Source organism: Bactrocera tryoni, chromosome 3 (genome assembly GCF_016617805.1).
Source record: "Bactrocera tryoni isolate S06 chromosome 3, CSIRO_BtryS06_freeze2, whole genome shotgun sequence".
Taxonomy (NCBI): Eukaryota; Metazoa; Arthropoda; class Insecta; order Diptera; family Tephritidae; genus Bactrocera; species Bactrocera tryoni.
Window position 1 is genome coordinate 71,436,601 of NC_052501.1, and position 125,406 is coordinate 71,562,006.

At 37.2% G+C, this 125,406-nt stretch overlaps 1 protein-coding gene across 2 annotated transcripts; it reads left to right on the forward strand.

Moving 5' to 3' along the window:
• The first annotated feature begins 1,065 nt into the window (after positions 1 to 1,065).
• LOC120772850 (D-beta-hydroxybutyrate dehydrogenase, mitochondrial) lies at positions 1,066 to 96,772 on the forward strand. Of its 2 annotated transcripts, none has more exons than XM_040101665.1 (9): positions 1,066 to 1,162; positions 3,695 to 3,773; positions 20,265 to 20,510; positions 91,437 to 91,643; positions 93,054 to 93,207; positions 93,353 to 93,427; positions 93,557 to 93,738; positions 95,853 to 95,954; positions 96,028 to 96,772. In XM_040101665.1, the coding sequence occupies exons 2-9, from the start codon at positions 3,750 to 3,752 to the stop codon at positions 96,217 to 96,219; spliced, it is 1,182 nt and encodes a 393-aa protein (XP_039957599.1). In that variant the 5' UTR covers positions 1,066 to 1,162; positions 3,695 to 3,749; the 3' UTR covers positions 96,220 to 96,772. The 2 variants fall into 2 exon arrangements, with proteins under 2 accessions (XP_039957599.1, XP_039957600.1); XM_040101666.1 differs by lacking the exon at positions 1,066 to 1,162 and adding an exon at positions 1,287 to 1,373.
• The last annotated feature ends 28,634 nt before the right edge of the window (positions 96,773 to 125,406 follow it).

Here is a 125,406-nt window from a genome sequence, read left to right on the forward strand (position 1 = left end):
TTGCTTACCGATCAGGAAGTTATGGCGGAGAACAGTTCGCTCGATGCTCCAACTGCTTTCTTATTTCGGATCGCCATCGTCCATATTTCTGCATCTTATACTAGGACGGCCATGATCAGAGACTTATGGAGTGTAATTTATGTTATTCTAAAGAGCGAGAGAGATCTGCTGCTTAATTTCCAGAGGCAAGAATTATGACTTTTTTAGTTCAAAGCGCTATAATCTGATGATTTTGCATGAAGAAAGGGGATAAAAAACACAAAAACAACTAAAAAGTTACGACTTGCTCTTGTATTTGGTCCATACTTTTTTCGAAACTTCTAAGAAACTTGATCGATGAAGATCACACCGACCACACCTTCAGCTACAACCACATGCACAACTTATGCCATTTTAGTGCCGAACACACCTAAAACGACACCCTTTATATCCACAATCAGATAATAAACGCGAATATTGAAATATGTGCTGTGTGCGGCAAGCATTTTCAAAATAAAAATGTATGAACAGTGCAAGCAAAAGCAAGAGATCGCGTTAATGGAAGCTGTGGCGACGTGCGTGGAGACATTTTTTACTTTTTTACGTAATTTCGAAACTGCCACATACCTACAAATACTAAAGAAAATATTAAATACTATACACAAGCACTTTTACATAAAAGAAAGCGCACGAAATGGAGAAAATAAAATTTGAAAATATTTAAATAACAAAAATAACACGGTGCTAAGTATAATAAATGGTTGCAAGCGAGTGCCGATCTTGTGCGCCTGGGGTCGCAAAGTGTGTGCGACAATAACGACAACAAAGCGAAAACGAACTGAGCTGCCGAATCCAGTCGTACAGCGGGCGCTATTGACAGCGCGAAGCAAATTCGTGTGGGCCGATACCGTCCGTTTAATGACGTCTATGCGGCAGATTTCATAATAGCAACGTATTCGTCAGCACCCCGGCGCTCCCCCAGCCACCGGTATCCGAGAAAAAAACAACAAATTTTACCGCATTCGTTGGCGCTGCAAGCAACGCACGGCCGCTAGCCGCTATGCCTTGGCAGTTGGACGACGCGACTCATAACGTGATAATCGGGCGGCCGGCCGAACCGCTATAAACCGAAACATTCGGAAATTACTTTATAGAAAATTATTTTATTCGAAACATTTTTTAAGTAGGTGCAAAATCATTCGATTTTATGGTGAAATATTATTTTCTATTCGAACATACCTAAAAAAACCGATTAGTGACGCTAAAAATAACACTAAATTAAATCAAAGAAAAATGATCAGAAAAAGAGACGTATGCATTTTTCGTTCGAAAAAAGTCTGGAATATTTGTGTTTGAAATATGAGAACCCTCGATGATTGCTAGTGATATAAAAAGTTCTCAATATCAAAAAAAAAAAAATAATAATAAATTAATGCCACTTAAATAAGAATTTGGGTGTGAAATTAATATGAAAATAATATTAAAATATTAGTTACATATAAATTTTTAAAAAATGAATATATAATATTTTTAAGTTTATATTTTAATATTCACTACTTATAACTAGCAAAATTTTAAAAAATTATTAAATTTTTTAAATTCAAATTTTATAGAATACTAATTTTCAAAATTTTCATATTAATGAATTTTTTTAATTCAAACATTACATTCATAAATAGAAAATTTTTAATATATTAACTGTTTTTATTCAAATTGTAATATTATTTTTTTTTTTATTTTAGAAATTTATAAAGATTTGTATCTGTAAAATTTCTTTTAATCCGAATTTTAATATTTGCTAATAATAGCTTTCAAAATTTTCAAAACATAAAATAAATATGTATGTATGTATATTTTTCAAAAACTTTTAATCGAAATTTTTTTTAAAATTTCAAAAATTATAATATATTTACATATGAATATTATTTTTTTTTAATTCAAATTTCAATATTAACTAAAAATTTTTTTAAAATTTTCAAAATTTAAAATAAATAATTTATTCTTTTTTTTCAAAACTTAAAATATATATTTTTTTAATCCACATTTTCAAAAATTAGCATATATACATATATTTTTAATTCGGATTTCAATAACTTTTCAAACCTTAAAATAAATAATTTTTTTCCAACTTTTTAATCCAAATTATTTTTTGAAAATTTCAAAAATTTATATTTTTTTAATACGAATTTCAATATTTACTAACAAAAAATTTAAAAAAAATTCAAAACTTACAATAATTAATTTTTTAGAACTTTTTTAATCCAATATTTTTGAAAATTACAAAAAATTAATCCAATTTTTTTGAAAATGACAAAAAATTAATCAATATTTTTTTGTTTCGAGTTTTAGGATTTACTAATAATAATTTAAGAAATTTTCAAAACTTAAAATAACAGTTCTTTTTTATTTCTTTATTCGAAATTTTAATAAATTTCGAAAATGAATCTACTTTAATTTTATTTTATTCGAATTACAATATTTACTAATACTGGTTTGAGAAATTTTCAAAACTTAAAATATATACATATTTTCTATTAATAATTCTACAAATTTTCAGAACTTAATATATATAATTTGTTTTAAATTTTTTTATTACACATTTTTAGAGATTAAAAAAAATTAATTTATGTATGTATGTATATGGAAAAATTATTTTTTAATTCGAATTTCAATATTTATTATTAATAATAAACAATTTTCAAAACTTGAAAAATATATTTTTTTTAATTTTTTTTAGTTCAAAATTTAATATTGCCTCTTACAAATTGTATAAATTAAAAGAAAATAAAATATAATGTTTTTTTAATCCGAATTTCAATATTTACCATCAATAATTTAAAAAAATTTTAATTCCTATCCTAAATATGTTTTTTATTTTTTTTAATACAAACTTTTACAAATTTTCAATAATTAATATATTTTTATTTATTTCATCAAAATTTAATATTTGCTCTTAGTAATTGCAGAAATTTTAAAACATTATTTCTTTAATCAAAATTTTTAGAAACTTTCAAAAATTAAAATATTTATAAAATTCTTTTTAAATTCGAATTTCAATATTTACTACCAGATCGGAAAAATTTAAAAATTTAAATTAAAAAAATTTAAAAAATTAAAATATAAATTTTTTTAATCCAAATTATTAGAAATTTTCTAAAATTAAAATTTATTATTTTTAAATCCGAATTTAAAAAATTTAAATTAAAAAAATTTAAAAAATTAAAATATAAATTTTTTTAATCCAAATTATTAGGCATTTTCTAAATTAAAATATATGTATGTATTTAAATCCGAATTTTAATAGTTACTACTAGAAAAATATATTTTTTTTATCCAAATTTTTAAAAATTTTCAAAAATTGATATTTATAATTTTTTTTTGTAAATCAAGTTTAAATATTCACTATTGAAAAAGTTAGAAATTTTCAAAATAGACAAATATTAATTTTTTTTATTTTTTCTACGCCAAAATTAATAATTAATATTTTTCAGACATAAGCCAATAAAATATTTTTTTTGGTCTTCTTTTTCAAATCAAAGTAAATTACATGCTATATTTTATATATAATTAATTTTTACATAGAGTTATATAATTGAGAAGTATAATACATTAAAAATTGTGATACATAAAAAAATTATCAAAATAAAAAAATTTAAATCAAAATTAAATGTTAACAAATTTTTAATAAAATTCTTTCTTCGTTCAAAAATTCAAGGACTTAAGCTGTTTGTGAAGTGATACTTATATAAGCGTTTAAGGAAACAGGCAATATGCAAGTTTTCGACAATACTATGGTGAGTTTTCTGTACCATATACCCTTTTATTTAATTTTATTATTGATTTCTAAAATATTTATGTAAAGTTGATTGGTTCAGCGCAATCAGAATGATCATATCAACGTCAAAAATACATCGTTTTATGTTATTACTTTTGCAATTTGTGGGTCATAATGCTTGCCTCATAGAAACTTCGTCTCTATTGACAAAAAAAATTGGGATAGCCAATGTTTACAAGCTTCTCTCTAGGCGAATTTTTCACCAACCAGGAACAAGTAGTAATAATTTGATGTCAAGTCCGAACTATAAGGTCAATGCATAAGAACTTCTCAGCTCTTGGAGCTAAAGGAGGTCAGACATCAAGGTGTGTAGCTTGTTTATAGAATATATAGTAAGGACAAGTATAAAATTTCGATTAAAAGGAAGCACCGGAATAAGTATTTCTTCATCGGGGTGACAAGACATTCTAAATATCCCCTATGACATGTATGGTCTAAAGGTCCACCCTTGTTGCCGCATTCAAAGCTCTTAGTTCACTCTTTTTATTTGGCTCTTGTATACGGCTCTAGGTCGTACGCTGATAAAGTCCTATGCTGGTCGATATTATTTTTTCCACATTCTTCATTTTCACGAATAAGACTTATGTTTGGTGCTCAGCCAGTTCTAAATTCATGGAAGAGAACCCTTGCTGCTGTCCGTTTAGGCACTCATGGCATGGGTTACTTGGGTTGCCTAGGTGTTTGACACTGCCGCTACTATGAGATCATATAAGACATTCAATCGTACCGCTTGAATCCCGATCGGCTAACGTCCTGTTAAAACACTAACAGCGATCGAAATGTGAACCTTACTGAGAGCGAAGAGTTCTCAGTCTTCTTAAGACTTATCCTGGACCAAAAAGACCCTGTGACTACATAGCTGCGGGTAGTTGAGCAGCTCTTTCTGAGCTGGTCTGAAGCCAAACAGTACGAAAGTGAACCATAAGAAACTAACAGAGCTTTTACCCATGTCCTTACCGCAGTTATTGAGATTGTGTACTCAAGGTTGCACTCCGTAGCAATAGATTTGTTGTTCTTTGATAGCGGCCACCTTCGCTAGGAAGACGCTGCAATGATCATAAAGCCTAAATCGGGAGCTGATTGAAAGTTCCTGACAGTCTACCACGCCAATAATCCTCCCTGCTTTAATCCATCCGTATAAAAGCTTACCGCCCCTCTTCTCCAGCGAGTCCTTCCCACCCATTTATCCCTCTAAGGTATTTAAGTAGAGAAACGACAACCAAAACTAGGCTCAGCTGTTCTGGTAATGCAGATTATAGTGGAATGAAAGCAAAGGGTGCGAAGATTTAAGACAATTCAGAATTGCAGTCATCTAAGTACCCAGATTCTCTGAGTCTGACGGCAGGTCAATAAAAACAACGAATAAAGCTCCTTATTAACTCTCCCTTCATTTTCTTATTATGGACTTGTTGCAAGAACGGCATGTACACCAGTAAAACTCTGCATTTGACGAATTGTCGTAAACTGAGGGCAATGTCATCACTAAATTATGGTACTATACAGACTCCAGCCATTAACAAAAACTCGAACTTATCCACTGCTCTTGTCACTTTAAAATTCCTAAAAAATTTTCTTATAAATTTTTCCATGCTCATTCCATTACCGTCTCCAACGATGCATAATGTTTATACATTCTGAGTCGCTGTCTATTTTTCGCCTTGGCATATGGACCAAAAATAGCATATTCCATTAAAGCTAAATTAAATTTGGCGAGCGCTGCAGTTTTCTTAACCCAATTTAATTGGGAACCAGCAAACCACAAATGCCGGAAGGCAGATGAAGGCAGCTGAAGGCAAGAATATTCAACGACTATTAGTATTTCGAAGATCAAAAGCAAATTTATGGAAAATAAAGGTTATAATAATAGAATTTTAATGAAATAAATTCAAGTCGAAATGAAAGCAAAATATTTTAAATAGACGTCGTTTAGTAGAGGCTAAGCAGGTACTACTAACTTTTCGCTACTAAATAGATTTAGTGTTGAAAGAAAAATATTTTTTTGCTGCAACGACTTAAATTCGCTTTAAAATAATAATTAAATTGAATGCCTGCCTGTATTTATGCGCGTAATTATTATCAGTCATATACTCATAATTTACTCGCATGGGTGTTCCGTTGTGCCCGTAAATGTGCGGTCCATAAACCGGCCGGCCGGCACAAAGCACTTTCGCATAGTTTTGTTTAGCCACTGCTAGACGCCATACTACAGTTAATTGTGCGAAAGTGAAAAACTATATATTGCAACAAACAAAAAATGAAAGAGAAATAGAGAATGACTTGCAAGCGCTGCACTTAATGGCCGACAGCCAAGTGGGTCACTTATGTGCCGAGGTGGCAAACGATTGCAAGTGCACAGCTTTCATGAAGTGCATACATACATGACTTATATACATAAATATAAATATGTACACATACATCTATCTATATATAATATCTCTTTACATATATAGTATATATACATAAACACCTAAGTATATACACAGCTGCCAGATAATTTCCTTCGCTTCTGCCGCCATCAACTGGGCATTTCCGCTGCGTTGGCATTAAAATCAACTGTTTATTTATGTTATGTGATTCACTTGCGCCGCTTTCATAGGAAATTATAAACATATACAATCGTCAAATTCATAAAAATCGCATTAATTTCTAAATGCTTGCGAAATGCCATAAAAATCAGCATAAATCTAAGCTCTAGTGGGAGATTTGTTATATTGGTTGCGCGCCACGCACAACTTCCGTCCATCAAGACCGTCGATGAAGTGATTTAAAACGTACTTAAGTGCACATATTATATAACAAGAAAAAGAATAAACTTTAGTTGCAGCGAAGGTAGAATACACTCCACAAATAAAGAAGTCTCCATACAAGAACTGATTTTGATCGTTCAGTTCTTACGGCAGTTATATGTTATAGTAGTCCGATATCGCCGGTTCCGACAAATAAACAGCTCCTTTGCTAGAAAAATACGGCAAACAGTTAGACACACTTGTCTAAAGCAACTCACCTCTGACGAAATTATTTTCAACTTCGAAGTTATGACTCTCAACAGTGACGTGGGACCCAAGTCGCGATTGCTACGGCTGTTTGTTTAATAACAGTAGAAATTTCGTCTTGCCCTCGTTCACTGGCAGACCCATTTGCTTCGCTTTCTTACCCAGTCTGAAGAAAGCAGAAGTTACGGTGCGGATCATTGCCTTGCGCCAACAGCTGCATACTCTTATAGGGGATTGTACTAGTACCTACTCGCTTAAGCTCTGCACGTGAGGGAGTTGCGTTGTGTAAAACCTCGTTTAGTGTCTCTCGGACGGGTTCCTCCCGATCCTGACGGAGCTTGTGGTTTTGCTCCACGTCAGTTTACATAGTCGGATTAGTTTTGCGGGGATATCAAATTCAGACATAGAGGCATAATTTCTTTTCCTGCTGTCAGAAGCAGTTTTGAAATCGGCAAAGAGGTGGCATGTGTCGATCTTCTTTTCAAGGATATTTTTCAAGTTGTGTCGTATGGTGAATATCTGGTAGGTTGTTCATTTTTCAGACCTAAAGCCACCCTGATAAGTTCCTATCAGTTTGTTGACGGTGGGCTTTAATATTTCACACAGTACGTTCGATAGAACCTTATACGTTGTAGAGGAGGCTTATCCCACGGTAGTTGGCTCAGTTTGCGTAGTTCCCTTTTTGTGGATTTTGCAAAGCACACTTGAATTCCAATCGTCAGGCATGCTTTCGTGCGATCATATTTTACAAAGAAGCTGATGAATGCTCCATATCAGTTCTAAGCCGCCGTGTTTGTATTGCTCGGCCGGCAATCCATCGGCCTTCGTCGCTTAGCTATTAATTTTCCTAAGCGTGGCTATCGTTGGAGTTAGAACCCTCGTGTAGGAGTTCTGCTGCCGTGTGGTGGATTATTATTGAACAACTGAACCTGGCGAGAACTTTGTAAGGGCTGTGGAACTTTGGGTACTTGTGCAGTCTTAAGTTACTACTGGCTGTAAGTTATTCAAAAGAGAACTAGTGCCGCAAGCAAGCTTAATATTTGCTTACTTATAAGAGTGTTAATTGGACGTTTTCTTTATACGTAACCATGTGTTAAACTTAAAAATCTTACCGACTGATAGTTGCAGAAGCCGCTTGGAGGAAGATATAACATTTGAACACTTTCTTCTGGATTGTTCCACGTTTGCGAGATCAAGACCAAAACACCTGGAACCTCACACCTCTCGATAAACAGCTGAGTTGGTGGGTATAGGAATTAAACACCTAAGCAGATTTGTACTTTGTATAAGAGACTTTGTGGATACTTAAATTATAATTACTGCAGCTATTTTTTCTAGATTTACAAAACTTAGATCAGACCATAATCAATTTCTGATGCGATCCTCTCTTATGCCATTATTCAAACATAACTACGATAATAATAACTACCAGACCGAGACGCTATTACTACTGTAGAGTCAAGTGTCAAAGAAGACCCGAATGAGTCCATCCGCCATCATTCGCAACAATTAGACCTGTGTATCTGCACCTATCAACTTTCTTCAAAATTTTGTGGAAGGATCTTGGTTTGTTTGCTTACAAAATCCACTTCTTGCATGAATTGAAGCCGGACGACGATCGAGCGCCTTCCACGTTTGGTAAATATTCCCAAAACAAGACGGTCACTGACTCTCAATTTAACACGAATTGTGTATTTACTTTTGGTTGAATGGGTCCGAGATGGTAAAGCCATTGTTGAGAGCCTGTCAAATCCTCAAAAAGGTACTCTTGGCTACGCTCTATGGCCAGAGGGAATCATTGAGCCTTATTTCTTCAAAAATATAGCAGGTCATAATGTTACAGTCAATAAGGAATTCTTGGAAGCTTGTTTGACGACTTTTTGTTACATGAATTGGAGGATTTTGTTGTGAATGAGCTGTGGTTTCAACAAGAAGGCGCTACATGTCATATAGCCAATAAAACAATAAATTTATTGAGCGAAACTTTTGGTGAGGGATTTATCTCTTGTTGTGGGTTTGAGACAAGGCCTCCACGATGCGAATTAATTCGAAAAAATGTGTGTTTTTGTTAAAGTCTAAACTAAGAACTTGGACGGAGGAAAAAGAACTGAAAATTGGATTTTTGGCAGACATTTCAAAAAAAAAATTTAAATTTACGTGTGTTTTTTCAAATAGTTGTAACCGAAAAAAGTCCTTCGAATCTTTAAGAATTGTATCTCAAAGACGTGTGTCAAATTTCATGAAGATCGGTTCAAAAACACAGTTTCGAGAACAACTCATTTAAAGACAGTGCATTTAACCTAGCTAGCCTCGAGCACACAATTTCTCAAGGCTGCATCTCCGAAACTATTACTCGAATCAACTTGAAAATTTACAACGATATTATAGAGATATTGTAGAATTTAATAAGGAAATGTAAAAAATCGATTTTTTTAAACCCGTAAGCCCATGTAACCCTTTGAGTGGCCAAAAATTGGATATATCGGCTAGAATATATCTGCGTGGTCACTTCCTCGAAATCATTTTTAAAACATAATAGCTAAATCTTATCTTCATAATAAAGCTAAATTCTTCCTAAAAATCACATGTCTAATAAAAACACCCTTTTCCTATCTTTGAAATCAAAACAATATATATAAAAATAATTTTTAAAATAAAATTTCAATTTAAAATAGATTGAGATTATTTTAACTTAACTTCTTAATTTTTATCATTTTTTTTTAATTATGAAACAAAAACTGCCTTTCTAAAGCACAATTAAGCCAGTACAAAAAAAAATGCAAAAATACTCGATTTTTTTATTTTTGACTTTCCTTACAAATTAATATCGAACAGCTGAGTGCGCCGAAATTTCCATCATCTCTCTAATCTCTCACTTGTTGGCACGCCAACAATTTTTTACTTTTATTTATTTATATTCATTTAGTTTTTCTCTTAATTTCTTTTTGGCTTATTTTTGTTTAATAATTTTTTGTTTTTTTAATTCGCTTAATTTCATTTTCATAATATTTTCTTGGCAATTGATGAATAACAGTGTATCTTCTAGAATGTTTGAAATGTTCGAAAATGCTGTTCGATCTGCTGTGCGCAACGGTAAATTAAATGCAAATGTTGATACAACCGAAAATATCAAAACATTTGGAATTATTTTAGAAACACATAAAGCAATCGCATAATTACAAACAAAATATTATTAGAGACAGTATTGTGTATATGTAAATGTGTTTGTGGAAAATTAATGGTGCGTCGAAAAAACAGAACACAAATGAAAAAAAATCAAAAATGAAAGGCAAAAAAGACAAAGGCAACAGCTAATGAGCAAGTCGAGCTAATGAATAAATGTAAATTTAGAAACATTTAGAAAAATGTCGGGATTACTTGGCCGGCGAGATTCATGAATTCAAAGATTTTGGAAATATTTCAAAATTATGTTAAATTTGTTTGCAGGCAGCATACATTAGCTGCATACATATATGTATATATAAATATATATGTATTGGTATAATATGTTCAGCATTTGTATTTATTTATTTACAACAACTGCAGAGGCCAGCGATCAGTCGCACTTGGGTGCCGCATTTGACGCTACCAGCGCAATTGACTAATGTGAAAGTTCACACTATATACATATATATATGTATATATATACATATACATGTATATGTATATACAGATGTATGTGTATGTATATATATAATGAATTTGTATATTTATATGTCGTTGGGCCTGCAATGTGTTCCCCAAATGTATCTTCCCACTCAGTGTGTATATGGAACCAATAATTTGTTTATTTGCACTCAATTCAATTGATTGCCGCCTGCGAGACAAATTTATTCAAAATCGCTGAAAAGCTTACGAATATTTCTTCTAAAATGCAAAACAACGTATCATCAAAAAAATCGAAATTGTTTATACTATGTATGTAATATCCTAAAATTTCAGGCCGCCGCTCTCAGATATAACCAATATATAACCAATACATAACCACTATATAAACAATTTATAACCGTTTTATAACCAATTCATAACCAATATATAACCAATACATAACCACTACATAACCACTATATAACGACTTTATAACCGAAACGAAAATTTTGTTTCTATACGAGTTGCTTATATTATAACGGGTTTTCTTCGCCTGTAAGCTTATGAAAAGTGATGTTACATTACATATTTTTCATTTTAAATGACGATTTTTACTTATAATATATGTATATACAAGTATACTACATATATATAGATATGCTTCGAACTAGCCCAAGTAGAAATAGTGTAGCAAATATAAATAAATTCACATTAGTCATATCGAAATACACAAGTCTCTATATATAAAGATATAAATACTTCAATACTCTATATCGCACACCACATAGAGATATTTAATGCTGCAAATGCAGCTGTCTCTTAAAATAAATGCGTGCCAAGGGATAAGGAAAGGAGAGAAATAGAACTATGCCACTTGTACTTGAGAAATGTAATGGACGGCTTTATACTGAAGAATTATTACATATTTTCAACCACTATTTTAAATGATATAATTCATATAATGCTGTGGGCGAAAATTAGTAAGACTTTAAGGCTAAATTCACACGAAAATCTAATCGTCTAAATATTTTTTTCTTAGATTGGTAGAACTGTCAGTGACATCTGTGGCAAATGTCACATCAAATTAATGAATATAGTGAATGAATATAATGTTTTATTTCTTCTGAATATCGTGGCAAAAGTGAATCTTAGCCCGAAAAACACAACAAAGCAGGTCAAAAGTCAAAGTTATGTTGCCAGTTTACTTTATGTTCATAATATGTAGTATTACTCACCTATTCATATCTGATAATATAATACGTATTACTTGCCAATTCTTATCTGAAATATAGTCCCATTCAGACTATAATTATCTGATTTGATATTGACTCGGCTCTGGCGCCAGACTAGAGCACCAGCAATACTACATATATGGTGCTTACCATATAAGTTGGACAAAATTTGTACTAATATTCTACGGCAGCGGAATTAAATATTGAACAGATACTTAAACTATGAGAAATTTACTGTATTACTCACTAATTATGGAGATTCATCTGTTCATGAGTGAAGATACTAAAGTGGATAAAAAGACGGTAAGCATGTAGAAGAATTAATTAGTACATATAGGGTAGTCGAAAAAGTCTTTTCGTATTTCTAATCAAGCTTCAACTTATTATTTTTTTTTATTTATAATCAACTTTAATGTACCAAATATGTACCATTTTGGTTGACCACTTTTTGCTATTTTTCCGCTAGAGACATGATTTCATCAGTATAAAACTTTTCTGGTTTCTCGCGAAAACCTACGACAAGTATTTTGCACAGACTTCTCTTAAGGCCAACTTTACTCCATTAAGGGAGTTTTGCATTGGCCGAAACAAATGGTAGTCAGATGTTGCAAAGTCAGGGCTACATATATGTTGGATGCATCAAAACTTCCAGGCCAAGCTCTCCCAGTTTTTGCCGAGTCATCAAAGAAGTGTGTGGTCTAGCGTTGTTCTGATGGAAGACGGATCATGTTTGTTGATCAGTTCTTGCCGTGTTTTTTTGTTTTTTGATTGGATCAATCTCATCAGTTGATGACAGTGAAATGTAGAAGCAATCGTTCGATCAGGCTGGAACAGCTCATAATGGATGATTCCTTTCCAATCCCACCAAACACTCAGCCTAACCTTTCGAGGCGTCAATCCTGGCTTTCCGACCATTTGTTGAGTTTCATCACGCTTGGACCATGATCTTTTTCGCACATTATTATCGCATTTGATCTACTTTTCCTCTCCTGTTACCATTTGATTCAGAAATGGTTCGATTACATTTCGTTTCAAGAAAGAATCACAGATGCTAATTCGGTCCATCAAATTTTTCACAGACGTCGAGCTACTTTTTGTAGCCAGCCTTTTTCAAATGGTTTAGTCCTGCCAATGTTTTTATTTGTAGAAAACTTTTTTTATTTTCATCGCTCTTTTGCCGTCAGTACCAAACACCGAAGTATATTACTGCAATCAAGAAGCTTCAATTGAAATCCGTTTACATTCCAGAAGCGGCTTCAAAGAAACACAAGATAAACTTGTATATATCCTTTCCAAATATTTCTTATATCAAAACCATTATTCGAAGTAAAAAATTATTAATTTAAGTTTTTTATTTAAGTCTTCACAGTAGATTCATGCTTCATTCAACTTGTAGAGTCTCCAAACCTTTCTTTCTGCTACCTCTAATGCGAATCTGTTGCTTAATCACGTTATTTGAATTATTGGAATGTGAAATATTTCTATGCTATACAAATACTTGTAGCACTACTTTGAAAGCTTCCTCTCAAAGAGCGTCTATATGGATTAAAAAAAAAAAAACAAATTTTCAAACGCCACAAATACAGTTTAATAAACTATTGTCCATGCCAAACTACTTCCACCAAATATTATGAACGTTCGTAATTATTATTAATATTCGTTGAGAGGACCACTCAGCCCAAAGTAGCAGTTAGTGAATAGCATTTTTTCGTCGGAGATTTTCAGAGTGACGTTTGTCGTTTTCGTTGAATATTTCAGATTAGGATGAGCATTAAAAATCATAACTTCAAAGATTACCTAAAATATTTCTAACGATCATTACCCCTCTCAATGGCCTTTGGGTGGTTTGCCTACAATATTTCTTCGTTGGCAATTAATATAACAATTCCAACTACGTTCATTACCGCTCCTATTGATCTTTGAGCGTTATAGACTGTAGATAAGATAGATACATTTTGGATGAATTTTTTGTTAACTAAGGAAATTGTCCTGTGAAATCCCTAAAACTTCCGGCCTTTTAAGAAGCTCGATAGTTAGTTAAAACCTACACATATTCAGCTTCTATCCCCAGACATTGAGATTTCGCGAAATAGTAAACTCATATGTTACTAGATCTTGCAGATTCAAACAACGCTGTGATTTTTAGAGAAAAGCAAAATAAAATTTTAGGAATCAAATTTAAAAATGTTATGGAAGTGAAATTAATATATATATATTTTTTTAATATAAAATTCTGGACGAAACTGATCTCAAATGTATGCAGACTTCTTACCAATCATCCACAGCTATTGGACTGTTGGCCAATTTCTTATTACCCTAAACAGAATAAATAAAGTTTGCCATGAAGTTTGTAACGCTTAGAAGAGAACGTGAAATACCCTATCTATGTATGCCTTATATAAATAGTCAGCATGACGAGCTGAGTCAATTTAGATATGCCCGTCTGTCTATCTTTCTGTGGGTAGCTATATAGGCACCCCAGTCCCTCAGTTTTTGATATATCGATCAGAAATTTTGCATATATCTTTTTCTTTCTGGTTTTTTGGCGGAATCACGGATATCGGAACACTACAGCATGTAGCTGAAATACAAACTGACACTACAAATCAAGATGCTGAAAGGAAATCCTTTTTATTTGATAATATATTTGCAAAAAATTCGGTATGGGTTGTTGTCTAAGCCAAGGCTACAACCTTCGAACATTTTTTTTATATCGACCGACTTTAACAGATAGCTGTCATACGAACTGACGGTTCAAAATCGAGTTAAAGATGTTTTTATATTATTCTATATTAAAAGGAGCGCAACCGTGAAGGGTATTGTAGCCTCGCCACACTCGAAGTTAACGTATTTTCTTGTTTTCTCTTCGCTTCGTCAATTGGCGAATATTTCACAATTTCATTCCACTTGCGTAGTGTTTTCATGATATATTTAGGAAAACTATTGGCATTTGACGCTGCCACTAATCAAAGGAAATACAAATACACGCACATACTTACAACCATTTAGCTGGAAACCCATAAAAACTCAAGTCATTAGCAGGCGGGGCAATATGTCAGAACGATTTTAGCTTTAATCGACAAAACGAGTGCAAATGATGGACAGACGAAAAACAAATTTAATTGAATGAAACAGAAAAAAAACACTAAATGCACGTGTAATTAAAACTTTAAAATATATACTAACATATGTTCATATGCAAACATAAAGATACAATCATGTGCACACATACATACAAACATATGTATACATATACTAGTGACTATATATAAGAAAACGTGTATGTGTGTATTTCAAATGGAACGTATTAAATTTGTTCCAGCACCCACACACAAACATTTATACGGGGAAATGAGTGATATTACCGAGAACAAAAAAATGTTTTTTCCATAAACATTTTCACTTTAGTAAACAAAACTTTTTTGCTTTAACAAATTTAATAATCATTTGCGCTTGATCGCTATCGTGGGTATGCAATTTATTTGGCTCGCTTTTATTGCGTAACTAAAAAAAAACACGCCATCGTGTTGGTCAAGTTAAATAAACTGCTTTGATAGCGAGCCATGAGCAAAGCCCGCTTTTTGTTATTGTTTTGCTAATTTTTTTTTTTGTTTTGCCAATTTTTTTGTTTTGCTGCTATTGGAACGTTAAAGTAATGTGTTAATTTGATTTTGGCATTGACGAGTTTTTTATTGCTCAGCATTGACGAGTGACATACACAGTTATGGACTTGGCATTTTGCGTGTTTTGTTTTTGGTGGAGTTGTAGTTGTATTTGTGATTGAAATAGATTACATTATAACCGTTAGCTAACCTGTAAGTGAGGTAAAATATGCCTTAAGAAAATCTTATTTGGATCGGTAAGTTTGTATGGCAGCTATATGTTATAGTAAGTCGATCTGGATAATTTCTTATGGTATTATACCCCTGGTTTTGAAAACAAACTGTAGCGAATTTTGTTAAGATAACTTGTCAAATAAAAAAGTTTGCCATACAAGGCCTGGATTTTGAACGAGGAGTTTGTATGGCAGCTATATGCTATAGTAATCCGATCTGAATAATTTCTTCAACTATTATAGCGATGTTAAAGATTATAATCTCTACCAAATTTCGTGAAGATATCTCAACAAATTAAAAAGTTTGCCATACAAGGTCTGAATTTAAATCGATGAGTTTGTATGGCTGCTATATGCTATAGTAATCCGATCTTACTGAATTTTAAGGAGATTATACCGTTTTCTAATGCAATAACTTGCACCAAATTTTGTAAAGATAACTTATCAAATAAAAAAGTTTTCCATACAAGGTATAAATATTGATGTATGAGTTTGTATGGCAGCTATATGCTATAGTAAACCGATCTGAATAATTTCTTCGGAGATTATACCGTTTTCTAATGCAATAACTTGCACCAAATTTTGTAAAGATAACTTATCAAATAAAAAAGTTTTCCATACAAGGTATAAATATTGATGAATGAGTTTGTATGGCAGCTATATGCTATAGTAAACCGATCTGAATAATTTCTTCGGAGATTATACCGTTTTCTAATGCAATGACTTGCACCAAATTTCGTAAAGATAACTCGTCAAATAAAAATGTTTGCCATACAAGGTCTAAATTTTGTTGTATGAGTTTGTATGGCAGCTATATGCTATAGTAAACCGATCTGACTAATTTCTCCGAAAAAAATGCCGCTACTTGAGGCAACAAACTGTAATGAGTTTTGTAAAGTTAGCTTGTCAAATAAAAAAGTTTGTCGTACAAGGTCTGGATTTGGATCGGTAAATTTATATGGTAGCTATATCTGATAGTGATCCGATCTGAGCAAATTTATTTAAATATTATACCGTTCCCTTGAAAAAATAGTCTGTGCAAATTTTCATGAGGAAATATGGAGAATCGAAGACTACATTTTCAAGCCAAGCGATACCAAATGTCAGAATTTCAATTCGTCGGTCTGACTTTTTGCAAAACTATCAATCAATGCTGCACTTTTGATGGACGTCATACTTTTTTGAATTCTTTAATTTTTATTATTAAATTTTAAATTTAACTTCCATTTCCATATCAATATTCCAAAAGATTTATATAATGTTTAAAGCTTAAGTGATTCACAATCGTTGAAAATTTTTCGCCTATTAACTAATTACTTTAGTTAAAGGCAATAAAAAAACCAAAGTGTTTACAAAAAATATAAATAAATATAATTTGGTTTCATGGTTAGCATATATTTCGAATATTTGGCTAAACACACACAAAATGTCCATTAAAACTATATAGCTATATAAACATTAGGGTCTTTAATGGCAGCCATTTGGTTAGTGCTGCCTGATTTTATCGTTTTACACAGCATAAATATGCGCGAAATGGTAAATTTGTAAATATATTGGCATATATTTGTGCAAATATTTTTATATCTGTTAATATAAATGCATAGTATAGTTGCGGTTTAGACTCGTTGGCGATGGATTTATTTTTAATTGCGCCAAAAACTGTCGGAAATTATTTTAGTAATTCGTGTAATAAAATTTGTATTCACGAAAAAATTAAATTAAATTTTTTCAAATATTTGATGAATGTGTTTAATAAATATTGGTCAAAATTTAATTGCTCGAAATTAAGCTGGTTAAATTTTGCATTTTTAAATGGCTGAAAAATTTATAAGATTTTCAAATAAAGCATTTAAGCAGTTACAGCCATCAAACCCGCATAGCTGCCGTCTGTCATCTACAAATTTAGATCTGATTAAGTGCGCAGTTAATCCGCATTAACGCAGCCGTCTGTCAGATGGGTGGAATTAATGACTGATGACTTTTAGACGCCTCATTGTGTGACCACCGAAAAACCCACTCACACTATTATGTCCTCTGAACCACCCTGCACTCCTCTTGAATTCAATAACGTAGTACTCGTATTCTTAGTTTGATTACACTTCGGCTCAGCCGTTCACAGCTCTTTTTTGTAGACTACTAAAAAGTGTGTGCTAACTTCAGTTATATTATAAAAAAACTTCGAGAAAGTATCAAGATTTTTATCAACAGCCATAAATAAACTTGTAATCTAATGGCTCTAAACCTTAGTCTGGAACCTGTAATCTAATGCCTCTGAAACTTAGGATATGTAAGAAAATAAATTACTCGCGGTGAAAACTTCAATCAGTTTCCGGTTATAAGTACATAAGTTTAATTGCGAAAGAAGAGCAGATATAACCTTTTGTCAACCATGGCATCAAAAAACCTTGTGTCGTTGGTGAAACTGAGGCCAGACGAACTTCTTAGCCTTACACTTCTTCTTCTTTATTGGCGTAGACACCGCTTACGCGATCATAGCCGAGTTAACAACAGCGCGCCACTCGTTTCTTCTTTTCGCTACGTGGCGCCATTTTGATATTTCAAACGAAGCCAGGTCCTTCTCCAACTGGTCCTTCCAATGAAGTAGAGATCTTCCTCTTCTTCTGCTTCCCCCGGCGGGTACTACGTCGAATGCTTTCAGAGCTGAAGTACTTTCGTCCAGTCAGACAACATGACCAAGCCAGTGTAGTTGCTATCTCTTGATTCGCTGAACTATGCCAGTGTCGTTGAATATCTCATCGTTCCATACACTGCGGTATTCGCCATTTCCAATGCGCAAAGGATCATAATCTTCCACAAAACCTTTCTCTCGAAAACTCGCAACGTCGACTCATCAGATATTGTCAACGTCCATGGCTCTGTTTCATATAGCAGGACGGGGATGATGAGCGACTTGTAGAATTTGGTCTCTGCTCGTCAAGACAGAACTTTACTTCTCAATCGCTTACTTTGTCGGAAGACGCACTTCTTGCCAAGAGTTATTCTGCATTGGATTTCGAGGCTGAAGTTGTTCTTGTTGATAATAATGCTGGTTCTAAGTAGACGAAATTACGAATTACGGCTTCGAAGTTATGACTTCCAACAGTGAAGTGGGAGCCAAGTTGCGAGTACGACGACTATTTGTTTGATAACTGGAGATATTTATTCTTGCCCTCGTTCACTATCCTACCACTTTGCTTCGCTTCCTTATTCAGTCTGGAGAAAGCTGAACTAACGGCGCGGTTGTTTAGGCTAATGATATCAATATCATCAGCGTACGTAGATTCTTAAAGAAAGCTGTACCTTCTCTATTCAGATCTGCAGCGCAGATTATTTTCTCCAAGAGTAGATTGAAGAAGTTGCACGATAGGGAGTCGCCTTGCCTTCAACCTTGTTTGGTATCGAACGGCTTGGAGAGGTCCTTCCTCTGACAGAGCTTTCGGTATTGCTCAACGGCAGCTCAAACAGCCGTAATAGTTTTGCGGGGTATCAAATTCACACTCTTTTTTCTGCTGCGAAAAGCAACTCAAATATCGAAGAAGAGGTGGTGTGTGTCGATGCTCTCTTTGAAGGTCTTTTCCAAGATTTGGCGCAAGGTGAATATCTGGTCAGTTGTTGATTTTCCAGGCCTAAAGCCACCTGGTAATGTTCAATCAGTTTGTTGAAATTGAGCTTTAATCTTTCACACAGTATGCTCGATAGAACCTTATATGCGATGTTGAGGGGGCTTATCCCACGGTAGTTGACGCAGTTTACAGGGTCTTCCTTTTTGTGGATTGGGCAGAGGACACTTAAATTCCAATCATCGGGCATGCCTTCGTCCGACCATATTCTACAAAGCAGCTGACGCATGCTCCTTATCAGTTATTTGCCGCCACATTGGAATAGCTCGGTTGGTAATCCATAGGCCCCCGCCGCTTTGTTTTTCTGCAGAAGGGTAATTGCTATTCGAGCTTCTTCATGGTCTGGCAATGGAACGTATGCTCCATCGTCATCGATTTAACTTAGAAACCGCATAAATTTGAAAATGGCAATGAACTGAGCTTTCTATTTGTCTTCATTTTTAAAAGCTTCTTTCATAATCGAGTGAAGTTCAGACGAGATATAACTGAAGATCATACACAAGGCGGCGGAAGGAAATCACGCAAGCTTTGTTGTTTTTATAGCGGCAGAATTCTGCCGAGTTGACAGTCCTTGACCGGATAAAAAGGGTCCGTTCCGGTTATGTAGACCCGACTTTCACAGGAACGGCACGTCATCTTTCTACTAACACGATCTCGAAATAACTGCAGGATGGCTCTTGGCCTAATAGCAAGTCACAAACTACCAGCAACACATGCGAGCCACATAGGCATTATTAATAATGGAACATGTAGAAATTGCAGGAAAGTAGGCATTAGATAGACGCTGGAACACCTTCTCTGCTTCTCCTGGCCTTATCTAAATTTCTAAGAGATAGTTTAAGGAACTGGATGAAGTATTAGACATCAGAATTAGCTATAAAATCTCTGTTGAGCTTCGAAAAACGCGCGTCGGTCTTCCTACTTAACGTAAACGTCAGCTGGTATTGATAATGAACCTCCAGATGACACTACATAAGACCTGTAGGTCTATTTAAGACGTGAGAATCAGCCATTGTAAACTAAACTAACTTAGCCTCAAGGTTTGGAACCTCTATCTTGTAGTACAAAGTACCTAATTTAGTCGCTAGGTATCTTATCAACTAACAATTTTTATTATTACAACTTTGTATTCAATTTACACCTTAATTTTTTTTACTTCATTTTTTTTTTCTACATGTTTAGCGCCGTGCATCACGACGCGCCTCTCTGCGCCGCGGCTCCATTTCAGTGCTGCCACAAAAGTCTGCCGAAATTCCATGGGACATTCTGGAGCGTCTATTGTTGCCATTCCTGTTCTGTCATGCTGCCGCATTGATTATCTCAACATTGTTGCACGCATTGGACATTTCACATGTCTCCACGTTTGCGGTATTCGTTTGGTTTGCACTCTCCACTGTTGGAGCGGTGCTCTTCTATCATTTCGTTAAGGTGAGTGAAAATTAAGTAAGAAGTTTAGTAGCAAAATGAGTTTAAAAGAAAATATATATGAGAAATAAGAAAATAAAAAATATGATAAAAATGGGAAAAATATAAGAAAAATAGCAAAAACAAAAATCAAAAAGTCAAAAAAATGGAAAACAAAAATTATAAAAAAAATATAAAAAAAATATAAAAAATATAAAAATTATAAAAAATATAAAATTTTCAAAAAAATGCAAAACGAGTAATATGAAAAAAATTCAGACGTGTAATCTTCCGATCGAAATATATAAAAAAATAAATAAAAAAAAATACAAAACCAAAATTTCAAAAAAAAAATTAAAAAATCTCACAACAAAAAATTCAAAAAAAAATTTAAAAATCTCAAAACATAAATTAGGAAGAAAAATTATTTAAAAATATATATAGCTAAATATATCAACTCAAGCAAAAAGCACTTACGCGCATCAAAATAATTTTTTTTATGCAACACAACGCTATTTATAGCCAATCCAATCAAAATAGCCCAGCAACGACTGTCAAAGTAATAAAAAGTAGCGAAGTGCACAGAATTCATGGTCAAAATGAAATAAACACGATATTAAAAAACAAATCGTAAATATAAAATATTTCGCATAACAAATCGTATAAATAATATGTAAACACATACTGACATGAAATTCTGTGCAAAAACATGAATGTCAATAAAATGGAAATAAATACGAAAATTGAGTCACAAATAAATATGTAGCTGTGTTACAAAGAAGTATTAAATTATGCGACAAATAAAAATAACGGTAAAATATTTTATGTATATTTGCAGTTATACATTTTATGTGTATTTACCTATATTTATTTATTTACTTGTTTTCATTTGCACACAACTGTTAACTTTTTATGGATTTCATAATTTTTTTCCAATTTTATTGGCGTTGAATGTGTCTAAATAGGCTGAACGTTGCACTGAGCAACACTTTTATACATCGCTTTAAGCCTCAGAGAGCAATAGAGCGGGTGAGAATTTGAAGTGTTTATAGGCAAATTAAGAAAAACAAAAAACCTGAACTATGGTTAAAGGAACTTGATTATGCCGAAGTGCAAAAGTTAAAAATATCAAACGAAAATCTTGCTAAATTGCAAAAAAATGTTTGTTCTTATTTAAATTGTTTACTGTTCTCTAATCATATGCATTTTTGGGCCTTATCGCACTCTCTAACTTCCTTAGTGTTATGTGCGACATGCAGTCAACATCTTGACACACATGCGGCACTTTCTCTCATTCGCTTTAACTATTTTTGAATCGACAGTTGAAAACGCCTGGTAGCCACAATGAGTGTCATATGCAAATCCATAGAATTTCAAATATTGATTAAAAAAATATTTAAGTCTGAACTAGACTAACTATGGCAAGTGTTGGTGGCCGTGTTATAGAGCTGCCTACAGTGACAGGAGTTGCCAGCAGACGCAGATTACCGCACTATACGTCAGTTGTAACAATTCAACAAAGGCCAACTGCCAGTAACTGACGCTACTATCATAGCGCTTGTCTCTGTCACGATTTTGGTCTCTGCCGTGACAGTGGAGAGTATAGTGGCCACTTTTAGACTAATAGGAGTAGTAAGACGATTGGAATGTAAGAGGGGATGATATGATGCTGCGATAAAGAGTTTATATATACCAAAGTTGTCAGGCTGACAGTAAAAATATATTTTTCTAAGCTTGTCCAGCCAACCTCGCTCATTGATTGATTGAGAAACATCTAAACGAAGATTATCTAGGTACAAGAGTTGGTCGGTATCGTCGGAAAAGCAATACGCACGAACTTCCCAAAATGGTTCAGGGGTTGAGTTAAAGCATATATAGATGTTAAAGACGAAGTAAAGTATCGGTATATCATCTGAGCAAAAAATTACTTTAAGGTAGTCATCTGGCTATGGTCCACACAAAGCGCATGCCTCTGAGGCCTCATATTTTGGAACTAATCTAAGCGAAATCAGAGAAAAGTATTGCTGAACGATAAAATATAAGAACATTGTGTATGTCAAGACTTTTCTTTATTGATACTGGATATCTTCCACTTTTCGTAAACTCTTTATTTAAGGATAGAAAAAGCTTAGGAATTTTATAAAATCTCTCGCATTATTTAAATATTTTTATATATCCTGAGCAATGGTTATTATTTTGGATGTGGAATTTATACACCCAGAAAAAAATTCCAGCTCTGAAAGTATTCCACGCAGTACCCGCCGGGGGAAGCAACGGAAGATGAAGACCTCCACTCCATTGGAATGACCAAGTGGAGAAGGACCTGGCTTCGCTTGGAATATCCAATTGGCGTCACGTAGCGAAAAGAAGGCACGACTGGCGGGCTGTTTTGAACTCGACTATAATCGCGCAAGCGGTGTCTACGGCAGTAAAGAAGAAGAAGGGGAGTAATTGGGTATTACTTATACACATATGTCTACCAGGAGTTGCGTGAATAGCTGGGTCGATTTAGCCATGTCCATCTATATGCCAGTATATAAGCGAACTAGTCACTCAGTTATTTAGATACCAGTCTGAAATTTGGCATACTTCCTTTTCTCCCAAGCCAGCTGCTTATTTGTCGAAAACACCAATATCGGACTACTACAGCATATAGTAGTCATGAAAACTCACCGATCAAAATCAAGTCTTTGTATGGTAAACTTTTATATTTGGTGAGATGTCTTCACAAAACTTGCTGTTGAGTGATGATATTTGACTCATTTTTCTTCGCATTCGATGACGTACAAGAAACTTAAAACTGATAAGCCGAGCATGAGATTCGAGTAGTAAGCTCTCTGTAACACTTTCCGTCTCCAATCTTAGTAATTATGAGTGAGTATCAGCATCTGGTAGTCTAGGGATCTGAGAAAAATACTCCAACTCTCCTACAAATTTCGGATCATTTTCATTTCTATTAAACCTAAATCACAATTTAAAATATTATGAGCAGTTGGCTTTATTTACTAAGTTCCCTTATCCATTAACAGTAATAACGTGTCAGCATCGATATTGGCATATAGGGACAGCAAACGACACCATATTCTTTCCCACTCTTTTAACATTTCTCTTCAGTAAGGTTTGCTATTTAATTATGGAGAGATATACGATCTAACAACGTGTCGAATTAACTTCATCAGACCTATTAACGAGACGGAAAGAGCGAGATGCTTATGTTATTGTTGTAATGTCAGCAAATACTTTTTTAAGTAAAATTGAAGAACTCGACAGGAGTTTCGAATCATTAACTGGATTTCAGAAGTCCATCAGAAGCACAGGGTGGTGCAAAGAGGAGACAATGAGTTTCGTCTAGGCCTAGATACGTCGTGAGGCAGCCGCTTTACCTACCTACGCACCTAGCTGGTTAAAAATTTCCGTTTTGGTCGGATAGTACCGTATGTCGTTGGCATAGAGTGTGAGGTTATGACGTGCAATTAACGAGCTCAACAGTTCCAGAGAAAGACAGTGCTCTTGATAAGTAATTACGGAGATTATAAACAACAATTTTGACAAAGTTGTCGGCTTTCTGTAATCAATTTTTATACTCATCGTATTTATAAACGCCCTTCAATGAGACCAAGCATCGAAACTTTATCTCATTAAACCAGCTGATAAAGAAAGTATTGAAAGAGAATTGTCAAATTTAACTTAAGCAAATGAAAATTTTCTAAAAATATATCGTAGTGGAAGTGATGCTCATAGCTTCAACTCATATGCCGCTTACAAAACACTCCGCCAATAAAAATATCCTTTTCAATTGCCACAACTAGCTCTTGCAAATATGGTTGTTAGTAAGCCGGCTGGTGGACGTACTCAAGGCAAATCTAAAGTGACCACAGCAGCTAACGAACCTAAATTTGGATATGCTACCGAATAGGCATGAGCACGCACATACATATTTAGAAAAGGCTATTTACCTCTATATGTGTGTATATATACATACTATAGAGGGTATTTTGCCAGCATGACAACACTTGTAATCGACTGACCGCCTGGCCACTTAAGCTACGACAATAAGCACTTAAGCACATACAAAAGTGCGCACATTCCTCTGCCATAAGTGGCATACATACATATGTATGTAGAAATAGACATGTGTAACCCTAAATTGTACGTTTGTACATATGTATATACATATATACAGACATGTATGTATATATTTATACATAATATCGTATAGTAAGTGGTTAGCCTAAAATAACTAAAGGATATTATTGTCATGAAACCTCATTTGATTGTCAGCTCTAACACACATGCACACACCACCCTTTAATACATATGTATGCATTAGGGTCGGTCAAAAAATTTATTATTTTTTTACTTTATGCTTAGAAAAATTGATTGTTAGGCATCTTGTCTGCATTTCATCAGTGAGTTTGTATGGCAGCTATATGATATAGCCAACCGATCTGTACAATTTGTTGGAAGATTATACCGTTACTTTAAACAATATTAAATACCGAATTTCGTGAAGATATCTCTCCAAATGAAAAAGTTTTGCATACAAACACTTGATTCCAATCGTTCAGTTTGTATGGCAGCTATATGCTATAGCCAACCGATCTAAACAATTTCTTCAGAAGGTGTACCGTTGCCTTGGATAATACATCGTACCAAATTTCATGATGATATCTCGTCAAGTGAAGAAGTTTTCCATACAAGCACTTGATTCCAATCGCTCAGTTTGTATGGCAGCTATATGCTATAGCCAATCGACCTGAACAATTTCTTCAGAAGGTGTACCGTTGCCTTGGATAATACCTCATACCAAAATTTTGTGGAGATATCTCGTCAAGTGAAGAACTTTTCCATACAAGCACTTGATTCAAATCGTTCAGTTTGTATGGCAGCTATATGCTATAGTTGTGCAATATCGTCGGTTTTAACATATAAGCAGTTACTTGAGGAGAAAAGAACGTGTGCAAAATTGCAGATCGATATCTCAAAAACTAAGGGACTAGTTTGGGTACATTAAGATAGAATTACTGTCAGATAGGCAGAAGGACATCAGCTCAGCAGTCGACTCAGCTCACCACGCTGATAATTTATATACACTTCTTTTTATACCGTCTACAGCTTTGTCTGCGGATTGCTACAAATTTTGTTTCAAGCTTATTAAAGGTGTATCCAGTGCAGGTGACAAATATGAAAGTGAACAGCCGAAACCTTTCCATCAAGAAAAGACGCACATGCTTGGACCGAATTTTTTGAACTAATTTGTTTTTTTTTTAGAATAAAGTGACCAATTTTTCGGAGTATGAAGCGAAAAAAAAACTTTTTTGTACCCACCCTAGTATACATATACACATATGTGTATATGCTCAACTCCTTTGTCGACTTAGAGCAATTGTTTATAAATACCTACACACACATGCTAACTCAAGTTCAAATATACTAGACAATCTTAGAATTGTTATGAACTTTTTATAACGGCATCTGACCAGACTATTTTCAATTGTTTGTGTCGCAGCATACACTGCTGTAATTCCATACCGATTCGGCGATAGCTATTTGGTCAACAGCTTACGGTACTTACTTACTTAGTCGGTTTGCATGAGTGCCTTGCTAACGCTTGATTATTCCATGGTTTGTTTAATAAGCCTATGATTATAATGTAGATGCTATGTGGCGTCTAAACCGCAGAGCAATTGAGTCGTCGGCTTGGTCAATAACACTACATAAATTGCTATTGTAATTATTTGGTATTGTATATGAGAATCATGTGAGTATTTTTGAAGACAAATTGTGGAGCTTCAATTATTAACTGAAAATAGAAACCAAATACGTTTGTATATTTATGGTTTATACAGATTAAATACCTCCAAAGATAGGTAAGAATAGAAACTATTTAATATTTTTAGTCGCACACAGCACAGTAGTGATGCTTGCACCATTATTTATGGAATTTGATACACTGGTGACCTGAAAAGGAATGAAGAAAGCCTTGTAAGGTATACGAAACCAGTTGTGATATTTCCCTCCGCCTAAAAATGGTAATTTTTCTAATAAAAAACGCAATTATAAAATCCGAGGCTATGTTGTCCTTTTCATTGGAGATGCTTTTATATATGGCGAACCCTAAATTCAGCGCACAACACTTTAGCTCGCCTTCAAACGGATGTTTTTTGGCTACCCACAGAAGACTTGCTCTAAGATTGGAAGTCGTGAGCTGCTTGCGCCATATGTAAAAGAATCCACTTCCAAAGATGGCCACTTTCAAGTGAATGGTGTTCAGAGAACTTTCCTCACTTGCGTGAACTTCTACACAAGGCTTCATCCTCAGTCAGAATCGAGAAATACCTCTTCGAGCCGTTCGAAATCAAACGAGGTTTCAGACAAGGCAACTGCCTATCGTACAACTTCTTCAATCTACTGCTGGAGAAAATAATTCGAGATATCCACTACGTTTGAAAGACCTGGTCGAGAGGGAACTGGATTCACTTGGAATCTCCAATCGACGCCAAATAGACTAGGCTATAACTCCGGAAGCGGTGTCTACGCCAATAAAGATGTTATTAACTCTACCATATGTCAACTTGAAACTTGTGGGATCCAACATTTGTTCGATTACACTTATGCACACGCTGCGAATAACAAAAGTCTCACCAAAGAGTATACTAAAGTTAAAGATAAGACAAGAACTTATAATCATCATAAATAAAATAAGTTTAAGGTGAAGATCGCATGGAATATGTTAAAGGTTAGAACTCATCAAGAAGAAGAGGAATTGTATTTTCGAACACAGAAATACCTAATTATTCCAGCAACTGTTTATTGATCCCTACTACTTACTTATTCAAAGAAGATGAGATAGTCAAAAAGACTAAATCGATAAAGCGATATAATTATTATTGGACTATCGAAGGTGCTCAGTTCTAACATCATAAATGGTGTTCAAACATTTTATATAATGTTATGTTGGAAGACATTATGTGAAACCGAGCTATGACAGCAGATAAGATAGCCAAAAAACAGGGCTAGTCTATGCTGTTATAATTATAACAGAAAGGCGTGAAATTCTTAAATCGCACGATAAACTCAGATCACTTCATTCAAACAAAAAGATCGGCATGTTGGAAGAGGCTTTCGGAGATAACTACTTGTCGCGTGCAAGTGCTTTTGATACGTAGAAGTTATTCTAATAGGGTCCAGAACGCATTGACGACGAACCACGTCCAGGGCGGCCAACAAAATCAACTGATGATCAACACGTCAATAAAATAATTGCACCGGTACTTGAGAATAGACGATTAATAGTCAGAAATGTTATTGGTATCGATGGAAAATCGGAAGCATCACTGAAAACCATTTTGAAAGATTATTTGGGTCTAAGAAATTGAACGCAAGATTGGTTCCAAAATTACTAATTTTTTTTTCGAAAAACAGCGTCGCATGGACGCCTGTTAAACAATGCATTCCGACTACCATGAAATGTATTATTACTGGCGATAAAACTTGGATCTATGCTTACGACTTGGAAACAGACGATCGATCGACCGAGTATCGCGGCAAAGGTTAGCCGAAGCCGAAAAAGTCCCGTCAAAGCTGGCCAAAAATGAAGGTTATGTTGACAGTTGTCTTCGATTATCGCGTTGGGGTGCACTCCGAATACCTTCCGATCAACTAAACTATCAACAAGGAATACTGTTTGACTGTTATGCGTTATTTGAGCGAAGCTAATCTTAAAAGAGTTCGGAAATATGGGTCGGGAACTTGGTTTTTGGACCACGATAAAGCACCGTCGCAAACTGCATTGATTCTTCGTGAGTTTTTTGCATAATTTCGCGCGACAACCACTGTATTCGCCTAAGTTAACTCCGTGGAATTTCTGGCTCTTCAATAAACTCGAAAGATCGCTTCAAGGAAACTGTTTGCAGTCAATTGAAAGTCAATTGAAGATATTAAACGCAAATCGCTACGCGTATTGAAGGCTATTCCGGAAAGTGACTTTAACAGCTATTTCAAGGATAGGAAAAAGCGTTGACAAACGTGTATGGAAACCAACGGAGATTACTTTCTGGGAACGACAAAGATTTTGAAGAATAAATTAAGAATTTTGATATTATGAACAAAGTCTTATGACTTTTTGCTCAAAATATTAGATAAATATATATATTTATAGGTATAAACGTCTATATTTGAAAATATTTCCACCAACCTGTGACTGACTTTAATTTACACCCACATGCATATAGATATATGTATGTATGTCATTACATTAATTTATAGCTGCTGATTTCCTTCAAAATTCATTGCCAGGGCGCAATACTAATGTCAGGTTATATGTCACATAAATCATTTCAGACATCGACCGCCAAATATTAGTTTAATGCCAAACACACTCAAATACATATGTATAATATATATACACTCACACACACATAGTAAACAAGTAAAGACAAACAACGAGAAAAAGATAAATGAAGCAAACACGGCGATGTGGTAGGACAGTTAATGAGGCTGATTAAGATTGCGCGCAGGCACACGGACACACACATACACACACCACGAGGTCAGAGCATGAATCGAACGAGTGTTAAGTAGTTAAATTGCTTTATATGCGCAGTTACGCACTAATATATTTCATGAAATGTCATAGCAGCTTACAACTTTTATGGCAAGTTTAGAAATATAGTTAGATGAGAGGTCCTAACCACGCACTCCGCTCTCAAAGTGGTTAACTCAAGTTCAGTATATCAGTGGTTGGGTGAATATATGCATCTAACGGCAGTATTCAGCTGTGAGGCCGAAGTTCAATAAAGTGCTGGCACGTCAATGAAAGTTCAACGAATTAACGCAGTTATAAACTCAGAAAGCAATAAAATGGAAGAAACAGAATAAGTAAAAATTAGTGATTAATGAAATTTAGAGAAGCGAAAAGAAAGTCTTATATAAATAACATAAAAAACCGATAAGTGCTTGTTAGAGAATATAAGCGTGAAAGCAGCGGTCGAAGGCGCAAAAAAGCTCACGTGAAAGTTCAAGAAAGCTAGCGTGAATAGTGAAAGCTCATTTGAAGCGCATGAAAGCTCATGTGAACGTGAAATTTTAAACTAAGCACAAGAAAGCCGGCGTGGATAGTAAAAGCTCAATTGAAGCACATGAAAACTCACATAAATGTTAAAGTCCAAGTCAAGAGCAACAAGTTGGAGTGAAAACTGAAAGTCCAATTCAAGCGAAAGCCGGCGTAAATAGTGAAAGCTCAATTGAACCGCATGAAAGCTCTGTTTACGAACATGAAAACTCAGTTTAAGAACATAAAAGCTCAGTTTAAGATCATGAAAGCTCACATAAATGTGAAAGTTTAATTCAAGAGCAAAAAAGTTGGAGTGAAAACTGAAAGAGTGAAAAATGCAATCGTATGAAATCTGACGTAAAAAGCTTAAAACACAATTGAAAGCGATAAAGAAAGTTGGCATGAAAAGTGAAAGCTCAGTTCAAGCGCAAAAAAACGATTAACAAAAGTCTAAGCGCATTAAATCGGTCGTGAAAAATGAAAGCCCTTGTAAATGTGGATCCATAACTAGAACTCATTAATACTTGCGAAAAAGTAAAAACTCAATTAAAACTGATGAATACTGTGAAAGCTCAAAACAAGCGAAATCTGCCGTGAAAAGCTGATATCACGAAATTAAGTAGCCAGAAAGCTGGAACGCGAAAGCTTTATTCACACGCAAGCAATTTAAAAAGACACTTGGCAGCTGAATTCAAGCGCAGCAACGCTCATGGGAATGTGAAAGCTACATACCAGCACATAAACATTGCTATAAAAAGCTGACAAAAATTTAAGCCCAAAAACGCTCGCCTGAAAAGTACGTTTAAGCCAACCGCATAAAAGCTAGCAGAAAAAGTGAAAACTCAATTAAAGTGGAAAAAAGTTGGAGTGAATCTGATATCTAAAGACAAGTGTATGCAATTTTCGTGAAAGGCTGAAAGCACAAAATAAAAATATAAGAAAGTCGGCATGAAAAGTGAAAGCTCAAGCCAAAAAAAAAATCATGAGAGTGCCGAAGTTTCATACCAACGCATGGAGTTTGATGTAAAGAGCTAAATGTACAAAATGAAAGCGCAAACGAATTGGCATAAAAAGTGAAAGCTCAATTTAAGCGCAAGAAAGCTCATGAGAATGTCGAAGCTTCACACACATATGAAGTTTATGGAAAACGAGGAAAGTACAAAATGAAAGCGTAAACGAATTGGCATGAAAAGAGAAAGTTCAGTCCAGGCAAGCAGTTAGTCAGTCGGCAATAAACTCTCAATGGACCTTTATATGCCTGAGATACACAAATGTTTATATGATAATAATAATAAGTAATCCAAGTGCATAACTAGAAGGAACAACAAAAATCACAATATTTATACACAAATGCAAATCAGCTAGAAAAGGACTTTAAAGACACACGCTCACACGCATAAGTACACACACAATCAAAAACAAAGCGACAAGCCCGAAGTACCACACTCACACACAATAATACCCTAAGCACCAGCGACAAGCAACAGGATGAGAAGGTCATAGGCGAAAGCACAACAGACAAGGCGTAACTACAATATTAACAACTAAAGAGTGAAAAGTAGGATGAAAACCAATAAAAAATGCTACAAGCAAACTCAAGGCTATTTAGAGTATATATGTACAATATGAATATGCCGCAAACCCAACTGAGCTGACCAACCTGACAACCCTGACCCGGGCAAATGTTAGCTAGCCCAACCGTTATAGCACAACAATGACACTCACATATGTATGCATGGAAAGGCTTCGATATACGCTCCCAGCACTCCATTAGAATTTACCAGGCGTGCGTATAAAATAAGGATGCCTTGTTGAAACGCATTCAGAAAACAAGCGTAAAGGAAAGGGAACGCTGTGGGGGCAAAAGGCTTTTGCAAAATTCAGTAAGCGTAGCGAAAAATATTGTGCCTTGAATAGTGATCTGCTTGTAGTTACTTTGTAGTGCACATACAGACACTCTCTCTCTCTCTCTCTCTTTCTCTGTTTTATGCAGCGTATTGCGCTTCACATTCGGAACTCGCACTCTCATTTTTCCAATAAAAATTGGCGAAAAACAACGAAAGCGCGAGTAATGAACAGTGTGATGGTATTTTTACGAAGTTTATGAACGTTTAAAATACCTCTTTCGAAAAACATGAAAAGAACATCAAATTTTATGAACTTATGAATAAAATTTCATCTGAAAAGCTCAAAAGAACTTCAAACCTTATGAACTTGTGAAAAATTTCATCCGAAAAGCTCAAAAGAACTTCAAATTTTATGAACTAATGAAACATTTCATTCGAAAAGCTCAAAAGAACTTCAAATTTTATGCACTTATGAAACATTTCATTCGAAAAGCTCAGAACGAACCTAAAATTTTATGAACTTATGAAACATTTCATTCAAAAAGCACAAAACGAACACTAAATTTTATGAAATTATGAAAGATTTCATTCAAAAAGCACAGAAAACACTTCAAAGTTTGACTCCACATACAACTAGTTTGACTTTGATACAAATGAAGGCAATGTATTTTATATATAAATAAGAAGAGTTTTGGATTCACAGAAAATATATAGCATTGAAGGTTTTAAAGAAGGGGAATCCTCTCGGAGGTAATAGCAAAAAGCAGTGGGATACTCAATTAAACAACGAGCTCATAACAACGATGCTTTGGGAAGAGATCTGTATGATCAACTAAGCCAATTGCAGAAGAAACTTAAACGTGGATTATGTATGAAAAGATATTCTCTTAAATAAAGTAAGAAAATGTTCTCGACATATTTTTAAGTATTTGTTGATTGAATTCCAAAGAGATTCGTTGAAATGTATTCTCTCAAGCTCCAAATAGTTCTGCCATAACTTACAGAGTTATTCTTCACTACAATTCACAGCGTAATACTTTTCTTAAGCAAAATATATAATAGATTATAAGTCATTTCGAAATTGCGGTCAAATTAAGCACACCAATAACTCCGCTCAATTTCTGGCAAGAAAAAACATTTGGGCTATTACTTTTACCTTCTCATAGCCATAAGAAAACTAATATCTCCTCATTTTATTTTATTGAACTCTTGCTCCAAAGCCATTAGACACTACAGTCGCATTTCTATATATCATACTCACCGCCCCACTGTGCAGTTGTTACGCCTTGTAAAATCAATTCTTTCAATTGTTCTATGAATTACTCTCTCAGCATATAAAGTAGTGCGAATTGAGTGGAAGCCAATAATTTTACTTTTGCCTCATTTCGCATGCAATAAATGAAGTGTGAATGAATATTTTGGCATAAAAGAAAAACTTCTAAAGCATTCCAGTGCTAAAAATAGTTCACTTATAGTAAATAGTTGAAGTACGTAATCAGTAAATTCACGAAAATTATAAATAAAACAATCCAGATAATTGGCAGATTCACTTAATGCACTTAATGACTTGGTTAAGGGGGTTGTAAAGTTAATTCGAGTAAAACAAGACTAATATTTGTGGTATTTTTATTTTTGGTTGTACCCGTCGGTGGTAGCAAAAGAAGAGGATGACCTCGACTCCATTGGAGAGATCAGGTGAAGAGAGGCCTGACTGCATTTGGTATCTCGAATTGACGCCAAATAACAAAAAGATGAAACGACTGGCTCGCAGTTCGCCAGCAAAGAAGAAAAATGGTAGCAATTTTATGAGAAAAATATATGATGTGAAAAATAATTGCTTCATCGAGGCGGGTTGAATCTGCAGCTCTTTCTTTCCAGCGTTCTGAAGCTTCAATGTGGCTTGTAAGTTCTCTCCTTTCGTTTGTTTTCATTTCACGCTTCTCTACCTTTTTTTGTTGTTGTCGAGTGGGTTACACTTTTTGAGACGAAGTACCACGCTAACTACACCTCATCTTCCATCTTCCTACACCTTCAGTCGGGGCATCAGTATTTTATCTTCAGAAGAGCCGCTGTGCATTCTCTAGTTTTACAGTCCGAGGCATAAGAACCTTCGCCTTCGGTATGGACGGAAGGCAACTACGATCCGCTATTTCCAGAACGGCGCCCGCCCTTAAGCCTTGAAGCATTAGCACCACTTCATTTACCCATAGCAGTAAGAGAACATAATTACAGTTAAGCCAATAAGTCAGTCCACACTATCGATAGCTGTCATAGGTGTGTCCAAGTCTCCATCCAATATTGCGAAGAGCACATCCGGCAGTTTCAGTTCTACCGCTTTCCATTTCTTCTGCTTAATTTGTCAAAGGGGACTACTTCAGTCAATGTGTGCCACTATTAATTGCCTCTTGGCTATCTCGCTGACCTTCACTGACTGTCGCTGCCGCCCTAGATGTTGCGAGTCTCTTCCTATCGACCCTGACGTTTAACTTTACAGCGACGTCGTCATTTCTCGGTCGTTTATCCGGCTTATTTGGGCTGCGAGCGGACCGCTGCATTTTGGCTGCTTTTCATTTCTCGATCCGACTTATGAATCTCGGATCCGTGAATATCTATTGCAGCCGCAATGCATAGTAACTGTTCAATAGAGGTCAACTCAGCTCGTAAATATGCCTTAATGAAATACTAGCCACATACTTCCGCAGCTATGCTATGTCAGACATCTTATTTTTGATTCACTCTTTGTGCTATTTAGCTCAGCTTTACATTTTTCATAAGATACTACATCCCGACAACATCTATCGATCTCTTTGTCCTCAGTAACTCTTAGCAGCTCTCTAGTAGTGAGGCTTCTAACATGTCATTGCCCTTTTGGCATGCTGTAAGGTTGAGAGTCTTACCAGACGCTATATGGAAGAAGATGAGTTTTAAACACCTTAACACTTCCTTTTTGACTATCCCGCGTTTGGGAGGTCAAGATTTAAACACTGGGGATGCATACCTTCAGACATCCCACCGAACTGGTTTTGCTAATTTATGATTTCGAATACATGAGTTCTTCTTTTCTACAGGTTCACAAAGGACTACATACCCATGTTCGATCAATTATCTAACCTAACCTAAAGGTATTCTAGCTTCGGTGCAGCCGAAGTTATCGTGCTTTCTTGTCAGCCATAATTTTTGCAACCAATCCTTCGTAGATAATTTTTTGGCGTATCTCTCAATACTTAAAATTAAAATGTATTTAAATTTGCGGAGGATTTGTATGCCGTTAAACTGGTCCCTTCCAGCTGATTGCTATTCAACACCGTTACACCTTTAGCACCTGCCAACTAGTATTTTCAATTACAATTGCCAATTTAGTTGTGCCTTGGCGTAGACCTCGTTAACTGCAGCCCACCAGGTTTCGCTTGTTACGTGCGTGGCCTACAATCGAAGCAACTTGAATGTGACAATTGTTTCAACGCGTCTGTTGTGCCGTCAAATGCAATTTAGCTGAGCTAGTGGCTGAACTGAGTGCGCTAATAAATTATACCTTCCAGCCTTGCACCTCCATTATTGAGGCTGCCTCATAGTACACCGCAGCCCAGTGTGCTTATTCAGTGTCTGTTTCCCTCTACAGTCAGCCTTACATGCAAGCTTGTTTTTTATACCTCCACACTCCGCATTCACATTACTTTCGTCATTTCCTGCCGAAATTGCGTTTGCCATTCGTGTGTGTGGTTTCTGCGCGACAGCCAGCCAAGGGCAACACTTTGCGCAGCTTTTGAAAAGTTGTTAGTGCTTATTGTGTTGCCGTTAGTCGCGTAAATGTTATTAGTTCCTTTGTTAGTTTGTTTGTGTGAAGAAAAGAGGGTTTCATCAAATAAAACAAAAATTTTGCAAACTTCATACACTCACTCTCTTTTCTCTCCTTGTGTGTGTTTAAAATTATAATTTTTTTACTGTTTTTTCCGACTTCCGTTTATTAGGTTTATGTTTTGGTGCGCATTTCTACGTCTCTTTATTTGCGACTGCTTGACTGTGGCGCAACAACAGCCAGAACGTTATTATTTTGTTGTGGCTAAAAATAGCAACAGCCGGTTTATAAAAAGCATAAGCAACGGAGATGAAGATTAGCATCAGATAATGCCCCTGTAGGAAAAAAGTTTGTGAAAGAAATCATTGTTTTAATTTCAAGTATAACAAAAAGAGTACTGGGTTGGTAGGTAGAAAGACGTAGGCCCTCCAAGGTTCCTACAAATATAACAAACAGACTGCTAGGTAGGTAGGCAGAAGCCAGAGGCCCATCGTGAAACCTCAGTGTCTGCAATTTTCCTCACTCTATTGTCTCCTCTCTGAACCATCTCGTGTTTCTGGTGGAGGTCATCCGTGCAACCTCCATAATATCGTCAAAAAACCCTCGTCCGATAGTTTTAAATCTTTTCCTACATAGAGCTCTATATTCTCAAAGAGGACGGTTTACAATCGTCTCTTCTTCTACCTCCTAATAGTTTCTGCAATAGTCATTATATGGCGTTCCTAGTCTACCGGCATCCCTGGCAATTAGGCAGAGACTTGTTAGTACTCCTACTAGAGTTGTTTGACATTCCTCTTCAATTTTGATAGTCGGCATGTGCGGCCCATATTCCATTAATGCTACGTTTGCTTACTTGTTAGACGTCCTGGAGCTTCAATTTGGTGTCTAGGATCTCTCCCCGTTAATTTTTACTTATCGCCGCTCTAGCTTGTTTTCGTTATTGTCGACTGGGTTGTTTTTTTTGAGGCGAAGGTACATGCTATCTGCACCCCACGCTATCTTTCTAAACAGTTCGTTTAGTATAACCGATTTATTTATCTGGAAGATGTAGTGGTTTTGATTAACGCCCACTTTGGTGGAGTTGGTGACCTTAAGCTCTCCCTAATCTTCCATCAGCACAACAGTATTTTGTCTTCAGAGGAGCCGCTGTGTATACTCTGGTTTCACAGTGCGAGATATAAGACTCTTCACCTTCGAAATGGACGCAATGTAACTACGGTCCAGTATTTCCAGAACGGCGCCCTCTCACAGGCTTAGAGGCTTTACAACCACTTTCTTTACACATAGCAGTAAGGTGACGTCCTTAAATTTTAAGATCTTGACTCCATTATGATAGTCCGCGCCATCAAAAGTTGTCATATTCTATTCATGCTACGTTTGCGTGCTTGTTAAACAAGTCAGGGATTGTTTCCACCGAGCCTTAGCTGTATATATAACACTTTTGTCGATTATCTACAAGTAGCCAAAGGCATACATATTCCTTCTTTATTGAAGTCTAATTGTAGGCTGATGCCTATTCTGGGTAGTTCATCTGCTTCACAGTTACCAGGCATATCATCTGTGTTCTGGAATCCATTGCCGGTTAATCGTGAAATAGAATATCAGATTTACGAAGGAATCAAATCATTTCTTCACCACCTTTTACGAAACCGTAATAGACTTTAGTGTTTTCAAGCCCGCTTGGCTATCTGTACATTATTGTATAAATAAATTCCTTGTTGTGAGCCTACTCCTAGTCAGAACAAGAAGGCTTCCTTTAATTCTCGTGATTTTCGGTTGGGAGACTGGTTGACGATAAGCGAAAAGTGCTAACTACCTTTTTTTTAATTCGACTACATTTTGCTACTGAAAACAGCAATCCCAGGCTCACAGAGTCACTCTCTCTCTTTCTCAGTCACGATAGAATTTACAGCTTCGTTTGATGCTCGAGTTCACAAAACGCGGTTTGTGGGTTTTTTGACTCAGAAAGTTCCTTACGAGCCATATACTCTCTCTCTCTGTCTTATAAAATTGGTGCGAGGGAAGTTAGAGCTTGACTGGATACTGGAGTTTTTTTGGAAAAACTCAGTTTGTAAAGTTTTTGACTCATGAAGTTCCTGCACTCCTGAAATTATTCGCGTTACTTTATACTCGTATAACTAGCAATCCACATTTTGAACCTCACATTATTCTATAAATCAAAAAGAGCCAAAAAATAAGCTTAGCAAATATTTCGGCGCTCGCTCTCTCATTTTCCCTCTCTCCCTCTCTTTGTATATTTTTTTATTTTACGATGCGGAAGTGTCAGAGTTTAGACATGATATCTGATCATGCCACCAGCTAATATGATCGCTAATTTATCTCAATGAAAAACATTTAAGAAAATGTATCAAGTGACATTTTTCTTACAATTTCCTGCCGGGTCAGTATGCCGACAAACACACACACAAGTAAAATTAACACGTTAAGGTGCTCATGGGCGAAAAATATGCGTATTTGCGTCATATTAAATGTGTAAATGAAAATATTTGTTTATATATTTTCATTTCAAGAAAAAAGGGACAAAAGGACCGGAAGTATGGTGAATAAAAAGGCAGCGGTGTTTTAGGTGTTGCAGCAAAGCTTGTGGGAAAACATGTTAAACGAAAAAAAAAATGCTGCGGAAAATGAAAGTAAACAAGCAGAGCTGTTTGATAAAAGATAGAGACAAATAAATATATGTAAATACATATTGATATATATGTATTTATGTACATATTGGTGTATATGCACATATTTATATGGCATATAGCTATAACTTGCTTTAAATGTCTTTTGCTAGCGTTTACGTCGCTAAATAAAGTTACAAAAGTGCGCATAAAAGACAATTCAATTCAAAGCTATTTATTTGTCGTACCGTTATATGTGTGTTTGTGTGGTGTTTGAGATAGTTTAGTATGCTGAACTCGCTTAGCGTTTGGCTCGCGTAAGCGTATGTGAGCTTCATTTCCGTTGCGTATTTCACTCAACTCCAGATCCCTTGTGTATAAGTTTCATATATATATAAGTACATATGTTTTTTGTATATATATTTAAACTTATTTTAGTACATTTAAGTGTGTGTAAATTTGTTTCTCCTGCGTGAGCTGCATACCCTTATCTAACTAACTACAAATATTTTATGGCGCACTTAACAATTCAGGATGAGAAGTTTAAACAAAGACAGAAGGATAATACATTTTTAATAATTTTTTTACCAAAATGCTTAAATAAGCTCTTTAGAGCTTTCAGAAAGCTCGTTTAGTTTCTCAACATTTTAATTTTGTAATGCAAATGTATAAACAAAGACAGAAGGATAATATATTTTTAATAATTTTTTTTTCCAAAATGCTTAAATAAGCTCTTTTGAGCTTTCAGAAAGCTCGTTTAGTTTCTCAACATTTTAATTTTGTAATACAAATTTATAAACAAAGACAGAAGGATAATACATTTTTAAAAATTTTTTTTCCAAAATGCTTAAATAAGCTCTTTTGAGCTTTTAGAAAGCTCGTTTAGTTTCTCAACATTTTAATTTTGTATTACAAATGTATAAACAAAGACAGAAGGATAACACATTTTTAATAATTTTTTTTCCAAAATGCTTAAATAAGCTCTTTTGAGCTTTCAGAAAGCTCGTTTAGTTTCTCAACACTAAAGGTTTGGTAATACTGTTGATAATAAAGAAAATCTGTGCTAAATAATTTTAAACTACATAAAAGGTATCCTGTTAGATCACTACCGGTTAAATAACTGGTTATATACCCAAAGCGCTAACCGGTTTATGTTAAGGATTTTAGCAGTTCTTAAAATTTGAACTTACCTCCAAAAACCAAGTCGATAAAATAAAAAAAGCATGTCGGAAAGGACAACTACTGGTTAAGTAACTTGTTAATTACCCATGAGGGCTAACCGATTTATGTTAAAGTTTGTGTAAGCCTTTCAAAAGATTTTAGATCAACAGGTAGACGAAATGAAAAAAAAAAATTGAGCAAAATAACTAATAGTTGAACCACTGGTTAACTAACCAAAAGCGTTAACCGATTCAAGATATTGATATTGATATTGATGTTGATATGGATATTGATATTGATATTGATATTGATATTGATATTGACGTTGATATTGATATTGATATTGATATTGATATTGATATTGATATTGATATTGATATTGATATTGATATTGATATTGATATTGATATTGATATTGATATTTATATTGATATTGATATTGATATTGATATTGATATTGATATTGATATTGATATTGATATTGATATTGATATTGATATTGATATTGATATTGATATTGATATTGATATTGATATTGATATTGATATTGATATTGATATTGATATTGATATTGAAATTGATATTGATATTGATATTGATATTGATATTGATATTGATATTGATATTGATATTGATATTGATATTGATATTGATATTGATATTGATATTGATATTGATATTGATATTGATATTGATATTGATATTGATATTGATATTGATATTGATATTGATAATGATATTGATATTCACATTGATATTGATATTGATATTGATATTGATATTGATATTGATATTGATATTGATATTGATATTGATATTGATATTGATATTGATATTGATATTGATATTGATATTGATGTTGATGTTGATATTGATATTGATATTGATATTGATATTGATATTGATGTTGATGTTGATGTTGATGTTGATGTTGATATTGATGTTGAGATTGATATTGATATTGATATTGATGTTTATATTGATATTAATATTGATATTGATATTGATATTGATATTGATATTGATATTGATATTGATATTGATATTGATATTGATATTGATATTGATATTGTTATTGATATTGATATTGATGCTAACTTACTGAGCTCAGGGAACGTTGTTTCGAAAGTTCATAAAATAAAATCTGTCTATATGCTTACAGAGATATATGTACCACTAAACTAACTTTCGCAGCTTTAGTAATTGAAAAGTAACGTGTCTATTAAGTTATACCAATATTAGCATAGACGCATTACATTCGATATATTTGGTTCACGCTTAAGCACGTATGGACCGCAGCGGTCTTTAACCAGCTGTCAGTTTGCATTTGTGCCGCTGACATTCGATATTAACACCGTTGTCATTTACTTTATTTTAAGCCTTGCGGCTATTGACAGCGCCCAGTAAATACCAAATTCAGCTGGTCAGCACAAAAATCCGCATTAAAGCTTCTTCTTTATGTATTTGTGGACTTCTTCTAGTATGTATTTGTGTGTACTTCTATTTGTTGGCGTCTTCCCTACGTCTTTTAGCTGCGCTATTTATAAGTTTTCGGCTTGAAGTATTTATCACCTTTACTCTTTGACATTTCTCACATTCTCATTTGTGTATGGCAAAGTAATGGCAATGGCATAGAACAATACTATTTTGCCATACGCTCGCCAGAAAGTGAACTTCTCTTATGGCTGACGTCAACACCTGTCCAATTTCGTGCAAAACCTTTGCAATAACTGTCAAATCTGTTGCTGCATTTGTTATTAACAAGACAAAGATAGCTATTCATTGTAATGATATATAAATTTGGTTTTCGGCAGAGTTGTCTTTACGCGATTATTAACTCCACTTCGTTTGCTTGGACGAAATGTTTGTGAAATGCTGACTTGGTTTAGTGAAAATTATCTGAACAACATTTTAGGAGATTAGCTGAGATGGTGATATAACATAATAGTTATATGCCAAATTTCTTGATAATATCAAGTCAAATAAGGCAGCTAAACGATTGCACCACCAATAGCCAGATCAACATGCTGCTTCTACCGCAGAGTGAAATCCTGTGTGAGGCCAAGATATTTGACCATATTACCCATCTCTACCTCTCTGACCCCAAGAGTTAGGCTCCTGAGACCGATTAAGTGCCTACGTCACGTAAACGGAATAATGATCATCTTCAAAGGGTTAATATTCAGATCAACCCCACTGCACCGTGCTTTAGCCAGGTTTAAAACCCTTTGTACTAGGTCGCAGGTTCTCGAATTTGCTCAGCTATATGACAATTTTCTTATCTAAAAAAATTTCTTCGGATATTGTACTTGGCGAGTTTCGTGAGAATACCTGACGAAGCTATAAAGTTTTCCATGCAATAATGAACCGAAATCGGCGATTCCGACAAATAATCAGTGCGCTGAGGGTCTCAGATGTTTTCTTGTTAGTGCTACAAACAAAAAATACAGAAAAATTTATGCTCCTTATGTCAAGTTGAATTGAATGGGTGATCCTCAGGATGGGGATCGATCGATCTTGGGCTACAATATATAATCCTTTCTGAAGCCTCATTTTGCAGATGTTCAATAGAAGACATCAAAAGGCATACCGTTATAGTCTGGAGTGTGGTTTTGACATATGTGAAGCTTCCTCGTCTGCGTTTCACTGCATCCAGGCGACCATATTGGTGTAGCGTAGTTAAGGACCGACCGACCGATTGACTTGTACGTTGCCAAAAACGTTTCTTTGGCTTTTCCCCATGTGCTGCCGGCTAGCGACTTGAGAATTTTGTTGCAGCTCTGTACTTTGACAATAATCGCGGTCGTGTGAGGAGTGAAACGTAACTCAAGCTCTTTGGTTAGCGGTACTTATTTAGATAACATCATACTGCTGACCCATCGCGGCATTTAAAAGTTTGCTAAAGTCTCTGAACTCCAATTAGACTGTTATGAAAGCGGTGCTTCGCCGAGATATGGATCACAAGACCATAATATAGTCGAGGAGCTTTTAGCCGATCACAAAGTTTTCTAAAGCGACTAAAATTAGTTTCAGCCAAATCGTCAGGGGCACCAAATTGTGTATAAGCTCATATTTCAACCTCAGTCTGGCTAAATCTGAACAGTAGGGGAGAACGTACATAGTTAAATGATTCTATCTCACTTTGCTCTACACTTCTTCTTCTTTACTGGCCTATTATAGCCGAGTTAACAACAGCGTCGGTGGTTTCTTCTTTTCGCTCTTTTGCGTCAATTCGAGATACCAAGTGCAGTCAAGTCCTTCTCCACCTGATCTTTTCAACGAATTGAAGGTCTCCCTCTGCTTTCAGAGGCGGATACAGAATCGAAAACCTTCCTAGCTGAAGGTCCATCCATCAGGACAACATGACCTAACCAACTCAGCCGCTGTCTCTTGAATCACTGAACTATGTTATTGTCTCCGTATATCTCGTACAGCTCATCATTCCATAGACTGTGGTACTCACCATTGCCAATGTACAAAGGACCGTAAGTCTTTCGTAAAACTTTTCTCTCGAACACTCCTAAGGTCGACTCAACAGACGATGTCATTGTCCATGCTTATGCATCATATAGCAGAACGGAAATGATGAGCGACTTGTAGAGTTTAGTCTTTATTCGTCAAGAGAATATTTTATTTTTCAATTGCCTATTCAATCCAAAAGAGCTCCTGTTGGCAAGAGTTAAGTGCATTGGCAATTTGCATCTAACAAGATATGTAGCCTTATTGAAGCTAGACCTCTTGAATAGTTTTTAGTCAGGACACCTACAATAGTAAAGATATGAACCTTGCTTAGAGCAAATAGTTCAGGAAAACTCACCTTCTGCTTTATGCTTGAAAAATCTCGGCAAAGTTTTAGTTGTTGCACACCGTCTGCAAAGCTCACTGTAGATTCATAGATCCAAAGCTAGAATGCAGGAGGACAGCGGCTAAGCTCAGGATAGGTTCTCAGATCCAACACTAGAACGTAGTCCGTGAACCGCCTCGTTTCGAATTTGTTGAAATAGGAGGGTGGCCGCGATGAGCAAGATCATCAGCTTCGCGGCTTCCAGCAAGCACTTGAAGAGCAAATGTGTGTAGATATATTAGGATTAAACTGCGGACGCCATGAACTTCCTCAAGTTGAAATATCCTCAGTGAAATAGAAACGTTGCAGGTTGTTATCAAGAAATTTACCTTCCACGTAAAAAGGCTCGAAATAGAGTATGCTTCCAGAAAATTGGAAACAGATTCCAGATTCATGTTAATAAAGCGCTATTAAATTCGGTTTAACGAAAAATACCACAGTTAAATAACGGTAAACGCATTTCAAAGGCGCCGCTTAAAGTGTTGAAAAGGCAAAGCTGCCGCTTAGCGACACAATCTCCCACACACATACACTAATATCAACAAACGAGTGAATTCTACATAAGGACGTGGAAATATATGAGCATTTATGCTCTCAAGAGGCACTTCCGCATGCTTCAACAGCAAAGTGATACAGCACAATGAAGCTGCGAGCACTCGTAAATTGGCTTTGGCCGTGCTTCTGCTTGAGTTTGGAAGCGATTTCGCTTGGATTATGCCGCCAGCTTATATGCTTCCTTCATTAAGTTTAAGTTAGTTTAGTTTAATAGTGAATTTTCCAGCTTACTACGGATATACCCACGAGATTTGGTTACCACTTGCTTTTCTTTATGACTAAAGTTTCAACTGAGTTTCGAACCAGCTATTCCCAGCATAACACTTATGCAGCAAGCGAGGCAGGCAGACATACATGTACAGCGTTGTATACAGTTATATGCGTAAAATCACACAAATAATCGAATTATTCGCGCAACTGCTGCAATTAATTACACGGATGAGTGGTCACATGATTGTTTCCGCTTCCGCGAAAACCGAGCGACCGAAGCAAATATCCAGCAAGCGACACAGAATGGAGCATATTGCATGGCTTGGCGACATGTGCCGTGCTGGAGCAATGTATGCGTGTGTTCATGTGTGTGCGTATATGTTGCTATAACTTTTATTTATATGTATGGGTGTGTGTGTGCGTATGAAGTATGTGAAATCCAGTGTGAAAATGCCATTGAACCTTTTAAGCGCTGCTGGCATTTCACGTCAATCTCGCACACATATGTATGTATATGTGTGTATGTTTGTGTTTGTTTCGTTTGCATATTTATGTGTATGTGTGCGTGCTCATATGGAATTTTTGCTTCGCGCGCCTATGCACTTTCGCATTCTCCAACACGTGCTCAAGCTGCTGCATGCCCGTGGCTATTCAAGCTTTAATGGCAAATTACTTTAGCATACATTTAGGCGCTGTGCAATTATTGACAGCTCTTTGTCCAGATTAAATTAAAGTTTATTAAAGGCAATTACTACTGATTTTGCTGTGCATTGTCTGTATGAATAAATGAAAATTAGATTGGATTAAGCTGGTAGCATCGTAAGCAACGCATAGACCAGTTTTGCACCTTACCTCTGACAGATGGCGTGGCGTTACGTGGTTTACGAGAAGTAGTCACCCTTCAGGATGCCGGTGCGTGGTGGGAATTTCAGTAGGCTCGGTGGCCTCGCCAATGACACCTCTTTCGTTGCTTCACACCACGAAGCTTCGGCTAGTGCGGAACAAGTGCACAAAAGATTCTCATTGGTTCCTTGGTGCCTTGTTCTTGATATTTCCTGCAGTCATCGCAATCTGTCAACCTCATTCTGTATTCTATCGTATGCCGCTATCAGGCTATGACCACTGAAAATTCCAAACATTTTCCTACAGTCTCATCTGTTCTTACTCTGGCTTCATGACCTTTGCAGTTTTTTATCCTGATTTTTGTCATGCTGTTATCCAGATTGTCGTAAAGACAATACATGGATTGGTCACGTTATCGGATGATACCCTCATGCTTGGAAATCGAACACTATCTCATGGTCATCAATGTCTTTGGGACCTGGCACCCAGTAAAAGGGAAATCGCTTCTTTCTGATGACATTCTTCACTGCTGCCTTACTGCCATGATCTAAGCAGATATTTACTGTAGAGTTGCCTGCTGATTCATTACGTATACAAGCTGGCTCCCCGACTTTCCCAACTAATGGACCGTACAGAGGAATTGATCTTAAAAAGTTGTATAGCAACAGTGCATGAGCGTTTTTCCCAGATTGGGCCCATCTTCCACCTACATGCATTTCATTAATTTTAATTTTAATTTTTTTTAATAAATTAAAAAAAATGTGATCTTTAATTAATTTTTAATTAATTCTAAAATTCTTTACTTAACTAAAATTTAAATTTTTTAATTAATTTAATTTTTAAAATTAATTTTAATTCTTGAATTTTTAAATAATACTACAAAATTGAATAAACATTAAAAAAAAATTTGTTAATTCTTAAATACTTTAATTAATTTAAATTTTAATTTCCGGAACAGTCGAGCTTATTCATTATAGTAATCTTTTAATTGAGCATAGGAATTAAAATTTTACTTGAATTTTTAAATAATACTACAAAATTGAATAAACATTAAAAAAAAATTTGTTAATTCTAAAATTCTTTAATTAATTTAAATTTTAATTTCCGGAACAGTCGAGCTTATTCATTATAATAATCTTTTAATTGAGCATAGGAATTAAAATTTTATTTTAATTTTTTAATTAATTTTAATTTTAATTTTTTTTGATAAATTAAAAAAAACGTAACTAATTTCAAACTGATATTAAACATTTTTAATAATTAATTTATTTTTAATTAATTTTAAAATTTTTTAATTAATTAAAATTTAATTTTTTTAATTAGTTGAAATTTTTAAAATTAATTTTAGTTCTTTAATTTTTAAAAGGTACTACAAATTGCATTAATGAATATTTAATATTTATTTTAAAACTTTTTATTAATTACAAATTTAGGTTTTAATTAACATTAAAAAAATAATAGTTTCTAAAATTATGTAATTAATTAAAATTTTAATTTTTCAAGTAATTTCAAAGTTTTTTAACTAACTTAAATTTTAAATTTTCAAATAAAATTTAAAAGATTTAATTAATTTTAAATAAATTTTAAAATATTTAGTTAATTTTTCACCTAATGTTCAAAATTTAATTAATTCAATAATCTTGCATGTTGCTGAGTAAAATTAATTTTAGTTTTTTAATTAAAAATTTAAAATTTTTTTATTTTTTATAATTAAAATTTAATTTTTTAATTGTAAAATTTTTTTAATAATTAAAATATTAAATTTTTCAATTAATGTAAAAAATTTTTTTTAATAAATTAATTAAATTTTTCAGTTAATGTAAAAATAATTAATTTTTTATTAAGATTAAAAATTAATAAATAAAAATTAATTAAGAAGTAATAAAATTATTATTTACGAAAAATTTTAATTATTGATTAATTCTTTTATGAAAATTTTAACGTTTTATTTAATATTAAATTCTCTTAATTAATTTATATATAAAATTTTTAAATAAACTAGAAAAAATGTAATTAAATTTTATTTAGTTAAAAATGAACTATTTAATTAATTTCATTTGTAGATTATTTTAATTAATTTAAATTTAACATTAGAAAATTTAATTAATTCCCTTTAATTAATTTCAAATTTTTAAATTAATTAAAATTTTATTTTTTTAAATAATTATGAAAAAAATAGTTAAATAATCTTTATTACTTTAAAATTTATTTTTTCTATTCTTTAGTTAATTAAAATTTTTATTTTTAAGTAATTGTAAAAAAATTACAACTACGACCCGACGGGATTTTAGTTTGCCTACAATACTTTACTAAGAACATATGTATAATGTATAGCCAATCCGTTAATTTTAATTACTAGTAGAAAATTAAGTACATATAAACTATAACATTATTATTCATAAGCACTTTCACATGCCTGCGAGAACATACAAAGCTTGTATTATGACTTGCGTCATAACTGAAAGCCATATGATTGGCTTACCCTTACTGCCGCCTACACGCTGTCTGGGAGCTGATATTAGCCGCCTTTTGTCGCACATTGGAAAGCGGAGCGTCATCACGGACTCCGTGAACGTGCGTTGCGTGAGTTAAACCGCAAAATTTTACGACATTTGCGGCTCGTTAATGTTAATATTTCCGCCATTTTTATTTTTATACATTCGTTTAATGCCGTTTGCCAATTAAAGTGTTACCATAAGCGCATATAATTTATAAGAAAAGGTTGCCACATTGAAAAGGACGTTTTGAATTTTTTGTTTCTTATGAGATAATGTAATTTTTTATCAAAGAAAAAGTTGAAAATTTGTTCGACAATTTGTTCGAAAATTAGGAGAACTTTTAAACTAGAACTAAAGGTGTAATAAATAAATAAAAATTTAACAGCAAATAGTGTGGAAATTAAAATGACATAAAAAAATTTAAAAATTAATAAAAAAATTAATAATTAAAAAAAATTAATAATTTTTCTTAAACTATTAATAATTAAAAAAAATTAATAATTTAAAAAAATTAATAATTAAAAAAAATTAATAATAAAAAAAAATTTTCTTAAAATATTTTTCTTAAACTAATGTAATAATTAAAAAAATTTTAATAATTTTTTCTTAAATAATAAATAAAAAATAAATAAAAAAATAAAATATTTTTCTTAAATTATTTTTTTACATTTTTTTATGTTATATCTCAAATTTATGAACCCCCCTAATGTACTCCTACACATAATATTTTTTATTACCATTAACGGTGCTTCTATTGCGGCATTGTTGCGACGCGTCGCTCTCTTTATTACCGTTTTTGCGTTTATTTGTGAAAATTCGAGCAATTTTCATTTGCGTCAGATCACGTCCGTTTGGTTTGTGCTAGAAAAGGTTATCGATTTCTGACATTTCATACAAATGTCATTGTTTCGAGTGGTGGCATACCTTTTTATGCCCTTTCGCTCTCCACTCATTTGGCAGACAATCTAGAAAATTACATATTTTATTACAAGCGAAATCGAAAATATTCAAATTGAGAGTAGACTTTGATTTTCATAGGTGTGGATCAGACAGAAGAACATATAACAGCTGTTATAAGCCCATGAATATTTCAGAGTAAACAAAAAAGGTCTTCCGACTCTCTTGTGTTCGATTGCAAACAAAAGATAAAAATAAAAATGATCCTTTTGATGAAGATTTCAACCACTAATCTTTCATCACTGCACAAAATTTTCTTGTGCAAATCGGTATTGATAGCCAACTAGATAGTTTCGAACCCTCACCTTCACTTTGCAGTATTTGGATTTTTTTAGACCGCAAAATCTTCCATAAAATTGATGCACACAGTTCCATTTGTTCGCGATGATGGCTGGACTTATTCGGCTCCACTTCCATACTTTAGTCCACGGCAGCGATGGCGTCTATGATGCGCACTCTACGGCATCTCTGAAGATGATCATTGCTCACTAGAGTTTACGAAGTGCGATCCGAATGGTAATTCTAGTTTCGGTTGGGCGATTATGTCGGCCGCGAACCGAACTATTATTTTGTACGATTTGCAAACATTGTTCAAAAGTCCTGCTGTTATCAGGAAAGAATACTCAACTCATTTCATTACCATATCTCATAATATCTTAAAAATTAATCAATATTTTGTCGTCATCTGTGGTCTTGAAAAGATACGCACAGGATCCAGCAAAATATTGGTCGCGAAAGAGGTGATGTGATCCTTGTCTACGTAGATGGAACCTAAGGCCTTGAGTCTCCTTCTGTAAAGCGCTGGGTAATTCAGAATCAGGTGTTCTGGAGTTTCTGGTTCCATGTCGCAGAACCGGCAGTTTGCGCAAGAGACTATGTCCATGTTGGACAAGTGCTTCCTGTAGGTTGTTAAACCAGCTGCCGCAGAGCAAGCTTGTTCGTCGTTCAGTTCATTGCCAGCTACTCCTTTATGCCTCGTGATCCAGATTAGGTGTACACGATTGCACACTGTTAAGCGATTCAGTCTTCCTATAACATAACCTCATACGCTGAGATCGCCCTTAGTGCCGCTGGACTATCACTAAGTATAGTGGTACGCTGGTTGCGATAGGAGCGGTGGAGATTAAGTTCTGCACAATGACTTGTAGCAAAGACTTCTGCTTGCAAGATGCTCTGAAAACGTTCCATTGGTATGTATAGTTTGGCATGCCTTTCGGTGTTTTCGAGCCGTCAGTGCACCCATGATTAATGCTGGCTCTCAGCTGTATATCGATCGTGGAACCGTTCCACTACACCTAACTGTCGTGAGTAACTCTAAACTTCTTTTTAAAGTTAATCCTCTTCGTAACGCCGTGCCTTAGCAGAAGGGCCACAGGTGTATTTTCCCCTAGGGCCTTCATTTGTTGCAACGTGGTACCTTTCAATACCTGTTTCCTAACTAGATGCAGTGGTGCAAGCTCTAGCATGACTTCAAGTGCTGCGGTGAAGCAAGTACGCCCTGGAGCACAGACGCAAGCGAACCTTTGCAGCTTTCATAGCTGAAGGCCTACCGCAGATTGCGTTGCCTCAAATGCCCAAGTGATCATAGGCCTTACGATCATGGTATACAGCATCTGCCGGCTTGACGTCTGAATAACATGAGTGCCTTGTTGGCTTTTGAGTGTTACAGCCACGTGCTTACTCCACCGTAAGGTTGAGTCTAATGTGAGGCCAGGGAATTTCACCTCTTTAGACACCTTCAACTCACTTAGTAAAAGGGCCACCGATTGTTTTTGACGAGTTGATTTAATGATTTAACCCTACTTAAGCCTCTCAGAACTACTTGTATGTCGCAGAGAGTGTTCTCAAATTTGCCTCGCGCCGTTATGACAATGTCATTGGTATTTACCTGATTCTTGACTAATCTTATGGGGTATTCAGGCTGTCCAAGGAAACAGAATAAACGTTGTTAGGGGTTCGTTGAAGGGGATCAGATCCTCCTGCTGTATCAAAAAAACCATGTATAACTAAACCAACCGTCTAATAGATACAGAAGTGAAGCTATGGACCTCCAATATAACCTGCGTTATAATCAGAACCACAGTTTCTTGCTGGAAAGGTTTTTTCTTCCAACATACTTTTGATATTCATGTTACTTCGTACATTCTTCGAAATTTTATTTCAGTAACCATTACTCTCCAAGGCTTGCTTTAACCCCAAACCATACTTCACCCGTAAGTCAGCCGCTGATTATAAATATAGTTTACCATGAGGACCCGACACATTTTATACTATAAGACATGCGTTATTTTCGGTTTTGGCTTTTGAGGAGGGATTAAACTAAGCCTTCTCCACCACTGACTCTCTTTTAAGACCCAACTTGTACGGTATGCTTAGTCGGGACCGCTTAAAGTGTATAATTTTTCAAAATTTTCTAATACAGCGCCCTCTAAACGGGCTCTTTCGGTACAAATATGTGCAGCTGTAGTCAACTGATAGCCGTAAATGCCAAAATCTGCAATTCTAATTATGTCACAGAGCATGCGGAAAGACGTTTGCTGTGTCGATGTGGTTGCATATTTTCAAAAACTAAACAACTGTCAACACGAGACTCAACGAAAACGTTGTTGCTTTACTTTAAGATTTATGTAAATTGCTTATGAATGTCGGTCACGTCAGTAAGCCATACTCTAAAGCTATTTAGCAGCTCTATGCAAATCTCAGTCTTACTCTGCCATAATCTTCAACACAATACGATTAAATAAAATCCAGAGTAGTTATGTATAAACTACAACTACAACTGTTGCTGGCTCTTCGAACAAATCTTGCCATCTCTCTCTTCCCTCATAATACGAACAACAACAACAACAACAGCATTCCTGAAATTTCACACCTCCTTTGAATGGCTCTATATTTAGCCGACGGGCAGCCATTTATTTATAAGAGTTCAGCCACAAATAGTTGTGCTAAAGTGTTGTTGTTTTTGTATTTATTGTTTTCATAATTGTCATCATGAATTATTGCTGCTATTGTGCAAATAAATAATGGACTGTAAGTGGGCGTAATATGAGATACTGTCGGAAGTATCGTATGTACGGCTGGTGGGCAGAAAAGAAAGCACGAAGGGTTAAGGGAAGTGTAGCGGTAAATATGTTTAACTGTACAAAAATAGCAGTTTTGAAAAAATTTTAGACATTTTTTGCAATGTGTTTTAAAATTTTGGAAATAAATTAAAATAGTTCTCGAGCCGAATCTTCCTTGTGTTTGCTGGCATGCGTTTTTTCAGCACAGAGGCGGGTGCGTATCTTTGCTGCAACAAAATATTGGTTCGAGTCAATGCTACACCTTCGGAGCGTACGCACGTCTTAAACACTGGATACGTGTCATCCGTCTATCACAACATGATCGAACTTTTTGGTAGATTTTCGATAAGCAGACAGTCAGGTAGCTTGATGAATTTTCCTATGCTGGAATCGAGTACTACAGATAAGTCGATCAGCCTCAACATATGTGGAGATGTTTCATCATGGAAGCTAAATTTACAGACCGTTGTGGCTAAGATACCTTCTTGGCCCACCCTGGCGTTAAGGTCGCCAAGCACGAGTTTGATATCGCGGTGGAAGCATGTCCCATAGGTGCGCTCCATGCGCTAATAGAAGACATATTTTGTCACATCGTCCTTCTATTTCGTCGGGACGAGGTTGCAAATCACCGACATGTTAAAGAACTTTGCTTTGATGCGGATTGTGACTAGATGAGCATCCACCGTGGTGAATACAAGACACGGCGACAGTATCTTTCTTTCACCACGAATTCCACACCGAGTTTGCACTCCTTTGTAATTTCACTGTATTAAATGCTGCAAAGACCTACACGTTTCTGTCTTTGTTCGTCCATCGCACTTTCTGGACGGCGGTGAAGTCAATCCTTACTCTTACAAAGAAATCAACCAACTGGGTGGCAGCATCTTCCCAATGAAGGACCAAGGCATTTTAGGTGCATGCCTTTACGTCATAATCCCTAATACGTTTGCAGTGAAGTCATCAAAAGGGAATCTGTCATCCGAGGCAGTTCTGTACTTTTCATTGGGGTTTTTTTTATGTGGCGAAGTTTTTTTCAGCTTCTTACTTTAGCTCGCCTTCAGACGGATGGTTTTCGGCTCACCAGTTTCATTCGCCGATAGCCTGCTTCCTTTTTCCTGCGATTGCGCTACAATCCAGGAGCATGTGCTTCAATATCTCTGCTCTTGGGTCACAGAAGCGGCACAGCTACATAGGCAGTACCCTGATATGTGCAGATGAAACCACAGCCTGCAGTGACCTATACAAAATCCTACAATGTAGGTTCGTTTTGTTGCTGAAACGTTTTGTATCGCACTCTGTCAGAAACAGATTCGCTTGTCGCAGCCCAGCACTTGTTGCCAATGGCGTTTTCTACTAGCCCTTTCCTCTTTCCATAGCTGTTCTCAAAAACTGTGTGGTCCCACAGCAAAGAACGGTTTCAAACCTATTTGGACTGGTTGCCACAGCTTCTTCTGTTAGGAATTAGGCTAGCCCAGTTCCATTGATGTCTCTGTAACAAGAGATCCATGCTAGTAAAAAGTAGTTTTCAGTGGAGACCCCGTTAAGCATGCTTGTGCACTCCAGTACCATTTTTGATTTGATTTCAATAGATGAGCTTGCTTGAGGTGAGACTTGACTATTACTGAGTAAGAAAATCCGTTCTCAATGATAATAATTCTCTAGATGTGGATGTAGGACCTCAAGTCTGGCCGGTTTTACGAGTACTCTACCAGTCTACCATTTTTCTGTATAAGGACTTTTATATCGTCCAATTGAAAATTTATTCCATCAAAAATACATAAAACGTGGCAACTCTCTTTCACCTAAATTACACTACAAATGTGAAAATATAACAAAAATTTATATTTTTCTCAAATTGCCACAGTTTACATAGCTGGAATGACTTAAAGATTTATGCTTTGTTTTCCCTGTGTCTGTTGTCGAAAAGTTTATTCAAAGCAACAACAAAGCATAACCACACGCACTCACACATATGTATGTGCGATTTGGATGCGTGCGCAAAGTGTGCTGACACCAACAGCAGCAGCAAGCATGAAAAAAACTTAACAACAACAATAAGCAAAAAGTGAAAAAGTGGAAATCTGACAAGCAGAAAACGCTTTGCTTTACGCTCCAGCAAATGGCGAGTGCAGCACAGCACGGGGGAGCGCGCTTAGAAGACGCTGCCATAGTTTGCTTACCTTGTTGACGACGAGCCAGTGTGGTTGTTGTTGTTGGTGTTGGCAGTGCACTGTTGTTGTGGCTACTGTTGTTGTTGTGGCTACTGTTGTTGTCGCTGTTGTCGCTGTTGTGTTTGTTGTAATTTTTGTTGTTGTTGTTATTATTGTGGTTGTTGTTGTTAGTGTTAGCAGTGCCATTGTTGTTGTTTTTTGTTGTTACTACTGTGGTGTTGTAATTTTTAGTATTTGTTGTTGTTGTTGTTATTATTATTGGAGTTGTTGTTATTATTATTGGAGTTGTTGTTATTGTTGTTGTTTATTTGTGTTGTTCTTGCTATTGGAGTAGTTTTCATTGTTGTTGTTGTTGTTGTTACTAATGTTGTTGTTGTTGTTGCTAACGTTGTTGTTGTTCTTGCTGTCTAACTGCGGTTTTCCGAACCCGCTGACTCTGCCCCTTACCAGCTAACGATTATAAAATTTTCCACTTTGTTAACTGCCAACCAAAAGAATTGGAAGTCAAGCGAAGAAGTTGGCGAAGGGGTGCGAAGAGTCGACTAGCAACGGTTGTGCTGGTGAGGGCGCGTGAGCGGCAGCGGGCGTGTTGTCGCCTCAAGGAGCGCTTTTGTGGTTGATTCTTCTGCATGTGTGTGCGTGTGTGTGTCATACAAAGAAGCTGACTGCACATGCAGCCACACACACACACACGCATACATTCTCTTAGTTGTTATGATTAGATTTTTAGCTAAGTTCTTCTTATGCTGTGCTGCCGTGCCCTTTGCTCCCTGCAGCTTGAAGTTTCGCAAAATTTTGCCGTGACTTGCTTGCGTCCCTCATATAAGTGTGTGTGTGGTTAACTGCTGTTAGCTGCTAGCAACTGCAATTCACTTTGTTATTGTTTTTGTTGTTCTTAGTACGCCCTACTCACTTGCCTTAAAGCCATTCATTTTACCGTGATTGTTGCTAGCCTTTCTGCAGCTTTTGTTATTTGCCACTTCTATTGTCCATATCTTATATCCGTATACATATGTATATGTATGTATATATACTTGTATGTATATATATGTATGTGTTGGTGTGTGTATATGTGTGTGGAATTTTGGTTTGTTGCAATAAAGTTGATGTCAGTCAAAAACGTAGCAAAGTGAAAAAAATTCAATAAACTCGTGCAACTTTTGTGAGTGTGATATTTAGAAAAATCGCTACAACAACAACAATGAAATAGCACCGAAATGAAAGCATGAAGAATTGCAAGAAACTTAAGGCAGCTTTTAGCGCGCGTCTTTAAAATGTAATATTGGATTTTTGCTTTCAACATGCCTTGATCCATTTCGAGGTTCTCTACTCTTTTAAAGAAAAACACAGAAACTTCAAACTTAATGGGGAAATGTTTATTTTCCAATGAAAAATGAAGCTCGCTCTGGTCGACCTATCGTTGAAAAAGTTGATGAAGTTGTGGTAAAGATTGACCAGTAGAGTCACTTAAGCAGTCATGACTTCGCTAAGGAACTTAACATTCATCATCAAGTGATTTAGAACTATTTAAAAAAGGCTGGCTACAAAAAGAAGCTCGCTGTTTGGGTACCACATGAATTGTCTGTGAAAAATTTAATGGACCGAATTACTATCTGCGATTCTTTGCTGAAACGAAATGAAATCGAAACATTTCTGAAGCGAATGGTAACAGAAGACGAAAAGTGGAACAAATACGACAATAATGTGCATAAAAGATCGTAGTTCAAGCATTATGAAGCTCAACAAATGGTCGCAAAGCCAGGATTGATGCCTCGAAAGGTTATGCTGAGTGTTTGGTGGGCTCATCCACTATGAGCTGCTCGAGCCTGGTCAAACGATTTTACATTCTAGTGTCAATAAGTGATGAGATTGGAGCAATCAATCACAAAAAACGGCCAGAACTTATCAACAGAAAGGGTTTCGTCTTCCATTGACTCAGCAAAAACTGGGAGAGCTTGGCTGGAAAGTCTTAATGCATCCAACATATAGCTCTGACCATCGGACTATCACTTGTTTCGGTTAATGCAGCACTCCTTTAATGGAGTAAAATTGGCTTCAAGAGAAGCTTGTGAAAATTACTTGTCGCAGTTTTTCGCCGAGAAACCAGAAAAGTTTTACACTGATGTAATAATGTCTCTAGCGGGAAAATCGCAAAAAGTGGTCCACCAAAATGGTACATATTTATTGATTTATTTATTATTATACAATAAATATAAAAAAAATAAATTGAAGTTGTATTAAAAATACGAAAAGACTTTTTCGACTACCGGATATATATTCAAGCATGTACGATATTTTCCGATTTTTTTTTTTGCACACGCTCTCTGAAGTTTTAATGTTTTGACCAAAAAAATTAACCGAATTAAAAAAAGTAATTTAGCCAAATTTTGAATCGTGCTTGGCTCACGTATCTTTTCTGATATTTTGCATAAAGCAACAACTTAAAAAATATGATTTTATAATATTAAATAATTTTTCGATTTACAGAAATGATCTCATTAGTTTTTTTTTTTGCATTAAAACTTTCCCTTAAAAGCATTTAAAGTTAGACATCAAATTCAACAAGCATTCATATAAGTGATTTAAACATTCTGTATTGCTTATACGTCACGGTGTACTATATGTATACAGTACATTTGATGCATATTTTGAACTGAATATAATAGTTTTTTAAGTGGTGATTTTATAAGAAAAATCCTGAAAACCGTTTCTGTAGAACGGGCAATTTTTAGTATTGGCATATCATTATAAGAAATGTTGCTCATACGCCATGGTCTGCTATATGTATACAGTACATTTAAAGCATAATTTTAACCACATATTGTCACTTAAAATGCGAAATAACGTATCATCAAATATTCGACATTGAGTTTTTTATTGCTTACGACTACACCACATCATAATAAAGTTATGTAGCATCAAAATTTCGGCTTCCGATGACAGATATAACCAATATATAACCAATTAATAACCAATATGTAACCAATTCATAACCAATATATAACCAATTCATAACCAATATATAACCACTGTATAACCATTTTATAACCAATTTATAACCAATGTATAACCAATTTATAACCAAAACTCAAATTTTGTTTCAATATAAGTGGTTTCTATTATAACGTTTTTTCTTCGGATGTAAACTTCTGAAAGGTGATTTTTTTGTTATTATACCCTGAACAGGGTTTATGTATGTATTAAGTTTGTCACTAAGTTTGTAACATCCAGAAGAAAGCGTCGGAGACCCCATAAAGTATATACATATTTAAGTGATCAGAATGTTGAACCGAGTCGATTTAGCCATGTCCGTCCATCTGTCCCTCAGTTTTTAATATATCGTTTTAAAATTTTGTAAACGTTATTTTATCTTCATGAAACTGCTCATTTGTCGGAACTGCCGATATCGGACCACTATAACATATAGCTGACATACAAACTGAACCATCGGAATCAAGTTCTTGTATGGAAAACTTTTGCATTTGACGTGGTATCTTCATGAAATTTGGTATGATATATTGTTCATAGAAATATTGTAATATCGGAAGAAATTGTTCAGATCGGTTAACCATAGCATATAGGTGCCATATAAACTGAACACATAGTTACTAAAAGAAATGCACCAGTGAAGGGTATATTAGCTTCGGTGCCGCTGAAGTTAATGTTTTTTCTTGTTTTCGTTATTTTTCATTCAGATCACGATATAACTGTTAAGAGAATGTTTTAGTGGAAGTAGTTTGAGAATCTTATTTGTTGAATGAATAATTTTTTATCAGAATATAACTTAAGTCGTTGATGAACTTGCTTTGAAGCTAAAAAATTTAATGCAAAATAACAAAAAAAATTAGTAAAAAATATGAAGGCAAAATAAAATGATTTTGAATGAGACAGAGTCTGTTAAAATTCGCGTCAAGGCAAGGCATGCTAAACGATGACTACTCCTTTTGGACTTAGCAAGTAAACTCCAACTGGTATAGCAAAGGACCAAAGTGGTATATGAGTGGCTTACTGGCCTACCAGTTTAAGCTAACCTAACCTAACATGATTTAGGCCTGGCTTACATTTTTAGAACAAAGCTAACAGTCACTACAATAGACATTTTTCTGAAATAAGCTTATATAGTAAATCTGCAACAATAAATAGACTAACAAATACATGCATACAGATAGACGCATGTCAAGTGCGACAGCCTTCTAGCCATCACCTGCTGCCGGCCGCAATTGTGCTGCGCTACTAACCTACATACAAACAAGCAACGCTGGTCAAATGTGGACTTACACTATGCAATAGAATGTTAAGTATAAAATCTGCGAAAACTTTTTAGTAGTTGTTGTCAGCACTGCTTCTAATAAATAATGCAGACGGATCGGAATAAGCAGCGTTGTAGCTATGCCAGCTACCTATTTGTTTATATATGTACATTTGTATGAGTTTGTTTGTGCTTGCGATACAAAAATAGTCAATCTGCAAAGTTATTTGCATAAGAATATATAATAAAATAAGTAAAACGACTTTTAATTTGCCACACAAAGCAACAGCAACAAACAATACAAGCCAGTTTATTAGCATAACTGCGAGCGCACAGTTTAACGGTAACGGCTCGGCGCTGGCACTCACTTCCGCTGCTGGCATTTGCATAACAAAACATTCTCAATGAAAGCACACGCATTTATTTATTCAATTGTTTTCAGCTTGAGTTTTCGCTTTTCGAACTTGAGCAGCAGCACTGCGAAAGATTTGCCAAGCCATTAAGGCGTCGACTGCAGCGCGAGTTCGTGGCAGCGTGGAAAATTTTCATAATTTCAACTTGCTAGCGCATTTTAAGTGAAACAAACTAGCGGCAATTAGCTTTCAATGGTAAGCCAAAACAAAGGCGTGTATTGTCTGTTTTCAGCTTTTGTTGTTGTACATATAATTTCCATAATTTTCAATTATTAAGCGGAAATACAATTTAAATAACTGAAAATCAAATCGAATTAAGTGCCGCCTAAGCACGCTTCAAGTGGAAGATAGCAGAGGCAGAAGCGCACAATTACTCAATAGGATTCTAGTATTTACAAGCACTTGAGCAGTTGTTGAAATTTGAGCCATTCGAAATCTCTGAAGTTCCTCGAATACAGCTGAAAAGTTTTCCACAAACAAAGTTTGTACACTTCAAAAGGAAATTGATATTTTATTGTGCTGAGCGTATAAAGTCAGCATAAACTTATTAAAATGTAATAAAAGTTTTTTCAAATCTCCAATATCAGCAAAAAAGTTTACACGTTGAATAAATTGTAGATGTATTAAGCAAAAAATAAAATAGCATAGAGTGTAGCATACATTTAGGATTGCACCTTTAAAGCAAATTAGAAATGTTGCCTACATTTAGGATTACTCTTGGAAAATTAAGAATGTACTATACCTTTAGGATTGCACCTTTAAAGCAAATTAGAAAGCTTGCCTACATTTAGGATTGCACCTTTAAAGCAAATTAGAAAGCTTGCCTACATTTAAGATTACGCTTGTCACGTGATAAGTGACTTATTTGACGAGCTATACAGCTTGACATCACTCCCATGCCATCTGTCAAAAAAGGCTATTGAAAAAAGTATCTTTTCTTGGATCACCTGTTATATATTGATACCACCGCCAGGAAACAAAGTTATGCCTAACATCCGCCAAAATTCATGGTTTCCTTTCAGTAACTTGTAATAATTATTATCACACTGTTCGAAGAGAAATATAATCTTTTGACAAACTTAGGTTAGGTCTCTCTTAAAAGAGCGTGAAATCGGATACAAATATTCAGACATATTCTTGATCTAGATGAAGAGTGGTGAAAATAAAAATTAGACCAGTTTCTAAGGTTATTTTTTCGGTTTAAGGTTAGGTTAAAAGTTCGATGCTAAGAGAAATGCCACTTGGATAGCTTAGAAGGACAGTCCGTTGCAGTACCTAAAATTAAAATAAACTACCAAAAGATAGATTATAAGACCACCGTTTACGCTAAAGTGAAATCTTCATTGATTTGCCAAATGGTGAAATAGCAGCAGGGGGCTTTTTCTGTAGTAATCCATACACAGACGGTATATGGAACCAAATGATTACAATCAAGTCTTTTAGGCCAAAAATGTGGGTATAACAGAAGGTGCAAAGTGGGCCTTTTCTCTAACTAACTAGTCTATATGCCCTCTAGTGGATAGCCAGGTGGCATTAAAGAATCTGTCTGACAAAGCCGTTTATTGAGGAAGATTGGTTAAGTTAGTGTATGGGGTCGATCTTAAGAGGAATCCCACTTGGACCACTAAGGTCGCTGGTTCGTTGTGGCGCTCAAAAATCTTAAATACTGGATCAAAAGACTCTTACAGATCGACAAATCACTTTGAGCATATTACAAATGTATTGAGGCGATCAATGTCAATTTTAACCATGTCTTCTTCTTTGTCGAAGGTAAGACTCCCGCGCTTCAGTCTTGTAAAGGCTGTTTAATGGAAGAAAAGGCGCCTGAATATTTCCACCTCACCTTCCTACATACAATAACTAATGCGCAACAAATTTACTACCTCAGTGTCTATAATTCAGTTTTAAGTAAGAGCTTCTATGATTTCGCTAAGATGCATTTTGCTACGGACAATTGCTTAGTAGATCACATAGGGCCTCTATGATTGCAATAAGATAAACTTTATCAAGAGCAAATGATAATGGAGAAGCTTGGTGATATTGCTAATAAGGATATACTTGTATACTCCTTGATCAGCTTGTGGCATACAGTTATCGAGCTCAACGGTAGTATTGTCACTCTGCTGACGGAGCTAATGCTCACCTCCCTGAATGTTCGTGGCATTGCGTCTGCAAAACCTTATCGCACATCTACTCTAGCGACTTCTCCTTATCCATATATCCCTCGTCGCTATATGAGCGGAGCTTAACGTCGGCGACGCAGTGATCCAAGTTTTCAGGAATGCTGTTGAAAGTGTTAAGAAACGTCAGCATGTCCTTGTTCAGGCGAGCAATTAGAATCGTTTCCGCGTGAATTTTTTAAGCGGCGAAAACCTTTAGCTAAAGATTAGGGTTAGCTTTTTGTATGAACGGTGTGTGCGTGTAATGTGCGTATGGAGTCCAACCTCTAGTCACCAGTTCAGAGCAGTATAGAAGCTGAACTGGTAGTAGTTTCGGCAGGTCTGACTGGAGACTTTATTCTGGTACCATGGGGAGCAAGAACCCTTAAAGCTCGCTCCAACCTATTCATGCGGACTGGCCGCTCGGAGATTATCATGGTAGTTGTGGTTAAAACCCGAATGCGGGAAGAACTGACACATTGTCATTTGCATGTGGAGTTGCATTGCAACCGTGTGCAGGACCCAAAGTACAGCACGGGTTTTATATGGGCCTCTGAACCTACCAAAGTAGTTAGAGTGGCCATTCCACACTGCCAATGTTACTGAAAATACATTTATAAGGCACTGATCTACGCATTAATTTGATCCGCTGTTCTCTTGAGCGCCATGAGATAAGGCCCTACCCACGTTATACACATCGGACGTTGTCCAGGTTCAGTCCTCTTTCTGTACAAAGCTTCCCTAAGTATAAAAATACACTACGCAGGAATACACCTACCAATAATGTAAATGTGCAATTTTTGGTGCAGTCCGCAGTGCACCACAGATGCCTATAAGATAAGTTCTGCAGACTAGTTCAGATTTCGTAGCAAATGTAGCCTTTTAGAGCGCTTTCCGTCAGACGAATACGTAACTTTGGCGAGATTCCTCATAAGGGAACCGATGCTTTCGGTACTCTTTCCTCAATATTTGGCCTCCATGAACGCTTTCTATCAAAGTAAGCTCCAGAAATTTGAACCTATCAACAGCTTGAAGTCGTGAGCCTCCGAAAGAACGGAAAGCCATATGGCCATTTAAAACATTTTATAATGATCCATTATCGTCGGCGCTTATATTGCCTGTGTTAAACCAAATAAACTACTAACGAATGCTTGTTTCGTTTGGCATAGAGCTCGGATAGCTTCCAGCCAGACAACCAGCCAATTTACTATAGCTGACTAACCAATAGTTCTACAGCTGTGCTACCAATGTTTATATATTTCTCTAAAGGTTAGGTGTAAACCGATGCGAACTTTGCAAACCGCGTTAAATCTTTCGACATATGAAAGCTGGTGTGAACAGCGACAGATAATATCAAAGTCGAAGGAATATGTTCATCAGAAACCGAAAACCTTTTATCTCTTCAACCAGCTAAGTAAGAGTATAAAAATGATCTGTGAAATGCATTGTGGCTCAAGAAAGCTCTTCTTTTTCACTACACCACACAAATAATATAAATAAACTACGACTTAGACCTCATTTGCTTTACGACATGCCACCACCTATACCACATCAGTGTAGGCTCATTTATTTAATGCAAGTTTGTTTAAATTTATGGAGTTACTTAAATAACTCCACCGTTTAAGGTCACACACAAATCCGAAACCATTTATTTGAAGCGTTCATAAAAACCCACATACCACGCAGTCGCTTCCCCAGGTGCTATGAGTGCACAGAGTTTTAGATATTTGTTGCAACATTTAAAAGTAATTGCCTGCCATGAGATGTCGGAGTTAAAAATAACCTTGGAACGGAATGCCGCAAAGTATGCGGCAAATGCGGAAATTGCGCCCACACACGGCCTCAAAAACCGACGCGAGCAGGCAAAGCGACGAAGCGCATAGTCACAACTACGCGTAAGTAGAGCAGTAAATACTTCGTGCTTCGAGAGAAGTGAGGGAAATAAGCGCTTACTTAGCAGCTGAGGCGTCAGCGCGCGACTTGCTAACGCCAGTACGGCAGTGAATATGCCTGTAAAGGCGTCGAAGATAGATATAGTGAACGTGTGGCAAGTAGAGTGTGGCCAGGTGCGCCAAGCAGCCAGAGTTGCAGGTGGAGTTGTGCGTCTTTGCGGCATTGTCGCCGCTCATTTGCGCCATAAATCAAGCCTAATGATTTAAAAACTTAAATTGAGAGGCAACACTGTGGATAGCAAGGTGCGCCACACAATGTACATATGTATGTGTTAGGGTAACCGTTATTTCACAAGTTGTTTTTGTTATTTTTACAAGCGGCCGCTGAAGTTGTAGTTTTTGCGCTAAAACTGATAATGTTAAATTAATGCAATCGATGTAACAAGCATTCATATAAGTCTTTCTTACAGTATGTGTTGCTCATACGACATGGTGTACTATGAATACACAGTACATGGGGGCTTAAGTTTAATTACATATAACTTTTAAACGATGGCTTTATGGGAAAAAACATTCAGGACTTTTTTGTAAAGCGGAAAATTTTGTATTAGAATCTTAGTTTTTCTAACTTCTAGTCTCTCATTGTTTCAAAATTTAAGCCTTTTTTTTCAAAAAAATCCATATTTTTATCGCTCAATTTGTATGGCAGCTAAATGATATGGCGTTTCGATCCGGGAAAAAAATTTCAGATATTATAGAGTTACCTTTGGCAATAATGTGTGCTAAATTTCATAAAGACATAGTGAAAATTACAAAAGTTTTTCATACAGAAATTTAATTTTGTTCATTCAGTTTGTATGGCAGCTATAAGCTATAGTAGCCCGATCCGGAAAATTTTAAGATATATTGTAGCGTTGCTTTGGGTAATAATTCGTGTCAAATTGCGTAAAGATATATTGTCAAATCAAAAAGATTTCCATACAAGAACTTTGTTTTGATCATTCAGTTTGTATGGCAGCTATATAATATAGTGGTTTGATCAAAAATTTGTTTACCAGAGATTATAGAGTTGCCTTGGATAATAATTAGTGCTTAGTTTCATAAAGATATCTCGTGAAATAAAAAACTTTTCCGTACTAGGACTTGGTTTCGATCGTTCACTTTGTATGGCAGCTATATGCTATAGTAGCCCGATCCGGTAAATTTTGACATATATTGTAGCGTTGCTTTGGACACTAATTTATGTTCAATTGCGTAAAGATATTTAGTCAATTAAAAAAGTTTTACATACCAGAACTTTGTCTTGATCATTCAGTTTGTATGGCAGCTATATGATATAGTAGTTCGATCTAGAAAATAGCGTAGAATTTTTGTAGATTTGTCATGAATTATAATCAGTGCTAAATTTCATGAAGATATCTTGTCAATTGAAAAAGTTTTCCATACAAAAACTTTGTTTTGATCGTGCAGTTTATATGGCAGATATATAATATAATGGTCCGATATCGTCGGTTGCGACAAATACGTATCCTCTTATGGATAAAATAATTTACATAAGTTTTCAGAGCGATATCAGGAAAACTGAGAGACTAGCTCGCGTATAACGCACCAACTTCTTCACTTCGGCAATAACGTGCACCCTAATATATACACATATGTACATATGTTTGTATGTGTATGTGTTCGACTTTCACTTGCGAGACTCACAGGCGATCAAGGCAGCTGTAATTTCCAAGGCCTTTGCATTTGTGGCCGTGTGTTTGTGGCAAAAACTACAGCAATAACGTCTAACGCGTCCGTCCCAGCGCGGTAGGCAGCAGCAGTTTAGCTGGAGCTTGGCAAACAGGCTTTATGCAAAATATGCCAAACGTGCTGAGAATTTGCAAAATAGAAATTGCAACTGCGGCTGTGGCAATAAAATTGTAGGCACCACACCGCTTGGCGCTTGCCACATGCCACGCAAGCAAACACCAGCAAAAGGAACAAAAACAACAACCCGCACAACAAAAAAGAAGACGGCATAAACTGCGCATTACACTGCCACAGCGTAAAGTGGTTTAAATGGCGCTGTTGCAACACCATAACTGTAACTGTATCTGCAGCCACTGCATCTATGCTGCTTGTTATGGTGGCAACATAAACTTTTTCTGATCACGCTGTTGTTGTTTGTTTTTGTGCACCGCAAAGTTTTGCCAGCACTAAAAATAAATTCCACTTACTTCACGCGCTTACTGTTGTTATTGTAAAGGATTTTTAGTGGCAAAGGCGCACAAGCGTATGCACACACAAACAGACTTACTCTGTAATGCAACAAATATCGTCGTCGATGTGTGCCTGCAGGTGTGTGGGTGCACGGTTTGCGCCATGAACCGTTATCCCCTTGGTGCCGCGGGCAGCGTAATGCGCAGCATTTGAGGCGATTGTGTGGGCGTTGCGCTTTTCGGGATTTGTGGCGCACTAAAATTGCAAGCAATTTCTCTCTTTTCCTCTTTTTTTTAATTTCAATGAATTTTATATGCATCATTCGGTGAAACTGTCGTTGCCAGCAGTGGCCTCAGGCTCCATTGGCCGTTTGGCGTTTTCGCGTACTCCTTTAATGCATTTAAAGATGTACTCTAAGCTAATAACTGGCACGGCCAGTTTTGGAAACTATGAAGAAAAGCTTTCCAATTTTTACAGTAGAGATTTTGATTACCTTCATTTCCTCAATAGGACCAATAGACCAAGGGGGATAATTTTTTAAAAGCGAAAATAAAATATAGTAACTAACAGGTAGTGTTTGTGAGCTAACAGAGCTTTCACCACCCATCAAACAAAATTTCGTCATTCATCAGTTCAAACAGACTCACACTGTAAGTTTTTATCACAAGCCCGAAAGCTCAGTGGTATGTTGAAAGTATTAAAAATAAAAATTTGTTGAGCTTTCGCAGCTTGCACAAGCGAAAGAAACTTTCATTGGAGCTTTCATAATTAGCTTGCACATGTGAAAGAAACTATCGTTCGAGCTTTCCTTATAATAAGCTTAAGAGCTTTGGAAGCCATGCGGACAACGTATTTCGAATTAAGACTAACTAAGCTTAAAACCAATTTTCTTTCGAACTTTTCCTCATAAGCAGCGAAAGCCTTTAAGAAAGTGCGTATTAAAAATCTACATTCGTAGATTCGAAGCTTTTAATTATCACTCAAAACTTTTAAATGAATTTTCATAATAAAAAGCTCAACAGCTTTTAAAAAGTTTAATTAAAAAAAAACAGTTGCTTAGCTTTTAAGAAAAGAAACTTACATTGAAGCTTTTCTTCTGTAGCTGTACATTTAAAAGTCGTGCGTTCATTATATTTTAAATCAACATATTTTAAGCTTTTAGAGCTTTCACATGTCATTTATTACACCGAACAGTTGCATTGCAGTTTCTTTTTAGAAGCTCAGGAGATTTAAGTGTAGTATGTTCAGCGTTTTTAAATTCAATATATTTTGAACCTTGGCAGCTTTCACATATCACATTTTAACACCGAAGAAACTTTCATTGGGGTTTTCTTCAAAAGCTCCAGAGACTTAAAAGCAGTGCGTTCAGAGTATTTTCGATTAACGTATTTTGAGCTTTCGGAGTTTTCCCATATCATATTATAACACGGAAGAAAAATTCACTGAAGTGTTCTACAGAAGCTGTTGAGACTTGAAGGCAGTGCGTTAATCTTAAATTAACTTATTTTGAGCTTTCGGAGCTTTCACATCTCACATCATTACACCAAACAATCTTGCTTTGGAGTTTCCCTACAGAAGCACTGGAGTTTTAAAAAAGTGCGTTCAGCGTTTTTTAAAATAACATATTTTGAGCTTTCCGAAGCTTTTTGCGAAGAAACTCTCATTGCAGGTTTTCTTCAAAAGCTCTACACTCAAAAGCATTGCATTCAGAGTAATTTAAATTAACGCGTTTAGAGCTTTAGGAGCTTTCACATATCACATTACCGAAGAAACTTTCGTTGGAGGTTTTCTTCAAAAGCTCTTAAGATTAAAAAACAGTGCGTTCAGCATATTTTAAGCTTTTAGAGCTTTCACATAGCATTACATCGCACTAGCTTTCATGAGAGTTTTTCTACAGAACATTTTTTCCATAGAGATTTGAGAGCAGTTAAGCTTGCTTGAGCTTTTGGAGCTTTCACATCTCACTCATTATACCGTACAAACTTTTATTGGCATTTTTCTTCGAAAGCTCTAGAAATTTGAAAGCAGCTTTTCAGCTTCCGGAGCTAAGTTAGCCCACTAAGTCAATGATGAGCTTTCGAAGCTAAGTTAGTCTACGAAGTGTCTATTTGGTTGTGATTACTCCTATTGAAATTTAATAACTAATTAAAAATTATTCGTGATTTAAATAACCTGGGAGCACTCCATATAAAACCCGATCTGATATTATCATTATTATTCATTTTTCGCAATTATTATACGTCTTAACAAGAAATAGAGACATTTTCATATAGAGACGTGCGTTTACAGAAAATTACAAAATCTGCTATTAATAGACGTTCACCTAGAATAAAACTTTACACCAGCCCAACCGAAACCAGCCGCTATAATGAAAACCCCACAAACACATTTCGCGAACTTTTAAGCGCAGTTGTGCACAGTTGGAACTTCGCCATGCCACAAAACTTTCGCATTTATGGCTTATTATAAAAATAGTTAATACTGTAAATTCTATGGCAGCAATGAAATACTTGCATTACCGTAAATTCTCACGTAAATATTTGATTAACAAAAACCATTTATTATCAGTTTGCAGCTGGCAACAGCAGCCATGAAATAAATTACATAAGTTAGAAAGCTCGCATAAGCGGTTATTTAATATTTGTATTTAATTTTAAATATTTTTGCGTTGAAGTATTAAATATTTTCTTTTCTTTTATTTACAGGTAATGCAAATTTTTGATGGCAACTTTTTTATTAACAAAGAAAAAGAAGAAACGTGAGTAATGAGAATCAAGTGGCGAAAGCTTTATTGAGCTTTCACTAGTAAATCATATGAGCTTTACGAGTATAGTTGAACTAGATAGAAGCAAAGGTACTGCGGCAAAAATAATACAAATGGAAGCTTTGAACATAATATATGAAAAGTGCTACTTATTTGGATACAATTGCCTCGAGACTTGACTTTGCAATGAATAAACGATAAGAAAAGACTTCAGCATTAAATATATTTAACTAAAATATGTTCGTTTAGTTTTCAGGCAGCTTTAATATTCCCAGGCGGCTCAAGTTCATTCTACCGAAAAGGAAAAGTTCTTGAGCCTCATCCTAGACAGCTTTCTGACAGAAAGCTTCTTGACAGAAAGCTGTCAAGGAGGACCAATTTTCAGCAGAGGGTGGGGAAGGAATTGCTTAGCTTATATTGTTGTACAAAAGTTAATGGGAACACATGTTGACGTAACCAGCCAGCCAAACAAGGTTGCTAACAGACTTCGATAAACTGAACATATTTAGGATCGGAGAGAGAAAAATTCTGAAATTATCTCTCACTTTGACTGTATCGCTAATAACTTAGAACACTGTGCTGCGGAAACTACTCCTGACGGCATCTTCTCCACGCAAATACGTCCAAGAGATATGTAGGCGGAGCAGATTCGCTGGAAATAGGACGCAGAAAGCCTTTTCACAAATAAATCAAAGCTCAAGAGCAAGGTTGGAGGGAAAGTCTACTATCGCGAGCTCTCAATCAACACTTATTTTATACTTCCAGACCACAGTAGCGTCTTTCAAGCAGAAGTAGCAGCCAACAAGGTAGCAGCTGATGTACTTCTCCGAGGTGTGGGATGTACTCGTATGAGTCCACATCAAGAGCAGTGCTACTTTACAGGCCTTAAGCTGAGAGTGAACTCAAAGCTTGTCAAAGAGTTCAGAGAACTCACTATCAGTGACGTGAAGCCACTTCCACATTAAACTTGGCTGGGTGCCTGACTACAGTGAAATCGTTGATAACTGTAAAGCCGTTGAGCTTGACAAAAGGCTCCATATTCAAATTCCATCAGAATGAGAACGAGCTCCGGCTCATCAAGCTTTGGGCAGCAACCAACACTTATGGGGTTGCGAAAGTCTTGACGGTCTTTTTATCTGGGCATCACCCCAGACAAGCATCTCTAGCAGTCCACGGATTATTCGTGGTTTCACAAATATCAGCCTATTTACCTAACACACCATAATGTCTCCAGTATTTCTAAATGAGTAAACATTTTATAGAAAAGCAATTCCTCTATATCAAAAATATACTTCCTAGAAATAAGACAGCCATTTCAACGTAAGCAATAGTTCACTTATTCTTCTCTATTATTTACATTTCTCCAAATTTAGTGCAGTATGGTTTGTTTCACTATTCAAATAGGGGACTCTTCTAGGTACTAGCTTCAGAGAATGGATATGTTTTCTGAACAGCTTAATCAAGCTGGAAGGTTAAGACTTACTCAGAGTAGATCCTTTTCAAGAAAATCTTCACCATTATATTGCTTCGTGCACTGCTAACTACCTTCAATCCGCTCGACGACGGTGATAGTTAACTTTTTAACGCAAAAATGTAGTATTCAGGACTCAAACGTATGTCAAAATATAAAATATTTATATAGATGTATATTAATATAGAAATATATTTATATTTATCTGCTGCAATTGTCGAACCTACGTGGGTTACCTTCAAACCAACCAAGTGGCGTAGTAGTCAGCGATTTATTTATAGCATACATTGCGGCGTGGCCAACGAAGCAATGCAACGGTTAAAACCGATGGTGTGGAAATGTATTTTTGTTAGCGTGCTGAGCAGGAAATGAGCATCAAGCGCAAGTGTATTTAAGGCATCCGTTGTTGAGTTGCTTAATTGCGCCCCGGCATTTTAGGAAGAAGCAAGATAAAATAAACAAAGCACTCTGAGGCAACCGAGTTTTGCTTAATTGTCGCTGCTATTATTCTACAAAAAGTACAAAAAATTAAAAAAAATAAGCGAGAAAAATTGATGAGCATATATTTCTGAATGAGATGGTACATATACACATAAAATTTGTTTTTTATAATTAAGTACCTTTTGCAAGCTAGCAGCAATATTTAGCCTACCTTAAGGCACTTCCATAGAAACTCTCAAACACTGAGGTAGTCAATTTTTTTCAAGCTTCTGTTAAGGCAAATTATTCGCCAGGAATACTTTTCGCAATAGACAGGGAATGATGGATCTCACTTAGTGCCAGGTTCCGACTAAAAGTTGGATGTATCAGGACCTCCAAACTAAGCTCGCATAACTTCTGAGGAAAAATTGTCGATACGTGCGGCCTAAAGCCGAAAACATCCAAACCAAAGTCCATCTGAATGAGAACGTGCAGTGACTCCCATGATTAATGCATGCGGTCATTAGACTTATGGGCTTTAATCGAGATCAGCAAGCATTGGTCAGCAACCAGCACTTGTAGGATTGCGGAAGCCGTTTGAACCAGAACGGAACGAAAAAAGTCCAGCTGCTCGCTCTTAGCAAGGCGCACATCACCGCAAGGATAGGCATGCTAATTGGATGCTGTCTCATAGCCATTCAAGTGATGATGCTAAATATTTTGGAAGTTGAAACTTGTCGAAGTTGCATTGGATCAGATAAAATGCAAATATCTAGACACTTTCTTCTCCACGATTCAGCTGTCGCCAAACTAAAGTTAAGGCAACTCGGCATCCAGACCTAGTAGCTCTGGTAGCACAACGGAAAAGCGTCTCTAGCTATCCATGTGACCCCACAAGAAATCATCCTTGTTTCCTAAACTAACCTAATAATTAACCTATGCGGCCTGATTATGTCCTGAAGGAACAAAAAGTATGTTCTTTTGGCCAAAGCTGGCTGCTGCTGGGCAATTGCTACCTTCGAACGATCGAGTTGTTGACAGTTCAGGTCGGAATTAAACGTTTGGTTGGAGGAGAGTAGCTCATGGTAGATGATTCCCTGCCAATCCCACCAAAAACAAAGTTAAACAATTTCTTGTAGAGGATTTGATGAAACTCAAATTGTGCCTAATTGGCTGTTGAATTGGTGATTGATTTGAGATTTAAGCTAATATCAGGCATATCAACTATAGTGTCGTATGCAAAAGAACGGTTGTGAAGGAGGGAAATGCACGGTCACTTCGGAAAGTAAGCAAGTAAATAGGCTCACCCCGCAAGATGGCGTCCCCATTGCTCTGGAACCTCGTTGTGAGGCTCTATTACTCAACTACTGGACTGGTTGAACTACTTGGGGCTAATCCTGGATAAGAAGCTCTGACGCAAACATCGAGAGAGTAAGAAAGACATCAGTTGCCTTATACTACTTATTGTAGAGACGCAATTAAGAGGAGGTCATCTCATCAAAAGTTGTGTTCTGGATCTGTGAAACCGTAGTTAAGTCAACATTGTTTTATGAGGTCGGTGTCTGATGGGGGGCGCATGAAAAACTACACAAGCTAAGCAGCTCAAGAGTGTTCAAAGAGCGGCCCTGTTTGGCATTGGTGGGACATAAGGACACTAATTCTCCACTTTGTACCTGTGAACATACCTGCTAGGTTCTTCCCGCGAAGGCAAAGCGTAACTGAGGCACCCCGGGTAGGGACACACTCCATTACTTCGATTGCATTCCTAACAATTTAGATCAGTACAGTGAGCTTTTTCACGGATGGATCGAAGTTACCCTCTCCAGGAGGTTGATTCTTCTGTCGGAAACTCTCCATTAACTCTAGTTTCGGGATGCCTAATCTCTTTAGCGTCAAGAGAGGTAACTGTCAACAAGGTAGCGGTAGATATACTGCTTCGAAGTGCAACCTCATTCAGAGGGGGGTGCATACACTCCGACAGCTGAGCGGTTATTCTGGTTTTAAGCTCGCTGACTGAGCGCTCAAAACCAGTCAAGGAGTTCATAACCTTATTAGCACCTGCTTCTGGCTATTTCCCGCATTAGACTTATACGGGGTGGCGGGTCACAGCGAAAACGCCACGAGCTGAGAATCCAATAGCTGCTGTGAAGGTCACGAAAGGACATTCCTCAATAGGTCATTTGTTGTTCGCTCTTTATCTGTATAGAGCTGCATAGAGGAAGGCGAGGTGGAATAATCTTGTCACTTTCACCTCTATGGCTCGGCTTTCTGTAGGCTCCATTCCGCAGAAAATCACTTGAGTTCATAGCCACCGGTTAAGGTTATTGCCTCGTTATTTCCAAATTGAGGTGTCACGAAATGCTTTTTTTCGCCATTGTGAGGTCATTATTTAGAAGCGCAATCACCGCTGTCATCCGGTCATATCGAGCCGCAACAAGGCACACGTGCAACGCGCACGAACACCCACAACAACGGTCGCCACTAATCGGTCGTCGGTGCTGCTGATGCCTAACTATTAAACGGTGGCAACTAACTGGTCGATATGAGCAATAAAATACAGTTGTATTACGGTAAATACGCCTACATTGTGTTTATGTATGCACACACACACACATGCATATGTGTATGTAGTAAGCAGTAAGCAGCGCAATTATACACAAATACACATGCAATGTGAGCGCAATGCGACTCAATGTGGTTATAACAATAATTGTCAGCAGGACACAAATGACCGTTAGCTGGTTGGCTGCTGTGTGCTGTATGTGGCAAGTGCATGCGTCTACGTTGACAATGCCACATACCATATACACGTGCATACATACATAGAAAGGGATGACCACACAAATACAAGTGTTGGACATATGTCCAATTGCTGGTGCCCACTTGCAGTTTTATTTGTGTGCCACACGTGCAACATAGACAGCGCTCTTATCATTAGACTGCATGTGGCATGAGTTGACACAGAGCACAATTGCATAAAATGCTCACATTTTTACAATGATCACGCATACAAGTACACACCTACACTCATATACACTTTCATATGTAGTTAACCGCTTGTTCCCCCGCTTCTCGTCGGCTACAATGCTTCAGTGCTACTTTGGTCTGCCACATTGCTCCATTCATGATGTGGTTTTTGGTTTTGTGTGACTTGCATTCACTGCCACTACAACACATTAAATGCCGTTTTTGTTATTTGTTGTGGATATTGTTGTTGCTGTTCAACGCTGCTACCTTTTATGCCCTGCACAGGGTCCTTCTATAGAGAACTTTTTTGTATGGAAAACTTTTTTATTTCTTGAGATATCTTTACGAAATTTGGCGCGGGTTATTTTCTAAGATAATGCCATAAGTACCGAGCATATTGTTCCGAGCGGACCACTATAACATATAGCTGCCATACAAAGTGATCGGTCAAAATCAAGTTCTTGTATGAAAAACTTTTTTATTTGATGAGATATCTTCACAAAATTCGTCACAGACTATAACCTCCGGTATTTCTACAATTTTTGAAGAAAATGTTCAGATCGGATCACTATAGCATATAGCTGCCATAAAAAGTGATCATTCAAAATCAAGTTCTTGTATGAAAAACTTTTTGATTTGATGAGATATCAGCACGAAATTTGGCATGAATTAAACTCTTAGCTATTTGTTCAATTTCCGATTAAATTGTTCATATCGGACCACTGTAACTTATAGCTGCCATACAAAGTGATCGGTCAAAATCAAGTTCTTGTATGAAAAACTTTTTTATTTGATGAGATATCTTCACAAAATTCAGCACAGACTATAACCACCGGTATTTCTACAATTTTTGAAGAAAATGTTCAGATCGGACCTCTATAGCATATAGCTGCCATACAAAGTGATCGGTCAAAATCAAATCCTTCTACGGAAAACTTGTTTATTTGATGAGATATCAGCACGAAATTTGGTATAGATTGTAAGCTTAGCTATCTCTACAAATCCCGCAGAAATTTGTCAGATCGGATCACTATAGCATATAGCTGTCATACAAATTCATCAAACAAAATCAAGACAAAACTCTTTTTTTACACTTTTATACCAAAATAAATGCTCTTAAAAAGGGTATAACAGCTTCGTTACAACCAAAGTGAACGTTTTTTTCTTGTTTGTTGTTGTTGCTGGTTTGCCTTGTTATTGTTGTGCATCGTAAAAACTCACTTTATATGCCATTCGAGCAGATAATGAATGGACGGCGCACACGCAGGGCATTACAATACGTAATCTGCGCACACAGTGCTGCCAGAGGTCAACTGGTGCAGTTGCACGAAAAAAAGTAAGGGCAGAAATTAAATGCAACAACAATAACTGCAACTTACAATTGCAGCACAAGTTTAATTCGCATAGCGACTAGTGACCGTGGCATTATGTGTGTGTGCATATAAATTGTGTAATATACGCATACATATATACATATATATAGTATATATGTACATATATAGTGTGTATATAGAGTGTATATATAATAACTTGTACTTAAAGCACGACAATGCGTGTTGCAAATGCAATTTCATATGGACAATTACAAGTGGCGAGCGCAACAGTTGTCTGCCGCAAGGACAACGAGACAGCTTTTTAACCGACAGATGTGCGTTTTAAAATGGCATTGAAATGAGATTTTATGTCCTCGTCACTAATGAAGAATTTAAATTAACAGTAAAGTAGCAAAAGTTCACTTCCTTAGAGAGTTTATATCGCTCTGCTTTAGTGAGGATATTTTTAGCCAATTAAAAGTGAAAGCATATTCACCTAATAAGATAAAAAAATACTTAAAGCAAGTAAGGAAGTGTTAGGTTCAGGAGTAACTCAACATTTTATACCTTTTTTACACTCTCACATACACTAACTTAGTTCCATTGCTAGAGTTTTCTTCATGTCGGAGATATTTGTTTTAAAATCAATCTACTTAAGTCAAATAATACATAACAGGTCAATTGGAAAGTCCCCAGCCTTCCATAGTTAAAGAAATGGTTTAAGCAAAATTCGTTTTTTATATTCAACATAGTTCCCTTCAAGCGTGAAACACTGATTATAGCGACTTTTCAACTTTTCCATACCATTTTTGTAGTGTGATTTGTTCTTTGCTTCCTCTGTGTCTGCGATCACCTCTTCATTCGAGGAAAATTTCTTCTCTGCGAGCATTCTTTGGAGACCTAAAAGCAGAAAATATTCGCTGGGGCTCATATCAGCAGAGTACGGTGGATGTGGAAACAATTAGAAGTCCAATTTATGTTTTCACTGCCTTGTGACAAGGTGAAGTTCCATTTTCTTCAAATGCGCCAGTTTTTCGACGACTTCGTTCTTCAAACGGTCCAAAAATGTTATATAATATACGCCGTTGATGATCCCTCTTTCTTCAAGGTCGTCAATAAAAATTATTCCAAGCGTTTCCCAAAATACGGACCATACCATAACCTTATCAGCCGACTATTACGTTTTCCCATGCACTGGAGCGGTATAATCGCGTGCAGTCCACTCGGATGACTGTCGATTAGACTCGGGGCTTAAATGATGGCGCCATGATTAAACCATTGACCCATATCGACGTAAAAACTCGGGTTTATTACACTTGAACATCTCCAAGCACTGCTTCGAATCGTCAATTCGTTTTTGCTTTTGATGAACTAAAAACTCCCGCGGCACCCACTTTCCACAGAGCTTTCGCATACATAAATATTCGTTCAAAATATATCCAACAGGTTTCTTTGATATCTTCAGAGTCTCAGCTATCGCAAACAACTTCACTTTATTGGCATCCAAAACTATTTTCGGCACTTTTTTGATATTTTCATCGGTAAGAACTTCTTCTGGGCGTCCATTGAGTTCACCGTCTCATCATTCTGCTCATTTTACCACTTCTAAATTTGGAATACTCGTCCTACATGACTAATTTTCCTGGGACAGTGTCTGGAAACTGTTCATCAAGACAACTTTGCTTTAATTTATATACGCGCCTTTCGAAGGTTATGGATTTAATTCTAAATACTATCGTCATTTAGGTGACAGAACGGAGGCTTTTCAATTGACCTGTTATAACGTTATCGCTTAAGAAATTTCTTCAGTTAACGGTATGCGCTTTTGCTCTACGTTCAAACTGCCTTTCAGCTATCACCCAACTTCGTGACTTCTTCGCAGCTCCTTCCAAGCACTTCGCTCATTACAGCTCTTTTGCGTACTCGTGAAAAAGCCAATGTCTGTCTAAATGCTTATAGCCATTACTCAGCTGTGTTTATTTCATTACTTTTTTCATTGATTTTTTTCCTTTTGCTTTCCACCTTACAGTCGACTCGCCTTTCAACATTTCGTGGTTAATTTTTAGGCGTATAACGGCATGTTGTTGTGTATGCTTTCCCCTTTAAATGAGTGTCGTTGAACTTAGGTTTCGTTATAAATTAATTAACCGGAAATTTACGAAATGCGCATCCAAAACGCAACGACAAAAACACACACACGCACAAAAATCAACCAACTGCCGTATTATTAGGGGCATTTGTCCGATTCTCTGTGCCTTCTTTTCGACCTACCACACAATCAGCGCTCTTCCGCTTTTGCTTCATTTCCCAATTATTCGTGTTTTTACAACATAATTTGCGTTCCTTCTCCTACTGTTGCTTTGGCGTCTCCCGCTTTGCATTGTCACGGTTTGACTGAGTGCGTGAGTGTGACAGGGGCCAACAGCCGAGCATCAAAAATTAAATAAAATTCAACGGCCTTGCCAAAGCGTTGCGGTTTTTATTGCGTATGTGTGTGTGTGTGTGTGTGTATGTATGTGTGGCATGTGAATTTGTTGTTTCTGTGGCATTTGCATTACTTTCCTTTCCCTAAATTAGTGAGTACTGTCCTTGTAATTTTCCGGCTGATCGGTTTTTTGAGTTTAACCTTTGTTCTAGAATGGCGAGTAAAGAAAGAATAGAGAGGGGAGGTATCGCTGCAAGGTTACTTTCTGGATATTACCTCAGTTTTCTTCGCTCTCCGCCATGACGCTGATTGAATTGTCCCCGTTTTTTGGACCAACCATGTCCTCTATAACGGTGCCTTCTTGTTGCCATCGCACACATTTAACCCTCATCGAGACCCTAGGGTCTGGCTAGGCATATTTTGTTTTTAAATGTTATTTAAATATATTTAGAGTGTAGCAAACGACTTGCGCTTCCAGGTAGCTTTCTAGAACTTTATTGTCTATAGAATTCAGAAAAAAAATTCAAGTATATCGTATCGAAAAGGACGAAAAAAGGATATTATAATATAACATGGCTAGACCGCATATATTTTGTATGAAAATATATGAACTTTGGTATGTTTCTATCACTTCGCACGGTTGATTTATCTGTTTTCATGTTCGTTACATGTCCAAATTGGTTTGTATGTTTATCTAGATCAAATACTTTAGCCGCTAGAGCGTTTTAAAGGTTAAGAAAAAATGTAATTTTTCTCAAAATGTTAAATTTTTTGTGAACGCTATTGCCACGCCAAGCGTGAACAAGGCAATCAATTTGATTTCAACCAAATCGAGAGGTAAGAAATTTCAAAAATGTATCTATATTATACAGATATGAGCCTAAATACAACATGTATTTCCATACAAATGTATGTAAACACCACTTGGCCTAGCCAAGCACCAATGGTCTCGACTAAGTGTATCAGACCGTTGGTCTCGACCAGGGTTAAATGTGTGTTAAGCGTCGTCTTCTGTCGCTTCGTATAGACATGACGGCTTTTCGACTTTTCCCATTCTGTGGAGGTAATTTTAAAAGTATCCGTGTCCGAATAACAGCTGAGTTGTACAAAAATCGACTTCACTAAATTTGCGATTTATTCATAAGTTTAAATCTCTTACAAGTCTGGCCGTCCATCTGCCTCCTCTCTCATTCTCCCATCTTCGTTGTCATGCGAGTATCGTGTTTTTATACTCTCGCAACAATTTTGCTAAGGAGAGTATTTTAGTTTTGTTCACATAACGGTTGTTTGTAAGTCCTAAAACTAAACGAGTCAGATATAGAGTTATATATACCATAGTGATCAGGGTAACGAGTAGAGTCAAAATCCGGATATCTGTCTGTCCGTCCGTCCGTCTGTCCGTCCGTCTGTCCGTCCGTCCGTCCGTGCAAGCTGTAACTTGAGTAAAAACTGAGATATCATGATGAAACTTGGTACACGTATTCCTTGGCTCCATAGAAGGTTAAGTTCGAAGATGGGCAAAATCGGCCCACTGCCACGCCCACAAAATGGGGGAAACCGAAAACCTATAAAGTGTCATAACTAAGCCATAAAAAAAGATATTAAAGTGAAATTTGGCACAAAGGATCGCATTAGGGAGGGGCATATTTGGACGCAATTTTTTTTGGAAAAGTGGGCGTGACCGCGCAACCTACTAAGTTTTTTGTACATATCTCGGAAACTACTATAGCTATGTCAACCAAAGTCTACAGAGTCGTTTTCTTCAGGCATTTCCATATACAGTTCAAAAATGGAAGAAATCGGTTAATAACCACGCCCACCTCCCATACAAAGGTTATGTTGAAAATCACTAAAAGTGCGTTAACCGACTAACAAAAATCGTCAAAAATTTTACGGAAGAAATGGGAGAAGGAAGCTGCACCCAGGCTTTTTTTAAAAATTGAAAATGGGCGTGGCCTCGCCCACTTATGGACCAAAAACCATATCTCAGGAACTACTAAACCGATTTCAATGAAATTCGGTATATAATATTTTCTTAACACCCTGATAACATGTACGAAATATAGGTGAAATCGGTTCACAACCACTCCTTCTTCCAATATAACGCTATTTTGAATTCCATCTGATGCCTTCTCTGTATAATAAATACATACATTAGGAACCAATGATGATAGCGGAATAAAACTTTACAAAAATACGGTATTTGAAAAATATGTAAATGACGTATAATGAAATCTCGATTATCACTTTATCATGCGAGAGTATAGAATGTTCGGTGACACCCGAACTTAGGCCTTCCTTACTTGTTCTTTATTCAGTTAATTGCGCTCTTGTTATTTTCATCTCCTTTCTTTAGTTCCCATAGCCATTTTATTTGCATTACCTGACACTGTTCGGTAGGCTAAAGCAAATCTAAGGGTTGCAATGCGATACACTTTAGATAATAAATTACGCCCTTTTTTCTTTTTAAGCAAATCTGCCCAGATTTCAGCTTCGTATGCAAGAACACTGATTACCATCGACAATAGGAGCTTTCTCTTTTCTTTCCTGAGATCTCCTATTATGCCACTAGTCTGATAATTTGGGAGGTGATTTTTGATGGCTTTCCTGCGTGATACTGGATTTGTACCCAGAAGGTTAGTCTGGGGTCCAGTCTTACGCTGAAATAGTTTACTGTTTTTTGAGTCTAACAACATCCGTAGTCTTCTGTATGCATTTTACGAGAGGAATAGGCGCTTATGGTGTAGAGCCATGGACGATGACAACATCTGGTGAGTCGGCCTTATGAGTTTTCGAGAGAAAGGGTCTGCGAAAGATTTATGGTCGTTTGCGCGTTGGTCACGGCGAATATCGCATTCGATGGAACGGTGAGCTGTTTGAAATATACAACGATATTGACATAGTTCAGCGAATCTAGAGACAGCGGCTGCGTTGGCTAAGTCAGGTCGTACGTATGGACGAAAACACTCCAACACTGAAAGTATTCGACGCAGTACACACCGAGGAAGAGCAGAGGAAGAGGAGGACCTCCACTCCGTAGGAAAGACCAGCTGGAGAAGGACCTGGCTTCGCTTGGAATTTCAAGTTGGAGCGACGTTGCGAAAAGAAGAAACGACTGGCGCGCTGTTGTTAACTCGGCTATAAGAAGAGCTTGTGGCTGTGTGAGTAAGGCCGTGCTTGCGTCCGAATCATGACCTACTTAAGTTTTTTTGCGTTTCTTCTGTGTCTCTTCCTGTAATTACTGCTACAATGTCGTCCGCATAGCTAATTAATTACGATTCGTTGCGTATTTTGAGGTACAGTAGAGCATCGTAGCTGATGTTCAACAGGTCTGGCCGGAAAATAGACTTTTGTACTGCTCCTGACGCAGTTTCTGTTACTAATTTAGCTCCGTACCACAGCATTGAGGTAATCAGGAATTCTAAATTTTTTTTCTAATGTGCGATCATGTCCACCCATTTCGAACGTCTAAAGTCGTCTACAGAACTATTCGCTTGTATCTGGGGCATCTACGTTGTGTGACTTTAACACTTGACACTTCCGGATCCTAAACCGTGCTGTCTGAGGGAGAGCCAGCTTCATTGATAGCCGCTTTCATTCTAGGTTGAAATAGCCTTTCACAGAGTTTTCCCGCTGTGTCATTCATGCATAGTAGGCGATATGCTGATGGCAAGCTGGGATCCCCTTTTCCATTGCTGATTAGGACAAGTTCTTCCAAATTTTAAGAAATATTCCAGCTTCCAGGCAGGCGTTGTTCACATTTAGGAGAACTGCGGGTCATTCTGCGATTATTATTTTGAGTGCTGGTTAGCGTTCGCTCCAATGGCAATCTCTAGATTTTTCCATTTCTTTATTGAGCCTGTCATGCGTTCTGATGATTAGGTAATTTCTGGTGTGGATTTCTCTCATCCCGGTCTTCTAAACGTGGTTGCGCATTATTAGACCAAGCCGCGCAGTTACTTAGGAATATTCATTTGTTTGGTAGTTCCCATATAGCGTACATTTTGCCGAGCCCGTGTACATTTTTTCGTGTTTAACCTCTTCACAGGTGCACTCTTTCAATTTGTGATCTGGTTTGCCGCGTGGTGGCAACTGAGGTGCACATCCCTTCTCTTTGTGTTCGTAGTCTTTGTGTGGCCGTTGCTTCCTTTGAGGCTATATTTTCTCCAGTTTTGTCAGGTTGTTTAGTTGCCTACATCTCGTGGGTAAGTTCTCCCTCGGTGTAACTCCGGTGGGGGTTGTGGAAGCTTATTTAAAGCGGCATCTTTTCGCCGGAGATTCATTAGGCGCATTAAGCGTTTTAACCAAGCCCTCCTCTCCAGCAGCTCTTGGTCGCGGGCTGTGTATTACTATGCGCAGTCAACTTACTTAGCATAGGCCATTCACCATCCGGCAACTGTCGCCCCATATCACTATATATAGTGTATAACTAACATATAAAGTGAACAATCAAAATCACGTTTTCTTATCCTCTATATTTGTAAATTATATTACGGCTAAAAATTATTTTTTGCACTATTTATTTTTGTTTCATTTTGTTTTATTTTTTTTTTTAATTTAATTTTATTTTATATTATCTTTTTATTCCATTTCATTTTATTTTATTTTTATTTTATTTTATTTTATTTTATTTCCATTTTATTTTATTTTATTTTATTTTATTTTATTTTATTTTATTTTATTTTATTTTATTTTGTTTTGTTTTATTTTTATTTTTTATTTTTTATTTTTATTTTATTTCCATTTGTTTCTTTTATTTTATTTTATTTATTTAATTCAATTTATTTTGGATAATTTATTTAAACTATTTTTTATTTTCTATATTTTATTTATAATATGTTTTTAGGTTAAATTTAATTTTACTTTACTATGTACACTCTCGCAACAATGTTGCTAAGGAGAATATTATAGTTTTGTTCACATAACGGTTGTTTGTAATTCCTAAAACTAAAAGAGTCAGATATAGGGTTATATATACCAAAGTGATCAGGGTGACGAGTAGAGTCGAAATCCGGATGTCTGTCGGTCCGTCCGTCCGTCCGTCCGTGCAAGCTGTAACTTGAGTAAAAATTGAGATATCATGATGAAACTTGGTACACGTATTTCTTGGCTCCATAGAAGGTTAAGTTCGAAGATGGGCAAAATCGGCCCACTGCCACGCCCACAAAATGGCGGAAACCGAAAACCTATAAAGTGTCATAACTAAACCATAAATAAAGATATTAAAGTGAAATTTGGCACAAAGGATCGCATTGGGGAGCGGCATATTTGGACGCAATTTTTTTTGGAAAAGTGGGCGTGGCCCCGCCCCCTACTAAGTTTTTTGTACATATCTCGGAAACTACTATAGCTATGTCAACCAAACTCTACAGAATCGTTTTCTTCAGGCATTTCCATACACAGTTCAAAAATGGAAGAAATCGCATAATAACCTCGCCCACCTCCCATACAAAGGTTATGTTGAAAATCACTAAAAGTGCGTTAACGGACTAACAAAAAACGTCAGAAACACTAAATTTTACGGAAGAAATTGTAGAAGGAAGCTGCACCCAGGCTTTTTTTTTAAATTGAAAATGGGCGTGGCCTCGCCCACTTATGGACCAAAAACCATATCTCAGGAACCACTAAACCGATTTCAATGAAATTCGGTATATAATATTTTCTTAACACCCTGATGACATGTACGAAATATGTGTGGTTCACAACCACGCCTTCTTCCAATATAACGCTATTTTGAATTCCATCTGATGCCTTTTCTGTATAATAAATATATATACATTAGGAACCAATGATGATAGCGGAATAAAACTTTACAAAAATACGGTATTTGAAAAATACATATGTAAATGACGGATAGTGAAATCTCGATTATCACTTTATCATGCGAGAGTATAAAATGTTCGGTGACACCCGAACTTAGCCCTTCCTTACTTGTTCTTTATTCAGTTAATTGCGCTCTTGTTATTTTCATCTCTTTTCTTAAGTTCTCACAGCCTTTTTATTTGCATTACCTGACACTGTTCGGTAGACTAAAGCAACTCTGAGGGTTGCACAGCGATACACTTTAGATAATAAATTACGCCCTTTTTTCTTTTTAAGCAAATCTGCCCAGATTTCAGCTTCGTATGAAAGAACACTGATTACCATCGACATTAGGAGCTTTCTCTTTTCTTGCCTGGGGTCTTCTATATTGGCCACTAGTCTGATAATTTGGGAGGTGATTTTGATGGCTTTCTCCTGCGTGGATACTGGTTTGTACCCAGAAGGTTAGTCTGGGGTCCAGTCTTACGCTGAGATAGTTTACTGTTTTTTGGGGGCTAACAACATTCGTAGTCTTCTGTATGCTTTTTACAAGAGGAATAGGCTCGTTTATCATCAGTACTGGTTCTGTTTTATCGAGCTTATGGTGCCGAGCCATGGACGATGACACCATCTGGTGAGTCGGCCTTAGGAGTTTTCGAGAGAAAGGTTCTGCAAAGGATTTATGGTCGTTTGCGCGTTGGTCACGGCGAATATCGCATTCGATGGAATGATGAGCTGTATGAAATATACGACGATATTGACATAGTTCAGCGAATCTAGACGCATCGGCTGCGCTGGCTAAGTCAGGTCGTACGTATGGACGAAAACACTCCAACACTGAAAGTATTCGACGCAGTACACACCGAGGAAGAAAAATTTTTAAGAAATATTCCAGCACTGCTGGCAAGGTGTTGTTCACATTTAGGAGAACTGCGGGTCATTCTGCGATTATTATTTTGAGTATTTCTGCTGGAATTTCGTACGGGCCGGGCGATTTGTTGGTTTTTATTGCCAGCGGCCAGTTTTCCTCAAGGGTGAACTGGGGGAATACCGAAAGTCGTTTAGCCTTGTCTGCTTCATTGACTCTTTTTTCGTACGTGTGAAAAAGTGTGTTTACGATACCATGCACTTTGGCATTTGTAGGGATACTACAGCTTAAAACCGAAGTTAATATTTTTGATTGTTTTATTTAAAATTATTTAATTTTTAATTTTATTTTATTTTATTTGTTTGTGTTTGATTTATTCATTTATTAAGTTTATGTTATTTTATTTTAGAAGAAGAGGAATTTTTTTTTTAAATTATTTTTTATTTTCTTATTTGTTTTATTACTTTTGCGTTATATTTAACTTTCCTATTTTTTATTTATTTTCTATTCCAACATACGAAAAACATGCAAAGCATTCACTCACATACCTAAAACTATATTTGCACTACCCAAAAGCCTCCACACAATTAGTGCTGCAAAAAACTGTACGAAAAAACACTTACTTGATTGCAATCACTCACTTTGAAAATGTTGCAATTCAATTGCCTGCCTGCTGCAACTTTGCAAGTGACCAGGCGTTGTTGGGTGTACAGGGCGTATGATTAATCTACACTTCAAAAAGTGAATTGTTGCTAATTGAGTTTTTTTCGGTGCTGTAAATAAGATAACAACGCCGATAGTAAGTAAACGAATTTCAGCAGAAAAGTGCAACTAAAAATATCCCCAAGCGGCAAAAACTTGCCGATGCCGACAATGAATCAAGCTAGTAAAACGTAATTTATAAATGTGCGCACAGTGACTGTGGGCAACCAAACAGGCTGTGCGATGAAACAAACAAATAAATAACAGCTTGAAGGTGTAGTGTAAATAGTAAAGAATGATTTATTTTAAGGTGAAAGCGGCACAAAAGCACAACGTTGTTAGTCATGGTGCGCACTTGTAGTTGCGTATACGCCACAGTGTACCCTACCACAGCTACGGCGTACACAAAGTGCGTGGGTGCAATATGTGTCACTCACTTTGACATGTAGATGGCCGTGTAGCCAGCGTAGTTAGTAGGACATGTTTTGTAATCACAATGGAGTAACTAACGAAATGAGCAGACAACAACAATGAGCCAAAGCAAAGAAATAAACAAGCGCCTTACAAACGAGCAAGAGTAACAGCAGCAGCGCCGCCAGCCAACCGCAACATTTTAAATTAGCAGCGTTTGTAGGCGAAAACAATAACAAAAAAACTACCGCGAGTAGACCGCATTTTCTCGGAACTTGAGAGCGTACAAACAGCGCTCACAATGGGAAACAACGGAAAAGGGCAACGCATAAAACAAGCGACAACATTTCCGCAACCAAAGCCAAGCAAAACAAAGATGCAAGAAAAACATTGAAAAAAGTGTGGAAAAAATGCAAAACAATGTGGGAGCTCAAAAAGCGCACGCAAACATGCAACATAATGGCAGGCGCACAATAGAGCGAAGCGTGTGGCAAGTACACAGCCGTTTTGCGTCAGCAGACGAACCAACACAAAAACAATGCAATCAGCTGCCAAATAGTGTACGCGTGCGCGCAGGCGTCAGCCTACGTGATTACATGCGCATGTGTGCAACAAAAGCAATGAACAAGAAACTAACAACAAAAAGAAAAATCGGGAAGAACAACAAGAACAACAAAAACAAAAAACCACAAACGCACATGTACTACAATGCAATGAAAAAACTGACAAAAACAACAAAAACCAAAAACGCACATGTACTACAAAATAATGAAAAAAAACCACTCACTACAACAACAAAACCAACAACAACAAAAGCAAAAAACAACAAACGCACATGTGCTATAAAACACTGAAAAAACTGACAACAACAACAAAAATCAAGAGCAACAAAAATTAACAACAACAACAACAACAAACGCATGTATCTTACAAAAACAATGAAAAAGAAAGTGACAACAAAAACTTAACCAGCAACAACACAAACAAAATCAGAAATAACAACAACAACAAACACTTAACAACACAATGTATGAACAAACTGTCGTAAAAATCATATAAAAAACCTAACAACAACAACAAAACATTGCAACAACACAACAACCAAACTCAACAACAACAACAACCATGACCTAACAACCCAGTATATAGCCTGCCGTTACATGCACACGCCATTGCGCTGGCCATATTTCCTGTGGGAAATAAGCATCCAACATTTGGTGCATCACTGCACGTGCCCCGAGCGCTTTCGCCGAACTCCAGACCCGGTGCGCGCCATACCCGCAACTTTGACGATTTTTCCGTTTTTTCACATCTGCTTGCCACTTTCGCCATTTCTTACATTGCACACTTTGTTGCATCCTTGAGTAGCTGCGCTACGCATCGTTGCGCTGAGCTACATGCAACACGTACGTGCCACGTGCCGCTGTTAAGGCCGTAGCTGCTACAAATTGCACTTACGTCAAACTTGTTGACTTAAAGGCGTATTTTACTCTTGCGATTTTAAGCAGTGCCACCGCTCTGTCGCAGGTGACGCTGATCAAATCCTATGCGGCAGCAGCATTTATTTTATTTTTCCCAATCACTTGACCCAGTTTCTATATTTAGCTGCGAGGCATGCAATCTAACTTTCTAAATGCATGCTAAAAGAGAAAAAAATTAACTTCGGCTTTCACCGAAGCTATGATACCCTTAACAAGTGTTTTATTTATTATAAAAATAGTTTAAGAAATGTGTAACTTACGCCGAGTTTCATAAAGGTATCTCAACAAATAAAAGAGTTTTTCATATAAGGACGTGCGTTATATCGATCAGTTTGTATGGCAGCTATATGATATAGTTGTTCGATCTTAACAATTTCTTCCAGGATAAAAGAAATGTGTCAAGTAATAACCTGTGCCAAATTTCCGGAAGACAGCTTGATAAATAAAAGACTTTTTTATATAAGGACGAGCGTTTTATCAATCAGTTTGTATGGCAGCTATATGCTATAGTTGTCCGATCTTAACAGTACCTTCCAGGATAAAAGAAATGAATCAAGTAATAACCTGTGCCAAATTTCATGAAGACAACTTGACAAATCAAAGAGTTTTCCATATAAGGACGTGCATTTTATCGATCAGTTTGTATGGCAGCTATATGATATAGTTGTCCGATCTAAACAGTTTCTTCCAGGATAAAAGAAATGTATCAAGAAATAACCTGTGCCAAATTTCCAGAAGACAGCTTGATAAATAAAAGAGTTTTCCATATAAGGATTTGAGTTTGATCGGTCATTTTGTATGGCAGCTATATGATATAGTTGTCCGATCTAAGCAGTTTCTTCCAGGATAAAAGAAATATATCAAGTAATAATCTGTACCAAATTTCATGAAGACAACTTGACAAATCAAAGAGTTCTCCATGCAAGGGTTTGAGTTTGATCGGTCAGTTTTGTATGGCAGCTATATGCTATAGTTGTCTGATATTGACGGTTTCGACACATGAGAGGCTTTTTTAAGAAAAAAGGACATATGCAAAAATTCAAGTCGATATCTCGAAAACTGAGGGACTAGTTCGCGTATAAACTGACAGACGGAGAGACGAATAGACTGACGTAAATTGCTAAATAGTCTCAATATATATTTTTTCAATAGGATCTCAAAAGTTTCCTTCTTGGTGTTATAAATGTCGTGACAAACTTAGTACGCACTGTCCAGGTTCAGGTTTGTTCAGTATTCGAAGTGATTGATCTCGCAAAGGCCGGACAATCAAAAAAGAACAACTTCTACAGCTGACATCCGGTAAGATTAGCAACAACAATAAGGCAATAATTTGGAAGACCTCACTGTAGCTTTAGTGCAGGAACTAACCGCAGCACAGCGCTCAAACTACCGCGAAGCCCAGCTTTACAGTAAGAGAGCAGACCCACCACATGATCTATTGATAGCGTGGTACAGGTATGTTTTCTTGTCAGCTTTGCAGTTATCTACGTTTGCATTGCGGCCTGATACTCACACTAGTCTTATAACGCAGTGACTCGATGTTGTTTATATAGAAAATAAAAAAAATGTTAACTGACGTGAAAATAATCCATTTATAAATCGAAATTATTATGTCTTAGTCTACCACACCAAGCGGCAGATAGAAATCTTTCTGTTGGAAATTGAAATTTAACACGGCTGGTAGGTAGGCGTTATACAAAGTAGGAATCGCAATCCAGCAGTCTGAAATAAGGAAGACCAAGAAGTCTTCGTGGAAAGCGTTTTGCGAAAAGTTGGAAGGTTCTCATGAATTTTTAAAGCTCAGGCGCATCGCTGCCAAGAACCCCAATCCTTTGGCACATTTAAAGATAAAATGGAACCTTATGCACTTTGAGTTGTCAGGACAGTCTTAAGCTGCTCCTAGATGCTCAGTCTCCGAGAAATTATACCGCTGGGATAATACCTGACGGAGTGCCCGAGATGGACTGCGCACCATTTTCTAGCCTTTTGGATGTACGTAACCTCATATGGGCGATAACCTCATTCAAACCGTTGAACTCACCTATAATGGTGATCCCCATCTAAGCGAACTGGATTAGATTGTGATATAAAGCTGTGAATTGGAGGCAGATAAGGATTGCGTTCATGCCTAAAGCCGGTATGGCTTCGCATGTGTCAGCCAAAAACTTCACACCCATCACCTTATTCTCTTTCTTAGTGGAAACCTTTGAGATATTGATTAGTAGTATCCCAAGAAAGCGACTTTCAAGAGCACAGCATGCCTTTTGCAAAATTAGGTCTGCGGACCCTGCGTTCCGCACTTGTTGTTGTTTTGGCAGCGAAGTTCTGCCGAGTTGACAGTCCTTAGCCGTATAAAAATTCGGGCCAGTTCCGGTTACGTAGACCTGACTGTCGTGGCAACGGTTCCGTACTCTTGTCTCCTGGCTCGATAAGAGCATATGAAAATCTTCTTCTATAACGAGAGCGCGTTCAGCAACATTTTGCTTGACGCAGTCATTGGAGCTTTGAATAGATTTAGCAGTAACTCGAGCCTAAAGCTACTCATCTTCAAACTTCTCTGCGATAGCACGATAGTGGCGGAATGGAGCGGAACCCAAGCGCAATGGAATGTGAAAAGAGACACCCCTCAAGCAGGTGTTTTTTCGCCAATTCTGTGGATCATGGTTGTCAATAAGCTTTCGGGAAAGCTTGAGGAAGCCGACTGCTGGGTTATTGCTTACGTGGACGATGTAGCAGTCACTTTTGAGGAAAAATTTCTGAATACTGTGTATGAGCTAACTCTGGGATACCTTAGCATCGAAATATAAATACAAGTACAATTAAAATACCTAAGCAGATTTGTGATCGGTTCAGCGCGTTTTTGGCGAAATCCAACTTTGCTGATATCCAACTGCAAGAGTTGCTCGTTTGACAGAACAACTCACTGTACATTTTAGTCTAAGGGCCGTTGTCTCAATGTCTGTTTGACAACCATCTTTCAGTTAAGATCTGATTGACTTAACCAAAGCTCATTTTTTGATAAAGAGCCTTTTTTTAAACAGAGCTTAACTGGCAATTGAAGATTCCAAGTGCCAGGTCCTTCTTCAACTAATCTTTCTAACGGCGTGGTGGTCTTGCTCTTCCTATGTCAATATCGTCGTATATCTCGTACAGCCCATCGTTCCATCGACCGCGGTATTCGCCATTGCCTATCCTTAAAGGACCATAAATCTTCCGCAGAACCTTTTTCTAGAAAATTCGTGACGCCGACGCATCGAATGTTGTCTTCGTCCATTTCTGGGGATCGGGGCTGATAAGTGACTTGTAGAGTTTGTAGAGAGGACTTTACTTCTCAATTGCCTATTCAGTCCGAAGTAGCACCTGTTGGTAAGAGTTATTCTACGTTGAATTTTGATGCTGATATTGTTGTTGCTATTAATACTGGTTCCAAAATAGCCGAAATTATCTAAGACTTCGAAGTTATGACTGTCAACAGTGACGTGGGAGCAAAGTCGCGAGTGCAACGTCTTCTCCTCGCTCACAACCAGATCCATACGCTTCGCTTCCGGGGTCTCTATGTTTTTAGATTAAGCAAAATACACTTAAATTCCAATCGTCGGGCATGCTTTCGTCCGACCATATTCTACAAAGAAGCTGATACAGGCGCCTTTTGAGTTCTTTTCAACTTGGTCGGACAATGGAATGTCTGCTCCATCGTCATTGTTTGGTCACTAAGGTCAAGTAAAGCTGATAAATAGGGAGCTGCCTCACAAATAAATACCAGCGCTCGGCCACTACTCTCCACAAACTTGCCTCCAAGTGCTTTTTCCGAGTTACTGCAGCTCATATAATATTTTCAAAGAACTGTTGAAAGATTCATCTTATTTAATTAAATCTTCATTTGTATATAAAATATACTCCACCACTAACAACCAGCATATCTCCAATCTGCAAGACTTGAACCCACAAACAAGTCTTGTGATTTTCCAATATTTATTTACTTCAGTTCCGCGAAGTCAACCATTTATCAACCGCTAACATTTGAACTTTAAAAGCAGCGCTTTAAACCTATTCCACGAAAACGCTTAGATTACAGCGATTTCTTAGAATGTATGGCAATCACACATGCCCCTCTCCTTTCTGAAGTCGCCTACGCTCACCTCTTTCAACTCCTCTTTAAGGGATACATGTACACGTACAAAAGCTGGGCTGCCGCATCTTTGGCAGCTACTTTTGCTTTCTTATGCCTTTCTTCATGTTTACACCGTCATTTACCTTTATTGTCACAACATTCTCATGCTCCTTGCAGCGTTTTTTACTTTTCTCACGCTGTTATGAGAATGTCTCAGCTGCTTTGTTTCGTTAAATCGCATTAAAGGCCGCAAGCTTGCCAATTAGGAACAGTTTTAGGCAGCACGAAAACATTGTACAGCTTATTTATATAAACAATGGAATACATATTTATGTTTGTACGCAATATATGTATACATATATATATATATATGTAACTATATACATATATAAGCGTATATAGTCGTAAAAGTAACTATTTATTTATGCTTCTGTTGCGCCAAAAGTAAATACATGCGACTAACAGCCGCCATGTGTACTCACCTACACCTGTAGGTAGCTTCTATATGTATACACATATGTGCATATATGCCATGCCATGATATGCTGTACTATGCGTACATAGAATAAGTTATGCATATTCGTGTAATCAGATGCCCTGACAAGGGCTGTAGGCTGCATGGGTATGAGTGAAATTGAAGCAAATCACTGTGGGATTGTTGTTGGTGGCAGCACAGCAACAGGTGCTCTGTTACTTTTAAAGGCATTGATTTAATTTAACGTTAGCTGTGCTATTTTTAGAATACCAGGAATATAAAGAATATATTTGTAACATTTAAAAAATATTTTTCTTAACTTACTTCACCGATAAAATGAAGGTTTTTGTAGAAATATACTCAATGTGATATACTACAAAGAGATCCATTTCGTGATTCCCTTCAACTTCAAAGAAAAAACACAGAAATTTTTTGAAAATTATATCTTTCAAATGTTGATAGCGCCTATGTTTCAGGTGATCCATCCGTTGAAACCAATTTTCGATGACTCTTTCGTGCATTTCGACTGGTAACTAGCGAATGACACGCGTGATGTTTTGCTCCAAGGCCAGAATCCGAAGCAGGATTGTGCCTATGGACTTTAGACTTTACATCTATTCACAGGAAAAAGTCTAACGGTGTGATATCACAGGTCTATCGGTCCAAAACGTGAAATTACCTGCTTACCGAAGTGTTCCCTTAATAAATCCATTGATTGATATGATATGTGGGAGGTGGCGTCGTCTTGTTGAAACTATTTAAATGTGGCCGAGATCACGAGCTTCAATTTCAGGCATCAAATAGTCGGTTATCATGGCGCAATAATGGTCGCCTTTGATTGACCAAAACACGTTATTTTCTCTGCATGAAATGACAACTATTGAATCTCTTCACGTTGCAATCTCAACGTAAAACATGTCAAGTCGTTCAATACATCAGTCCATGTTGCTGCGAACGACGCCGAATGCACTCTCCGCGGTCTTCGTGTACACTCTCAGCTACGGCTGCTATATTTTCTTCACTGCGTCCTGTACATGGTCCATTCGGTAGAATATTATGCAATAATGCTGTATCTCAAGATGGGTATGGCGTGGCAAACAATATCGAACAAAAATAACATGGCAGCTTGACACGACTCAAACGCGATCTGACAAAAAATGGATATTGAAAAAAGTACATGTACTTCGACCACCCTATATTTATACCCTAACTGTCCGTAAGCCAGCCACAGTTTATGAATATGTGCACTCTTCAAATCCAATCGACTAAACTGAAATCAACTGCGGTAACTTTAAGCAATCCTAAAAAATATTCCACAAAAACTACCAATAGTATATGTTTGTATGTATGTGTTCACTCCTGACATTTGTGCAGGGGACTCTTCATTCCCGGCATCATGGCTATGCAGCAGCTGGCTTGTGACTCTTGTTAATCTATTCTCAAAATTTCGCAGCCAATTTTGGCGGCTATATACTCGTACATATTAATGCATTCATCCATTATTGCTGCGGTCTCCGCGCGCTTTTGACTGACCATCACTTTCATTAGTGGAATCGCCACATAACGGCTGCATATGATTGTTATGGCCTTTTGTGGTTGTCAACAATATGGAGCGCATGCATAATATGCGCCACTTGAGTTTGCGAGAAATCACTATATGGCAAACAGGAGCATTATCATGCGTATTCGTGTATACCAAAATTGCAATATAACGGTACTCGTTTTCGAAAAGTGAAGCGTTTTAAATCTCCTTACTTTTTGTAAGGAATTTTGTAAAAGCGTATTTAAACCAATTTTCGAAATTTTTTATAAAAAAATGTTCAGAAACTGACTCTAAATGACTGTAAAAATAGAGCGCTTACTCTCTTATTGTCGCTAACTTTTTAAAAATGCTTCTAAATGAGCAGGAAGTTAAGTCACAAGACTTTTTTATGAAATCTTAAAAATTACTCTCGTTTATTGAAAATTTAACAGACAAAAAATGATTTGGTTGCATCCAAACGTTTAAGAAAATTACTCATACGCTCTGTCAAACTCATTCTTAGCTACAAATAATTGTGCGATATTTATAAATGGTTTATATATTATATATTTTAAACATTGTCGTACTTAATTTTCAATAAATTTTTCGCTTGTCTTATTATTATCGTATTCTTATGTACACTCGTTTCATTTTCTCCCTTCTTTTACATTCCACAGGTCTCCTCATATGGCAAAGGTGTGCTCATTACTGGCTGCGAAACTCCCATCGCTTGGTATTTGGCTAAGAAACTCGACGATTTAGGTTTCACTATCTATGCTGGCTTCAATGTGCCCATCGCTGAATCAGATGAGGCGAAAATCCTGAAGGAAGAAACTTCCGGTCGTTTGAAATTGTTGCATGTGGATGTGAGCTCGGAGAAATCTGTAAGTAAAAATAAATTTATGTGTACTTAAATATTAAACGAATTAAACTACAAAATTACTTTAAGAAAAAAAACTTTTTTCTGGTTTGAAACTTGATTAAGCTTTTTTAGTAAAGGCAACCACCAACACAGTGCTATAAAGCTTTTAGATAGCTTTAAAGCTGTAATATGTGTAGGCTTATCCTTAGTGAGCTTTTAGTATAGACAATCACCAAACAGCGCTAGAAAGCTTTTAAGTAGCTTTAAAGCTGTAATATGTGTAGGGTTAACAAGAATTAGCTTTTTAACCATTTTTGGTTACTTTTTATAGTTCGTTACTTCCCGTAAAAGCACACCAATATGGAGCCGAAGTCGATGTAATTATTCATATATGTATAGAATTTTTCAAAGATTCGATCCCTGAATTGCCAAAAATATCCCGTCATTCCACTATACTTCGCTTGTGCTACTCTTCACTTTGTGTCATCGGATAAATTACCTGAAAATGTATCGTTGGTGAAGTCTCCGACGTTAGTCGTGTCTTCTTCTATTTTTATGGAAGTAAAGCCAACTGAACCTCGCAGTTACTTTTAATGTCGAACACTGAATCAGTGACATGGTCACACTTTTATATTATTTACCGTCCTAAAAGCTAAATTGAGCTTAAAAGCTGTCTTAAAAGCTGAATTGGACTGAAAAGTTTTCTTTAACTAATAAACTTGCCCTAAATCAAAGCTAAAGCTTTAAAATGGGTTCAAATGCTTTTTTAAACCGCTATATGGCGCCTGCAAGCCTTTTATATCAAATACCGATCTAAAAGCTTTCTTAAAAAGCTTTATTGGGCAAACAAGCTTTTTTAAAACCTTTTTTAACGCTTTAATTACTTAATATCATACAATTTTAGATTCAAATTTTTCACGGCTGAAATATTATTTCTCTCTTCGTTCATTTTTTCTCCTACTACTATAAAAAAAATAACTCAGTTACATAATCTCCCTTTACATCATGTTGCTACATAATTTTCTTACATATTTAAATTGCACCTAATTGCTTTATTAAAAAGCTAAATTGGACTTAAAAGCTTCTTTAAAAAGCAAAATTGGACCTACAATCTATACTAAAACCTTTTGTCCTCTTTAATTAGTTAATATCATATAACGATAGATCTTTTTTTCTAAAAGCTTTATAGAAAAGCTAAAGTGGACTTAAAAGCTTTATTAAATATCTAAATTGGACGAGAAGATTTCTTAAAAAACTAAATCGGGTATTTTTAAGTTTAAGGTAAAAGCTTTTTTAAAAAGCTAAAGGGGGCTTAAAAGCTTTATTAAAAGGTTTTCTCACTTTACTTCATTAAAATTAACAAAATTAGATTTAAGTTTTTCCCAACTACCTTATTAACTTGCTGCTTCTTCCACTTTCTCCCACCACCCAGCTACTTGAGGCCGCTGTCTACATTTCCGAACATTTGCCCGATGGCGCTTATGGCTTGTGGGCTGTGGTGCATTGTGCTCACTGGGTTGCGCTTGGAGAGTTGGAGTGGATTCCATTCGGTGTATTGCGCAAGTCATTGGATTTAAATTTGTTGGGTGAGTGTTGTCAAATATCAAGCCATAGGTAGAATTGAAAATACACAAAAAACAAACACAAACAGCGACATCTAGCGTTGCATAAAAGCTTTACGTAAAGCTTTAAACTTGCACTTAAGACTAATAACGTATAATTTCACTGCAGGTGCCGCACGTTTGACCCAGATTATGTTGCCGTTAATTCGCCGCTCAACTGGACGCGTTGTCTTCTTGACCTCAGGTGTGTACAGTGTGCCTTTTAATACATATATATTAACTTTTCCGTCGAAAAGATAGCAGCGCGTATATTATTTACTAATTATCATGTCTTTCTGCTTTCTTTTACATTTCTACACAACTCTAATTACAGGCCTTAGCAAAATCCCGGCACCAGTGCGCGGCATCCAAGGCGCCACCCAAGCGGCTATTGAGAGTTTTGCCGGTTGTCTGCGTCAGGAAATGCGCCAACGTGGTGTCGATGTGTCTGTGGTGGCAGCCGGTGAATTTACGCCCGGCAACGGTTGGCTCAGCGAGACGGAATTGCGTGAACAGGTGAGCGCAACAAGTGAACGCCTTAGAAAATTATGAAAAAAGGATCGCTAGTTAAGTGTTATGTAATGCGACCTTAAAGCAGTCCCACCTCTTGCAACTGTTGCTCGTTGTTAGTTTGTTATCTCGACGCAAAATATGTTGCCGCCATAATTGTGGCTTATATAAACGTAGTGAGTTACTTAACGGTCATTAAAGTAAGTGAGTTGCATTAGCGCATTTTTGCCGCCTCCCAGTACTTTCTGCGTTTACTTAACTATGTAATGGCTCGCTTACCTGCGCTTGACCAGCTGCACATCTCTTACACATTTTACGACTTCGCCATGCATATGCGACCCCGAAATGGCTACCATAAACATCAACGGAGTATTAACGGTAATATATGCGCACGTGGTACGAGCGAATATGTTCGGTAGGGGCATAGCTTGTTGAAAATATGTGCAGTTTGTACGGGTTCACTATTTAAAGTGAGGAAAAAGGTGTTAGGCTGCCTAGACATAATATAGAATATGACACAGACTTAAGATACTATCATCGTCGGAGATTCGAATTACGATGCAAAATCGTAAATTATTGCGGGTTTTATGCTCTCCACATAATAACAAACAGAACGGCTATAGGACTTGCTTTCTGGAACTATGACTGTCTGACTCGTACATACATAAAAATAATCAGCGTGATTTAGCAATATCGGTACATATTTACATAGGCTATTACTCCCAAAGTTTTTGGGATATCGATCGATTTTCCATATGTCCTTTTGTCCCTAAGTAGCTGCTCTCATCACTCTCCAAACGTGAGTGTATAGAGAAGGATTGCAGTATCGCAGCATATCCTCATTTTCATCGGGGGTGGAGAGTTAAGCTGAGAGTCAGGCACAAGCTCGAGATCGTAGTGGTAGAACCACTTTAGTCCCCGGATCTAGTCTAGCTCCCTTTGAAGTTTCTCCCACTCATGAGATAGTTTCCTTATAAGGGGATTCCGACCGTTCGTCAGCACAACCTATCAGCTTGTGGAGCTCATGGCACTTTCCCAGGCCCAGGCTCAGGATTTCGCCTGGCTTCCTTCATAAAGACTACAGATAAATATCCACCCGACACTACCCGCTTTCAGTCATCATCAGATGGTTTCATTCTAGCTGCTACGGCCAATCACCCTGAGTTAAATAGAGCCTGCAAGTTTAGCGATTTCGATAAACGTTAGTGTCGCTTTTAACTGTGATCTCTTGTCGAGGGAGTCTTCCCTCTCCTGCTTTGGCGCTTTGAAGCTGATTGGACATCGCTCAATCCCACACTTTTTACATCAGCGCTGCTCAGCGCTCATACATATTAGGATACTGTTCAGATTTTCGGTCCAGCATTTTTACCACCGTAGCGTTCTCAGACCTTCACCATAGAGCAGATTTCAATTTGCTGCCGTCACGTTTTTTGTCCGGAATCCTTAGCAAATGCCGGGGCATCTGTACCCCTTATGATTCTCGCAGATATTCCACTACTGCTGGTAACGACTCCGCCTTGCTTTTTCTCCGTGTTGGGGGGGGTTTCTGCGAATTTCCACTACCTCCCCATCTCTTTTGTTGACAACCCCCGATCTCACATTGCCTTTACCGAAAAACGATTCCGTCTTCCCTAGTAATGACGCCAACGCCTTCGCCTGTTTTCGAAGAGTTCGATTCTATCTACATCTTCGGAATTATTTTTTGTTCCCCTGCTATAGGGGTCCCCACTCTGAGTCGCTATTAACCTCCTGGCAAGGCAGTAAACTACTATAGTCCCAAAGTTAACGCAGTAGTGATACAAAGTCCAAGATACCAACTACGTTTAGAGCCAATCAAGAAAAACAGGAACGTCCTCTAAGGCTTGCCAGCGTTTTAATGTCTCGGCGACCTTGGCATTAAACCACCAATCATTTCTGTAGAGTCTCACTCTTATATACTAAGGTGGAAGAGCACTAGACCTACCAGCATAGGTTTTAACGAAATCCAAAAACAGCATTCTAGAAATAATCCGTGTCGGTCTCTCTTTTTCTGTCAATTCGGTTCTAACCCACTATTGGAATTCAACATGATTGACATACATCTCCTTTTTCTCAATTAACTAATAAAATACTCTTTTCAGGCTAAGGAAATGTGGGCCCAATTGACCTCCGAACAGAAGAAAACCTATGGTGAAGATTACTATGAAGCTGCTATGACCTCATTGGAGAAGTACTCAAGAGAGGTAATAATTGCAAATTGTTCAATTAAATTAGTAGGAATATGGCATAACTCGTCCAACATCTTGCTACCTACAGACCGCTGACATACAACCCGCTCTGCGTGTGCTGATCGATGCCGTCTCGCGCACCTTCCCCATGGCACGCTACACACCGGTGACTGCACGCGAAAAGATCGAAATTTTCATGGCCGAACACTTGCCCACCGCACTCTACGAAATCCTCTTCGCCGAGCCCAAAAAGAAGGTGCGTCCACAAGGTGCTTTCTAAATGACAGCACCGCATAGGCGAGCAAAGGAAAAGGCAAACAGACCAAAGGACACGGCTGCAACAGTAAAGAGCGTTCACTGCACAAATTTATATTGTTGTGATCATTTGAATAATAAATATGATTAGCATTCGGTAATAAACAGTTTATATTGGCCAAATTGAATAAGTAGCATAGTCACACATATACATATGCAATAATTAACCATACTCTAAAGGCGTAATTTTTGTACTAAAAAAGCATTTATTTTTATATCCTTTGACGAATTAAATTTTTCAGTTCAATAAATTTCCATTTGCCATAGTTTGAAAGCGCCAAAACGCATTTAAGTAATTGTTTAAATATTGTTTTTTTTTGTGAACATATGTTCTTGAGTTGTCTCTATGTATGAATTTGCATTAAACATTTATTTCACTTTACTTGTGTAGTTCTTAAGCTCATACGCAATAAGCCAAATTTTAACAGATGTACTTAAATAACTGTATTTCTTTTGAATATGTAGGTAAAAATTGTGAGATTTTCAATAAAGGTGAACACAAACAACGATTGGACAAACATTTGTTTGGTTAGTTGAAGCGAAAGTTTGCTTAGCCAACTGATGAACTGATTATTTAGTTAAATATTTCCAAGCAATAAACTCCATTAATTATTAAGAGGATTGAAGATTCCTAGAGTAGCCAGGTCCTTCTCCACCTGATCTTTCCATCGGCTTCCTCTGCTCAGAGCTTAAGTATTTTCATTCTCGCGGATGACATGTCCATGCCCATTGAACGCGGTATTCGCGACTCCCACGACAGCTGGTTCTACGCACCGGAATTGACTCGGATAAGGCTGTTTTTTCGGCGATCTAAAGAAAAAACAAAAAAACTGCGGTATTCGCCGTAGCCAATACTCAAAGAACCATAATTTTTCCCATAACCTTTCTCTCAAAAACTCGTAACACTGACTCATCAGATTCTGTCATCGTCCATGCCTCTAGCAAGATGGGAATAATGAGTGCCTGATGGAGTTTGATCTTTGTGCGTCGGGAGATGACTATACTTCTCAATTGCCTACTCAGTACGAAGTATCACCTGTTGATAAGAGTTATTCTGCGTTGGATTTCGAGGCTCACGTTGTTGTTGGTGTTAATGCTGGTTTCAAAATAGAAGAAATTATCGACGACTTCGAAGTTATGACTGTCAACGGCGACGTGGAAGCCAACTTGTCTTGCCCTCGTTCACTACCAGAGCCATTTGCTTCGTTTCTTTGTCCAAACTGAAGAAAGCGGAACGGCGCGGTTGTTATGGCCATTGATATTGACTCGTACTCTGTACACTTGACATATAGTTGGCGTCTCCCTTTTTGTGGATGGGGTAGAGCACTCTTAAATTCCAATCGTCTGGCATGCTTTCGTCCGACCATATTCTACAAAGAAATTGAGGCATGTTCCTTCTCAGTTCTTCGCCGCAGTATTTGTATAGCTCGAACGACAATCGATCAGCGCCAGCCGCTTTGTTGTTCTTCAAACGAGTGATTGCTATTCGAACTTATTCATGATCTGGCAATGGAACGTCTGCTTCATCGTCCTCGATTAGGGAATCTCTTGCTGTTATATTCACTGCCGTTCAGCAGGCTAGAGAAATGATCACTCCACCTCTTTAGTATGGTCTGAACATCAGCCACTAGATCACCATGTCGGAACCTACAAGAGTATGTTCCGATCTTGAAACCTTCAGTTAGTCCCCGTATCTTTTTATATAATTTTCGCGCATTATCTCTGTCGACCAACTCTCAAGCTCTTCGAAATGACACGTTTTGACGTCTTTTTTTTTGTCTTCATATGCGTCTCGCTTCCCTCTTCAACTTTCGTTATCTATCCCATCCCGCGCGTATTGTGGACAACTGTAACGTTGCGAGGTAGAAGGTTGGTTTTCTCTCTCCAAAGACAGCGTACCAGCTGTTCTTTTGCCTTTTCCGAAAGCCAATGTCTCGGTCATTGTCCCGTCCAACGCACTTCTTGCACTGCGGAGATGTCGGCTTTTACTCTAACGAGAACATCAACCATCTGGACAGCAGTAACTTTCCAATTAAGGGACTGAATATTCCAGGTGCATTCCCTAATCCTTAAACGTTGCAGTGGTCGTCTTCAAAAGGGTTTCTCTCATCCGAGCCTGTTTTGTCCTTTTCATTGGGGGTGTTTTTTTACGTGGCGGATCCCGAACCCAGCGCACAACCCTGAGGAGGCATGTCTCGCCTTCAAACGGATGTTTTTTGGCTACCTAAAGGGTACTTGGTCTTAGACCGGAAGTCGTGAGCGCTTGAGCCATATGTAAAAGAATCGTTTCTGGAAACTCCCAAGTGAATAGCGCTGAGAGAAATTTCCTCACTTGCGTGAATGTATACACAAGGACCCATCCTCCAAATATTGAGGTCTAGTAAAAATTTAATTCGTTATTTTTTCCATAGGAGTCTTTAGAAATTTTCTTTAGTGAGAGTTTTTTCTACGTTGGCATGCTATACTTGTATATTCCGGAACCGTGGAGAATAGCTAGTGTGTTCCTCATACCTAAGTTAGGAAAGAAAAACTACTTAATGGCTAAGTCCTACAGGCCTATTAGTCTCACTGCCTTTATGCTGAAAGAATGCAAAAGATTACCGATAACGAGATCAGTTCGAAGGTGTTGAAGTTCGCTGCCCTATATTCAAACAAGCATGCGTACAGAGCAGATCTACTAACACTGCACTGCAACTTACAGCTGAAGTATAAAGATCGCTGAAGAATGAAAAGGTGGTGATATATACCTTCTTGGATATCGAAGGGACTATAAAAGCTGAGATCACGGTGGGTAGAGCAATGTACATCCTGGGGCTAAGATGATGAGCTCAGCAAACACCGCCTTGTTCGTCTTATTATTTAACCTCGTAGTAGATGGACACCTTCAACTGTTCACAAACAATTGGATTCGTTGTGAAGCGTACGCCGACGACATATTTACAATTCGGCAACATTATCTGCGATTACGTACAAAGCGGTTTAAGCCTAACAATCGTATATTTTACAAAAAAAAAGGTTTCTACCGGGTTTTAGGACACTAACTCTTGACGGCAAAAGGTTGGTGATAACAAATGAGGTCAAATACCTAAACTTTACAAGGAAAGTTTGAATAATTCTACACTTTACCTACTACTGATTGTGTTACCAACTACACAATTCAATGGTACACTGACCATTCGGAAACTCCTGAGCACCTGGCCTAGATTGCACAGCGATTCTTAGACGCAGATTTAAGACCCTTGGATCCTTAAGTCTCGGTACAAGCCTGAATTAAATTATATTCGATATAAGCCTTTTCGAAATCTTCGAATCCGATTATCAAGTAAGCGCTACTTCGATTGCACATCTCGTGCAAAAGCCTACAAAAAAACGATTTTTGAACATTTAAAAAACTGTTGAATCAATTGTTTTCAAATTTTAAAGGCATAATTAAGCTTCTTTTAAGAAAGCAAAGTAAAGTTCTGATGGTTGCGATCTGCTGTTATTGACATGAGAACTCTAGCAAGAGTGTTAATAGGTCGCTGTCTAATTGGTGAATAAGCCAGCAGACTGGAAACACAATACAATGACTATTGTAGAAGTTGTCAGGAGGTAGAAAAGGAGGAGACTCTAGAACAGCCTCGACCAGCTCGTATTTTTTTAGTCTTCGTTTTTTCACATCTACAGTTGAGCGATCGTTTTTTCACACCAACATGCCCGAAGCTTCGCAGCAGAACAAGCGAAAACAAATCAGTTGCTGTCTGAATTTTGAACAAGCAACACCTTATTCGTTCGCTAAAGCAAATCAGACACTCGCTACGGCAAAATTTGTTCTTGCACTGAGCAAAAAAATGGATCAATTTTTTATGTATGAAAATGAAAATAATCTTGCGCAATGTATGTTGTGCAAGAGTACTTTTATGAGTAAGCGCCTTTTCAAGCATTTTTTAAATTCTCATAAAGATATTTCTAATCTTGAAATTTCCGCCCCACGCTAGTCCGTCGAACAGAACAAATAAGTTCATATATTTTTAGATGTTCAGTAGATAGACTTAGAAATTGTATGTTTTTTTCCTTATCATTTGACGAAACCACAGATGCAAATAATGACGTGAGTAAATTGGATAAATATGTGGAAGTATTGGAATCAATCGTTATTGATTGCAATAAGAGATTCAAGGATTTTGATAAAATTAGCAATACGATATCCCACTTACATGTGACATAAGTCAGCAAAAAGAACCTCTTCAAACTGAACTAAGGAGTCTGCAAAGGAGCGTAACTGTGCCATTGGGGAGTGGTTTGGAGTTTTGGAAGAATCTGGATTCAACTTTATATAAGAACACCATAAACGAGATCTACAAGCTTTATTCTATGTTTGGTTCAACCTACAACTGTGAAGCTGCCTTTTCCAATCTTAAAATAATCCAAAATTAATATATAAACCACCTAACGGACAAACATATATGCGATTTAATGAGAATCAAAAATTATGAATATGAAATTGGCATTAATAAAATAATTGAATAAACTAAAATAAACATATTTTTTAATTATGAAAACCTTTTTCGGTGTAGCTGCTTTGTTTACTTTTTGTTTTGGTACTTGCTTCGCTTCTTGTTCTTCTTAACTAACATTTGTATAATTTTGTGCGTGTGGTAGTTTGGTCAAGACTGTTCTAGAACAGCTTCGATGCAAGGTTTGTCTAAGAAAAGAATCGCAACTATTGGCCGAGGGTTGCTTAGCGATGCCCCGGAGGTTGCATAAAAAAGGAGCAAATAGTGGTTCCGAGAGAGACGAATAAAGTGAGGGGATTATAGTCCCTGAAGTTTCGCAATGGGCCTTCTGAAGACTTGGGTACGTTCTCAGACAACCACAATACGTACCAACCTAGTGAACTACTACGAAAGACACAAAACAAAAACTGACCAAATTTAAAAATATACGGAGAGGTTTCCTACTTGAGGCAGCCCCGTTAATATTGCCATAAATCAAACAAACACTCACCTCCAACCACGCAACGATTTGCTGAACTTTTCTGGTTGCCACAAATTGCTGTGGGCCATATTCCTGAATTTATAAAACCGAATAAAATGAAATGCAAGCTGCGATAATCTGCAAGAGATGGTGCATGCAACATGAGTATGATGGCATAAGCATACCAGCGGTATGTCACAAGTACTTTGGCAAAATAAAGCAACGCGGAGAAAATGCTGAAAGCAAAAGTTGACGGCTGCAGATCGGATGCTGCCATAAAAATAACGAAAAAGCTTCAAAACGCAGCAAAGCGCTGGCTTTTAAGCGCCGCACACAGGTGGCACACGCGCTATATTTTTGTTGCAACATAATCTGCTTGTGGCTGTCACCTGCACTTCGCTGTGCTGTCAACGGTTTGTCAGCGAAGAGATAAACAAATGGTTTCGCGCAATCTTCTAACTGTCACAGTCACTCGCAACATAATCAGCTGCTTATGAATTTGCCTTGATTCGGATTTACGGTTATAATTGTGTCGGCACAACACATGTCGTTACTGCGTTGCAATTATGTTGCTCGCTAAGAGACCGCAAACTGTTTGCTTTTCTGACAGTTCCAGAGCAAAATTGTGGTATCGAGGTAATTTAGTGACTCTCTTTCGGCGAATTATGGGTTTCCACAAATAGTAAGCTGTTTACCGTTAGAAGATACCAAATTGACAGCCCTTGCTTAGATAAAAATCCTCGTTCGTTCCGGTTACTTAAACCCAAATCTCGTAGGAACGAAGTTAAATAGGTCGTGTGATGTGGTATACCTAGATCGTCTCCAAACATGGAAGTTCTTCGTGACGATAATCACTCAGTGGGTTGTCATTTCGCTTCCAAGGCGTGGTTTCGGCTAAAAACCTATAATTTAATATTTTTTGTATCACAATTTGATTATTTGAGTCAAGGAATAATCTAATATATGACAAATAACTACTTACGGACAGCCGGCTCTTGAGTTAAGACTATAGAGCCAGATTCAACTTTACGGCTTGGTATCACAATCGACTTAGTTAATGAACTCGGGCAATACGACCGAGAATAGGAGGTCCATGAGGAATTAAACACAACGTTTTCATGCTCAAGTAGAGAAAAATGAACCAATGATTCTGTGATAGACAGTTCCACGAGTCAAATCTACACATTCAACGAGGGATCAAAGAATGAATTAAGAACAGGAGCGGGCTTCCTATGTATAAATCCGTACGCAGAAGGTAGTTTCAAACTAAATGACTGCAATCCCGTCTTTCTGGCTGAAATTGTGGGCATAACAAAAGGTGTCAAGTTGATTTCTGCTCTATCAAGCAAGTTCATAAACCTTCTAGTAGACAGCCAAGCGGCAATTAAGGCTCACTGCGTGAGGTTATGCAAGCAGGCAATAACTAGACTCTCAGTGGGTAACGCTCTTAATATCATCTGGATACCCAGTCATTAAGAGAAAAAAAGAAGCGAAAAAGGCAGACAAATTGGATCGCCATAGATCATCCGGCTTTTCGAGGGTTTTTTAAATAAATGTGCGCTAGAGAAACAACTCAGGTCGTGGAACACAGGACATACCACAAAGTTACTTAGGTTAAACGCTGATAATGGATAGACTAAAGACAAAGACCTTCTACTTCTTGGTGAAAGCGAACGTAGAAAATTGTAAAGGTTCTCACAGAATTAAAAAAGTGGATTCGGTTAAATTCAGAGCATGTGCGGCAGATGTTGAGCAGCTGGAACATTAACTTTACGAATGCCCAGTCTTCAACCGGATGAGACGGTGTAGATTCCACGGCTCCTAATGCACCAACTTAAGAGATATTGAATAGCTGGGATGGAAAAAAAATTAAGCATTTTACCAAATCCATTGAAATGCTGAATAAGGTTTGAATTGGCTGGAGCCCATTTGGCCTAATAATGATCTAAGTTCGACCGCCAGCGGTTTTGCGCTCTTGCAGCTTCCTTTTCAATCAAGTAACCAACCAACAGAAATCTAACTAATTGGTAGGCGAACAAATTCCCAAATACATAAAGTGCAAACTTTAGAATTTTCGGTCTAAACTCAAAAAATATCTGAACCATTACTTTGATATATGTTATTTAGGCAATAAGGCACTAATTCAGTTCTTAAAACTGTGGATTGGAGTTAAGTTAAGTTAATCTGGTAGACCGATAAGTCACGCATAGATCAGTTTGGTCCTTTGCGATACCAGTTGGAGTTCAGTTGCTAAGTCCAAGAGGAGTAGTTTCCGTTAGGATGCCTGCGCCTGACGCGAATTTCAATAAAAACTGTGGCCTCATTATCGATACCTCCTCCAGTGTATCATGCCGTGGGGACCCCAGATGCTTAAATCGTAGTCTTGCCAATGCGGGACAAGTGGATTGAACTCTAACCATTACTTAAAACGTCAGAATAATTTCGATAGTGATACCGGGCATAATCACTTTTACTAGTTCAAAACAAATTTTTATAGAGTAACCTTCCCTCACAGTGATTACCAAACTGAAGTCGTATATGATTTCCCTTTTCTTGTTACTATATCTCCAGTACTCGCGGAGACACTGGATACATCTGATTCAAGATGAATTTTAGGAAAACCAGAAAGTTACTTGGGTTCTACGAGATGAATCTAAATGCCAATGCCAACTATAAATATAAATCAAAGAAAGCGTGATCGTAGATTTTCAATTGGTTCATATGCGTTAGGACCGCTATTATCAAAGTTTCTACCAAGAAAGTGTTGTCGACTTTTAACCAAAACATACCCTCCAAATGGCTTACCTTTCGAATTTTTTGCATTAGTTACTAATATTTTGAAAGCTTACGACCGTCGCGCTACTTTAATCAACACCTAGGTGGCGCTATTGTGAGTCGATAAATTATGCATGAACAGAGGATTAGTTGTGGCACTGTCCGTTGCATCTCCTTCCTCTTTCCTTTCCTATGTATGGTAATTGCGTTTGCGGTAATTGGAGCTTGAAAATGCTGATTTTGTGAGTTGTAATACCACTGTTTTGACACAAGCTTAAATGACCCCGCACACACACATGCGCACCCACACGCATACTTACTATGCGTTACGCACAATGATTTGGTGACTCAGCAGAATTTTGTGAATTTCCAAATTTGTGGCATGCACAATGCCAACTATTTAATTGCAGCACAATGAATGACGGAGCACACATAAGCGTGCGTATGTACCACGGTATGTACGTAGTACCAAGCCTCTTTTTAAACTCGGACATATATGTGAAATGAAATTTATTTTTCAAAAACTGTCGACCGAATTTAAATGATGCATCGGTCACAATGCCAAATTTAATTTACTATGCCACGCCGCATGCGTTGGGCAACCGAATTTTGCTGTAGCGGCAATTTGGTTATGAAGTGCGGAGAGAAGGGAACTCTGCATGCTTTATTCGTATGATTAAAGAAGCTGTGAGTTGACCTCATTAAAATATGACTCCCTCATTCATTTTCCGAGAAATCAAGACTACATTAAGTAATCCTTAGATTTGGCGAACCGATCTATTCTAAAAGACCAATAATGTTATATACGAAGTAGGCGTGGATGTAACAGGCGAAAGACGTCTTGGGCGCCAAAATAAAGACCGAAAATTAAGAACTGGCCGGATTACTCGCTCAAAGCTCTTGCAGAACACAAGAAGAGCTCGCAACATCGTTGGCAGTGAATCAAGCAGTCACTTCAAAATGATTAAAAGCAGTCGGATTCATTCATCGGCTCTTAAGTGTACAAAATCAGATATTAAACCTTTCCAACCAGCCAAGATTTGATATCTTCCTCTTCCTCTTTTTAAAGTGGGATTAGAAGATTTGCGGGAATATGAGCTTCTAACACCGATTGAAATCATTACCTGGGAACGGCACCGAAAAAACACGAGCGAGTGATTCCCGAAAAACGCCCAGAACGGGACTTAGCACTAGAAACGATGTTTTCATCATCACAACGCTCGACCGCATATTGCAAAGCAAAAAAAAATGTATGGAAAACAGAAACTGTGAAGTTTTACCTCAAATTCCTTATATAGTTTGCACCGGTCGATGCAGAACGCAGTCGCTAGAATAAGGTTCACATCAAAACAAGGTATCCAAAATTGGCAAGATTCATTCCTGGCTGCCAAGCCAGCGCAATTATTTTGGGATGTAATCTACTAATTGATTAATAATCAAGCAAGAATTTACAAATGTTTGGCTAGATCACATGATCTGGCTTCATTCAAGAGCCAATGTGATAATAAAATGGAATTGCTGGAAAATTAGTCACAAAACTAATTAACGAAAGCTCGAAGGCTTTGCCGTTATATTTTAAAAATCATTTAGGACAAGTGGCCAGCCAAAGCGGCTGAAATAAATTCCAGACAGAGGCCAAACATTTTCTTCCAAGGTGTCATTAATTTCGGCCTTATCTGGCGAGACAAGCGACTTCAAAACTTCTTTTCACACGGTCATAGCCGTCTTTCTTCCTTTTCGCTTTTTGGCGCCAATTGGAGATTCCAAGTGCAGCCAAGTCTTGTCCACCTGGTCTTTCCAACAGAGTGAAGATCTTCCTCTTCGATTGCTCCTCCCCGCGCCTACTGCGTCGTATACTCTCAGAGCTAGAGTGTTTTAATACATTCGGACGACATGACCTGGCCAGCGTAGCTGCTATGCTGAACTATGTCAATGTCGTCATATATCCAGTACAGCTCATCGACTGCGGTATGCGCTGTTGTCAATTCGCAAAGACTATAAATCTTTTTCAGAATCTTTCTCTCGAAAACTCGTTACGTTGACTCACCAGATGTTGTCATCGTTCATGCCTCTGTAACATATCGCAGGACGGGGATGATGAGGGACTTCTAGAGTTTGGTCTTTGTTCGTCGAAGGTGAACAGTACTTCTTAATTGCCTACTCAAGGCAAAAGTTATTCTGCGTTGGATTTCCAGGCTGACGTTGCTATTTGTGTTAATGCTGGTTCCGCGATTTTCGTACGAAGTTTTGATTATCAATAGAGACGTGCGAGCCAACTCACGAATACGACGACTGTTTGTTTGTTGAGAGTAGATATTTCGTCTCGCCCTCCTTGGCACCAGACTCATTTGCTTCAGTCGTTTGTTCAACCTGGAGAAAGCAGCTCTAACATTGAAGAATGATATTGACGTCATCGGCGTACGCCAGCAGTTGTACACTCTTGTAAAAGATTGTACCTGCTCGATTAAGTTCTGCAGCTCGAACTATTTTTTCCAGGCGTAAATTGAAGAAGTCACACGACAGTAAGTCACCTTGTCTGGTACTAAACGACTCGGAGAGTCCTTCCGATCCTGATGGAGCTTTTGGTATTGCTCAGCATCAGTTTATATAACCGTATTAGTTTTGCGTGGATGTCAAATTCAGATATAGTGACGGCAGCTCCTTTTCGTGCTGTCAAAAGGAAATTTGAATCGAATCGATCCCCTTTTCACGGTCTTTTTTAAGGTTTTGCGAATAGTGAGTATCTGGTCAGTTGTAGATTTTTCCGACCTAAAATCAGACTGACAAGACCCAAACAGTTTGTTTTCTGTGGGCTTTAATCTTGCACACAACACGCTCGACAGAACCTTTCAAGCGTTGTTGAGGTTGGCGACGACACAACCTCTTTGTCAGCGCAGCTTGTGTTGTCTCTCTTCTTGTGGATTGGGCAAAGCACACTTTAATTCCAATCGTCGGATGTGCTTTTGTCCGACCATATTCTACAAAGAAGCTGATGCGTGCCTTTATCAATTCTTCGCTGCCTCATTTTAACAGCTCGACCGGTAACTCATCGGCCCGCCGCTTTGTTGTTCTTTAAGCGGGTAATTGCCATCCAAACTCCTTCGTGGTCGGACAATGAAACGTCTGCCCTATCATCATCGATTGGGGAATCTAGTACACCATCTCCATTTGTTATGCTTTCACTGCCATTCAGAAGGCGGGAGAAGTGTTCCCTCCATAGTTCTTCTTCTTAATTGGCGTAGACACCGCTTACGCGATTATAGCCGAGTTAGCAACAGCGCGCTAGTCGTTTCTTCTTTTCGCTACGTGGCGCCAATTGCAAATTCCAAGCGTAGCCAGGTCCTTCTCCACCTGGTCCTTCCAACGGAGTGGAGGTCTTCCTCTTCCTCTGCTTCCCCCGGTGGGTACAGCGTCGAATACTTTCAGAGCTGGAATGTTTCCGTCCATTCGGACAACATGACCTAGCCAGCGTAGCCGCTGTCTTTTAATTCGCTGAACTATGTCAATGTCGTCCCTCCATAGTTAGCCTTGTAAAATAGTCCAGCGGTGTTAAATCGAATCTTGAAGATAATTTTAACCCATTTATTCAACCTAAAGTGAGCTTCATCTTTGAGCAAATTTTTCTTGTGGAAATCGGCTTCGATGGCCATCGCACTGGTAATGGTCTTGCAATAGTTAGTTTTTGTGAGCCCGCAAACCAAGATCCTTCGGAAAAAATCTTCCATAAAGTGGATGGACACAGCTCCAATTGTTGTACGCGATGGCGGATGAACTTATTTGGGTCTTCATCGATTTGAGCTGCAAGCTCGATATAAATACATAATTTATGATCACACATGTCAGTAATAATAAAATTATTGATTATTTTTTGAAAATCTACCCACACTTACCTGTGTACTCCGCACCACTTACATTCACACCATCCAATAACGCCAATTAACGTTCAGATTTAACGCTTGGCTGGCGTTAGCACCTCCAACAGGATACGCCTAGCAGCTCATTACAAGCCACCCTAGCGTACAAACCCAAAACCATAAAGCCTTACTGCGCACGTGTAACTCGTATTTATGGTCGCTATGATGTACCACTACAATTGGCTACCACTGTTGCATAAATTTTAATCTGGAATTAATTAAGCGACTCACGGAAGCGGCGGCGACATGTTAACATCCATACAAATATATTATATTACAAGCAAATGTGTGTGCGTATGCGTGCTTGTAGCAGTTTGTGGTTGCAACCAATGCATTACGTGTTGCACAGTTGCATTGTAGGATGCACACGTTGCGTATGAGGCTAACATTTAAATTATCGCCACGTCAAGTGGTTGATGAGGTCGTTTGGATAAATGAGTAGAGCAATGATTAATGATGGAAATACAATTCAATTGTCACAGCATAAATTGGCAGGCAGCGGAATGCGGTTTATGACGTGATAAAAATGAGAAGTAGTTGAAAGCATTTCAACGACTTTCTAGTTTTTGGAAATAACTACAGCCCATTAAGTTTATAGAAATCTGAACTCCACTCAGCTTTCCTTAGAAAATGGACTGTTCCAAAGGGATTAGTTTCACTGGCGACAAAGCGCAAAGCTGCTTTGCATGGCGACGTTGCTAGTCTTATGGACTCTAGGAAAGCTCTTCCTATCAATAGGTACTTTCGAGCAGCTAGGTATTTGCCGAACTGCATATTTGACCATCTCCCACTATGCCCTCAGCAAAATATTGAATGATATTGCTAGCTAGCCGTTTTCCGGAAGAGGCTTTTCCCTCACTTGACCTTTGCCACTTAACTGATATATGATGTTTGCTCAAGCTCTGTTCTTTCGATCTGCTGTCCTTTTCCTCGCTCAGCATCCACTGGCCCACTTAAAAAGGCCAGCGTGCTAAATATTTTGACAGTTTGTATGCCGCTTCCGTATTTTAGACTGGCTTTTGTTTCCTAACCGGTATGTTATGTTGTCTGCTAACGTCCTCTGTGTCGGCAGTGTCTCCCATGAATGTAGTACAGTTTCCTCTGCTAGTACTATCGTTTTAGTCGAGTATAGTTGACCTATATATACAGTCGATTTCTGTCAAGTTCCCCATCCTTCTGTTCCCCGATTAGTATGATGATCTCAAGATATAGGCCTTTAATAACCCGGCAGGCTGACGATTCCGTCATTCTGGATCGTCCACTCGCTAGAATAAAACCGGTGGTTTGTCCCGAGCTGGCTTCACTTACGGATTTATTTCAGCCAAAACTCTCCTCTTCATTTATTTTGTTTTCAAAATTCTTATTAAGTAGGTCACTACTCAGAGTCGTCCCTCGAAAGGTAGACGTCTAAGTGGCCGCAAGGTAGTCATCTTTAGTGGTCGCAAGGTAATCTCTCACGAAGCCAGGGAGAGTTTTGAAGCAAGTTCTTATGAGGTTTAGAGCTGGTTCTTTTCAATTGAAGAAATAAGGTTCAGATTAAACATGGAAAGAGTTGGCTGACATAAAGATATGATAGCTGTTCGCAACACATTGAAAATTTATACGGATGGCTCCAAAATGAAGGACGGAGTAGGTGCGAGGTTATACTATACAGCTTTAGACATAAGACAGCTCTTTAAGCTGTTATTGCAATATATTTCAAGCAAAGGTTTTGCTATTGAGATAGCTGTGAAGCTAGCCTGTTAACATCTCATACTCCTTTGGTTATTCGTAATCATTTCGCCACATTTTCAACTAATATCGTGTCCAACCACCGCATTCGCCTGATTTACCTTCGTGTAACTTCTGGCTATTTAGCTAATTCACACAACAACTCCGAAGACACCGTTTTGACTCAATTGAGGATATAAAAGCTGAATCGAAGAAGACTCTGATGACCAACACGACGGAGGATTTTTTCAAATCTATGATGACTGGAAAATTCATTGGCATAAGTGTTGCCAACAGCAGGAGGGGATTACTTCGAATGAGATGAAATGGACAAAATTCACCTTTAGTATGTGAATCACGGCTATAATCTCGTTTCGCATATCTGCTAGATGTATTTTGGAAAGCAAGGTAGCAATGGAGAGTGTCTCCAGAAACAATAAACTTCATTTTTACTGGGTGCCAGGTCTTAAAGAAATGAGGGTAATGAGACAGATTGCAAAAAGTAGTGTACAACTGTCACCCGAAAACGTGATTAACATTGGTAAACCCATAAACTGTCTTTAAGACGATGTGACGACGACATGGCAAGGAAGATTAAAACGAGTTAGAACGATCGACCTGAATGCAAAACTGATGCCATGAAAGCCATTTGTAAAGCGATAGATCAGAACGTTCCTATTGGCATTTGATAGATGGAACTGTAGGAAAATTATTAGAATATTCATTGGTCATAGTCTGAAGGCTGATGGCAACAGCTGACAGATCGATGATTGCAAGAAATGTCAAAAGAAAGGCACGAGGAAAACAATGGAGCATATTTTGGACACATGTCTTGCATTAACAAGGCAGCTCTTCAAACATTTGAGGACATTTTAGTATGATACACTAGAAGAGGCATTGTTAATGAGGTCACAGAACTTTCTCTTCAAGTGAAGCTACTAATTAATTATTGACTACGTAAAGGCACTCCTCTCGGTGCTAAGGACTAAAACTAGTCTCTCCGTGGCTCATTAGCCCATCAGACTAGCTTAACGAGATTATACCTTCAGAGCCGATTAACATATAGGGGAAGTCTCCTCAACCAAAGCCTACCTCATCAATTTCATTATATGTAACTCTCGATAGTTTCAATGGAATAAAGGTGTTTACGAAGCTGTGAAAATCGCACAAATACCACGTTTTGCTCCGATTCCAACCTTTTCCTTTTTTTAATTTTTTAAAATTGTCTAAAATCCGCTTTAGCAAATCCTTAGGACATGTAAATAGCATTAAAGTAGCCATTCTTATCTTAACCATTTTTGGCTAAACCCAAACACAGCTGATCATCCGTCGTGAGTAAACGCCAAGAAAGGCTTAGCGTAAAATGCAAAAATATAACAAAATATTAAAATTCAATTAATCCGCTTTACAAAGTTTCCATTGCCATTAGCAGTGAAAGCCAGCCACCGGATATACGAAAAAATGGCGGCCAACAGTCACCCGCGCAAAGCTGCTTTGGCCAGCCAACAGCAAACAGCCCACACCGACCATAAGCGTCCTTTGACAAGACTCCCACCTGGCAGTTGTTCTGCTGCTGGAATTTGCTTTATCGTTGCTGATTTTCATTTGCACACCCAAACACACACACAGCGAGTCCAACAACTTTTGCGATTATTTCGCTCGCCTTCTTTCTGTTGTGGTTGTGTTGTTTTTAGCGGCCGCCATTTTTATAATCCATTCTATCAGGCGCGCATCATTTGCCGCCACCATCCTGTCTACAACGGGAATGCACTTTTTCACTCACCTGGCATCTCTGCATCAATGCCATTTTCACTCTGTTGCAATTTTTTCGCAATTTCCCTTCGCCAGTTACCTTCAGCCGTCGCCCCTCGCTCGCTGCGCCGGCACTCTTGTATTGATGGAATTGAAATTTATTATCCTATTTTGTGTAGCCTCGCACACATTTCCCTAGAGTTAAAGTATTACATTTATTTTGCACTTCATGGCGGTCGCGATGCCTCTTCGGTTCGCAATCACGGCGTATAACGTCGCCATTACGCCTTTTTATTGGGATTGATGTGGAATATGGATAACATAAATTATATGGATAAGGACCGCTTTAGAAAGTTTCTTATTTAAAATAAGAAGACGTTAACATCGTCCTCAGTGAAAATATAGCAGGCTATATACTTTCAAGGTTGGATTTTAATACAGACTTTCAGGTGAGAATATCCTCTAGACGTGAATAAAGAAAAGGTTTAGTAGAGAGGAACATGATACCTCAGTCTGTAGCGGACTGAGTACGGACGATGTTATACTCTGAGAACATTCATATCTCTCTCTCTTCATCCGTCTACCAAGCTCAGGTAGCGTTCTCGGAGCGGAAGTATGAGCCTTAGAGAAGGCCAATGGAGTTCTACCGAATAACTATAAGAGGATACAGGAAGCTAGCCTTGTCGTTGGCAATAAACAATTCCAGCGTAGTAAACAAATATAGGAATGCTTCAAGCTCACTGGCAGATCAACTCCACTTGTCCATAATCTGGGTTCCCGACAATGGGAATATTTTTGGCAACGAAAAAGCTGACGAGTTGGCCAAATCAAGAGCCTCTCTAGACGAATCTGAGGTTGAGGGTGAGAGAAAAGGAAGCTAAATACGCGATTTCAAGAAATAGCTCAGAGCAGATTAAAGGACTTATTGAATAGGACCAAGAAAAGTGTATATAGACTTACAGTTAAAATAACGCTGCATCAGCTATTTTGAGAACACGCTTAAAACTGGAATTGTCCTTAACAATAAAAGGAAGTAAGAAAACAGTGCCAAACTTCCTATGCGGGTGCCCAGCTCTATCAGAACCCCGATGTATAACTCTTCTAATCCATCAGGTACCAAAATTTTACACGCTTAGCTTAACCTACTTCCATTTCAAGACTCTCCCACGGCACCAACCGTTAAATATTACTTTCAAGTCTCCTCTGTTGTGCGGATGGTTGGACGCCTAATCTGTTGAAAAAGTCTCAGTTGTGTCATTACGAAAGCTGACGTTTCGCTGGCGGCGTTTCATTTCTTAGTGGACTAACATACTTCAGTGTTGAGTTGTTTAATCGAAGAAACCGAAACCCATGTCGTCGTCTTTCTTGGACTCCGATTCCTCCTTTTGGCTTCTTTTTTGCAAATTTTCGATCTTAAAACTATCGCCGAGAAAAGTCGTTAGTTTTTTCTTGTATTTAACGAGGATGATACAAGAAAACAAGTTCAGAGTCTTCTTTACACTCTGTATACCTCGGACAATTTGTACTAATGTCATGGAGGAATCCGTATAGGTAAGTTTTAAATACCATGTCCACTTGGTATTTGGGTCAAATGAAAATCCAAGTCCCCACGTCGTCTATCTATTAACGATTGGATGTCCGATATCAGTCTGTGCATCCACCGTCGTTTGGTTGAGTCTTGTCACCGCTTCTGCCACAATTTGGTGATTTTGTTCCTCACCTCTGTCTCTTTGTGGATAATGTTTTATTCGCTGATAGCGGATATAAACGCTCGAGTTCTTCTTCCTGGATGCCAATGAGCGGCATACTGGCTAACACTTCAGCTGCGTCAGCTGATATAGTCCGAAATGCACTAGTTATTCGTATTTAAGAAATTCGATACAGTGTAGTAATTGGTCTTGCTTAGGATCTGTTGTGTAGAGCCTGGATCCATATTGAATCCACATAAACAAGGTGCGCTCCAAAGTAAACAGGACTTAAAAAAAACAGAACAAATAGTTTTTTCCACAAAATCAATTTATTTTATTCAAAATAGTCATATTCTGCTTTAAGACAGCTTTTTGCACGGTCCGAAAGCAGTGTGTTTTAGCTCGTATGGCAGCCAGTATGCCGGTGCAAGCCTTTTGAATGGCTTCTACGTTTTTCCGAAAAGGAAGAATGCCCACGGTGCCATATCAGGTTCCCCCTGCGGGTACGGGAGGACCCCTCCGGGATCGAAGGGAAACCGAATATACCCGCGGTAAGGCAAGCCTGTCGCGACTAAGATCCTGGGCACCAGTCCAGGGCTGTATGGAAGCTCAACTGGTCGTAGCTTCGGCTAAAAGGTCAATACCAAAGACTTTAACCTGGTACCACGTGGAGCAGTAGCCCCTGGAGTTCGCTCCAGTCTGCTCATTGGGTTTGGCCCTTTGTGGAGATTCGTGGTGGCTGTGGTTAAAACCCAAATCGCGGGAAGAACTGACTTTGTCAGTCGACTGTGGAGTTGCATTGCAACCGGTTAGTAGTGTCCATGCCACACTGCTGATTGGTACTGAAAATCGTTACCCAGTTTTCAGGGCGCTGATCGACGCGTTGTATTGATCCGTTGTGCTTTTAAGCACCGTGGAGTTAAGCTGTCGCCAGCAGGATCCCCACGTTAAACACTATCAGATGTTGGTGCCATATCAGGTGAATACGAGGCGTAGTTAATGGTTAAAATGTTATTTTTGGGCAAATAATCGGTCACAAGCGTCGATGGGTGAGACGGCGCATTATCGTGCAATAAACGCCAACAGAACAAATCGTGCCCACACCTTTCCTAAGCCCCAATGTTCGGTCAAAATGCGATAAATCGATATTATGAAGATGTTCAAATCCATTTCCATGAATTTCAATGATGATTTCGGCTAATTTTTGATGAATTCAATCACAATTTTTATAGAATTTCCAGTGATCACGAATTTTGATTGGTATTTATGTCCTGCTTATGTCGGAAACTTCTGTTTTGTGCTCAGCGCATTCCGAACTCGCGGAAAAAATTTTCTTAGCTCACGTCATACACGAAATTAAATAAGTGGGCTGATGGCTGAGCCGTGTGATACTCCATTCAAGATAGAGTAGCTTTTGGGGTCTTCGTCGGTATCGAAAATCAGCCTTCGGTTTATCTCGTATTATATTTTCGTACACTTTATCCATTGTGTCGAGCATGAACAGGTGTCGGTCCCCATGGTTGGTCTATTGGTCGGTACGATGAAGGTTCATCTGATGGTTTCTTTGGTTTTGGGAGGTGAACCAGACACTATACTTTCCACGGATCGTGGAACTTTACTTCTTCTTTAGTAGCGTAGAAAACGCTTACGCGGTTATAGCCGAGTTAACAAGAGCGCTCCAGTCGTTTCTTCTGTTCGCAAGCTGGCGCCATTTGAAGATTCCAAGCGAAGCCAGCTCCTTCTCCACCTGGTCCTTCTAACGGAGTGGAGGTCTTGCTCTTCTTCTGCTTCCCCCGGCGGGTACTGCGTCGAATACTTTCAGAGCTGGAATGTTTTCAGCCATTCGGACAACATGACCTAGCCAGCATAGCCGCTGTCTTTTAATTCGCTGAACTATGTCAATGTCGTCGTATATCTCGTACAGCTCATCGTTCCATCGAATGCGATATTCGCCGTGTCCAACGCGCAAAGGACCAAAAGTCTTTCGCAGAACTTTTCTCTCGAAAACTCGCAACGTCGACTCATCAGTTGTTGTCATCGTCCAGTCCTCTGCACCATATAGCAGGACGGGAATTATGAGTGACTTATAGAGTTTGGTTTTTGTTCGAAGACTTTGCTTCTCAATTGTCTACTCAATCGCGACATGACCTTCTTTTATACAAGCGTTACACATTTTAGCGAACAGTTAAGGTATCTAAGTAATATCTGGCGCTGCTCGAATGCAGTTTTACCTCACTCATCGGCTAATTTCATTTTTACCATACAACGGTGTATTTGTAAATATATATACATATAAATACATATATAAATAACTTTGCATTCAGTGTAACACCTAAGTAGGTAGCTTCGTATACCTTTGCATATATTCCATATTAATATTGTATGTCTCTCCATTGGCTGTTGGCTGTTTGGCTGGTGTAAACGCGATTGTTGCATAGCGTCGTGTTGTTTACCCATTGCCCCTGCTGTGTGGCAGTTGGTGTAAAAAAGCTTTAAGTGCAATTTACCTGTATTTTATTTATTTGTTGTTGCTTTTTTTTACTGTACAAAGCCAGCACTTCACTCTCATTGTCGGCAGTGCATTTTTTACATCATTTGGTTGTATTTTTTAGGGCTCTCAATTTCAATCTGTTTTTACAAACCTGCTGCGGCACTCGAATGCCCAGTGTTGATTTTGTAAACAAAACTTTTTCTCAGAACACGTCATGTTCATGGCATCCAGCTTTTCGCTTCGTACAATGATTCCTGCAATTTATAGTGTGTGCTCGTATTTGCTTAAAAATTAAACAACATTTATCACGATTGAAGAGCTCACGTCGCGCTTTAGCCGAAGCCATTCGATTTCAACATTTGCCCTGTTACAGTTGCGAGCATAATAAATCGAATGACTTTACATGGATACTAAAATAAAGTTTTTACAGAATAGAAAAGGAAGAGGAAGACTTGCTTTCTCTAATATTTGCACTCGCGGTGAGGTTTGTGGACGCATTGTCTAGATATTTTCTGTTCAAGAGGATCATAGCTAGGCACAAATCATGTGGTATTTCTAAGAACTTGAAATCGACAACCAATCATCCGTTTAAAAGAGTTCATAAGTGGCATAAAGAAACACCAGTTTGAAGTCCACTGGTTAAAACAATACGAAAAAAGTACTCGAAATTTTAGAAAAAACTCGTACCAACCTCTCGGCAGTGATTCTACATCAAATTTTGTGTATGAAAAATTTTGAATATTGAATATAGTTCCAAGAATAAAGATATTGATTACAAATTCGCAGGAACAGCTGTCGTTCAATGCATAAAATTCTGGGCACGATTGCATCAACTAATTGACGGATGACTGAATATATGTGAGTAGCCAGTTTTGAAACACAATTTAACCCCAAATACCTAAATCTTATGACTGTACCGAGATTGATTAACATTGTTACGAAGGTTTTCCGATAAGGACTTAACCTGACTCCTTGGTAGCTCAAAAGAACTTGACTATCATGTAGTACAATCTCATAGACAATCAGTTCAAAATTTCAGCACAATTGGATCACGAATTTTAGAAATAGAGGATACGATTGTAGTGTTTGTGGCGATAATGCAGTGCTGCAGCCAGAGAGCGCTTGGTAGTCCAGTCATTATAGTAAGTTCACCTCGGAATTCGATATACCCATTTATATGTCTGTATATTCTTACCTAATTTAAGCTTAAATGACTGGACTATGGTTGCTGCATAGGCTGTCTATTTTTACACATTCCAACACCACAGATCCACACGAGGATATTGTAATAATAATTGACAAACTCGTACAGACCGACCTCTGATTCATGGTGCGCAAGATATACTAGATAAGACAGTAGACATATCAACTGTGCCATCAGCCGGAAGGTAATCATTCGCATGGTGTGATTTACGCCGACTACCTGGAGAATGACAAAACGGTCACAGGATTTGTTTATTGCCCGAACCAGACTAAGCAGAGCTCTCTCTTTCACAATATTCTCTCGAGTCCTGTGCGACTACATTTAGTTTCCATACGTGAAATAAGATTTCGCCGAATAAAGATTTCAGTCGAATAAGAAGTTAACACCAACAAGGAGATATACTTTAAAGAACTCCAAAATAGATGTTAAAAAATGGAGAATATATTGAACATGTAACGGGTATCTTTATTAAGTCTGTGGGAATACTTTTTTTTGACGACTGCTACTGGATTTATACACCATTTGGTTTGACTTACTCCCAAACAAAGTTTGCAAATCGTGCATATTTAATAAATGATGTTTCGATTGGCGCGACTCATCACTGGCTAGGTTCAATATTCGCTCGACATAATCGCCTAGCAGATTCGTTAGTTCAAGCAAGCCACTCGACATCGGACGCAACGATTGTATTCATGCCCACTCATCCATGGAAGATTATGAGTAAGGATCTTGGTTTGTGCAGGAATTGAAGCCGATCGACCATTAAGCGCTCTCTCGAGTTCGGTGAAAGGGCCCAAAACTAGATGGCCATGGATCCCGATTTTTAAGAGAAAATTTGTTCGGCGATAAAGAGCATTTATGTAGAATGAATATAAGTTGTCGCATTTGGAGGAATGATAATACAAAAGCCATTATCGATACGCAATTACATCATCACAGAAACACTGTTTGGCATGGTCTATGGGCGGAATAAATCATTGTTTCATATTTCTTTAAAATTTAAGACGGCCACAGTTTTTCCGAGATTAATAACTTTTTCGTGCCTGAATTGGAAAAGTTGATGACCTTTGGTTTTAATAACAATCAATTTATTTTAGGATACCTTTAGTGAGCGCGCGAGTCTGCGGCATAGCCTCCAAAATCATGCATTTTATGGTTGAACGATGGTATTCATTGCGTTTTTGGCTTTAAATTCGATCAAAATCACGGCTCGATGCGTTGGTGCATTATCATTGTGTAAAGTCCATTAATTGTTCTTCCACAATTTTCACTATTTTCATGTGAACGCCTCACTATGGACTAACAGAACTTTTTATTGACTGTCTATCCTTCCGAAACAAATTTATGATGCGCCAAGCCATGAATATCGAAAAAACAATGAGCTTCACCTTGATTTTTGAGCTGCTTAGGCGTTTTTTTTTTAGGTTTCGTTTTTTTCATTTCCTTCCGATGAATGTTGTCATGTAAACATGGGTTTATCATGTTTCGTCGACAGTTAAATGCTCTCCATGAATTTGGGATCGGATTTCGTAGGATGAAGCCTGTTTAAAGACACCTGTTTACGCTAGTCTTTTTGATAAAAATTCAGCTTTATCTAGAGTAAGAACGCAGTTTACACCCAAAATATCCACCAAACTTATTCGAAAAGACTCGCGAGAGTTGTCAAGTTCTCTTGCAATCTCTCTAACATTTGACTGACGTTTTCAAGCACCATATCCTTCACTTTCTCAATATATCATCAGTTGTTTAGGTCGAAGACCTGTCAGAACGAGGCTTGTCTTCGACGATTTATCGACCGTCTCTGAAGGCCTTGTGCTTTTGATAAAACTGAATCACCGTAAGCCTTTTCCAACATTCTTAACGATATCGCAGACGAAATTTGGTTAGAAATACAAAATTTGAGATAAATGCTTTGTTTGATATTTTTTTCCATTGTAATGTAATCCATCGCAACGCACTACTTAGGTGTACCGACAGATCGCGCTCATATTTTTCATAGTAATAAGGGACAGTCCTACCAACTTAGCGAAATACTTTTTTCGTAGGAATTTTGATTATAATTTTATTTTACTTTTTGTCACAATCTATACTCACAGTTATTTAGCAACAGTTCCGTTGTTTCGCAACAAAGAAAAAACTCATTATTTGCTTTACTAAATGTGACAATTATTTATTTAATTATAGACTTCCATTCATACTCATTATGTGTTAAGTTTTTGCAGTTGTTGTTGCTATTTTTTGTTTCAACTATGTTAAATACAGATTTTTTTCCATAAATTCTATTTAATTTTACTTTTTTTGCTTAATTATTTGCTGTGTGTAATCTCTCTCCGTTAGTGTTTTTTGTTTTTTGTTTTTCGTTTTCAATTATTAATATTAATTAAAATTTTATCGTAATTACTTGTAGTGCTTTTTTCTCTCTTAATAATTACCACAAAATAATTCAACATTTTGACTGCTGTCAGTATTCATTATGCATGAGCTCGATGGATTTGTGGATGTTTTATGCCATACAACTAACTGTGAAGGGATGTATGTATGTGTGTGTGTGTAGACAATTCTTCTAAATATGCTAATATGTTAATCGTACATATTCTTGTTTTTTTGCTTACATATATATATTTTAAATACATATTTATTGTATATATATTTATATTTTTGGTTTGGATGGTCATTGAAATGCTTGGTAGCTTCATGTTGCTCAGGGGTGAATGAGTTAAAGCATTAAATTTGTGTGTTATCAGTAATGACTAAATGGTGTTGTTGTTTTTTTATTGATTTGTTTTTGTGTGTTCAAAATATTTTTTTCGACGACATAATAATGTTCTAAAGCGGCGGTCCATACAGTTTTGTTGTTGTATGGAACATAGTTTTTACAGTAAATCAATATAGAATAGCTTCATGAAACAAAATTAAAAGCTTTGAACTTGAGAAAAAAATTTACTAGATCTTGCTTGGTAAAAAATCTTGGTTCAGCCTATAATGAATAGCTAATAACTCAGATAAAAACATACAGCAGATCTATATATACGTCGTACGTCGATAGTCAGGCAGCAATAGCGAATTGAGAGAATGTCTTTAGTAGCAAAAAGGCAGCAGATGTCGGACTGCCTGGGTTTTGGAATGACTTAAGGGCAAGCAGGACCGCCAAGATCATGTACAAGAGTCCCGAAGAAAAAAATATGCATGATCTTTACTCAAAACGGTCTAGAAAGCACCGTAGGACGATAGTTGCCTTGATAGCGACGCTGGAACATAGATGATGGGATTGCCAAAAGTGCCATCTCTTTGACTGCCGAACCTGATCAGTAAATATGGAAGTTACTAGAAACGATATAGCATGAAATATTCGTAAGAGCTGACGACGGATCAAGGAGAGATGGCATGACTTAAGGACAACCAGGATCTCCAAGATTATGTACAAGATTCCCGAAGAAAAAAGGCATAATTTTTACTCAGACGCTCTCGAAAGCACCGTGGTACGATGGTGCCTGAGAAAACCACTGTGATAGTAGAGAGCTAAACCTGAACTGGAGACTTGTTAAAAAATGCCTAAACTCGACGGCAACGGGTTACTCCGTTCTCCGCTTCTAGGTCAAAGCGAAATCGCAGGCAACCTTTAAGCTGATGAATTGGCAAAGAAAAGCAACTCTGCCACACTATCGTTGCAATGGGAAAGGGTCAGAACTTCGCTATCTTATTGTGAACTATCCATACTTGTCCGGTCGCAAGAGCCTTTTGTATCTATGAAAATATCAGAGAATCAGCGTGCTGTACGCCCTTAGCAAGGTTAGCCTTTTTCTAATACGTTTTAACTGGTCATAGTCCAGTCATTTAAGCTTAAATTAGGTAAGAATATCGGAATTCGATATACCAGTTTATATGTAGGGTATACCTACCATATGTAGATTTTGAGACAACTTTAGGGTGTCAATATACAAGTATTTACAGACATATAAATGGGTATATCGAATTCCGGGGTGAACTTACTATAATGACTGGACTATCATTGACTTATTGGTTATAACTGTTAGCGGCTGCCTTTGTAGAAACTGCTTGGAAGATGATGACCAAACAGAGTTATAATGATTTTTAGGCACTTCGCCGGCAGTAAAACTATAATTACAGGAGTTTGTATCTCTGGCTTCACCAAAAGCTGAATATAACAGTCCAACTGCGATACCCTCTTTAGATCACCCATATACCGTAACTTAGCCAAAAGGTTTACGTAGGGCCAACTGTCATGGGAATAGCTTATAGAGAAACCGTTTGGATTAATAGAATTGTTCGCCCTATTTTTTTGAAACATTTCTTTGAAAAATGGTAACTTGACTAACAATAAGCGCTTTATTGCGCATATAATAGATTTTTCCCGAACGGAATCAGAGTTATGAATATAGGCGAGCTTAATTTGCGGTAAAGAGATCAATTCGCAGCTGAATTATTCTGAAGTTAGACTTTTACTAATAGGTTAGTATTAAACTGTTAATAGATCAACGTTCAATATGGTCTCGAAAAATTAATTTTAAATCAATCGAGGTTGCCACATCAGTGAAATTTTGTTTTACAAATAATGCAAGTTTTTTTACTGTTTTAAAGCGAAAATTTTTTAGAGTATAACTATGACCTTGAAAAATAAATTTTTGATCAGCCGAGGTTGCCACATCAACAAAATATTTTTACAAATTTCAGAATTTTTTAGCGACTTTTGTAAGAGTATACGTATATGTATGTAGGTATGTCCTTGAAAATTTTTTTCTGATCAGACAAGGTTGCCAAATCATCAATTTTTTTAAATAATGCAACTTTTTTAAATGTTTTGTAAAAACATTTTTATAAGAATGACCTTGAAAAAAAATTTTTTACAACCGAAGTTGCCATATCAATAAAATTTTATTTTTACAAAGTATGCAATTTTTTTACTGTTTTGCAGCGAAAATAGTGTAACTATGACCTGAAAAATTTATTTCAGAACAGCAGAGGTTGCCAGATCACCAAAATTTTAGTTTCACAGATTTTTTAATTGTTTTATAATGACGTTTTAGAAGTATAATCATGACTTTGAAAAATAATTTTTGATCCGCCAAGGTTGCCACAACGACAAAATTTTTGTTTGACAAATTATGCAAGTGTTTTTTTTATTATTTTTTCGTTCAATCAGTTTATTGTATACAAAAAATTCCATATAACGGTACACTGTGCTCAACATACGGCAACGCTAATGACTTAATTTTTGGCCGAATTGCTAATATACATATTTTGCATTTTTGTAATTATAAAATTTTCAATTTTTATATGGAAAAAATGTTTCATGTGCTATTATTGTTGTTGCTGTGTGTATGTGCGTAAATATTTCCGTGAAAATAACTGCATATAATTTCAATTAGCTAATTGCGAAATTGAAAAAAAGTGCTACTTATTAAAATATGTGTGTAAATTGCATAACTATTTAGTATAGGAATAATAAAAGGAATGCAAAAATGCATTCACTCACTAATTTAATTGATTTTTAATGCATACGAAAAAACACCGAAATTACCACTAATTTTTCTAATATGTAGTCCTACTGGTGTCTGCAAGTTTAGTTCTCAGTTTTTGACGGCAGCTTTTGGGGTGTTATTTGTTGCATCAAAGGTTTACTTGGCATTTTTCAATGATTTCAAATATTTTTTTTTTTATTTTACACTTAAAAAAATTATTTAGACTATTTTGCTACATTTTTCAATACAAAATCTCCGTATAATGCTGTCAAATTATCCTTCAAATCAAAACACAAATGTACCACTGACAGACTGCCTCTCAACTAACCACAAATTTTCGTTGAGATCATATTATTAACTACACCTAACCTCAAACTCGTAATGCCAGCATATTAGCACAACTTTACATCGCTCCGGTGAAAACAATTATTGACAGTTCACCTATTCTTAGCTAACCAAGTCTAATTAAGTGCATGTCACGTATACAATCCACGTTGACAGCTGTTCTAAAATCCAATTAATCCAACACACAGACACTCCTGCACTTGGGATTTAGCAGGCCGCCAAAGCGCATAACCCATAATCTACATTTATGCTGAATATTTCATTTTTGTGCAATAAAATTAATTACCTTGTTTACATAGACCTTGAAAAATATGGCCACGTGCCGAGTTGTCATAGCTACATTTGAGTGACAGGTGGCTAGACGCACACTTATTTAGCATGTGAGAGGAAGACACTTGAAGTAATTACTTGAGTGTACATTGTCTCTAGCTACATACTACATGCCTCAACTCTGGTATTTAAGTGCAAAAATTTAAAATCATTTAATAAAATTTTACATGAAGCTTTCCTCAATTTTGGTATTTTAGGAGGTCCACATAAACATATCCAGTTGACTTTTAGTGATATTAATTTGAAAGCTGTCAGATCATTAGTTTGTGAATTATATGATTTTATGACATTCTTCTCTTCTTCATTCTTTCTTCTTTATGACGAGTTGCCGGGCACTGCTTTAGGAAAATTACCCATCAAGGATTGGTATGCTAAGTTTAGACGTGGTGAAATGACCACCGAAGATCATGAAAGCAGTGGAGACCCAAAGAGGTTGTTACCAACGAAAACATCAAAAAACTCCGCAAAATAACTTTTGATGACCGCAAAGTGAAGTTGTTAGAGATGACAGAAACTCTAAAGATATCAACGGTACATCATATCTTTCATGAATATTTGGGTATGAGAAAGCTCTGTGTAAAGGAGTGCTCATGAGTGCACTTTTGACCAAAAACCATGTCGATGTTACATGGCTCCATCATTTCACTGCAAAGTTCAGTCGGCAGTCATCCCAGTGGACTGCACACGATGAACCCGTTTCAAAGCGTGGAAAACGCAACAGGTGGCTGGCACGGTTATGACGTCTGCATTTTGGAATGTAAATGGAATATTTTGTATGACAACCTTGAAAAAGGAAAACTCCTCAAGAGCGGCAACAACTACATAGCATCATTGGACCGTTTGAAGGTTGAAATCCCGGAAAAACGGCCGCATTTGAAGAAAGGGAAAATGTTCTTCCAACGAAATAATTTACGCTGCGGCAAGTCAGTGAAAACGATGGCAAAAATCTATGAATTAGGCTTGGAACTGCTTCCATAGCCGCCGTATTCTTTAAATCTGGCCCTCATCGACTATTGCATGTTCTCAAAACTCAAAAGAATGCTCGCTGAGAAGAAATTTTCACCGAATGAAGAGGTGATCGGCGAAGCGCCGTTTTCTCAATGTCTGTTTAGCAGTCCTCTGTCAGTTAGGTTCTGGTTGAAGAGCAGCTCTTTAACGAAAGATGGAATCTTGAATAAGTTAACCGGAAATTAACTGACATTTTCTCAATATCTGCTTAGCAGCCATCTGTCAGTTAGGTTCTGCTTAAAGATAGGTTCTTCAACGAAAACAGAACTCTTGGTTAGTTAACCAGAACTTAACTAACAGATGACTGTTTTCTCAATAACAAGCTAGCAGTCATCTGTCAGTTAGGTTCTGCTTAAAGATAGGTTCTTTAACGAAAGCAGAAGTTCTGGTTAAGTTAACCAGCACTTAACTGACAGATAGCCGTTTTCTCAATGTCTGCTTAACAGCCATATGCCACTTAGGTTCTAATTAAAGACAGGTGCCTTACCGAAATTATAAGTCTTGGTTAGTTAACCAGCACTTAACTGACAGATGGCCGTTTTCTCAATATTTGGTTGGCAGCCATCTCCCGCTTATGTTCGGAGAGTTGCTTTACCAAAAGTGGGACTCTTGGTTAGTTAATCAGAACTTAACGGACATTTTATTGCTAATCAGACATTAAAAAAGGGCCTTAAAGATGTTGTTGCTTTACTACGAAAATCATTAATATTCATATTTTGCCAGTTTAGTTTTTACATATGCTACCCATGCTTACAATACTCACTACATATATATCGGTTCACAATATATATTCTTAATTTATTATGACTTTTTTCATTCTAAAAGCTGCAACAGAAAGCGTCTCCGTCGTCTACAGCAGAACTTACTAAGCTTACTTATGCTTCTAATCCGTTTTCATTGCTAGAATCTGTCGTTTTGTTTTTTCTCTCTTTATGTTTGTATATCTATAATTGTTTTGCGTTTATTTTCCTTATGTTTTTGCTTAATTCCTGTTTTCCTTTAACTTTTACGTTACGTTAACTTTCGTTTACAGACATCTAACTTAGTGGTTAGGCTAACTTATGTACTTTATTTGACTGCTTTTATTTGACAGCCTTTATTCTGCCTCACTTAGGCTACCGACAGTGCTGGCTTCGTACGCTTGCGTGTCGCTCGTAGTCATTATGTGCACATTACCGCCATTATATGCATGCTTGTTGTATCTATTTTTTTCTTTTTGGAAAAACTCCTTAGTATAGTTTGAGTAACTAGAGTGTTTATTAAATTTTGAATGTGTTTTGAATATATTGGATAATTATTGCCGTCTCTTTTCATATAATTTTTTGTATATTAATATGTTTTGCTGTTTTTCATCATCAATTTTGCATTTTTCTTTCTTTTTTTGCTGTAAGTATTATCTAATTTGTAAAGAGTTAGAATCTAATTGCCACAGGGTTGCATGAATTTGGAGTTGCATACTGGTAGTTATGCACTATTATATGTATGTATATCTAAATGTT

Bases quoted from the DNA above. Each gene is read 5' to 3' on its own strand.
- LOC120772850 (XM_040101665.1), top strand. From the start codon at position 3,750: ATGCAAGTTTTCGACAATACTATG. The intron at 91,644-93,053 runs GTAAGTAAAAAT...CCCACCACCCAG, and splicing joins ATGTGAGCTCGGAGAAATCT to CTACTTGAGGCCGCTGTCTA. The intron at 95,955-96,027 runs GTAATAATTGCA...TGCTACCTACAG, and splicing joins TGGAGAAGTACTCAAGAGAG to ACCGCTGACATACAACCCGC.